Source organism: Sminthopsis crassicaudata, chromosome 2, assembly GCF_048593235.1.
Source record: "Sminthopsis crassicaudata isolate SCR6 chromosome 2, ASM4859323v1, whole genome shotgun sequence".
NCBI lineage: Eukaryota > Metazoa > Chordata > Mammalia > Dasyuromorphia > Dasyuridae > Sminthopsis > Sminthopsis crassicaudata.
In genome coordinates, this window is record NC_133618.1 from 19,768,861 (window position 1) to 19,912,663 (window position 143,803).

At 46.3% G+C, this 143,803-nt stretch overlaps 1 protein-coding gene across 5 annotated transcripts; it reads left to right on the forward strand.

Annotated features, from left to right (window-relative positions):
* The first annotated feature begins 5,326 nt into the window (after positions 1-5,326).
* On the forward strand, positions 5,327-76,157 carry LPIN1 (lipin 1). Of its 5 annotated transcripts, XM_074285476.1 has the most exons (22): positions 15,876-16,228; positions 33,116-33,238; positions 42,073-42,273; positions 43,886-43,981; positions 44,589-44,896; positions 45,924-46,046; positions 48,137-48,244; positions 49,787-49,916; positions 51,086-51,434; positions 52,247-52,340; positions 52,832-53,022; positions 53,692-53,785; positions 54,497-54,566; positions 56,640-56,729; positions 60,349-60,428; positions 65,680-65,806; positions 68,606-68,754; positions 69,086-69,172; positions 70,827-70,979; positions 72,016-72,130; positions 72,438-72,541; positions 73,443-76,157. In XM_074285476.1, exons 3-22 carry the CDS (start codon positions 42,082-42,084, stop codon positions 73,609-73,611), a joined length of 2,829 nt encoding a protein of 942 aa, XP_074141577.1. In that variant the 5' UTR covers positions 15,876-16,228; positions 33,116-33,238; positions 42,073-42,081; the 3' UTR covers positions 73,612-76,157. The 5 variants fall into 5 exon arrangements, with proteins under 5 accessions (XP_074141579.1, XP_074141575.1, XP_074141576.1 ...); XM_074285478.1 differs by lacking the exons at positions 15,876-16,228; positions 33,116-33,238 and adding an exon at positions 5,327-5,416; XM_074285474.1 differs by lacking the exon at positions 33,116-33,238 and having other exon boundaries at positions 15,875-16,228.
* The last annotated feature ends 67,646 nt before the right edge of the window (positions 76,158-143,803 follow it).

Below are 143,803 nucleotides of genomic sequence, written 5' to 3' on the forward strand. Positions count from 1 at the left end.
CTCTCTCCTCCTGAGGCTGTCCCTGTGCCCGTCGCTCCTCTGTCCCCCACCTCTCCATGGGCGCCTGGGAGGCCATGGTTTTATTTTCGGGCCTGTGGGCTCTCTCCTCCTGAGGCTGTCCCTGTGCCCGTAGCCCCTCTGTCCCCCACCTCTCTGTGGGCACCTGGGAGGCCATGGTTTTATTTTCGGGCCTGTGGGCTCTCTCCTCCTGAGGCTGTCCCTGTGCCTGTTGCCCCTCTGTCCCCCACCTCTCTGTGGGCACCTGGGAGGCCATGGTTTTATTTTCGGGCCTGTGGGCTCTCTCCTCCTGAGGCTGTCCCTGTGCCTGTTGCCCCTCTGTCCCTCACCTCTCTGTGGGCACCTGGGAGGCCATGGTTTTGTTTTTGGGCCTGTGGGCTCTCTCCTCCTGAGGCCGTCCCTGGTATTCTCCCGAGGGCCACTCTTGGCCAATCCTCACGGCTGGATTTCAGCCTCCCCTTCTCTCAGTCCAAAGCTCTCTTGATCCTATCAGGAAAAAAGCCCACGCTGGGTGTTTCATTTGAAGCTCCATTTTCCATCGGGGCCAATGCAAACAGTGGGACTTTGAGCTGCTGGCGGGAAGCCTAGACCACCTCGTGAAAAGCAGCTCAATCGAACCATTGTCCTCAGAGACTTTTACCGTGTGCCCCGAAAAGTCTGAGTGACGGCCCAGAACATCTGTCCGCTCAATCCCCGATTTTACTGCAACATAACCAATATTTCACAAGGGACTAAAATAGCAGTAATGGTGTCCGCTTTGAGAAGTGGTTCAAAATACACTTTTCCTCTATAAGAACTGCAGCTGGGCTGCTGGGACACTGTGTTCTCTCTCACTCGGGAAGGCCCGCGTGGCTCTGTGATTTAGTTCTGGAGAAGCCCGACTTCCAAATAGAAAGAGGCCTCTATTGTGTCTCACTCTTGCAGAGCAGGGATTATTTATTATTAGCATTTAATAACAATAATTATTTTTTGTTAAATTATATATTATCTATATTCCCAGCACCTAAAATCTCTGGCATATAGTAGGTGCTCAATAAATGCTTGGCAAATGACGGATCTATATAGCTTCATCCCGGAGACTCAGGTGCAAAGAGATTTAACTAATATATCAAGTCTCCCCCAAATGTTGGGATGAAAAGCATTCAATGTATGGTATTGAGAAAGTGTTTACTTCAAACCGAAGAATTGCTTAATACAGCCAAGTTCCACATTTTCTGCTCATTGACATTAAAACTAAAAGACTATTCAGTGTTTTATAACTATTGTTTGCCCTGGACTAAAAGGGCATTAAAACACGAAGGATTTGTCTGGATCGCTGGTTAAACCGTTTCCATTTCGGCTCTGCTTTGTTCCGTCCAAAGGCCGCATCCCAGATCCGTGTCTCCTGGCAGGACAGTCAGGGTGGTTCCTCTCGCCATTTATCGGCTCTGGCTGAGAGTCTCGGGGAGCTTGAACTTTTCAAACTTGTGTCTAAGCCCGGACAAAGCCACCTCCTGGTCAGCCGTGCTCAAGAAAGGCCCGTAGAGTAAAGGAGGCCGCCAGCGGTCAGCCCTTCCCACTGAGCTTCCTCCTGTTCCATCTGCCACGTGGAGGCCAGAACCTTGGGCTTCCTGGGGTGGCCGACGGTCGGCCCCTCCTCCAGGCTCCCAGAGGGAGATCAGCTGCCAAATGTGCCGGAGAACTGTAGAAACATCCAGGCATTCTCTCCTTTTAATGAACACAGGACCACCTCCTATTGCATCAAGGCTGGGAAGGGCAGGACCATCCAGGGTTTGCTGGGGCTGGTAAGAGTGACCTCTCCTCCCAGTGAGAGGCCATCAGAGAGGCAGGCTCAGTTCTAATGCCGCTACAGCACGTGATTCCGTTGTACCTACCACGGCGAGCACGAAGGCCCAGGCTGCCGTCCCCTCAGGCCAGGTCAGGGCCGTTCTGGAATCCCGGCCTTCTCTCCAGCCAGCCTGCAGGCGAATAGGGCCTGAATGTTCATATTCTATATTTAATTCTATATTCTATATTTAGAATAGTTGGCAAATCCCATCTCTGATGTAGAGAGCCACTTCTCTATGGCCTAGTAAATAAAACTCATTCTTTGTGGCTGTTTCCAGTGAGAAACCTTGGGATGCTCAGTGTTGATGACCGCCCACACTCTGCTCCTGGACTGGATTTGAAGCCTATCCAACTTGGAGGTCGGCAGGATCTAGGGGAAGGAGCACCGGCTGTAGTCAGAGCCCTTGGGAAATCCAGAGTCAATCTTAGAACATAGAATGTTGGTGCTAGGAGCCACCTTAGAACATAGAGCACAGAATGGAGGAGCTGGAAGGAGCCTTAGAATGGAGAGTATCAGAGGGGACCTTAGAACATAGAACACAGGCTTCAAGAACCGGAAGGAACCTTAGAACAATGTCACGTGATTGTAGGACACAGAATGTTAACATTAGGGGCAAACTTAGAACACAGAACATGGAATGTAGGAGATGGAAGGAACCTTAGAACAGAAAATAGCAGACAAACAATGCTTGCATTAGAATGACCTAGGAGCACACAGAATGCAGGAGCTGAAAGGAATCATAGAACAGGGAATAATCGGGAGAACACAGAATATTGGAGGGACCTTAGAACAATGTCACGTGATTGTAGGACACAGAATGTTAACATTAGGGGCAAACTTAGAACACAGAACATGGAATGTAGGAGACGGAAGGACCCTTAGAACAGGAAATAGCAGACAAACAATGCTTGCATTAGAGTGACCTAGGAGCACACAGAATGCAGGAGCTGAAAGGAATCATAGAACAGGGAATAATCGGGAGAACACAGAATATTGGTGAGACCTTAGAACACAACTTGTCAAAACTGAAAGGCCCTTAGATCAGAGAACATCATGGATTAAAGAAACTCCAGTGGTGGCCCGGCCCGGCCTTGACACTTTGCAGATGAGCTACCTGACACTCTGAGAGGCCGAGGGATCTTATCTCTTATATTGGGTTCCTGGGCTTCTAGATTAGGAACATCTGCTTCCCTTTCCTCGGAGTGAGAGCATACTTAAGTCTGAAAATCCTGGATATCACGGCTGTCCTTGTAACAACAGCTCAAGGGACCGGGTCTCTTTGGGGATGATTTGATACCTTATACATTTGCTAATAAAATTCGACTTGCTGCAAGGTCACTGCTGTTTTTATCATTTCTTACTGAGAACTCTAGATCTGGAGATCGCAGAACTTTGGAATATGGAGATAATAGACAAGCTGGTTCCATTGAGGCAGCTTGGGGAAGAATGGCAAAATCACTTGTGTGACTCAGTTTCTCGTTGTAAATTTTATTTGTAGATTCCAATGATGAAGGACCCTGGATGGATCCGAAACGTATGGACCTCTAACCTGAACGTGAGTAGTTTTAAAAGCATTTTTTTTTCTTTTTTTTTTTTAAATCTAATTAGTATTTATTTCTTCCGTCTCCCACTTACTCCTAATTTACTCATCCCTTTCCCAAAAAAAAAAAAAAAAAAAAAGAAAGTTTTTATATTAAATACGCTATCAAGCAAAACAAACCCTTATATCGGTCATGTTGGAAAATGTGTCTCGCGCTGCCGTCTCTTTTGTCAGAGGCATTCTTTATCACTGATCCTTATTGTTGCTTATTGTGGCAACCAGAAGAAAAAGTAAATCGAATTTTAACTGTGAGGCTGGGAGAAAAATCTTGTTTTCAAATGATGGGAGATTTCTTTCCTTGTTTATTTACTGAATCCTTTATTCTTTGCCAAACTCTTTTTATTTTGGATGCACATTCTAAAGGCAATTTGAGTCCAGTAAAAGCCAACGCAATAACATGAGCTCTAACATTTTGTAGAAAGTACCTCAGAAGCCATGGAGGTCGATCTGAGCAAGAATCCATTATGTGGTCAAGGAGCTTCTAATAAAGGGGAGCTCACTTCCTTCCTCCCAAGGTCACCAGTTCCTTTTCAGGATAGCTCTAATTAATTTAATTTAGGAAACATTAAGCACCTACTATGCTAACGGCTTTCTAATTAGAATTAGAAAATGATTCCTTAGTTAATCCCAAATCTGTTTCTTTTTTACCATTCATTTTACCATTCTTTTTAACCATTCATTTCTTAGGGTAACAAAATAAACTGAAATCCTTTTCCCTGGGGCAGCTCTTTGCTCATTTCAAAATAGTCATACCTTCTTCTCTTCCCCGCCCAAAGTTTTCTTTCTTTTCAAAACATAAAGGCTCAAAGGTGATCTTTCGGAGATATCTCTTCAAGATATCAAATATCTTTCGCCATGGGGGACGGAGAACTGGATTGGGTGTCGGGACATTTGGCTTCAAAGATATCTTGTATCATTAACTTTAGGCATGATTTTGGGCAACTTATTTTATCTAGATGTCTCATCTATAAAATGTGGGAGTGCTGAGGAAATTTTTCGGGATCTGAAGTTCTTGGATACTCAGGATAACACATGGAAATAAGGGAAATGGGGGGGGGAGCAAAGGGCTTTCTTAATAGAAATCCAAGTTGCCCATTCTGCTTTGTGGGTGGGTAGATGGATGAAGGCTAGACAGTAGTATTATTTGATGGACTTGACATCGGTTCAATGGCCAATTGGCAGAGAGTTTGCATTATATTGATGACTAGAATAAAGGCATCCCCAGAGAGCAGACCTAGGTGATACTTAGCTGGTGGGGAAACCTAATGGAGAGGCTGACAGAGTTGGGCTCCCAGAAGATCTTGCCAAACTATGACGTGCTGAATCTAACAAAATGACACTTAACGGAAATAAAAGGAAAGTCCTAGCTGAAAGTGAGTTTTGAACCATTTGTCCCAGGTATAGTTTGGCACCTTTGCTTTAGAAATGCAGACTTTAAGTTATATTGAATGAAAACCATATTTAAGGAGGCTGTATCCAGTTGGGTTGTCCAGCATAGACAACCACAGAGGCAGGAGACTCATTGGGAGGCTGTGGCCCAGGAGAGAGACCCCTAGATTGGAGTCAGAAAGCCGTGGCTCAGTTTCTGGAGTGCGACTTTGACAAGGCAAGTCATCTCTCTTAACAGACTGGTCCTTTCTGGTCCTGCTTCAAGGTAACCCATGATCAAGGAACCTATGAGCCCATAAGCCCCCGGGCCATGTGGATGGAAAGGAGGGCCCTGGGAAGAGAGTCACGTTCCCTGAATCACCTCATGGTCTGGGCTCCATGTAATTGGATGGTGTCTTAAGAGGAGAGATGGACCTATCCAGAGTCATAGAGATGGACAGAAGAGACCCTGCCCAGAAATTCTGTCCTCCTTGGCCCAATCAGGGGCCAGGAACCCTGGCCCATGGGAGCTGTTGGTGGCAGTTGGGACAGGTGCAAGGCTGAGGGGTGTCCGTGGACTAGAGGAGAGAGAGTTCAGAGAAGTAAGTGCCTACTTTCTGGTTGGGGAAACGAACAGGAAGTGTTCTGGGTGGGGACCAGCAATGCCCAGCTTCCCGGGGCTCTCCCTTCTCAGGCAGGTGGATGGTCAAGGAAATGGCTCTAGGATTCCTGGGGAGTCCCCCAAGCCTGTTACTATGGAAACTGGGGGAACCTAGCAGAGCTGTGGTAGTGAAAGGGAGGGAGTAAGGAGAATTAACAAGAGACACAGATATTGATGGGGAGGGGACAGGGGAGGTTTTGAGACTCTTCACCTTCCTCAGAAAGGATTTCCTCTCTGCTTTTTATGCTCTGAATTGACTTGCATCTTGTGCCCCTCAGCAGAATAGAAGCTCCTTGAGCGGGAAGGGATGGTTTCATTTTGTCTTGGCTTTGCCAGCACTTAACATGTTTCCTTGGTGCTTAATAAATGCTCGCTGAGTGAGTGAATGATTGAATGAATGGAAAGTAAGGGAAATAGCTGAAGTCTGGGTCTAGTTATTACAGAACCATGTAGAGGGAACATTTCACATTCATCCGCACCAAGAAGGGAACGTGGCTTCCATTCCTGGGGTGGGAGAGGGAGGAGGTCATTGCCCTGCTGACTTGTAGACAGAAGTGGTTTGGTGATGGGGAGGACCCCCATCCCCTAGGAGACACGCCTGGTAGGGAGAGATCTGGATTTGTGACCTGAGCACCTCATCTCAGTTCATTCACTGCTTGCGAGATGACCTAATCCTTGGTTTTCTCTTCCGTAAAATGCAAGGGCCAGGTTGGAGGTGCTCTGGCCATTCTGCTCCAGATTGATGCTCCTGAGCCTACCTGCTGCCCGTGAGCACAGGATTCGGAGCTTATGGGCTAGCTTGATGTCATCGAGTGGAGTTTTTCTATTGCTGTTCTGTTATTTTTTTCAATCATGTCTGACTTCTTGTGTCCCCATTTGGAGTTTTCTTGGCAAAGATCCTGGAATGGTTTTGTCATTTTCTGCTCCAGCCTATCTATGGCCAAAGAAACTAAAGCAGACAGGGGAAGTGACTGATCCAGGGTCGCAGGGCTAGTAAGTTATCTGAGGCTAGATTTGAACTCCGGTTTTCCTGCCTTCAAGCCCAGCTCTCGATTCTCTGCACCACATAACTTCCTGCTTTGTTACTTCTTTTGTGACTATGCTTTTGTCCTTCCCGTACCCACGATCCTTTTCCTTGGCAGGGAAATGCTGCAATGTATCAGTGATCTCATGGATATGAGCATTCTCTCTGCTGAGGTATGCCCGCCATGAATATACCGTGAAGGAGCCTTCCTGGCTTTCTTGGGACTTTTTAAGGATCCTAGTGAGACACATGGCTCTGCCATTCCTCACGACACGGCCGGCCTAGCTTTCAATCCCATCCTTGACTCGGATTCTTCATAGCTTTTTACTGTTGTATTCTGTTCATGCCCACCCATCCACGTACTCATCATTGCCTGGTGGATGACGCTCATCTGTCATTCTTCAGAGGCCATGACTCCCAGTCAAATGACACTGGTAGAATGGTGATATAAAATAGCTGGCCTTTGGAGGGAGGGATCTTAAAAAAAGCTGTGTATTACATGATAAAATTGGGCGACTTTTCATCCATTTGGTTTTTCCTGTGTGGATGTCTAGATCAAACTCATGAGTGACCATGTATATTATCTGAAATAATACATTGCTTTTTCCATCAGTCAGTTATTAAATAGAATTTTAAAAATCACCTACTATGTTCTAGGCTATGCATCTAAGCATAACTTGCAGAATACAAACAGAAAGAAAGAATTTCTACTTCTAGGGAGACAACATATTAAAAAGAAGCCAAAAGGTGTGGGAAATGAAGGTTCCCTAGAATAGGTCATGATAGAGAAAGTTCTGAGTATAGTCTAGATCAGGGGTTCTCAAACTACGGCCCACGGGCCAGATGCAGCCGCTGAGTACGTTTATGCGGCCCACCGGGTTATGGCAAACAGGCTGAGGGGCGGAGACAGAGTGTGAGGTTTTGTTTTTACTATAGTCCGGCCCTCCCACAGTCTGAGAGACAGTGAACTGGGACCCTGTTTAAAAAGTTTGAGGACCACTGGTCTAGAGAGTAATGATGACCTGAGCATCCTCCTTAAATGGAAGGTCTGAAAGGAGTCATCTAATCTGAGGAACTGAGAGTACTTCCAGAGAGTGAATTCCAGGGTTGGCGTGAGCCTTCCAGGAGAAAGAGATTTCTGGCAGGAAGATGGAGGAAGTCTGCAAGGTCGCTTGGAGAGGAGCTGAAAAACTTGCCCATCTCCACAGGAACCTTCTTAATTTGAATTCCCCGCTTGATATTCTGCAGAATTGTATCGGAAAATCAGGAACTGTCCCTTCTCTGGTGTCTGTAGCTACAGGGATATGATTTGCCTTTCTTGTGTTCCCAGCACTTAATAGAGTGCTTGGCAAATAGTAAGTGCTTAATAAATGCTTGTTAATTAACTGACACATTTGAATCTTCTGCACTATTTTTGAGACCCACTGCACTTTTGTATTCATCTCCATTAACTGCTTTTTTCTGATCTTCTGCCTGTGTCTTTTGAAAATCTAAGACTATGAGTTGCCTTTATAGTCACATCAGTCTTTTTTTTCTTTGTTCCTTATTTATTCATTTTTTATTATAGCTTTTTATTTACCAGATATGCATGGGTAATTTTACAACCCTGACAATTGCCAAGCCTTTTTTTCCCAATTTTCCCCTCCTTCCCCCCCCCCCCCCCGCAGATGGCAGACTGACCAATACATGTTACATATGTTAAAGTATAAATTAAATACAATATATGTATACATGTCCAAACAGTTATTTTGCTGTTTGCAAAAAGAATCGGACTTTGAAATAGTGTATCATTAGCCTAACTCACATCAGTCTTATTAACTTCCCACCACATTTTTTTTTAATCCCATCAGAATTGTTATTGTCAAAATTTCAAACTCAACATGGGCTAACCTTCCCTATGAAATTTCAGTTTATGAGATCCTTCTTACCTTTTCTTCTTATCCTTCCAAGGTTTAGATAGTGTATCGCACAGTTCCAGACTCTCCCCTTTCAGAAGTTGGAACAGCCACCAAGATGGAGGAGCCATATCCCAAGTCTTTCTCAAATCATCCTCTCTTTGGGAGTTCTCTCTCTCTTTTGGAAATACTTTCAAAATGATGTAGATTTTTCAGGCCTACTTTCCTATAGGGCGGTTCAAGATGAAATGAAAGGAAGCAGTGGATGACAACTTCCATGTTCCATTCTCTGCTAATGAGTGGATGGGTCAAATTACAAGAAGGACATAAACCAAAGAGATCAGTCCTCCGTGAGTTCCCAGGTATATGGTTTTGTTTTTAAAGAAAATCCTATCGAGTTTAGCATATCCTTCTGTAAGATTTCACAATCGAGAAACCAATAATTTAGAAACCAGCTACCCCAGATTGAGTTGGAGAAAGGTCAAGGCAAGTTGGAGTTATCGCCAATCTGCTGCATTTTTGGACAGCCAACAACCACCATGTTAGAGATGATCTTTGATCTACAACTCGATTTTGCTTTAATTCCCCTTTGCCTTGCTAACATTTCTCATTAGATTTCTACATGTAGCTTTTTAAACTCCTGTCCCCTTCCCTCCCAGCTGCCAGGGCCCTGTCTCCCTAATTATCTTTTATTTATTTGTATTCTCTTCCTATCCATTCTATATATTTCCATATATTTATAGATAATATTTATATACACATTATATATAAATATGTCATATTTATATATAGTTATATATTATATATACTATATTTATTTATTAATTATATTATATATAATATTATACACAAATAAAATATCCTGCGGCACCCCCGTCCCATTAAATGAAAGCTCCTTGAGAGAAGTATTTGTTTCATTCTTTCATTTTTAGCCTTAATACTTAGCCCAGTGCCTGGTACACAGTAGGTGCATACTAAATGTTGATTGATTGATTACGTGCTGGGATAAGCAGGCTGGCAGAATGGAAGAGTGGTGAATTGGTACCAAGAGACCGGAATACAGGTTTGTATGTCCAGGGCTTAGCTGAAAGATCACTGGTTAAGTCCTGGACATACAAAGAAAAGTCAAAAGTAATCCCTGTTCTTGAGGGTTGACAGCCCAGTTGTGCAAACAACAATGACGCGGGAGCCATGACAGAGCAAACGAGAGATCATCTCAGAGGGAAGGCACTGGAATTCAGAGGGAGTCTTGTGGAAGGTGGCACTTGAACCAGGCGGCCAGGAGGTAGAGATGAGGAGGGCAGGCATTCCAGGCAGGGAGCACAGCCAGGGAAAATGCCTGGAGGTTGGAAATGGGAAGTCTTGTGTGTGGACGCCCGTGGAGCCCACTGTTCCTGCAGGGACCAAAAAGAACATGGTGCTGGGGAAGGTAAGATTTGTCTGGAATTAAATACAACATTCTGGATGGGGTCAGTCCTCTAAGTAGAAGAAAATTAAATTTTGAGAATGATTTTCAAATGACTCCCATTTAAGTCAGAGGAAAGATTTCTGATGTTGAAGGGAACCTGGATTTGAATTCTGACATCTGGGTGAGCTTGGGCAAGTCATGTTACTCTGGGGCCTCGGTCCTTCTCTGTTAAATGGAGGGGGGGCTCTATCCCTTTGAAGGCAACGCTAGCCTAGAGCGCCATGATCCAATCTGCGTCCATCAACAAGCGTGCACTAAGCATCTACTCTGTGCCAGGGACAGAAGGGAAATCCTTGCCTTTAAGGAGACTGCAGTCAGGCACCTATGGGACACCACGTGTGTCTGTATCAATAATCCATCAGCACCTGGGATCGATTCCACTTTTTATGGCCTGTCCATCACGACTCCAGAACACCGTCCCAAAATACAGGAAAGGGGCAAAGAGGATGCCTTCTCTAAGGTCCTTGAGAACAAGCTCCTTTCATGTTTCTTATCCCTAGGACCTAGCACAGTCCTTGGCATACAGTAGGAGTTTAATATATGCTCACTGGTTGGTTGATTGCTTTATTGGTGGGTATAGACTCGGTTCAGCTGCTTTGCCAGCTGGGTCCCCAGGCCTTCCCTGGAATTTTGGTGGGCTGATAATGGATTCACAATGTGGGCCTGCCTTAAGTTGCTTAAGAGAGAGGCCAGCTGTTGTGAGCTTGGGTGTCCGCGTCCTAGCAGGAAGCAGAGGCCGGATGGAGGAAGAGCTTGGAAGTGAGAGCTTTCTGCCCGGGGGCCGCCCCCGTGGTTCTTGCCACTCGCCCCTCCTCGGTTCACTCTGTTTAATCCTTGCCCACATTAAATCCTTTCGAACACATCTCTTCCTGTGGCTAGAACACTTTCTCTTCCTGTTTCTTTTTAGGGTCATCTGGGGGGTGACTTTCACCTGTCCTTCCTGGGTGTTTTTAATCTTCCACTTGTTTGGCTAGGCACTTGTACAGACCTTGTAATCCTGCTTTGGCACAGCAGAGTGTTTCTCTGTGTGGACAGCTCCGGATCCAGACCCTGGAAGTGGGGTTATCGTGTGGGGTAGTGAGTTTTCTGTGGGGGCAGAGGGACCCCAAAGAGTGGGATGGAGCCCCCCTCATTGACTGGGTGTGTGTATCAATGGCCTCTGGACTTCAGTGACCCCGTAAACCCCCACGGCCCAGGAAAGCTGAATGGCTGGCCCAAGATCCCCCGGGTGGGGAGTGCCAGGGCTGGGACTGGATCCACCCACAGCCTCCGGCTCCAAAGTCAGTGGATCTTTTTTTTTTTTTCATGTACTGATTGGAGGAGACAATACAGGGAGCTCAAGACAAATCCTGCTATTGCTCATCCCCCACCCCCCACCCTCCCCCTCAAGTCTCCCTCTGCCTCAGTTTCCTTAACTGTAAAGAGAAATTTATAGCAGCTCATTGCCATTATTGGGAGAATTAAACAAGATGCCACGGATCGACGGAGCCCTTATAAACAAGTGCTGCTGTAAATGTTGGCTGCTTGTTATAGGGCAACAGGTTTGCCCGGCTCCTAGGGCACAGGTGGGTGGGGAGTTGGGGCATTTCGTATTGTCACGACACTGTGGCCTTCTCACGTTTTTAGTCACTGAATGTGATTCATTTTATAGACCAGGAAATGGGAATAATAATAGCACCTCCCTCCCCAGGTTGTGAGATTAATATGAAAACATTTGCCAAACATAAAGCATCATATAAATGAGATTACTACTATTAACAGTAATAACTACCACCCACGTCCTCTGACCTCCGGTCCCCAGAACTTCAGACACTTACAAGCCGTGTGACCCTGTGCAAGTCACTTTGTCCACTTACCTCAGTTTCCTCATCTGTAAAATGAGCTGGAGAAGGCAATGACAGACCACTCCAGGATCTAGAAAATCCAATAGCAACAGAGTCAGACATGACTCAACAACTGTGGATAGAGTTTTGAGTTTGGGGTTGGGAAGACCTGAGTTCAAATTTAGCCCTAGACACAAATTTACTAGCTGGGTGACCTTGGACAAATGACTTACCTCTGTCTGCCTCCGTTTCCTCAATGGTAAATTGGGACCAACAGTAGCACCTACTCTCAGGGCTTTTGTGAGAATCAAATAAGAAAATATTTGTATCAGATAATTATTAGACAAGTATTATCAGTCATTCTCTAATTATTATAGTATAATAGTATATATAGTAGTATAGTATAGTATCCTCCTGAGTACCAATTATTAGACAAGTATTATCAGTGATTATCTAATTATTATAGTATAATAGTATATATAGTAGTATAGTATAGTATCCTACTGAGTACCAATTATTAGACAAGTATTATCAGTGATTATCTAATTATTATAGTATAATAGTATATATAGTAGTATAGTATAGTATCCTCCTGAGTACCAATTATTAGACAAGTATTATCAGTGATTATCTAATTATTATAGTATAATAGTATATATAGTAGTATAGTATAGTATCCTCCTGAGTACCAATTATTAGACAAGTATTATCAGTGATTATCTAATTATTATAGTATAATAGTATATATAGTAGTATAGTATAGTATCCTACTGAGTACCAATTATTAGACAAGTATTATCAGTGATTATCTAATTATTATAGTATAATAGTATATATAGTAGTATAGTATAGTATCCTCCTGAGTACCAATTATTAGACAAGTATTATCAGTGATTATCTAATTATTATAGTATAATAGTATATATAGTAGTATAGTATAGTATCCTCCTGAGTACCAATTATTAGACAAGTATTATCAGTGATTATCTAATTATTATAGTATAATAGTATATATAGTAGTATAGTATAGTATCCTCCTGAGTACCAATTATTAGACAAGTATTATCAGTCATTCTCTAATTATTATAGTATAATAGTATATATAGTAGTATAGTATAGTATCCTCCTGAGTACCAATTATTAGACAAGTATTATCAGTGATTATCTAATTATTATAGTATAATAGTATATATAGTAGTATAGTATAGTATCCTCCTGAGTACCAATTATTAGACAAGTATTATCAGTGATTATCTAATTATTATAGTATAATAGTATATATAGTAGTATAGTATAGTATCCTCCTGAGTACCAATTATTAGACAAGTATTATCAGTCATTCTCTAATTATTATAGTATAATAGTATATATAGTAGTATAGTATAGTATCCTCCTGAGTACCAATTATTAGACAAGTATTATCAGTGATTATCTAATTATTATAGTATAATAGTATATATAGTAGTATAGTATAGTATCCTACTGAGTACCAATTATTAGACAAGTATTATCAGTGATTATCTAATTATTATAGTATAATAGTATATATAGTAGTATAGTATAGTATCCTACTGAGTACCAATTATTAGACAAGTATTATCAGTGATTATCTAATTATTATAGTATAATAGTATATATAGTAGTATAGTATAGTATCCTACTGAGTACCAATTATTAGACAAGTATTATCAGTCTTTCTCTAATTATTATAGTATAATAGTATATATAGTAGTATAGTATAGTATCCTCCTGAGTACCAATTATTAGACAAGTATTATCAGTGATTATCTAATTATTATAGTATAATAGTATATATAGTAGTATAGTATAGTATCTTACTGAGTACCAATTATTAGACAAGTATTATCAGTGATTATCTAATTATTATAGTATAATAGTATATATAGTAGTATAGTATAGTATCCTCCTGAGTACCAATTATTAGACAAGTATTATCAGTCATTCTCTAATTATTATAGTATAATAGCATATATAATAGTATAGTATAATATCCTACTGAGTACCAATTATTAGACAAGTATTATCAGTCATTCTCTAATTATTATAGTATAATAGTATATATAGCAGTATAGTATAGTATCCTACTGCGTACCAATTATTAGACAAGTATTATCAGTCATTCTCTAATTATTATAGTATAATAGTACATATAGCAGTATAGTATAGTATCCTACTGAGTACCAATTATTAGACAAGTATTATCAGTCTTTCTCTAATTATTATAGTATAATAGTATATATAGCAGTATAGTATAGTATTGTACTGTGTACCAATTATTAGACAAGTATTATCAGTCATTCTCTAATTATTATAGTATAATAGTATATATAGCAGTATAGTATAGTATCCTACTGAGTACCAATTATTAGACAAGTATTATCAGTCATTCTCTAATTATTATAATATAATAGCATATATAATAGTATAGTACAGTATCCTACTGAGTACCAATTATTAGACAAGTATTATCAGTCATTCTCTAATTATTATAGTATAATAGCATATATAATAGTATAGTATAGTATCCTCCTGTGTACCAATTATTAGACAAGTATTATCAGTCATTCTCTAATTATTATAGTATAATAGTACATATAGCAGTATAGTATAGTATCCTACTGAGTACCAATTATTAGACAAGTATTATCAGTCATTCTCTAATTATTATAATATAATAGCATATATAATAGTATAGTACAGTATCCTACTGAGTACCAATTATTAGACAAGTATTATCAGTGATTATCTAATTATTATAGTATAATAGTATATGTAGTAGTATAGTATAGTATCCTACTGAGTACCAATTATTAGACAAGTATTATCAGTGATTATCTAATTATTATAGTATAATAGTATATATAGTAGTATAGTATAGTATCCTACTGAGTACCAATTATTAGACAAGTATTATCAGTGATTATCTAATTATTATGGTATAATAGTATATATAGTAGTATAGTATAGTATCCTACTGAGTACCAATTATTAGACAAGTATTATCAGTCATTCTCTAATTATTATAGTATAATAGTATATATAGTAGTATAGTATAGTATCCTCCTGAGTACCAATTATTAGACAAGTATTATCAGTGATTATCTAATTATTATAGTATAATAGTATATATAGTAGTATAGTATAGTATCCTACTGAGTACCAATTATTAGACAAGTATTATCAGTGATTATCTAATTATTATAGTATAATAGCATATATAATAGTATAGTACAGTATCCTACTGAGTACCAATTATTAGACAAGTATTATCAGTGATTATCTAATTATTATAGTATAATAGCATATATAATAGTATAGTACAGTATCCTACTGAGTACCAATTATTAGACAAGTATTATCAGTGATTATCTAATTATTATAGTATAATAGCATATATAATAGTATAGTACAGTATCCTACTGAGTACCAATTATTAGACAAGTATTATCAATCTTTCTCTAATTATTATAATATAATAGCATATATAATAGTATAGTATAGTATCCTACTGAGTACCAATTATTAGACAAGTATTATCAGTGATTATCTAATTATTATAGTATAATAGCATATATAATAGTATAGTATAGTATCCTACTGAGTACCAATTATTAGACAAGTATTATCAGTCTTTCTCTAATTATTATAATATAATAGCATATATAATAGTATAGTATAGTATCCTACTGAGTACCAATTATTAGACAAGTATTATCAGTGATTATCTAATTATTATAGTATAATAGCATATCTAGCAGTTTAGTATAGCATTGTACTGTGTGCCTAGCACATAGTAGGCCCATAATCAGTGCTCATTCAAAGGCCCCCTAAATTACTCACAAGAAGGCCCTTGGACCCCGGGCCAGAGCGGGGAGCTTTTTCTGGTCGAGTAGCCCACGGTCAGCTGCTGTGGGGAAGTCTCGGATCTTTTCAGAAAGTGTTTTTCAATAATCACGGACAGGACGAGGATCACAAAGTCCGGGTATTTGTGATGCTCCAGGCCATGTACCGAAACACTAAAAACGGCTCCCGGAGGGTGAGCCCCATCTCTGCCGGTTCTGCCCCCTCTAGCCCCTCAGCATTTCTTCAAAGCTTTCTCCTCACTGTGGCCCCACTGGGCGCTGATGTCACAATCCTGCCAGGCAATAATGCATCATTTTCCTGGGCCCTCTCTAGAGGGAAAGAGGGGGCCAAAGGAAGATGGAGAAAGAGGAAAAATGGGAGGACTAAGAATTGGTGGATCGAGGGGAAAGAACCGAACGGGAGGAGAAAGGAAGGGGCCGGAAGGGGCGAGAGGGAGCCATGTCCAGCCCAGCACCAGCTACTCCGTGGTAGCCTGCCATGCTGATCGGGGCAGACAATGCAACAGCAGAGACAGCGTCAGGGGGAGGAGAGCCCTCGGCACTGGCATCGACGGCTGAGACTGTGGAACAAGCGGGAACAAGCGCCTCCCGCCATGTCAGAGAGCACCTACGCGGGGCACAGGGGGTGGGGCACACGAGGCTTTCTTCTGAGAAAAAAGGTAAAAGGCTGCTTGGGGGACCCTCCTTGGGGGCTGCCCTCAGCCAGTCTGTCTGCTGGGCACCTCCTGTGGTCAGGAACAGAACTCTCAGGCTGAGAGGCCGGGGGGCATGGGTGGCCAGCGGGGCAGAGAGCCAGGGGCCTGGGCGTCCTGTCCCTCAAGCCGGCTCTGGGGCCCTCTGTGAAATGGGGATGTCTCATTCTGGGAGAATGGGAGCTTGGGGAGGGCAGGGACTTGAGCTCTGCTCTCAGGGCCTAGACCAGTGACAGGCACATAGTAGGGCTTCTGGGAGAGGGCCGAGACAGTCAAGGTCACTCAGCTAGTAAGCGTCCAGTGTTTGAGGCAGTATTTGAACTCCGGTCCTCCCAACTCTAGAGCCAGTGCGCCACCCACTGCGCCACCCACTGAACCACCCAGCTGCCCCAGTAGGTTCTTAAGAAAAGCTTGGGATGTGTTCCAGCTCCAGCATTCCATGTTCTATGTTCTCCCCTTGCTCTGATGTTCTGTTCTGTGTACAGCGTGCCCTCCTGGTGGTCATTCTCTGTCCTAGAGCCCCTCAGCTTTCATGGTCTCTGTACGGTGTTTAAAGGGCTCCCCGCCTTCTGGTATCTGAGAAGCGGGGACGCCCTGGCTCACTCCTCGCCTGGTCCCTGCTGCTTCTGAGGTTCTAAAGGAGGGTCTTCACTCAGGTCTCCAGGGGAGGGCCAGGGCTGTCAGCCGAGACGGGCGAAAAGACGCCTTCATTTTTATTGACCCCTAATAGACACTTAGCATTGCCCTTATGGAATGAATTAAAAGTGACATAATATTGCCCGCCCCGTCCTTAAGGGCCTAAAAAAGCTGGGTCTGCCTCAGATCTTCACTCTTCCGGGGACACATTGAGCTTTCCAGAGGCCACCTGAGACCCCACCTCATCCGTGGCCGCCATTCTGGGCTCCTTCTGAGACTGGATGGGAGAGACCCTCATGAGGAAGGGTTTGGCTGGGCCAGTTCAATCGTCTCTGTCTCTCGCCTTTCATTGACTCTTATCTATCCATTTATTTCTCATTATCTCTCCATTTATCATTGATATTCCAACCTTCTATATTCATATCTCTGTCTCTGTCTCTGTCTCTGTCTCTGTCTCTGTCTCTGTCTCTGTCTCTCTCTCTCTCTCTGTTTTCTTTCTCCATTTATATATCTCTATTCTAAGCTCTAAAGGAGGTTGCAGTTATCACCTAGACAGCTCCATCCAATAGCACCTTGAGCTCAGTATGTCCAAAATGGCCATCCCTTCTCCAAACTTCCTTTTGCTCTTTAGGGCAAGACTGTGCCTCTGCCTGTCCAGGTACCCATCCTCAAGGTCACTGTCATCCCTGATGAGCCTTTTTCTCCTATACTGCCCGCCTCCACTCAGTCAGTAGCCGTTAAGCATGGTCTCTCCAACTTTGTAGTCCCCATCTCATCCGGCCCCTCATTCCCAAGCGCACGGTCACCACCTTGGCTCATGCTCCTGTCCCTTCTCGCGTAATTGTTGCATAGCTTCCTCCTCTGATCCCTGCTCCTTGTCCCTATGCTCTTCATCCTCCGTGCAGCTCCTAAAGGAAGCATCCTCACAGCCCAAGACTGACACTTTTATGGCTCCCTAGTGCCTCTTGGGGAAGGGGCAGAATTCCTCTGTTTGGTTTCAGACAATCATGACTATCTTTCTCAGCTGGAGTTCACATTGTTCCTCTTAGGTTAGGTTCCATCCAGTCTGGTCAGCTAGTGCTATTCTTAGTCCCACAATCCTCTCTCTTTGAATTAGCTGGACCTCACACCAGGATTACCCTCTATCTTCCCCTCCATCTCCTAAAATTCCCAGCTCAGTACAGATACCATCTCCTCCAGGAAGCCTTCTCTGATTGCCTCAGTCTTTGGCCTTTCTACCTTGAAAAATGTCTTATTTGGTGGGCAGGGCTGGGAGATGATTGGGTCAGTGATTTTATTGGTGTAAGACACTCCTAAATCCATTCTCACTTGGGGTGCATCGAGATATATTCTTTGCCATTATAAAACCTGGAGACAGAAACCTTGTTCCCCAAGCCTTCTCTTTCCCTGGCTAAATGGTCACAGTATGAATTTAGGTAGGGTTTGGGTAGGGATCTCCCGAGGTCTTTTGCTGATCTGATATCTGAGAGCTGAGGCTTTGACCGATCCTGGAGATTACTTGTGATTTGCTAATTAACAGATCCTAGATCTCGTGGCCTGAATTTATCCCTTCTCCTTCTGCAACCATCTGAAAACTCTGTAATTATTGACCAATACTTTCCCCAGAGCTACTAGTGTCTAAATTTTAATGGATGTGATGAAAGTCTCTGGGAATCACAGAATGTCAAAGCCTGGGTGGACCTTAGAACACAATGTGCTGGCATGGAAAGAAATCTTTAAATACAAATTAAGAGCAAAGAACCAAGAGAGCTAGAGTTGGGAGAGGGAAGAAATGTCAGCAGAAAAGAACTCTGAAATATGGAATGTAGAACATGGAAACTGGGACACAAGACTAAAAGTTAGTGTCCTCTTTTAGCAATTAAGTAGAATCAAGCAAATAAAATCATGTCCCCTCGTTCTGTACCTCCACCTTTTTGCTTATCTTCAAACTCTTCCCCTCTAGTGCCTACTATCCACAAAGATGCCCCTGTCTTTCCCTCATTTGACCTGTCCATTCTCACAACTATCATCCCAAATCCCTCTGCCCTTTGGCCTAAACCCCTAGAGGAGATGGTCTCCCATGGACGTCTCTACTTTCTACACTCTCACTTTCTTTTTAATCCTCTCAAATTCACTTCTGATTTCTTCATTCAACTGCTCTCTCCCCAAAGTGACCAGGGGTCTCTTAGTTGCCAAATCCTACAATCTTTTCTTGTTCCTCATTCTCCTTGATCTCCTGGCAGTTCTAGACAGTGGGGATACTTTCTGCTCCTGGATTCTCCCTAGATTTGGGGATATCTCCTTCTTTTGGTTCTCTTCCTACCTCTCTGCTCAATCTTTGCTGAATCTTTATTTTGGTCACCCCAGGTTATATCAGAAATAGCCTCCAAAGGCTGTGTCCTGGCTCCTTCCATCCCTCTATACTTTATTTTACTTGTTGATCTACTCATTGCCATACATTTTAGTCCCTCTGCTAGGGATTCTCATTCTATCCACCCAGCCCTGACTACTTTGCTGACTAGTTTTGAGGCTCCAGTTTTTAAAACTACAGGAGGACATTAGAGATAGACTGGGGAAAAAAGCCTGTGCTTGCTGTCCTCGGGCAGTCACAGCTGTAAATTGGGGTAGAGGATGGGTCTTCCTCCTTCATGGGGATGTCTGAGAGCACCAAGGAGCCAGTATTGAGAATAAATAAGACCGTGATCACCATGAGCTTCGTCTGGTGGACATGGGTACAGGCCATGCTTAGCTGGACCAGGTTTTGCCTGTTGAACTTCTCTTTCCAAACCACTGCTCCACATGGCCTTAAACTGAAAGGTTGGAAGAGGAATGAAAATGGAATCCAGCTCATTGTCTTTCCCTCTCTCATCCTTTCCTATTACTGCTGAGAGTCTACCTCCTCACAGGCCTCCAGGCTTCCCTCTCCATTCTCTCTCCCCTCTTAGATCTGCTTCTTTGCCACAGTCTCTGGATTCTACCCAGTTTATTCTCCTTCTCTTCTTTGATATTGCCCCTACCCTGATGGCAGCCCTTATCACATCATGTTTGGACTAATTCAAGAGAGGATTCTAGTTGTTCTTCCTCTTTCCAGTTTTTCCCCACTCCACAGAAGGAAAATCCTTGCTCAGGGTCACACCGGTAATACAGAAAATAGAGGCTGACTGTCATCTAGGGGAGGGAGTAGAAGGAGGGAGGGGAAAATTTGGAAAAGAAGTGAATACAAGGGATAATGTTGTAAAAAAAAAAAAATTACCCATGCATATGTACGGTCAAAAAATTATAATTATAAAATTAATTTAAAAATTAAAAAAAAAAAAAAAAGAAAATAGAAGCTGAATTTGAACCAGGTCCTCTCCACTAATAATAATGAGAACATACTGCTAATATTTATATAGTGCTCACTGTGTACCAGGGACTGTGCTAAATGCAACAACTTTGAGTCCTGGATTGCTATTATTACTCCCATTTCTCAGATGAGAAAACTGAGATAAAGAGAATCACACAGTGTCTGAAGCCAGTTGGAATTCAGGCCTTTCTGACTCCAGGCCCAGTGCTTTATCCACTGGGTTGGCCAGAATAGTTCTCAGGATAGTATAACAGAAGAGATAAGAGTTTGGGTTGTGGAAGTACATATGCATAGAGAATTAGGTGTATTAAAGGGAAAGTTATTCACATCTCCCAAGTTTCTTTACTTTAAAGCTGTTCTAAAGTGACAGCCTGAGTCTCACCTGCTCAAGAAGCTTTAATGGCTCCCTATTGTCATTAAGACAAAATGCAAACTGCTTTGCCTGGTCTTTAAGAGTGCCATCCCAATCTAGTTCAGACTTTTCTTTTCAGACTTACTTCACATTCCTCCCTTTCACTACCCTGTTTTCCAGCCTGATTAACCTACTTGCTGCTCTTTAAAGTTTCTTCCATCTCCTACCTCCATGCCTCACTCAGGCTATACTGAACCTTCAAGGTTCAGCAAAGGTGGCACTTCCTGTAGCAAGCCTCCCTAATTACCCCTGGCTATTAAGGCTCTCTCCTTCCTCAAATTATCTTGAATTCATTCTTCTGAAAATACAAATAGATTATAATGTCCTTGAGGGCAAGATGTATATTTGGTTTTGTCTTCGTATTTCAAAGGCCCAGCCTGGAGCCCATCTTCCTGGGAGCTCCAGTTTTTAAAACTACCGGAGGAGGTTAGAGACAGACTGGGGAAAAAAGCCTGTGCTTGCTGTCCTCGGGCAGTCACAGCTTTAACTGGGGTGGAGGATGGGTCTTCCTCCTTCATGGGGATGTCTGAGAGCATCAAGGAGCCAGTATTGAGAATAAATAAGACCGTGATCACCATGAGCTTCATCCGGTGGACATGTGTATAGGCCATGCTTGGCTGGACCAGGCTTTGCCTGTTGACCTCTTCCCAAACCACTGCCCCACATGGCCTTCATCCAAGATGAACGGAGGTTCCAAGTGGGTAGCCCTCACTTCCTTTGTTTTCGTCTTCAACCCCCAGCCTCCTTCTCTTGTCTGAGGCTGGCCTTTCCTCCCACACCCCACGTCTTGAGGACACCAGTCTCCCTCCAGTCTCCCAGGCCCGGAGCCTTCTTTGTCTCTTTCCCTTCCCACTATCACAATCCATTATCACTTCTAACCTGGTCAGTTGCAATGGTCAATGAATTAGCCCCATAATGCTTAACCCCTTTGCTGTCATAGGATGTAGAACTGAAAGGGTTTGCCCCTTTTATCTTAGGAAGAGGGAGCTGAGATTGAGACAGATTAAGTAGTTTGCCTGAATTACACAGCAATATTTGAACTCAGGGCTCCCTAGCAGCAAATGCCACAGTGATATTCATAAAGCACAGATCTGATTCTGTTGTTTTTCTGTTTCTTCTTACTTAAGTTTTGTAGGTGACTGATAGAAAATAAGATGATTTATATGAGTTTATCTTATATCTTGCTACCTGACTGAAGACATTGTTTTAGTTGTTAAGGTCCTAGGATTTTCTGGATAAAATACTATTATTGAAAAAAAAAAGTCAGCATTGGAGCCATCAGTGTTGGCTCTCCACAGACTAGGATGGCTAAGCTTAGGGTGGCTGCAAGGGGATGAGCTTTCTGGCCACAGCCATCATCCAAGCTAAAAACAGCTCTCAGTGAAGGGAAGGCTCATGCTGAGTGAGGAGTCCTTCAGTATAAAGCAAATGACTTTAGAAGAGGCACTGTGGCCTAATGGATAGATGCTATTATTATTGTCCCCTTTTACAGGTGAGGAAACGGAGATAGGGAGAGATGATTTAACTTGCTAGTAAGTGCTCGAGCCTTTAATTCAGAGCTTCCTGATGCCAGGTCCAGCACTCTGTGCACTATGGGATCATCTCGGAGTCTGTACTGTGCACCCAGAACAAGAGTACCCATGTCAACCTCCAGCACCTGTACACACAGTAGGCACTAAATTAGTGCTTGAACTTAACAAAGTGCTGTTCTTATCACAAGACTCTGAGGTAAAGAGTTTTATGAAACTCATTCTTGTACCCATTTACATTGGAGAAAAAAAGGGAGAGAGTTTAGCCTGTCTCTTAATTCTAAATCTAAGGCTCTGAAGTCCACATTCCACTTCTGACATTCTATGTTTCATGTTCTAAGGGGCTTAGCACAGTGACTGGCATATATTAAGTGCTTAATAAGTGCTTGCTCCCTCACTGCTTCCTTCCTTCTCTGATCTAAGGTCTTCCCATTTCTGACATTCTGTGTTCTATATTCTGGACCCATTCTCAACTATGTTATACTCGGTTCTAAATTCTAAGACCTTCCCTACGTTTGACATTCTCTGGTCTGTGTTCTAAAATCCTTCTTAACTCTGATATTCTCTGTTCTAAGGCTCTTTTCAATGCTTAATATTTTTTTACTCTATGTACTAAGGTCCTTTCTAACTTTGACATTGTCTGTTCTGTATTCTTTAGCTCTTTCCCACCTCTGACATTCTCTGTTCTAAAACCCTTCCTAAAGCTAACTTACTCTGTTGCTTATTCTAAGACTTTTCCCAACTCTGACATTCTCCATTCTATGTTCTAAGTTCCTTAAGGCTGGTATTCTCTGTTGTAAGGCCTTTTTCAACTTTTATATTCTCTGTTCTATGTTCTAAGACTGGTCCCAATTCTGATAGTCTCTATTCTGTGTTCTAAAACCTTTCCCAACTCTGATATTCTCCATTTTCTGTTCTAAAGCCTTTTCAACTCTGATATTCTGTGTTCTATGTTCCAAAGCCCTTTCCAATTTTGACATTTTCTATTCTATGTTCTAAGACCTTTTCCACCTCTGACATTCTATATTCTATGTTCTAAGATATTTCCCAACTCTGATCTCCATGCTCTGTTTTAAGGTCCTTCTTAACTCTGATATACTATGTTCCAAGGCCCCTTCCAAATTTGACATTCTCTGATCTATGTTCTGCGACCTTTCCCAATCCTGATGTTGCATGTTCTAAGGTTCTTTCAGGCTCTGACATTCCTTGAGCCTTTCAGGAGAGGTTACTCGGCATTCCTGTATTTCCCTTTCCTTCCCTGCCTGGGAGGGGATACTGGGAGACCCTGTGTTCTACGGGGCTGTTCTAGATGCAGGGCCAGCTGGTTTGGGACCTTCCATGAGGATCAGTAGGTAATTGATGGAGGCTCAGGAGGAAATAGTGAGTGCGGATTTCCTTTGTAGCCACAGCGATTGAGTCTCGTGCTTTAGCAGGTCCAGGACATGGCTGGGGCTGGTCTGAACATGGGGTGTGTTTTGTGCGCCTGCCTGAGGAAACCGGTCCAGTTGGTCTGCTGGGTGGAAGTGCCCCAGAGCAGGCCAGGTTTCCAGGGTTCCACACCCTCCTGCTCAGCACCCTCCTCGAGGGGCTCAGAGCCCACTCCAGGGCATTTGTGTCTCATTTTGATGCCGGCTAAGCATGCCCAACGATCTGCTATTGGGGTTATTTTTCTGAGTCTGGAAGGTTATTGCAGGAAGAACACTGAATTTGGAGTCGGGATTCAAATTTTGACCTCAAAGTTCAAACATTGTGTGTCCTTGGGCTAGTTTTTGGTCCCTGATTTCTTCATCTATAAAACAGTAAAACTTAGCTAGCATCTTTCTAGCACTTTGGATATGTTAATATACATTATATATATATATATATGTATATATATATATATATAAAATATATAATTGCATTCATGTCACAAGGTTGTTATATTACATAATGTTTGTATATATTGTATATGTGTGTACATATGTGTGTGTGTGTATATATATATATACACACACATACACACACACACACACATATATATATAAAATAAGCTTGTGACTTGAAAGCTGTTGTTCCCACTTGGCTAGTAAGGAAACTGAGGCACCCACTAGGATATTACATATCTGATAAGTGTCTGAGGCAGGATTTGAACCCATAGCTCCTTGATTTCAATCTCTGCGCTCTACCTAGTGTGTCAGCTAGCTGCCTCTAGGAACAAACAAACCAATAACTAATCAAAAAAGCATTTATTAGGCACCTACTATGTACCTGGCACAGTATTAAGCCCTACAAATGAAACAGGTCTTGCTCTCAAGAAATTTTGAATCTTTTCAGGAGAGACAATAGGTATGACATGTAATTTATTTTTCTTCTTCTTATATTATTATATATAATATATATTATTATAATATAACTAGCAGATTATGTATGCTAGTTGCATGTATAAATCGTGCAAAGGGGATATAGAGAATTAAGACAGGGTAAGTTTGGGAGGGAACAACTAGTAGGATTAGAAAAAAGCCACAAAGTTTCCATGTGGACTGAGCTTTGAAGGAAGTATGGGACTCTGAGAGGGATGGCAGGCATAGGTTATAGCTATTGCAAAAGTATGGAGGAGGGAAAGGAATAAGCATATATTAAGCTCTTATTATGTGCCAGGCACTGTGCCAAGAACTTACAACTACTCTCTCGTTTCATCCTCATAACATCCCTACTAAACTACAGAAAGCCCCCCAAACTACTAAAGGTAGTTGCCTTTATTATCCCCATTTTGCAGATGAGGCAAACAGAGGCTAACGATTTGCTTGAGCTAGGAAAGGTCTGAGGCTGGCGTTGAACTCGGCTCTTCCTGATTCCAGTCCTTTGGGCCCAGTGGTAGAAGGCCTTGTACTCTGAGGAGGAAAGAAGGTTAATTGGATGGAGAGGGTCTGGGGGATGAGGCTGGGAAGGAAGTTTGGGGCCTGATTGTGAAATGCTTATTGGACCTTGGATACAAAGGCGCCTCGGGGGTACTGAGTGTCAGTCTTGTCATTTATGGAATCTTGGGGGTCCCTGAGGGTGGGATGGACTTTTGTGTTGGGGGGTTCTCCTGCCCTGATGCGTCCCATCCAGAGCAGGATTGATTATTGGGGTCCCTGAGAAAAGCTCCCATTTCTGCCACTTGAAAGTTCCCAGAGCGCTCTCCTGATGGCACCTCTGTGAGGTGCCACTGTACCCATTTTAGAGGTCAGGTGGCCCCCTTGGTTGGGGGATCAGGATTCGGGCTGCCTAGGAAAGGGAGAGAAGGGGCTTCATTGGCCACTCCAAGGTCCGAAGCGGGGGCCTCCAGCCTCAGCTTGGAGGGGGCCTCCTGCCTCCTGATGCAGCCCTTGCCCCCTGGGCGACCTCCTCCTCAGGCTGCCCTCCTTAGGGGCCTGCTCCTGGGTCTGGCCCCAGCACCCCCTGCAGTAACAGGGGGTAATGCAGAGTGGGGGGAGCTTCCTTGGATGCCTTATGCCAGGCAGATACATAGAGACCAGCTGCCAGGTGACCTGGCGGGCCTGTGTGGGCTAGGGCACCTGGGAGGCTAGAAAAGTTTCTGCTTGAACCCCTCCAGGGGTGGGGAGCTCACTACCTGCTGAAACAGCCCACTTTACTTTTACACAACTCTGATCCGAGGAGGTCCTGAATACTGAGCCACAATTTGCATCCATTATGGTCATCCCTTGATTCTCTAGGCAGACAAGGGGAAATATCTTTTCGGGGCAAGCCAATGGATGCAGAATCGCCTTGGTATGATCTACTGGTTGACAATACTGGTTCTTCAAAGCCCAGCTGCTCCTACAGGAAGCCTTCCGGGATTGTCCTAGCCTTAACGAGGCTCTCCCTCTCTGCTCCCACAACCACCTCATAGGGCGGATCCCACTGGGGCAGGGACAGTTGCTCCTTTGAACATTCAGTACCTAAAACGCCCCCTGGCACACAGCAAGTGCTTAATACATGCTTATTTAATCATACTAAAAGGGAATCCATAAAGCGCTCTCTACTGTGCCCTATTATTTTTTACAAAGAGGTTGTAAGACCTGCATGGGGAGAGAATTCCATTCTAGGAATACGTCCACCGATGAAATCACACATTTTAGTCTGCCCCTCCCCCAAACAAGTCAGTCTCATTAGAAGGCAATGATTATTCATCCTCCCAATTGTCCGGCCTTTAAGCTAAACACTCCTAGTAATTTAAATGTTGCGCCTTTAGGTCCCACCCCTTCCTGCCTCTGCACTGAGCTCCCTGACATCCCCCTCAGGTCTCAGTTTCCTTTTTTCGTAAAAAGAGGGCGCCCTCTCTGCCTCCAAGGGCCTGGACTGGGAGCCAGCTTGTCCCTGGGGGAGGAGTCCCGTGGGATGCCCTGGGCTGGAGCAGGGGGCATGGATTGGCAAAGTGTCCCTTCCCTCCTGACTCGGGAGCAGCCCTGAGCCCGGCCCTCAGCTCCCCATCTGCAAAATGGGTTCATAACGTGCTTCCCTCCGGGGACTGTGAGAGGAAGCGCCGCTTCCCGGTCCCAGATCCCAGCGTAAATGCTTTTTCTCCTTAAATTCTCACTCTCCGGAGGTGGCTGCCCGGTGCTGGCGACCCTAGTGAGCCATCGGAAAAAGGAAGGCAGAGGAGGTCAGAGCTGGGACCAGGAAGATCAGACAGAGGGAAATTAGGACAGAAGGAGAAATTGAGTCCTCCGGGGACCACACAGCCCTGGGCGCCAGCGCAGCCTTTCCCAGGCGGCATCCCGAGCCTCCCGCCCCCTCCCAGCTCGGCCCTTCTCTCCTGCAGCGGCCCCAAGAGGGAGGCGGACCCGTGAGCCTTTTCCCCTCCCTCTCCTTTTCAGGTCACCTCCCTCCCACTCCCATCCCTCCTTTCCATCCCCTCCCTCCCACTCCCATCCCTCCTTTCCATCCTCTCCGGTCCTTTCCCCATCAGTCTCCTCCCCTCCCTCCCTTTCCCCTCTCCCCACTCCCGCAGGTCCCCGCCCCGCCCCGCCCCCGCCCTGCCCCGGAGAGCCTCCTCCTCTCCTGCCGCACTCCGGGAGCTGGGCTGCTCCTGAGGGCGCCCCGTGATTGGCTGAGCGGATCACCTCAGCTCTCCTCCTCCCGGGGCTGAGTCATCCCTACAGTCACCAGGCCTGAGCCCAGACCTGGCCGCGGGGCCCGCGGAGGGGGGGTCCGACACCCGCGGCCGGGGCTCCGGGCAGCCTAGTGCAATCGCTCCGCAATGTCTGGGCCGGCCTGTGGGAGGCCGGGAAAGCTTTTCTGGAGCCGGGCCTTAGGGGGGGCCACCCCGGGAGGAAGAGCAGGTGCAGAGGGACAGGGACCTGCCCCGACCCCCAGCGCCGCCTCTGGCGTCTCGGGCTCTCAGGCTGGGAGGACGCTCAGAGGCCCAACTCCTTCATTTGACAGTGGGGGAAACTGAGGCTTAGGATGACTTGTGTAGGGTTAGACATGGGGGGGGGGGGGAATCTTTCCCCTGGCCTGCTCCGGAGTCACCTCCCATCCCCGCCCCCGTTCCGGCACGTGCTGGAGCGACCCTCTTATTTTCCGGAGGAGTCACGCTCCGAGAGGTCGAAGTGACCTGAGAAAGCTCGGAACCGGGGCCGGGGCCGGGGGCTTCCTTCCGCCGACCCCAGGCTTCCGGCCCGCGCCCGGCCCACCGGACGGGCAGGACCCACCCACAGACATGTGTACGTGCGGACGCACACGCGGGTTCTTGCCGTGTACGCGTGGTGTGTGCCCAGGAGTGTGTACAGTATCTGAGAGAAGTTTTGTCATTAAAGTGGAAAAGCTACGTCCCGGACCGTTAAAGCTAATGTAAAAACCAAAAGGCCCACAGAGCACGTGGGTGTGTCTTTAAATAGAATCTGCATATTGTGGTGCCCCGGAGCACTCCGCTCCTCTCGCGTACCTCGGGTGACTTACAGGTCTCAGGGCGGGGGCAGGCGCTTAATGCTTTATCTGAGTATGTGTATAAATGTGTCCCGTCCCCCCCCCCCCCCCACGCGCGCGCGCATCTTATTTGTCTCGTGTCCCTCGGGGAGACCCGCCGCTCCCCGCGAAGCGCCGTTCACGTCCGTAAGCCCGCTCCCGCGCACCCCCCTGCCGCCCCCCCACGCACATCTGGGCTCCACCTCTGGGCGGGCGGGCGCCAGCCGCGGAATAGAACGGGCGGCGCAGACTTTGTTTGCATACAAAGGGAACACCCTCGGCCTGGCGTCAGAGATCTGGGGGGACGCTCTTCCTGCTTCCCGGGGCTGCTCCCCGCAGAAGTCTCGGGGTGCCTCCGGCCCCCAAGCCTCAGGTACGGCCTCGGCCCGCACTGGGTACGGGCAGGGAGCGGGGGAGGGGGGGAGAATGCGCCAGCCCGGGATGCGCGTGTGCGCGTGAGTGTGTGCCTGCCCGGGTGCAGGAGAGGGCACTGTGTGGGGCGGGGGAGAGCCGATGTGGACGAGGAGAGTGAGCTGGGGGGGAGCGGGGAAAAGAGGAAGCGGAGCCTGCGGGCTTGGGGGGGAACCCGGGAAGAGAGCGGAGGAGAGGGGAGAAGGGCCGAGGCGGGAGGAGGGAGAGGAGCCCCGCGCCCCCTCCGCCTCCCCTGGCCCGCGCCTCCAGCATCCTCCCGGGATGCCGCGGGGGAGCTCGCCCCATGTCCGGCCCCGCTCCTCGTCCTGGTCCTGTCCGGCTCCCGTCCTGTCCTGCTCCTCGACCTTTTCTCTGCGTCTCTGTGGGTGTCACTGATAGAGAAAAGAGTTGGGAGACAGAGACAGAAACAGACACAGAGACAGTGAGAGACAGGACAGAGACAGAAACAGACACAGAGACAGTGAGAGACAGGACAGAGACAGAAACAGACACAGAGACAGTGAGAAACAGGACAGAGACAGAAACAGACACAGAGACTGTGAGAGACAGGACAGAGACAGAAACAGACACAGAGACAGTGAGAGACAGGACAGAGACAGAAACAGACACAGAGACTGTGAGAGACAGGACAGAGACAGAAACAGACACAGAAACAGTGAGAGACAGGACAGAGACAGAAACAGACACAGAGACAGTGAGAGACAGGACAGAGACAGAAACAGACACAGAGACAGTGAGAGACAGGACAGAGACAGAAACAGACAAGATAGAGACAGAAAAGACCCAGAGACAGAAACAGACAAGATAGAGACAGAAAAGACCCAGAGACAGAAACAGACAAGATAGAGACAGAAAAGACCCAGAGACAGAAACAGACAAGTCTGTGAGAGAGACCCAGACATAGAAACAGACCAGGCGCAGAGGCTGTCTCTGTGTCCCCTGCAGGCTCTTGGTGCGCCTTCCCTGTCCACCCTCGGCTCAGGAAGCAGGCTGGCCCCGAGTCCACTGTCCGGACCCCGGGCCCCCCCCAGTCCGGTACTCTTAGCTGGCTTTTCCTTTCCCTCTCTGAGAGCTCTCCCCAGGGAAGGGGACACCGGAAGAGAGCACGTGGGGGGCCGGGCTGAGACTTGCTTGGGGGGATTTGCTTAAGCTTTTCCCGGGTAGGCTGCGGTCTTTTGAAATGACTTTTCTGAGGTGATGCTTTGGAAAGGAAAGAACCTGCCCCTGCCCCTGCCCCTGCCCCCTGCTCCTGCCCCTGCCCCCTGCCCCTGCCCCTGCCCCCTGCCCCTGCTCCTGCCCCTGCCCCTGCCCCTGCTCCTGCTCCTGCTCCTGCTCCTGCCCCTGCCCCTGCCTCTGCCCCCTGCCCCTGCCCCTTATCTTGGGTAATTAGCCAGGCTGGGTGATCTTGTGGCTCTCTGCAGACACAGAAAATAGCAGCAGATCCATCCGGATTTAGGGTGCATTGGGGGCATCTATATACTCTGTGCCCACGTAGAATTCAGTGGTGTTTTGCCCCACCCCCCTCTGTCCTGATGGACAAACAGTCCCACAGTCAAGAAGAGAGTCGAGTTTGCTGGGGCTTGAGGAGAGCCCGGGACCCTTAAAGGCAGAACTTAATGTGCATTTAATCTGAAGTGAGGTTTCCAATGCAGACCACCTCCTCTTCTTAGCTAGACCCTGTGATTTCTCAGTGAGGAAGTGAGATTCTCGTGGCTCTAGCACTTTGGGTGCTGTGTTCTAGGTCAGCCCCCCCTTTGTGACCTTCCAGTTTGAGGTTCTCATGGCTCCGACATCTCCCGGCTCTAGCACTTTGGGTGCTGTGTTCTAGGTCAGCCCCCCCTTTGTGACCTTCCAGTTTGAGGTTCTCATGGCTCCGACATCTCCCGGCTCTAGCACTTTGGGTGCTGTGTTCTAGGTCAGCCCCCCCTTTGTGACCTTCCAGTTTGAGGTTCTCATGGCTCCAACGTCTTGGTTCTAAGGTCCCTCCCGACTCTAGCACTTTGGGGGGTCTTCAGTGGTCTCTGCCAGTTCTGGGATTCTCTGTTCTAAGTTCCATTTGGCTCCCAAATTCTGCTTTCTGAGCGGTAGCATCCTGCCTTCTAAGGCTCTTGCACAATTTGACCTCCCCTGTCCGGAGGCCCATCTGCTAGCTGTGCTCCAGCTCTTTCCATTTCTGGAAGGCCCGTCTGTCAGTAGGCATTTATTTAGCGCCTGCTGTGTGCCAGGTGCAGGCTCTTGATTTGGCATCCTTCCCCGCGCCGGGTTCCAAGGTGCCCCTTGCTTGGGCTTCGGGCTTGGTCTGCTTTAAGGCCCTCTCAGCTGACCGGCGCTGGGTCCTGTGTTCTCACATCTCTCCTAGCACAGATATTCTGTGTTTAATACCTGGTATACAGTTAGCATTTAATAAATGTCCCTGGCCCTGACTTCCCACAGTTCCTCCTGCTCTGTTACAGGCTGTTCTGTCCTGAGATGCCCATTGGCATCCTTTGGGGGCAGCGAGGTGGGACAGTGGGCAGAGGGCCAGACCTGGGGTCAGGAAGGCCAGAGTTCAAATCCTCCCTCAGAGCCTTTAGAGGAAGTTGCTTCCTCCTGTTTGCCTCTGTTTCCTCGTCTGTAAAAATGAGCTGGAGAAGGGAATGGCAACGCCTTCTTCTGCCAGGGAAGTCCCAGTGGGCATGGGCACGCCCCACGGTCTTTAGTCCTGGGGACCCTCTTGGGGTTTGAGGCCCCAAACCCTAAAGAGCAGGCAGACAGTTGAGGGGCAGTCTAGACAAGGGGCTGCTGCCAGCTGGGCCCAGACTGGCTGCTAGGCCCACTGCCATCAGGTGGCCCCACATGGAGCCGTCATGTGGCTGGGGGACATGGGGGAGTCAGGGGAACCCCGAGAGGAGTCCAACAGGGGGCCTTGGGGAGGGGGAGAGGGAGCTGGAGGAGTCGGGGGGGGGCAGGGGTAATGGGAGGGGGTCCAAGGGGAGCTCAGGGGGTACTCAGGGACGAATCCAAGGGGGAAGTTGGGGGGAGTTGGGGAGAACCCGGGGGGGACAGAGGAGGAAGTCCAGGGGGAGTATTCAGGGGGAACCTAAGGGAGAAGTGGGGGAGTTGGGGGAGTACGGGGGGGGGGAGGAGTCCAGGAGGATCCAGGCAGAGTCCTTGGGAATCTGGGGGGGGGGCCTGGGGAAGCCGGAGGCAGAGGAGTCTGGGCTGGGGCAAATGTTGGAGGCTCCTGGGAATCGGCTGCTTCTGCCTGGCTCCCCAGGACCTTCTTGGGGTCTGCTGGTTGGTCAACACACATTTCTGAACATCTCTAGATAGGCCCTGGAAACAAGTCGGGGTTAAAAAAGTTTGCCCCCAAGGAACTTAAATCAAAAGGGAGGGGGCAGAAAGCACATGGCCCCGGACGTCCAAAAGACGGGGTTGGGGGTCCGTGGCCCATGCTCTGTGAGCCTGAGGGGGTCTTTTTGGCAGAGATTCTGAGTGGCTGGCCACGGTCTTCGGCACCTCTTTCTACAGATGGGGGATCTGAGGCAAATGGGGTGAAGCCCCTTGTCCTGTGCTAGGGAGTGGCTGAGGCAGGGTTTGAACTCAGGAAGAGAATGCTGGCTCCAGGCCCGGGCCTCTGCCCAGTGGCCCACCCAGCTGCCCCCAGAATGTAAGGGTGCAAGTGTGTACTTAGAGACACAGAGAGACACACTAAGAGAAACAGAGACAGAGAGACAGACACAGAGAGAGACACAGAGAGAGAGACAGAGAGAGACAGAGACAGAGAGAGACAAAGAGACAAAGAGAGACAGACAGAGACAGAGAGACAGAGACAAAGAGAGAGAGAGACAGAGAGAGACAGAGAGACAGACAGAGAGAGAGAGAGAGAGAGAGAGAGAGAGAGAGAGAGAGAGAGAGAGACAGAGACAGAGACAGAGAGAGAGACAGAGAGAGACAGAGAGAGAGACAGAGACAGAGAGACAGAGACAGAGAGACAGAAACAGAGAGAGAGACAGAGACAGAGACAGAGAGACAGAAAGAGACACACAGAGAGAGACAGAGACAGAGAGAGACAAAGAGAGAGAGACAGAGAGACAAAGAGAGACAGACAGAGACAGAGAGACAGAGACAAAGAGAGAGACAGAGAGAGAGACAGAGAGACAGAGAGACAAAGAGAGAGAGAGAGAGACAGAGACAAAGAGAGACAGAGAGACAGAGACAGAGAGAGATAGAGATAGAGAGACAGAGACAGAGAGAGACAGAGAGACAGAGAGAGACAGAGACAGAGAGACAGACAGAGACAGAGAGAGACAGAGAGAGAGAGAGAGAGAAGAGAGACAGAGAGACAGAGAGACAGAGAGAGAGACAGAGACTGGGAGACCGGCCGTGTCTGAGTGAATGTTCCTGAGAAAAAGAGACCCAGAGACAGGGACACAGAGACAGCCGGAGAGGTTCCGAGGAGGGCGGGGGAGGGGAGCGGAGCAGTGGATGGGTCCCCTCCGAGGGAAGGCCGAGCCCTGGGGGTCCGGGGCAGGCTTGGGCCCGCCCCCGGGGGGCTCGGCACTAACCCCTGACCATTGTGTGCTCCCAAGGGGGAATACTGGAACTCGCTTTGCGCTGCTGCAGGACCTTAGCCCGGGGCCCCCGGGGCTCCCCCACCTGGGCCCCTGAGAACCGCGTGGAGCTGCCGCGGGAGCGCCATCTGCACCAGACGGGTGAGGACCAGGAGCGCTGCGGGGGTTCGCGGGCTGCCGGCCCCGAGAGCTGGGCCCAGGGGGCCCGGGCCCGGCTGGGAGGGGGTGGGTCTCATTTCACGGGGGAGGGAGCCGAGGCCGCAGGGCCCGGGCCGGCCCACGTGACCCCATCGCCCGATTCCGGGGTGTCCTCCTCCAGGGCCGGGCGGGGCGGGCTTGGGGCAGCCCCCCCTTGGATCTGTGGGAGCCGCGAGGGAGACCCGCCGATCGCTGGCCGAACTCGCTGCGCAAACCGGCCCCCCTCCCCCGGGTTGCTGGGAGCTGCACCTGCCCCCCCTCCCCCTCCCGGCAGCGCTGGAACCCGGAGCTGGCGAATTTAGGGTTAGGGTTGCGGTCGGGGGCCTGGCGCACGTTCGGCGCGCTTTGCTGCCCGGGGGGGAGGGGGGGGCGAGGGGGACGGCGTGCAGTCCCCCAATTTCCTCTTGGGCTCGGCTCCCCATCAGGTGACCTCTGCCGGTCCCACCCCCCAGTCTGTCCTGCGCCTGAGGGCAGGATCCGAGGCCCGGCAGAAGCTGGCTCCTCCTCCTCAGCCACTTCCCCGTGGGCGGGGTTAGCTGAGAGGACCCGCCCCTTCCTCCGCCCCGCCCCTTTCCCCGCCGTGCTGCTGCTCTGAAGCCGGTCCGCCTGCCTGCGCCTCTTGCGGTCTGTGGCTCCCTCTGCCGGGCTGGTCTGGGACAGCCTGTGTGGGCAGGACCCGGAGGTCGGCACCGGGAAGCGTGAGGAGGGGAGGGAGAAATGCGGGCGGGATGCGGGGGCCCGGGAACGAGTCAAAGGTCAGCCGGGGGGCTGGGCAGGGGGAAGGTGGGGCTCCCAGAATGCCGCTGCCCGGAGCCCCCAGAGGCTCAGCCCCGCCCCCGAGGTGGGGGTGCTGAAGGGAGAGAGGCTGCACCAGGCCGTGCAGGGAGAGGGTGGGGGCCCATTAGCGTGCCGGCCCGCTCCCAAGTGGAGGTCTGAGGATGAGGGGATGGGGCCGCCCCCCCAGCCCTGGAACAGGATAGAAGGCTGACGGGGCTTTGGAAACTTCCCAGAAGGTGGCCCCCCCCCCCCCCATCCCGCCAGGCCCTCAGACACGGGCCCCGGCCCCCCCCCATCCCGCCAGGCCCTCAGAGCCGGGCCCCGGCCCCCCCCCTCAGACGCGGCCCCGGCCCCCCCCCCATCCCGCCAGGCCCTCAGAGCCGGGCCCCGGCCCCCCCCATCCCGCCAGGCCCTCAGACATGGGCCCCGGCCCCCCCCCCATCCCGCCAGGCCCTCAGACACGGGCCCCGGCCCCCCTCCATCCCACCAGGCCCTCAGACACGGGCTCCGGCCCCCCCCCATCCCACCAGGCCCTCAGACACGGGCTCCGGCCCCCCCCCATCCCGCCAGGCCCTCAGAGGCGGCCCCGGCCCCCCCCCCCCATCCCGCCAGGCCCTCAGACACGGGCTCCGGCCCCCCCCCCATCCCGCCAGGCCCTCAGAGCCGGGCCCCGGCCCCCCCCCCATCCCACCAGGCCCTCAGAGGCGGCCCCGGCCCCCCCCCCATCCCGCCAGGCCCTCAGAGCCGGGCCCCGGCCCCCCCCCCATCCCACCAGGCCCTCAGAGGCGGCCCCGGCCCCCCCCCCATCCCGCCAGGCCCTCAGAGCCGGGCCCCGGCCCCCCCCCCCCATCCCGCCAGGCCCTCAGACACGGGCTCCGGCCCCCCTCCATCCCACCAGGCCCTCAGAGGCGGCCCCGGCCCCCCCCCCATCCCGCCAGGCCCTCAGAGCCGGGCCCCAGCCCCCCCCCCCCATCCCGCCAGGCCCTCAGACACGGGCTCCGGCCCCCCTCCATCCCACCAGGCCCTCAGAGGCGGCCCCGGCCCCCCCCATCCCGCCAGGCCCTCAGACGCAGGCCCGGCCCCCCCCCCCCATCCCGCCAGGCCCTCAGAGCCGGACCCCGGCCCCCCCCCCATCCCGCCAGGCCCTCAGAGCCGGGCCCCAGCCCCCCCCCCCCATCCCGCCAGGCCCTCAGACACGGGCTCCGGCCCCCCTCCATCCCACCAGGCCCTCAGAGGCGGCCCCGGCCCCCCCCCCCCCCATCCCGCCAGGCCCTCAGAGCCGGGCCCCGGCCCCCCCCCCATCCCGCCAGGCCCTCAGACGCGGGCCCTCCCGCCACCCAGGCCCCGCCCTCCAGTCCACCACGCTGGGGCGTGGCATCCACCCTGAAGGTGCAGGGGGCGACCTCTTCGGCCTCCTCTGACAGTCCTGCCTCAGTTGGCTCACCTGCAGAATGGGTTCAGTGGTGGTCAATGGCTCAGGGGAACCTCCTCCCGCTTTAGCGTCCCTCTGTAGCTCCGTCTGAGTGCGGCAGTGTCCTGTATTGATCTGAATGATTGCCCTGCGGGTGACAGCCCCGGCCTGGAAGGGAGCTTGTGTCTGTGTCTCCGTCCCTGTCTCTCTGATTCTATCTGTCTCTGCATCTATCTCTCTGTCTCTGTCTCTCTGTGTCTTTCTCTCTATCTCCCTGTCTCTCTGTGTCTCTGTCTCTGTCTCACTGTCTTTCTATCTCTCTGTCTCTGTCTCTGTCTCTCTGTGTCTTTCTATCTCTCTGTCTCTGTCTCTGTCTCTGTCTCTCTATCTCTCTGTCTCTCTATCTCTCTGTCTCTCTGTGTCTCTGTCTCTGTCTCACTGTCTTTCTATCTCTCTGTCTCTGTCTCTGTCTCTGTCTCTCTGTCTCTCTCTGTGTCTCTGTCTCTCTCTGTCTCTGTCTCTCTGTGTCTCTCTCTCTGTCTCTGTGTCTCTCTCTGTGTCTCTGTCTCTCTCTGTCTCTCTCTCTGTCTCTGTCTCTCTGTGTCTTTCTCTCTATCTCCCTGTCTCTCTGTGTCTCTGTCTCTGTCTCTGTCTCTCTGTGTCTTTCTATCTCTCTGTCTCTGTCTCTCTGTCTTTCTATCTCTCTGTCTCTGTCTCTCTCTGTCTCTGTCTCTCTGTGTCTCTGTCTCTGTCTCTGTGTGTCTCTCTCTCTCTCTGTCTCCACATGGCGAGAGAGGCTTGCCCGCGCTGCCAGCCTCGGAGGCCGCTCTGGACGCCCCTGGGGGCCGTGGCATTCTCCCAGGGCCGATCTGGGCCTGCTAGTGGAGCTTCGGGACGGGTAGTGAGCCCGCCGTCAGCAGAGCAGCCAAGGCGGCAGGAAGGCTTTTCGCCAGCTGCCGGGGACTTTTCCTTGTTTCCTCATGGCATTTAATGGCCGATCCTCGCGATGTCTGGGCAGCCGGGCCGGTGTCTCAGGGACTCAGCGCAGCCCTGTATACTGTAGGTGCTGACTAAATGCTCCTGGGCTGTAGCAGTTTGTTAGTGTGATCCAGTCACTTTCTGCTGAGCCCCGGGCCAGAGTCCCTGACTTGGATTGGGGGGGACTCCCAGTTCAGATCCTGCCGCAGACACCCCCGGGTTCGCCTTTATGGTCTCTTCTGTCCCGGGGGGGGGGGACGACAGGGCACCTCCCTCCTGGGGTGCTTGGGGGGCTCCGGGTAAAGCACTTTGCTGGCCTTTTATGAGCGTCAGCCCAGGGAGACCATTCTCTCCAGAGGCCCAGCATTCCCCGGGGCACAGCCCCTGGGGGGAGGGGCCCAGCCCCCGCCAAGTCTCAAATCTGGCCTTGTTCATCCGGAGAGAATGCAGTTGTACAGATGAAACTGAGCCGGGGTCTTGGGTCAAGCGCTCCCCCCCCCCCCCAAGCTGGTTGTTAAACATTTACCAAGCACACCCGGTTCCAGGCCGCTGATGGAGGCAGGCTGCATCGTGCTTCCCGTTTGGCCAGGATGTGGGACGGGGACGGGGGCTCCTCGAACTCAGAACACAGAATGTGAGCGTGTGGGGGACTTTGCAGCGGGGAAGAGTATTAGGACCGAGAACACCGCGCGCCAGGTTCTGGCAGGTCCTTGGAGCGGCCTGTCCCAGAGCCCCCTGTTACAGACAGGAGAGGGTGGGAGGGCAGCCCCCGGCCTGCAGGATGGCGGCGTCAGCTGGAGAGGCCTCTGGGGATCAGCCGGGGTCCAGAGAACGGCCCGGGGGTCGTCACCGAGGCCTTTTACTTTGTTCCGTCTCGGGTTACTTCTCCCTCCTTTCCTCCATAGTCTCTTCTGGGCCCGCCTTGTCTCGGCCCCCCTCCCAAGGGCTGATGTCAGCAAAGGGCTTTTATTTTTAAGAGTAAAGGGCTTCTATTTTTAAACCCCAAAGTGCTCTGCGGTTGCTACTTAATTTTTAGTGATTTTTGTTTTCAGTAATGGATCCCGGGACCAGGAGCGCATCTGTGGCTTCCATTTCTCCAATTCTGGCCCACTGCTCCTCCCCTTTGAGCACATAAAGGTGAACCGGGTGGAGGCGACCCTCCCCCTGCACTGGCTGGCGGCTAAACCCTGAGCACGGCCTAACCAGTCCCCTGCGCCAGGGGCATCCGCTGTGAGATGGACCCCCGCTGGGCCTGCTGGGGATGAGGCGGGGGGCATCCCTGCGCTTACAGCTGAGATTTTAGAATTAATAAAATAGATCTGGGAGTCCCAGGAGACCACAAGTGCTGTATTGATGAGAGCTGGGCTGTAACTGAAAAACCGATGTTCCGGCTTGCTTGGATGCTCGTCCTAGAGTGAGGGGGACCGCTTCGTGGTCTTCTGGGCCATAACTGTGAGACCAGTAAGGCTGGGGGCCGTTGAGCGTCCTCATTAAAAACACTCTAGATGTATAATAGTTTATAATGACCACTCCCAGAATCCTCCGGCTTCCTGGGGGAGGGAGCGCCATGCTGGCCGTTTCTCCTTGGAGCTTACCTTGCACGGGTCGGACTTTTGAGGGCTCTCTGAGAAGTTCTTTTCAACGTTTCTGTCGTCGTTACCCGCGGTCCTGGTTCTGGCCAGTCCGTCAGCACCCGGTCCGTCAAGGGCCGCCAGGCTCCTCCTGGGCGGACCGCTGTGACGCTTGTCCTGGCAGGAAGGGTCCGCCCCATCCGCATCCCGCACTTGAGGACTCCCCAGTGCATGGGGCCTTTAATTTCCTCCAAGTATCTTGGTCCCTACTGCTCCCATTCCTCTCTAGTCCCTTTAGGCCGTTGAGGGCAGCCCCTGGGCGGAGGCAGGCACCATCGGGCTGCTTTAGGCCTAGGGCCAGGCCGCAGCTCCACCCACAATGTAGCAGCGTGCCCGTTTTCAGCCTCCTCATTCCCCCCGTGGGATGCGGAAGTTGTAGCATCCCTATTCACGAGTGATTTACAGCACTTTCTCCCGTCGTCGTTGTCACTAACCTGCGGTTTTCTGCTTAAAACTGTCTCTTCATCCTCGGATCATGTGGCTGCCGGGCCCGGCTCCGAGATCTGTACGGTGGAATCCACTCCTTCCTAGAGAACTTGGCCTTTTTTTGTGAGGCTATTGGGGTTAAGTGACTTGCCCAGGGTCACACAGCCAGGAAGTGTTAAGTATCTAAGCCGAGATTTGAACTCAGGGCCTCCTGACGTCAGGGCGGGTGCTCTATCCAGTACACCACCCAGCTGACCCGGCCTTGCCCATGTTTTTTTCAGAGAAACTTGCTGCAAAGATTTTTTTCTCCCCAGTTAGCGGTTTTCCTGTTAAATTTTGACTCATCACTGACTCGTTATTGTTCAGTTTTTTTAGTTTCTGACTCTTGTCTGTCTTCTCCGGGGGCTTGGGGAGACCCGGCCTCTGCATTTCACACATGGGCACACCCCCTGACTGATGGGGAGAAAAGCGGGAGCCAGAGTAGGGACGGTAACTGCGGGGTCTGTGTGCATGTGGAGGAAGAGCCTTGAATGCCAGATGGAGGGATTTGTGGAGGGGAGGCACAGGGTGATGGCTGCTCTGTAAGGACCTCTGCTTGGAGAAGGGTGGGGGAGGGGAGACCCAGCCCCCACCGGGCTGTGGCAGCGGTCCAGGGGAGGAGCTGGCGCCTGGGAGTGGAGATAAGGCGTGGGTGGGATGGATTGTGGGTTTGGTCACGTGGGGGGAGTCAGAACGAAGGGGGTGCCATCGTGAGAACTCCCAGGGTGGAAACGTCCTCCGCTCCTGCAGATAGCTCCCGGGTTTGAAAGAGCCTTAAAAATAACTCACTATGGTTCTTTTCAAGGTCCAAATCTCCCCTTTTCCCCCCAAACTGAGAAAGTAGAGACAACTCCCGTAATAGGAGAGAGAATGGGCCAAAGCAGATCCCTTTGGGGCTTCTTTTCCTTCTCTAGCTCACTGTACAGATGGGGAAATTGAGGCAGGCCTTCCCATGGTCACACAGCTGGACAGTGGCTGAGGCAGGACCAGAGCTCTGGAGGAGCAGCCCAGCTTGCAGCCCCCAGGCCGGCGCTCCCCAAGGGCCCGGCCGTGTTGGAGTCCAGCTGCATCCCCCCAAGGGCGAGCTCTGTCCTGTAGCTTAGCCATCCCTTGGCTTCCTTCTTCAGAGCGTCACAGAGAAATCAGTGGCATTTGGGTGGTCCATGTGGGCAGGCAGGGTGAGGGGGATTCCTGGTGTGGCGAACCTTTCCGCCAAACAGATTGCGGCTCTTCCTTCTGAGAGCCCTCTCCTCCCCAAGCATTCTCTCCTGCGGATACCTAGTGTACGGGGTCACCGAGCTCTGGGGGGGCAGTTAGCAGTCGGGCGGGGGGCCTCTGGGAGGGCAGCCGGGAGCCGTTACGGGGCAGCCGCCCTGTCAGTCAGCCGTCTAGACCGGGGCTAGCTTAAGCTGTGGCGTCTGAGCCCGGGACCCAGTTTGTGAGCAAGAAGCCCAGAGGCTCATGGAACCAGAAGGAAGAGGTCATTCCCTGGGGGCATCTAGGAGGGCTTTCTGGGGGAAGGGACCTGGAAGGGCAGTGAAGGCTTTAGTGGGTGCAGATGGGGGGAAGCAAGGAACATTGCATGATGAGAGGGGTCAAACACCTCTCTTGTGTTGAGGGAGCCAGCGAGCCTATCCGTGTGCCCACTGGTCCTCTCACTCACAAGGCAAGGTGGCTTCCAGGAATAGTGCGGGCTCTGGGTCAAGTGGGGAGTTTGCCCCCTGCCTACACCCCCTTGTTCTCAGCCCTGCCCAAGCGCCCGAGGCCTCTCCTCCACACTGGCCACTCCCCCAGAAAGGCTTCCAGCCAGGTGCCCCAGCTTACCTTCCATGTTGCCTCTTGGCCCTTATGCCCTCCCTTCTCTTTCTAAATCCCCCTTTATATGATATCTACCCCAATAGCGTGGGGGTCCTCTGTCACACTTTGTATCCCCCACTTTGTCTCCTTCCTCTGTTATCTCTATATATTTGTTACTTATCCTTTTTATCTCTGCATCTCTGCTTTCTATTAATCTGTCATCTCTACCTCTATCTTTCTCCCATATAGATCTGTCTCTTTCTGCCTGTCCGTCACTCTGTCTGTCTGTCTGCCTAGCTATCTATTGGCTGGTCAGTCAGTCCAACCATCCCATCCATCCATCCATCCATCCATCCATCCATATATCTATGTATCCATTCATCCATCTATCCCTTCATCCATCCATCTGTCTATTCATCCACCCATCTATCTTTCTGTCTGTCCATCTATACATCATTCTGTCCATCCATCCATCCATCTGTCCATCCATCCATCCATCTACATATTCATTCATCCATCCATCTATCCATCTTTCTATCTGACTATCTTTCTGTTTGTCCATCTATCCATCCATCCATCCATTCATTTACCTATCCATCCATCCATCTACATATTCATCCATCCATCCATCCATCTGTATATCTATCTATCCATCCAGCCAGCCAGCCAACCAGCCATCCAGCCATCCATCTATCTGTCTGTCTGTCCGTCTGTCTGTCCATCTATCTACCTATCCATCCATCCATCTTTCTTTTTATCTGTCTGTCTGTTTTATCTATATCTCTTTCTGCCTATCTATCCATCCATTCATCTACCTACTACCTATCCATCCATCCATCCATCCATATATCCATCTATCCATCTTTCTATCCATCTGTCCATCATTCTGTCCATCTATCCATTCATCTTTCTATCTTTCTGCCTATCCATCTATTCATCTACCTACCTACCCATCCATCCATTCATCTATCTATCTATATCTATCTGTCTGTTTCCATCCATCCATCTATCTACTTACCTATCCATCAATCTATCTGTCTGTTCGTCCCTCCATCTATCCATCTGTCTATCCATCCATTCATCCACCCACCTATGTATCCATCTGTCCATCTGTCTAGCCATCCATCCATCCATCCATCCATCCATCCGTCTATTCATCTGTTTATCTGTCCATCTGTCTGTCTCTCTGTCCATTTGTTCGTCCATCCATCCATCCATCCACCCATCCATCTATCCATCCATCCATATCTATCTGTATCCATTCATTTATCCATCTACCTATCTATCCATCAGTCTGTCTGTCCATCTGTCCATCTATCCATCCATCCATCCAGCTATATCTACTAAGTCTCTGTTAAATATTCATGTCTCTGTCTCTCTCATTCATCTCTCTGCCTCCTCTTTTTGCCTGCTAGACAGGAGGCAGAAGGCCCTGGTGAATTGGACTCTGGCCTTGAAGCAAGCTGACTTGAAGTCAAACCCTGTCTCCCATACCTTGCTTGCTAGGGGGGCATGACATTGCTCTCAGCCTTGGTTTCCTCCTCTGTAAAATGGGGCTATTGACAGCTTCTGGGACCTGGGCTTGTTGTGAAGATCCCAAACATGTGGAGCTCCTTGGTCTGGCCCGTGGGTTTGGGCATGGCTGCTTCGAGAACCCTGCCCCCCCTCAGGAGGACCCCAGAGGTCCCCCTGACCGTCTCTTTGTGTTCCCGGAACAGGCTCAGACCATGAATTACGTGGGACAGTTAGCAGGCCAGGTCTTCGTTACGGTCAAGGAGCTGTACAAGGGTCTGAACCCAGCTACACTGTCTGGATGCATCGACATCATCGTGGTGCGCCAGCCCAATGGCAGCCTTCAGTGCTCGCCCTTCCATGTTCGCTTTGGAAAAATGGGGGTGCTGCGCTCCCGGGAGAAGGTGGTAAGTCAGGGCCCTCCTCCCTGGGGGGAGCGGGGTGGGCTCACAGGCCTAGCGAGAGTGGTCATTACTGACGGTCCTCAGTGGTCAGCATCAGCTTCTGCCTTGGGCCTAGGGAGGCGTGAGTCCAAGACCTGGCTGTGGCGTTTCCTGGCAGCATGGCGCCACAGAAGGCAATTAACTGCTTCCTGCCCCAGTTTCCTAATCTGCAGAATGAGAATAATCACAAAAAATATTGGTCACCTCTCTCACAGAGTTACTGGGAGGAAAGGACTCTTCAATGCACAGAGTGCCATATCAACGGAACTGCTAGAACATCCACGACCGACATTCGCGACTCAATAATGTTATCGAGTGTCGTGAATGGCTAATGTTCTTTCATAATCATCTTTACTAATTAATAGTATTAGTAATCATTAAGGACCAGTGGTCATGGTTAATCATTATTAATGAACAGTGTTCATTTTTAATGATAATTAGGGAATGATTTTCCTTATCCACAATCATCACTCATTAATATAGAATATCTGTTTTCAATATCACTAATGAGCAGTGTTCATTATTAATAATCATTACTATTGGCGAATGCTGTTAATCCTTCATACTCGTTACTATTAATATCTACAAAGGGCTTTACAAACTTGCTCTGCTATATGAATGCCGGCTAGTATTGTTAATAATTAATCATCTTCTCCTACTGAGAGGAGACCCGTGACCTCCCCTGGGGCCAGATGAAGCTCTCTCCTCAGAGTATGGAGGCTTTGAGTTCAAATCCCGGCTCTCTCGTTTTTTAGGCTGCATGTCTTGATGGAAGTCATTTCTCTGTGCCTCCGTGTCCCCGTTTGTGAAATGGTGACAATAATCAAAGCCATCTGTCCCCGTTCTTATCGGCTTGTTGTGGAGAAAGTACTCATTAAGGCTGGAAATTGAAATGATGGTGGTTGGGGTATTAATGAATGGTGCCAGTTGTTAATAATTTACTAATTATTATTGGTGAACTACCATTCATTATTATTAAGGCTTGGCAGTGGTTTTTTACATATGTGTTATAATAAAGCTGGTTTTATTCCTTAGTACTGCAATCGCTAACGTTTGCACGTGTGCTATCTCTGGATGACGTTACTATTGTCTGTTGGGTCGAGGGCTGGCTTGGAGTGAGGGAGTCTTGAGTTCAAGTCTGGCTTGGTGGGCTCGGCCAGCCTCGGAACCTCCCTGCCTCTGTTTCCTCAACTTTGAGGCGAGGGGTTTGGACTAGGTGGCCTTCCCGGCGTGAGATCTCCCGGTTGAGATCTCTCTGGCTGTTCGGTGCGGAGCAGGGCCAGGGTCCCCAGCTCAGGCCACCGGGCTGCCTGCTGACGACTTGTCTGTCTTTGCCCTGCTCTTGGTCCCAATCTCTGTTTCCTACCCGCCAGCCTCTGGGGCTCAGACTCACCCGTCTCTCGGTGCCCCCCTCCCCCCCAGCCTCCTGCTGAGCTCCGGGCCTTGGAGGGCCATGCTGCCTCAGCACGGCCCGGTTGGAGGGGGGTTCCCTGGCAGAGATGGGCCTCTAGAAGGGCGGCATCCCAGGCCAGCTCTCCGGCCCGCGGCGTCACCGCGTCTTGTCTGCTCCCTGCAGGTGGACATCGAGATCAATGGGGAGTGTGTGGATCTGCACATGAAGCTGGGAGATAACGGAGAAGCTTTTTTTGTTCAAGAGACGGACAACGATCAGGTGGGTTCCTCCCCCTGGGGCGGTCTGGGGGACGGAGCCAGGAGCGGTGGGCCCTGCACCTGCGGCTTCCCCTCTGTGAGATGGGCGGCCTCAGGGCCCAGCCTGGGCCCCCTCCCTGGGCCTCCGTCCCCTCCTCTGTAAAATAAGCGGGTGGGGATGGATGGGCTCCTTCTGGCTCTAACTTACTCTTAAGGTGATCCAAGTCTGGAAAACCCACTTTCTTTTCCATTTTATGAATATTTCAATCTGTAATTTTATTTCAAGGGATCTCAATTTTATTCAAGGGAAAACCAAAGGTTTTCGTCCCTTTCAAATTAGCTGTTTCTCATTGAACAACCCAAGTTTAAACTAAATTAACTGGGAGATGAAGTTGGGCGGCCCGCCTACCCACTATCCCCTGGGTTCTCCGTCCGGAGTGGCCTTTGACGGGATTTTGCTGCCGTTCTCTTTCTGGGTCGTCATTTTCCAACAACATTAGGAAGCTCTGCTTTCTTGAGGGGGTCGAAGTCCTGCCCCCTCATCTCACTTCCTGCCTTTGGCCAAAGGGTCCCCTCTGAGGGGTTGGCCTCCTGCTGTCACCTGACAGGGTGCTCCTTCTCTCCTGCAGGAAGTGATCCCCCTGCACCTGGCCACATCCCCCATCCTGACGGAGGGCTCCATCCACATGGAGACCCAGCTCAAGCGTGCCGCGCTGGAGCGGGGCCGAGGCCTGGAAGCCGGCGGCTCCGGGCAGGTGCAGGCAATGAACGAGATGCTGTGTGCGGGCCTGTCCGTGAAGAAGAGGAGGAAGAGGAGGAGGAAGTGCCAGCTGGATAGCCTGAAGAGGGAGGACACCCTCCACACCTCGGAGGAGGAGGACCTGTTTCCCATCGAGATGAGCTCTGATGACGACCTGGAGCTCTTGGATAGCACTAGGTGAGGGCGCGGGCAGCACGGGGGTCAGAGGGGTCGGAGGCCATCAGGGGTCAAGCAATTGTCCGGCCTGCGGGCAGCTGCTTCCACCCGCCCGACACACTGGCCCCTCGATACCGTGTCCCAGGCGGCTCTGCTGTGAACAGCAGGGGGCAGTGGCTAGGGTCCGAGGAGCTCCCTCTGAGACTTCCAGAGCTGATGAAGCCATGGGTCCGGCCAGATGTGCAATGGCGTAATTTGTGGAGCTCTGATGCCCGGGAGCCTCATAGGTCCTGTGGCTCCACACTGATCCCCAAGCCCAGGCCCTTGTCCTGCTCCCCCATCCTGCCCTGGGGCTGGGCTGTCCAGTGCTTAGGACAGGTAAGGGAGCTGATCAGTGCTCTGGCACCCATGGGTTTGGGCTCTGCTTCCATCAGGGCAAAAAGGGACCCTGGGGGCTGTTTAGTCTGACTGCTCCTTTTACAGATTGGGAAACTGAGGCAGTAGAGCACATGGGAGAGAAGCTTAAAGTCTCTTTAGAAGCTCCCTGGGTCTCAGTCACAGGATTTCCAGGCTAGAAGGCCTCAGGGCCACCGCCCAGGTCGACTGGCCAGGAGCTCCCTCTAGCACTGGCTGAGAAGGGCCTTTTCTGGGGCTTTTTCTGGGGCCTTTTATGGAGCAGCCCCTCCGGAGCTCCTGAGGGGCCATCTAGTCTAACCCCCATCTTGCTACCGAGGAGGAAATTGAGACCGAGGTGGGCCCAAGGCCTAAAGTTGAAGAGGTTGGAGGCCACAATGGCAGAATTTTGTACTCGTGCCCTCTGGCTCACACCGCCTGCGCCTCCTTGCTTGCCTGATCCTTAGTCGTGGACCTCTGTGGGGCTGCCCTTCCCCAACCCAGGGGGAGCCTGCGCTGATGACGGGGGACATTGATTTCTCACGTCTGTGAAACGGAGGTTGGGGAACAAGGCGTCCCGGGCCAGCGGCCGTGAGGTCAGTCTGCAGGTGCGGGGGGGCAGGTTTGACAGGATGCCCTGTTTTTCATTTTCCAGAACCCTTATTCACGACGTACCTACATTTAGAGATGAAGCACCCCAGAAGAAGCCTCCCAGCCCAACGTTCCTGCCGCCGGCGTGTTACACTAATTCAGATAAAGAGTGGTCGCCCAACCAGAGGTAAGCGGCCACTGCCACCTGACTGACCCTGTGTGGGGGGCCGGGCTGGAGGAGCTCAGGCACCCGGCTTCTTTCTGCTCCTAGGGACCCCCACAAGTTTGGGAGGGGAGGATGGGGAAAAGAAGGGGGCCTGAGTTCGGCTGCTTCCCACCTTGGATTTCCTGGTCGTAGCCCGAGGCCCATGCTTGCCGGGTCTTGTATGTGTTATATCATGGAAAGCAGAGCGCCAGTCTGGGGGTAGTCACAGCTTCCTGTAACAGGAGGGCGCCCGTCTCCCCGGTGCCCGCCATGCTGTGCCGCTTCCCTGGCTCAGGTGGCAGCAATACCTCTGTCCACGTCCGGCCTTGTGTCTCAGGGGCTTTCTGTGGTTGGGCGGGGCCAGACTCGGCCAGCACCAGTGTCCCTTCCCTGGGCTCTGGAGAGCCGGGGCTGCGAGTAAAGGCCAGGGGGTCTCATGCCTGTGCCCTGCTATGGGCCGCAGTGGGTGTTGGGACTCTTCCTAGCTGCGTGCCTCGGTTTCCTCATCTGTAAAATGAGCTAAACCCTCCAGGGTGGATGTGGGAGCCTCTCCGTGAAGGGCTCATGAATGTAAACTGCTCCGTAAGTGTGGGAGGACTTGGAGGTCATCCTTTGGGAACGTTCTGGAAGTTGTTTCCTGTTGGGGACCTTTGGTCTCATAATCCTGGGACCTCCCGGTGAGGGAGCTCCCTCCGCCAAAGGAGACCCTGAATGTTAGCTGGTGGTCTCAAGGCTGCCCGGGACCCTGAGGGGCGAAGCCCCTGCCCTGGGTCCCATGACCAGGATGGGCGAGCGGTGGCACCCAAATCCGGATCTTGCTGCCTTGGGCCCATGGACACGAGTCAGGGGGGCTGCCGGGAACCTCCCATTGGGGTGTGAGCGCGGGCCCTCTGGGTGCCTGAGCCACTGGACCCTTGATCAGAGCACACTTTAAAAGGGTTTTTTAAAGGACATTTGGAAAACCAAACGCCCTCAATGTGGCTCGCTCCTTTCCCACAGAAAGCATGGGATTCTTTGGCCCAGGCAGAGTCTGCAGGAGAGTTAGAAATGGAGGCCCTCCACACGGGAGCTCTTTCCCGGCGTCCCCCTCGATGCCTCTCGGGTGCGGGAACCCCTGGTTCCTGGTTGGCCATTGCCATGTACCCCAACAAGAGAGCGTGTGCCCACTGTTCACCCCCTGCCGGCAGATCTCTCAGAGGACCCCGATGCTCAGGAAACCGCCCTTTATTTGGGGGCGGGAGCCACGGGTCCTTTGGCTCACAGATAGCGCCCCCCTTCTCGAGATCTCGCCTTATCCGTAAAGGAAGGCCTATCGGCACCCCCCCTCCAGTTATGGCGTCACCAGCGGGTACTGCTTGGTCTGCGATGTTGTTCTAGAGAGGAAGTCATCGTGATGTAGTTTTCAGGGGGACTCTATCGGGGATCTCATTCCCTCCCCCACCCCCAGGTCCAGTGCTCAGAGAGCTTGATGGTTTCCGAGCCTGGGAGCTCCTGACTCGGGCCCTCCCCAGTCCCTCAGCTCTCGTCCCTCTCCAGGAAGTGATTTTTGAGCCCAAGGAGCGTTCCTCTTCCGGGAGTCGAGAGCCGGGGAGACAGGCCCTGCTGGTTCAATGGCTGGCTGGGAACTTCCAGGACCTCATCCGACCGAGGTGAGGAGAGGGTCGCTTCCGTGACCGCTGACCTCTCTCCTCTTCAAGGATGTGCCCTCAAGTCACGGCTCTCAGCCTTTTCCCTTTTTTCCCCTTTTCGGACCTTTGGCCAGACTCTGGAGCCCTTAGGACGGCGGCTTTAGGTTCATGAGATAAAATACAAAGGAGCACAAAAGGGACGCGTCCATTGAAATCAGTCTCAGAATCGAAAACGGGTTGATGGGTCCGTGATCGGAGCCCAGCTCGGACGTCGCTCCGTCCCCGCGGCGCGAACCCCCCCGCCTCGGGTCCCGAGCTTCGGCAGCTCCGTTTTCTGGCTCGGTTCTCCCAGCCTTCAGGAGGCCCAGGTCACAGATTCGGTTTTTTGCTTCCTTTTGATGACTGACTCTGATTTTTTCTTTCTCTGAATCTGGTGGGATCCAGTGAGCCAGTAGATTGCCAAAGGATCTCCCCTCAGCTCACGGTCATGGCGGAAGGCGGCCTTTCTAGCTCTTGTCCTCCACAGTCCTCCCATTTCCATTCCTCCGAAAGGTAAATGGCGCATTTCTCCAATGGGGGCCTGCGGTGGTAGATCCGTGGACGGGATGCAGCGTGGTGACCCGTGCTTAGTTAACTCTGATTGGAGAGTTAATAGAATCAACTAATTTCCTAATCAGCTGATGGCATGCGCATTTGGTCTAACACTTCCTTCTGGCTTAAACTAATGACGCAGACAGGGTTTCCTTCTCGCCTTAAGTGGGCGAGTGAGCTGACTGGTCAGCGTGGAGGTGCAGCCGCCTCTCGTGGTTGGTGTGGTCTCTGACTTGCATTTTGTAGGGCCGTGGTTTGCAAAACACCTTCCTCCCGGCAGCTTGGTGAGGAAGAGAGCGAGAGGAGGATTATTCCCATTTTAGAGAGGAGAAAACTGAGCCCCCAGGAGTGTCACTGACTTGTGGGCCCTTGGTGTTGGCCACCTGTCTGTCCCCAGCTTGGGCTTCCGGGTGCCCAGGCGGAGCAAAGCTCCCGCCGCCAGATTCATTGTGCCCACTGTATACCTCCCCCACTTGTACGACCCTTCCCCTGCTCTGCCCACTGGTGGTCCTCCTGGAGCCAAAGGTCACCAGAGACAGCGGCCGACTGTGCCCTCGGTCACCCAGCTAGTGATGGCAGAGGCAAGACTCCAGATATATATATATATATACATATTGCTTGACTGATTGAGGAGAAAGCACCGGATTTGGAACCCGAGGCCCCGAGCTGGATTTGTCTAGATATATATGTGTATTTTTTTTATTAAGCACCGACTGTGTGCCATGAACTGTGCTAAGAAATGGAGCACAAGCAGAGACAGAGTCCCTGCCCTCTGGGAGCTTATAGTCCAAAGTAGGAGACAGCATACACACGGACAAGCTGTGTACGGAATTAGGGCGCCGCCCGCAGAGAGAAGGCGCCGCCCTGGAGAGGGCGTGGGGCAAGCTTCCCCACGCGGCTGCTTTTGGCACCTGTCGGGGCGGCTGGAGAGACTAGGACGGCAGACTGGACATCTGGAGACATTCTGACCAGTCGGCCCAGGAAGGTAGTGAGCTCCCCGTCACCAGCGGCGCTTTAGCCGAGGCTAGATGGCCACCACTCAGCCCTGTGGAAATGACACATTTTATTCTATCGAAGTGATTGATTTTTGTGAAATTTTGCTAGAATTCTCACCTTTTGAAGTGACTAATGAGGATTACGGCGCATCGAGACTTCGGCCTGCTTGCTCCGTGCACCGGGGGAGACGGGGGTGGGAGTTTGGGGCGCCTTCTCCTTCCTGCCTCTCCTCGGCACCTCTGGGCGGGGTGGGTGGTGGGCGGCGGGCGCAGTCGGAGCCAGAGCTGGGGCAGGATCTTCTGAGCGCAGGGCAGCAGCGGGAGACTGGGGGGGCTGCTCTCTGGTGGCTAATTTGTGTGCTGCTGGACGCTGGAGGTGCTTTTTCCACGGGGTGCCGGGCCACAGGCCCGGGCGCCCTGCCTAGTTGTGGCTCTGCCCTCCTCCTCGCCGACTGGGGCTGGAAGGGCGGGCGCGTGTTTGCTAATTTGTGCCTCATCTTCCCCCCAGCCCTTCGGGGTCTCGCCCCGCCACGCCTAAGAGTGATTCAGAACTGGTCGGCAAGTCCCTGGAGCGGGGCTTGCAGAAGAACAATCCCGAGATGCTGTGGTTGTGGGGGGAGCTGCCCCAGGCTGCCAAGGTGGGTCCAGAGGGGCCCCAGTGGGGAGATGGCTGCCCAGCCCCCCCCCCATCCTCGGAAGGCCTCAGGAGGGGCCGGCCCTTTTGGATCCGGCCCCTCCGTCATCCCAAGTGGACCGTGTTGTCCCCATTCCGGGAGCCACTGGGAGGAAGGCGCAGTCTCTCACTCATGTCCTGGGCCGTGACCTCCCAGCCTCGGGGGCAACTGCTCCTGGCTTTACAGATGGGGAAACTGAGGCTCAGAGCCGGGAGGGGGCGACCCTGGGTCCCCCAGCCGGTAAGAGTCGGGTCTCCTGCCCCACTGAATTAGAAGATACTCTCGCAAGTCTCTCCCAGCTCAGAATCCTAGCAGTCTTTTCCCCTTTAGTCTGAATCTGGACCTCCAGGGTGAGGAAGCTTGCAGTCTTAATGGCATCTGAGAAACTTAACCAGCCGGCCCACGGGGTCCGGGGCAGGGCTTCAGCTCGGGCCTCCTGACTGCCAGGCTGGGGCGCCGAGTGGTTAGAGCACTGGCAGGCCCAGATTCAAACCAGCCTCAGCGACTGGCTGAGTGGTCCTGGGCAAGTCCCTGCGCCCGCCTGCCTCAGCTTCCCGGTCTGTAAAACGGGGCTCAGGACACCCCCTGCCTCTGTCAGGGCGGACGAGATGTGGTAACAAGCGCTCGCACATACAGTGGGCACTTACTCAATCCACGCTTGTTGTTGGGAGGGGCCCTCCAGTTGGGAACTTTGTTCCAAACTTTTACCGAGTGGTGAGCGGTTCCGCCCGAGTGGTCCGGACGGGCTGCGGGAGTCCCGCGGTCTAATAAGCCCCAGAAAGGGCAGGGCGCCCCTCCCCCTTCACGGCCTCCTGAAAGAGCTCCGGAGAAAGTCGGGCAGTCACCACTAGGATGGGCCCACGGGGCTTTATCCCAGAGTGCCAGAAGCGCAGGGAGCCCCCGGCCAGAATCCCGCAGCCTCGGGAGGAGCCGCTCTAACCGCTGGGGAGCTGAGACAATTAATGAGGGGGAGGGTAACGCGCCCTCTGCCACCCCGCCTACAGACGTGTAGTGAGCACCTACTGTGTGCTGGGTAGATCCCCCTGCTCCCCCCAAGAAAAAGTGCCGTCCTTTGAGCGGGAGGGGGCCCGCTCTCGGGTGGGGCTCGCCGTGACCCCGGCCCTCCCCCCCAGACGGCGGCCCCGCACAAGGTGAAGGACTCGGCCAACAGAAGCTTTTCGGAGAAGACGCTTTTCCGGGTCATTCAGAGCGAGTCTTCGGAGACCGTCAGTGACCGCTCGCCCTCCCCATCGGGCGGCCGCAGCGAGGGGTCCCCGCCCCCGGAGGAGGCCAAGGCCCCGCTCGAGGGCCCCCGCTCGGGGGAGCACGCCCAGGAGCCGGCCGCGGCCGCCCCCGCCCCCACTGCTCCAGCCGTGGCTCCGCCCCCGCCCCCGCCCCCGCCCTCCCTGGAGGAGTCCAAGCCGCCCCACCCCAACTCCAACCTCCAGGGGACCAAGATGGACTCTCCCTCCAGGAAAAGAGGTGAGGGCTGGGGCCACCGGCAAAAGGGCCTGCGGGGGAGACCGAGGCAGTGGGGGGGCCCGGGCATCCGGGTGCCGTGGTAGGAGGTGGGGGCAGTGGGCGGGCATCTTGGGTCCTGAGCGGGAGGGAGGGTGTGCTGGTGGGGAATGACGACACCGGAAGGGAGGCAGGGAGGCCCCAGGGAGCCGTCTGAGCCAGGGAGGTCCCAGAAAGCCAACCAGAAGCAGGGAGGCCCCGGGGAGCCAATCAGAACCAGGGAAGAGGCAGGGAGGCCAGGTGCTGCATAAGAGATAGGCCTGAAAATCCTCTGGTTCTCTCCTGATTGGTTTCTGCGTGTGCTCAGTGGGTCTGATGGAGGCAGGGAGGCTGGCCTTCCCAGCTGCCTGGGGAAAAGTCTCTCTCTGCATCCCCCTTTGCTTCGCGGGGTGTCTGCAGCCTGGCCCACGCTGCCTCTGCTTTCTGGGGAGCCTGGTCCTCGGGGTCTGGCCCATAAGTTCAGCCGTGGTCCCCAAGCTAACAGGCTGTGCCCCAAATTGGATTTCCGACTGGGCGGGGATTTGGAAGCAAACCAGAGCCGGGTTGGGAGGGGACCTCAGGGGTCATGGAGGCCAGGGAGGGGGATTGGAATCCTGGCCCTGGGACTGGTGCCCAGGGTTAAGCGAGGGACACGAGGCGGGGGATGTTCCAAGTCACAGAAAGCCCCAGGGTCTGACCTGGGGCCCTGAGCTCCTAAGGGTCACTCTGATCTCGTGGGGGGGCCCTGACCTCGTGGGGCCACCCCGACCCCCCCCCCCCTTGCCTTGCGCTTTCAGACAAGAGGAGCAGACACCTGGGGGCCGATGGCGTCTACCTGGACGACCTGCCCGACATGGACCCCGAAGTGGCCGCCCTCTATTTCCCCAAAAAGTAAGCTCCATGGCTCTCGGCCGAGGCTGGGGGAGGGGCTGGCCAACCTCTTCCCTTCCCCCCAGGCCTTTGTGCGGGAATCCTGGCTCCCAGCCCCCACTTTTTCTCGAGGCTCCTGACTGAGCCCCTCTTACAAATGGTGCGGGGCTGCCCGGGGGTGAGGGGGCTCGCGCAGGGGGGGGGTGAGGGGGCTTGCGCCGGGATGGAACTCTGAATGGCTGGATTTGAACCCAGAGCCTCCGATGCTCATTTCAATACCCGTGGCCCTGGAAAGGCGTCGGAGACCCCGCAGACGATGCGCTGGCCTCTCAGCTGGGGACGCCGAGGCAGGGGTGGGGAGGGGACCCGCACGGGGCGCAGGGTGCAGGAGCCGGCGCTTGGTAGGAGAGCGGGGTGCAGGGGGCGGAGAGCCCGGATTGTGGGGAGGGGGCGCCCTCCCCCGGGCGGGGCAGGGACCCCCGACCTCACGGCCGGCCCTTGTCGCCCCCTAGCGGCGACGGCAGTGGCATGGCCAAGAGCTGCAGCGAGGGCGGGCTGCGCTCGGCCAGCCAGTCCCCCCAGTCGGTGGGCAGCTCGGGCGCGGACAGCGGCGTGGAGAGCACCTCGGACGGCCCCCGGGAGCTGCCCTCCATCGCCATCTCGCTCTGCGGGGGGCTCAGCGAGAGCAAGGAGATCACCAAGGGTGAGGGCTGCGGCTGGGCTCGCGCCGCCCTCTGCTGGCCGCCGGCGGGCACTGCGGAGGCTGTGGCTGGAGCCCGGGAGGGGCGGGGCCTGCGGTGCTGGGGAGCGGGAGGGGCGGAGCAGGGCCCGAGGGTTATTGGCTATTATACATAGAAGAAACTTGCCGTCTGCCCCCCCAAAGAAGTTTGGGCGGGGCCTCCTGGGGGGCGGGGCCTCGAGAGTGTTCCAGATAGGATGGAGCTGCCGAGCTCCCTGTTCCTTTTGGGGGGGAGGGGAGGGTGAGAGACACAGACTGCAGCCTCCTGGCGCTCGCGGCACCCAATGATCTGGGGCTGAGCCCGGCCGGACACGTCATGGGGGGCTCGGGCGGTCTGGGCCCGCGCCCCCCTCCCTGGCTCTGTGCCTCAGTTTCCCTAATGTACAGGGGGCCGGTGTGTGAGGATCCAGAGCAGAGTGTCTGAGGGGACAGGGCGGGCTAAGGCCCTCGGAGGTCCCGCCCCGCCCTTGTGGGGCCCTGGCCCCGCCCCCAGGGCGCAGCCTCCTTGGCGGCTCAGGCTGCCCTGGCCGGGAGGCCTCCCGGGAGCCCCAGGGTTAGCGGCGAGGGGCGGGGTCTCACCCAGGGGGTCCCGAGTGACGCGCCCTTTCTCTCCCCGGCCCGCGGGGGCTGCAGACGAGTTCTTAGAGCAAGAAGTGTCCTATCAGCAGTTTGTGGACAACCCCGCCATCATCGATGACCCCAACCTGGTGGTGAAGATCGGGAGCAAGTGAGTTCCCGGCGAGGTGGGGGCGGCCCGGGCCTCTGGGTGCCCCTGGCCGAGCGCCCTCCTCGCGGCCGGCTTTGGGGCCTCCGTGCCCGTGACGGCTTTTCCTGGGGCATCGCGGCCTGTGGGAGGCCCAGCTGCTGGGCTGCCTTCTCAGTGCCCCCCGCCCTCTCGGAGGATGTCCTGGACCGAGCGGGGGCTGAGCTTCCCGGGCTCGCCGAGGTCCTCGCTCTCGGGCCAGGCTGGAGATTGGCTTGTGATTAAGGGCCCGAAGCAGGGGCACGGCCGGGGGCACTTGGAGTAGAGGCGGGAGGGGGAGGGGCCGGCAGATCTGACCAGGGCCAGGGCTCCCCCCTTTCCTGCAGCCTGGCCGGGGCTTCCATCACTCGCTGGACAAGACCGTGCTCAGCACTTGGCTGTCTGAATGCAGGTCTGCCTGGGGGCACCAATTAAACAAGCAGCATTTATTAGGTACCTACTGTGTACCAGAAAGGAAGGATTTATTAACTGCCTATGGTACACAAGACAGCAGTCCTGAAAATAGGAAGGCAGTCTAGCCACATAGGTCCCCCGGTCCCCTTCCTTCCCCCTCCACTCCCCTCCTCTGCTTCCTCCCTTCTCCAGGGCAAATGAGAGGCATTTCAAAGGGAAGGCACTAACATGGGGGGCTCTGGCATGGAGGGGTCTCACTGTTGCCCATTTTCTCTGCCTCAGGTACTACAACTGGACCACAGCAGCCCCCCTCCTGCTGGCCATGCAGGCCTTCCAGAAACCTTTGCCAAAGGTGAGCCTCGGCATGAACCTGGGGGGGCTTGGGGAGGTGGCCCCTGGCCTGGTCTGGGGGACATTGGGGGGTGGGCGGGGACCTCACTGCCCCCTTCACCCAAGCCCTTCAGTGGATAGGAAGCCGAGGGCAGCCTCCCGCCTTCTGTGTGTGGAGGGGTCACCCCATGTAAAGGATTCCGTGGGGCTTTCCCTGCCCCCCGAAGCAGCAGCCCCACCCTCTGTGACCCTTACGCCTCTCTCTGAGGAGGCTGAACACAGCTCTGGCAGGAGGCCTGGCCCTGAGGCCTCTGGGTCCAGAGCCACCCTGCACTCGGAGGTGCAGGCTGCTGGTGATCATCTCCATCCTCCTTTATATTCCCAGAAGGCTTAGCACTGGTTGGCATACAGTAGGTGGTTAATAAACACACTCAATAGATAGATCAGGCAAATAAATGCATTATGATGTGAAGAGGGAGAAGGTAGAAACAGTTAAGGAGATTAGGAAGGCCTCCTGGAGGGCCTAGCTGAGCCTTCTCTTGGATCCAGCAAACATTTATTAAGTACCTACTGTATACTGGGCAGAATGCTGGGCTTGGGGGAAACAAAGGCAAAAAGGAAAATCGCCCTCCCCTACCACACAGAAATAGAGCGTCAGGAATCCCGTGAGGCCAAAAAAAATCTTGTTTTAGTTTCTCTGTCTCTCTTTGTATCTCTGCTGGCCTCTCCTCTTCTCTTGTTTCTGTCTGTCTCTGTCTCTGTCTCTGTCTCTGTCTCTTGTCTGCCTGTCTCTGTCTGTCTCTCTGTCTCTCTCTGTCTCTGTCTTTCTCTCTGTCTCTGTTTCTGTTTTTCTCCTTTCCTCTCTCTATCTTGGTTTCTGTCTCTCTCTTCTCCTTTACTTACCTGTAAAATTGACCAGCATCTCTCCCTGCATCTGATTCTGGAACCCCAGAGAATTAGAGCACTTACTTGAGAGTGGAAATGTCCTCCAGGTGGTTATGTAGAAATATTTGGTTGTTAGAAAGGAATCAGGAAATCAGGGATGAATATTTAATCACATATTAAATATTCATTCCACCAGAATAAACAGAATTCCCCCTTGATTCATTGTCTTTCTATTGCTTGCATAAAATGCTCACTCCCTAGTTTGGCTCCAAAATACCTTTTCAGCCTTACCTCGTGCTACTTCCAGCCATTTTCAGTCCTTTGAGACCCTTTGTCATTGTCCCTTCCCACCTCCACACATTTGCCCCGTGTGTGTCTCATGCCTGAGATGTCCTCCCTCCTCTGGTTAGGGGTGTTGGGATCACACCATGTCACATCTGCATAGGGCAGCCTTTCTGTCAGAGCACCAGGCAGTACGTCCTCACGAGAGCTTTCTAGCTTAGTGAGCCCTGAATTGAATATAGAGTGTAAGGCTGAAGTCGATTGTGTCTGTTTCAGATTCAAAATTGAGATGAACGATTTTGTTATGAAAGGAACAAGTATTATCCATGCCTCTTTGTATCACTTGAAACAGTTCTCCATCCCATAATTTCTGCCCAATTCCTCTTGATTTCTTTGCTAAAAGCCTTTTTGAAAAGAACTCAAAGGCGCCTCGTCCTGGGGTGAGGATTCTGGTCCCTGCTGGGCTCTCATACTGATTAGTTGTGAAGCTCAGGCACTTATTTGGCTTCACTTCATGGAGTCTCGGTTTCCCCACTCTGCACATTGGACGAGTGATGCTTCTCCTGACCTACCTTGTTGTTGCAAGCAGGTGGTTTACCCTCAAAGCCTCTGACTACTCATTTACAAGCTGCCCTGCTTACTAATTGCTAGTGGTTTCTAATATTTTCTTTGTTGGTCTTTCCCTTCCTCTTTTGTGTTTTTGTTTTTTGTTCTTCCTTTAACATTTTCTTAAGTATTCATGCTTAAGCTACCTTCATATAATTCTGGACACCATTAAGCTTTGCTTTTCTAAGATTTACAGCTCCCAGCCTGTACGTCCAGCTTCCTTTGCTTTCCATCACGTCACCCGCATGTTTTTTCGGTTTGCATGGAACGCTCCGTCTTTCCCTTTTGGTTCTGTTATTTATGTTCCATCCATTTGCAACAGGCCACAGTGGAGTCCATTGTGAGGGACAAGATGCCTCGGAAGGGAGGAAGATGGTGGTTCTCATGGAGAGGACGGAACACAGTCAAAGAGGTAAACAGAGATGGAAAATCTGGCGCTGGCTGCCAGGGGAAGGGATATAGGATCCTGCAGCAGAGTGTGTTTAGGCAAAAATAATCTTCTGGTCCAATTCCGAGGAAATTGAGACCCAGAGAGATGAATTCAGTCACTTAGGCCAGAGGGCTTGTGGATATTGAAGGAGAATTTGTCCCAAAGTTCTTCTAAGTTCAAAGTTCTATGAGTAGGATGTCCTGCCGGTGATCTGCATTGTTGCTACTATTTTTATTATTATCGTTGGAGCCCCTCCGCCCTTCCAGAATATTCATGGGCCCAATCCCTGTGTTCCTGGAACAGATGTTTCATTGGCAATGTCTTGGTTCAGCTGGGGAGACCTCCCACACTTCTGGTAGAAATGGGCACACACATTTTTCCCCATCATATTTTGACAGCCTGCTGACTCCCGACTCTCATCTTACATAAAACATGTACCTAAGACTGGATTGGATTGCCAGTGTTTGAAGAGGGCATGATGTGCCATACTGGGTCTGAGGTCACCCTTATCCCTCTGGGCAGCCTCCAACTTGCAAACAAACATCCCAAAATGTAACACTTGGCTCTGAACAGAGCAATCTGGGCACGATCTGGTCAAGCCAGAGGCCTCATTAGCAGCACTCAGTAAGCACCTACTGTGTGCTGGACCCTGGGCTAAGTGCTGGGGATACAGTGGATCCTGTCTTTAGGGAGTCTCCATTCTAATTAAAAAGACAATTTGTCTCTAAGGCAAAGTTTATAAAAAATGAACACAAAGTAATATTTTGGAGGGGGGCTGGAGAGGCTCCAGAAAGGCCTACTGTAGGAAGTGAACCTGGAAGGGAATGAGGGATGCTAAGATATAGTGGTGAGGAGAGAGGCCCTACAGGCAAGGGACCAGCCCGGCCCGGGGGTGGGAGCTGCCATGTTGGGTCTGAGTCCATTTCAGGGCAGCCAATGGTCTTGGGGGGCTTCAGAGGCCGGCGGTTCAGAGAAGAAGCGTGTGTTGAGCATGTAGTCCATTCAAAACCTCCAGCTCTTTTCCAGATAAACTGCCTCCTTCCCACTGTACTTCTGCAGTTGATTTTTGGAATCAAAGCACAGGATTTTATATTTTTCTAATTTAATTTGAGCCATGGTTTACCCAGGGTAAACCTTTTGTTTTTCCTCCCAACCCCATATTCTGGGATGTTAGCTAGTGCTGAAGAATCAGATCTGAAAAGCCTTCGTCTGTGTCTGTATCCAAGGCACTGGGGAAGACAGTTCAGCAGCCCGGGGACAAGGACAGATCTCTGGCACTCCACCAGAGACCTCCTCCTCCGCTGACCGGGCTTCACTAGTGACTTCTCCCTGTACACGGTCAAGGGCTTGCTCCCATCTGCCTCTCTTTCTCTCTTGCTACCTCTAGTCAGTTAATGTGCAATTATTAAGTGCCTACTATGTACTATGTACTGTGCTCCCAGTACACGGTCAAAGGTTTGCTCCCATCTGCCTCTTTGTCTCTTGCTACCTCTAGTCAGTCAATGTGCAATTATTAAGTGCCTACTATGTAATAGATACCGTGCTAAGTGGGCTACCACTCTGTCTTTTTCTCTCTCCACTCCATAAGGATGGGAGAATGTTTCTCCAGTGCTTTGCTGAAAATTCCTGGCCTAGTTTCCTAGTTCCTAGAAAAGGCCTTCCGAGGAGAGATAAGAACAAGCTATCTCCCCCCTTAGACTGGAAACTCTTTGAGAGCAGGGACTGACTTTTGTCTTTTTTTGTATCTCCGGTACTTAGCACAGTGTCTAGTACATAGTAGGTGCTTAATAAATGTTCATTGATTGGCTGATGAGTAATTTCCATTTCTTTACAGTCCAGAGTTTGCAAATTGTGTCTCTGCCCTTCCTGTGCCCTGATACAGTGCTTTAGTCTAGCCCTACTTATAATATCCTTGGCAAGTCATCATAAAGCCCCTGCTTGAAGACCTCTAGTGACAGGGAGCTCACTACCTATCCCCTAGACTCAATCAACATTATCTTTTAAGACCAGTGGTCCTCAAACATTTTAAATAGGGGGACAGTTCCCTGTCCCTCAGACTGTGGGAGGGCCGGACTATAGTAAAAACAAAAGCTCCCACTCCATCTCCGCCCCTCAGCCCATTTGCCATAGCCCAGCAGGCCTCATAAACGTCCTCAGTGGCTGCATCTGGTCCGCGGGCCGTAGTTTGAGAACCCCTGCCTTAGAATATACGAGGCTCTGTGCTAGTCACTTAGTATCCAATATTGCTTCTCTTCCCACTAGTCTACGTTCTGTTGCTGGGGAATCCAACATGGATGTATCTATAAATAAAAAAGATGGTTTCAGGGAGGGAGAGCCATGCAGAGGAGGAAGGAGAATCAGGAAAGGTTAATTTTGGGAGGGAACACCAGAGCCAAGTCCAGAAAGAAACTAAGAAGTAGCTGTGAGGAGGGTAGGGCAGGGCAGTCCATTCCAAAGCCCAGGGAGGGAACACGATGGGGAGCAGTCTGTCTGGAGAAGCCCGTGGGGGGCCGATTGGCCGGGAGAGACAGCAAGGAGCTCTGAGGACTTTTGAGCAGCAGCATCATGAGGAAGCTGCTTTTGAAGGTGGGAAGGGATGGATGGAGAGAGGAAAGACCAGGAATTGGCAGGCTACTTAGGAGCCAGGCAAGAAGTGAGAGGATGGAGGCTGGAAGCTTGGGGTGCTGAGAAAAGGAGAGGGGGAGTAAGCGGAAGACTTGGCAGAGAAGAGATGGATTTAAAGGGAATAACCCCAAAGCTTTGGGGGATGCCGGAGCTTTGAGCCAGAGCTATGGGTGGGGGCGTAGACAGCCATGGATGAAGAGTCAAGAGGAGCAGCATGCAGGGAGTGTAGCCCCAAGTCCCAGAAGGGGCATCTGCTTAAATCGTGAAGGAATCGGTGGTCACCCGGGGAGAGCCATGGGCTCCCCAGGGAGTGGGAGGTGAGAGCGTAGGGCCCCTGCATGAGGAGAGCTGCTTTTCTAAGTGATGACTTGAGAAGGGATGTCTGGGGTGTCTGTGAGCATCCAGTTGGCCCCCCAAAATCAGAGGTGGCTGATCCTGAAGTGAGTTTGTGAAGATCCAGATATACTCAGTGTCCACTCACTACTTTGAGTCATTGGACAGAAGCCTCCAGGATTTTTCTTTGAGGATTTGCAGAGAAAAAAGGGCAAGTCCTTGGTCACAACCAAGGTGGATATGTGGGATCCAGCGAAGGGTTTCATGTGCCACGTCATATGAGGAAGGAAGGAAAGATGGATTAAACTCCTACTGTGTGCCAGGCACTGAGCTACTTACTACTTTCTCATTTCATCCATTAAACTCCTACTATGTGCCAGGCACTGAGCTACTTACTACTTTCTCATTTCATCCATTAAACTCCTACTATGTGCCAGGCACTGAGCTACATGCTACTTTCTCATTTCATCCTGACTGTAAATAATTATCCTGATGATGTTCACTAACTTGTACATAACACGTATGATGTGCCAGATCCTGGTTCTGCTCACCTCATGGTGTCATTTTGGAAGCTTCTTTGTCTTGCCTCATACGGATGGGCCCCCCTTGGACTGATGCACTTTCTCTCCTCCCCCTCTGCTAGGAAAGCAAGCCGGAGCAGTGCTTGTCCGGAAAGGGCATCATTATTGGGGAGCAGCCGTCCAAGCTCAGCATCGGGAGCAGGTATGTCCCCGACTAACTTGGGGTGGCTGGACCTTCACCAGCTCAGGTGCTAATGAGGGTGGCCCTTTTCTGTGAGCTGATCACACCCCTAAATAGAAGGGACCAAATAGTCTGTCCATAAAAGGGAGGTCACACAATTGCATATTTTCCCAGTGCCACTTAGGACTCGTATGATTTTGAAGAATTTTCCTCCTCTTTGGTGCATCATTTAAAAAAAATTAGTTTTGAAAACCTTTTCTTGTCTATGTCAGGAGTAGGATGAGGATTAATTGATATTTACTTATTCATTCATTTACTTATTTATCTATTCACACCACACATCTTTTATAATCTACTATATAACAGATATAATATGTATTTATCATATATAAGATACATGCACATATGTATCTATGTATATATCTATATTTCCCTGTTAGCCTTGGGGCTGTGTTTATATGTGACACAGTCTATGTGAGACATGATCCTTGCATTATGGAACTCCTAGACTAATAGAAGATGTGGCCCATGTACAGGGAGCTGTAATAATAGCGCTTGCTATGTGCCAGGTCCTGTTCTACAAAAATAACTGTGGGAGGGAGGTGCTCTTATCCCCATTTTACATTTGAGAATACTGAGTGACCGGCCCAGCATGACCAGCTCAGGCCTGGCATTCATTGCCGTCTGTGCAGTGGGAGATAAGGGCTATGATGCTTGGCAAATTTCTGGTGCGTCAGTGGATCCTTAAGGATAGCCTTGCTTGAGGTTTGAGGTGGGTGCATTGCTTATCTTACAGATGAGGAAGCTGAGATTTGGGGAGGTTGTAGAGGTAGTGTCTGAGACAAGATTCGAACACAGGTCCAGGCCTATCTACTCTGCAGGAGTAGAGGTACCAAACTTGCTAAATGAGAGAGTCAAGAGGGAGACAGGAAAGTCTGAAAATTGCTCCAATGTGATGGTAAAAGCCGTGTGTGTCGGTGTATCTGGCTGCCGTGGTTCCATGGGTTTGTGTGGGAGGTGGGGCTGATGCTGCCTTAGGTGAAGAGCGGGATCTTCTTAGGGACAGTGGCAAGGGAAGCCGCTCGTTGAGAAGGGATCAGAGGGCAGTCTGCTCGGAGGGAGGCGCTTGGCTCCTGAGGGTGAAAGTGGTAGAAAAGCTGGCAGGAGTGACGCTGGTGGCCCGGAGTGGTCAGGGGGCCTGGAGTGGTTCAGGCGGCCTAAAGTGGCATGAGCGGCCAGGAGTGGCGCAGGTGGCCCGGGGAGTGGTGCGGGCGGCCTGGAGTGGTGCGGGCGGGCTGGGGAGTGGTGCAGGCAGCCTGGAGTGGTTCAGGCGGCCTAAAGTGGCGTGAGCGGCCAGGAGTGGCGCAGGTGGCCTGGGGAGTGGTGCGGGTGGCCTGGAGTGGTGCGGGCGGCCTGGGGAGTGGTGCAGGTGGCCTGGAGTGGTTCAGGCGGCCTAAAGTGGCGTGAGCGGCCAGGAGTGGCGCAGGTGGCCTGGGGAGTGGTGCGGGTGGCCTGGAGTGGTGCGGGCGGCCTGGGGAGTGGTGCAGGCAGCCTGGAGTGGTGCGGGCGGCCTAAAGTGGCGTGAGCGGCCTGGAATGGTGTGGGCGGCCTAGAGTGGTGCGGGTGGCCCGGGGAGTGGTACGGGCGGCCCAGAGTTGTGTGGATGGCCTGGGGAGTGGTTCAGGTGGCCCTGAATAATGGTATCAGGGGCCTGGAGTGGCATAGGTGGCCTTGAGTGGTGCAGGCAGCCCGGGGAGTGGTGTGGGTAGCCCTGAGTGGCTTTGGTGGCCCTGGGGAGTGGTGTGGGTGGCTTGGTCGCTGTCGTGGGGACGCATAGTCCAGGATGGGCTGGAGCCACTGCTTCCAAGCTTGGAGATCACAAGCTTCCTGGAAACACCATTCCAAAGCCTGTTCAAAAACTCCTGAGTTTGTCCTGTTCAAGAATTCCTGAGTCTGTCCGCCGGTTGGGATCATTTGGGCCTTCACTCTTCTCGGGGAAGACAGGAGAATCTGGAGTCGATGCCATTTTGGAAACAAGTTACAAGTTGGCGGTTTGTTCATTAAGAGGGCGGGGGGGAGGGGGCATTTCGCGCTTAATGCAGCTGCGCCTGGATCCTCGTCTCCTGAAGAAATGACAGGTTCATGTAGCAGATTAAAAGAGGTGTTGGAGGCTTCCCCTAATTGCCTGGCTTGACTGACAGAACACCCCCTGAAGTCCTATAATTGAGCAAACAGCTCATCACCGTCCAAATAAATTAAAATGCCAGGAAAATGTGCACCGTGACAAGTTCTAACTTAGCTGCTGTCAGATGTGAAGTCTGAGCCCAGAGATTTGCACACAGCAGGATTTTGCCTGAGAGGAGGGCCTACTTGGTATACAGTAGGTGTTTAATGAATGCCTATTGAGTGAGTGAGTGATCTTCATGTGATCTTATGGCTTGAGGGTATTGTGGAGAGTTTCCGGGCCAATTCCTCTCTGGGCAATGATGCAGTTCATCCCAAGAAATATTTATTAATCATTTTTTGTGTATGGAATACAATAAACAGTGCCCAGATGTTGGGAAAGCCACCTCTTTATACAAATTTATACATATACACACACATACATACATATATAATTTATATTTATATAAACAAGTAATTCCTGTGTGGAGCAAGGGCACAGGCTCGGCTCCTGTGGTCCTACAAAATGTGGGATCTGGGAAGTAACTGGAGGGGTCATCTGATCAGACCCTCTCATTTTGCAGGTGGGGGAAACTAAGGCCCAGAGCCGGGTAGTGACTTTGCCCAGCTAGGAAGTGGCCAAGCTTAGTCCGGATTGTCTAGTTTAGATGGAGAAGGATCTGTCCAGAGTCACTCAGACCATCACCCTCCTTCCTTTAGAAATGAGGAGACTGAGGCCTTGAGGGGGCATAGGAGGCGGCCAGAGGCAGGGTGTGCCCCAAGGCGGCCATCCCTCCCACAACCAGCATGGTCGTCGCGCTTCCAAAGGTGTCACCACCACATCCACATCCTCCTGCTGCGAGTCCCTCTGGTCGACTGGGGGGCCCAATTCTGCGGGGACGGGCGGCCTCTCAGACTGGGCTCAGCTCGCGGACAAGCCGATACTGAAGCACCTCAGGCCAGCGGGGTTGCTGATTCTGCAAGCAATAATGAAGCGCCAGCTGGAGACACCAAGATGCAGCCCCTACCCTCCAGGGGATTTCGCTCTGTATGTCAGTGTGTGGGGGCCACCAAGCGGCCGATACCGAGGCTTCTGATGGAAAAGCAAGAGGGGGCTGCCCAGGGAGAGGACCCCCCCCCCGGGCACACACGCACGTACACACATTCACATGCACACTCACGCATGTACACACATTGACACACATGTATGCACACATGTTGACACATATACATTAGTCACACACATTCATGCACATTTGCACACATGATATATACATATACATATCCCACATGTACACACACATACATACATATATAATTTACATTTATATAAATAAGTAGTTCCTGTGTGGAGCAAGGGTACAGACTCAGCTCCTGTGGTCCTACAAAATATGGGAGCTGGGAAGTAACTGGGAGGGGGGTCATCTGAGATGAGCACACACATTAACATACAATTGTTTACACAATTTACACATGTACACATTCACACACGCATACACTAACATGCACATTCATAAAATTTGCACAGACACAAGTGCATACGTGCGCATTCACATACACATTCATAGTATAATATACACACATAGACATATACTCATGCATACATTTATTCACACATGAACACACATGTTCACACATGACATTCACACTCATACAGGTGCACACAAATATACATATTCACACCCATCTTTGCATATGTGCACATATACATTCATACACATTCTCGTGCATCACGTTCACATACATTCACGCACATTCACACAGCACTGTTCACACACTTCACATACATGCACACAGGGACACATTTACACACATATGTGACCTGTGGAAGCTCGATCCTAGAGAAGAGAAAACTGAGGCTCGAGGGCCAGACTTGACAGCTGTCCCGAGGAAGTGATGAGAGGACCTGAGTCTCCATGGTCAGAAGCAAGATCCACGAGCCGCGGGGGCACCATGTGGGTTTTAGTCAGGCGAAGCTTCTGGCTCTGAGGGCCGGCCCAGAGCAGGCCGACTGCCTCGCTAGGACTAGAAGAAGCCTCACTGGGGGCGCTAGAGTCTGGGGGGGCCAGGGTGGCCTGACCTTCAGCCCCCTTGCCTTCCCTTCTTGCTTCAGTTGTTTCCTATCTGGGTGACTGAACATATCCCTTCTCTCACCTCAGTTTTCTCATTTGTAAATTAAAAAAAAAAAAATCTGCACAGGAAGAGTAACGCGGCTACGGTTTTAAGCATTATAAGAGTTAAAAGTATTCCATGAAACACTTTGAAGATCTTAAAAAAGAACACAAGTTGACGTGTCTCCATGTTGGGCTTGAAGTCCATTAATCCCACGGGCTCTTTTTCAGATGATTCTGTGTTATTATTTCTCCATCTTGTTGGCTCCTTGAATCCCAGTATAGCATCTGTTCCCATTCATGTTCCTCTTTTTGTCTGTCAAAACCCCCGCCATCCTCTGACTGCCTCAGTTTCCTCATCTGTAAAACAGGCTTACTACCAGCCCTTACTTCTCAGGATATATCCAAGATAAAGTGTGTTAGTTAAGGGCTTTGAAAACCTTAACCTGCTATATGGAGGCTAGCTGTGGTTGAGTGACCCAGGCAGAATTTGAATCCGGTTCCTTGTGACGCCCAGCCTGGACTTCTTTGTTCTGTGTCATCTAGACCCGTTTCCCAGCCAGCGTCGAGCGGCCTCAGTGGCCGCAGGGCGTCTGTATTCTGAGGTGCCGTCGTTGTTGGGAGGCAGATTGGAGCTTTGATGTCTAGGGTGGGAGGCCAGTCTGGGGACCTTGGAGGTCTCTCTGAGGTTATGTGAGTCTCTGAGGCTTCCTGCTCCGTGCTTAATGCTAGCCTCCTTCTGTTGGAGCCCAGCCCACAATCCGGCTGTAAAGTCTCTGCTTAAGGGGCAGTGACAGGAAGTGGTCTAGAGAGATGAATGGTGGGAAGACGGCCCTGTCCCGCCGCTCCCCCCACCGCAATCTCATGAGCGGGAACAGGCTGAGGGCCCCCCGGGGCCCCACTGGGAGGATAGCCCCGCGCTCCCCCATTGGTCTGGAGCTGGGGCCCCTGCCGTCACTGCTGGAAGCACGGGCTCACGGGCATCTACGCTCTTCCAGGATGAAGGATGAGACGTCCTCCAGTGACGAGGACTCGGTTGGGGCCAAGCAGTCCGGCGCCAGCCTCCACGCGCTGATGTCCAACGTGAGCTACAAGAAGACTCTGCGCCTCACCTCCGACCAGCTCGTGAGTCTGCCTGCATTTTCCTGTCTGTGTGGGTTAGAAGTAGGATTGGTGCGACACACCTGCATGCATGCACAGGCAGCAGTGGTGCACACATACATGCACATGTATGCATGCATATTGCAGCTCACAACACATGCATGTACCCACATGCATGCACACAGCCCCACACAATGCATGCACATGCACAGACCTGCACACATGTACATGGGTCCACATGTATGCACACAACAGCCCTGCCCAATGCATGCACATGCATGCATGTAACATACATCTCAATAATGCATGTACCCACACGCAGACCACATAATGCATATACGTTCATATATCATACAATGCACACACATGCACACAGACCCATACAATGCACGCACAATGTACACACATAAGCACACGCATGTACACATCCCATAACGCATGCACACAGACAAGACTCACATGCAAAATACACTATATAATGTGCGCACACATATGTATGCAGACATGCACACAGCCCTACTCAATGTGCACACATCCATGCACACATGCATGGATGCAGCACCACATGCATGCAGTGCATGCACACACGGCACATTCATGTGCCATACAATACCTGCATGTACATGCACAGCACACAATATCCATACCATAGAATGAATGCACACACACATCCATGCACACGTGCACACATACCATACACACATTTCACCCTCCCCCCAGTCTCCTGGCAGGCATTCTGAGAAGCTCAAACCCTCTTTTCAGAAGTGGGGAGTTAAGTGCAAAAAGAAAATACAGGGTTACAATAAAGGAAATCAATTACATGGAAGCCAACAAGCATTTATTGAGCCCCAACTGTGTGCCCAGCACTGTGCTAAGCACTAGGTAGCCAAAGAAAGCCAGTAGCCAGGAACGCCTGCTGGCTTTCAAGGAGCTCCTCCTCAAATAGGGGAGACCCAGAAACAAAGTGGACAAACTTTATACAGGATAAACAAGAAATAATCACCAGAGGGAAGACGCCACGATGAAGAGGGACTGAGATTTTAGCTGGGATCTGGAGGAAGCCGGGGAAACCAGGAAGTGGAGATGAGGAGGGGGAGCACTACGGGCCTTGGGGATGGGAAGAAGAAAGATGGAGGATTGGGGGGCCACAGATTGGCTTGTGTGAGCCACAGCCAGGAGGATGAGTAGAGCGGCTGCCTCTGTCTAAATATAAAAACAAACTAGACCCCAAGTTAAGAACCTGTTTGTGTCTGTATATGCGTCTGTGACAGAGAGAGAAAGAGAGACAGAGAAAGAAGAGAAGAGGGGGGAGAGAGAGGGAAGAGAGGAGAGAATCAAAATTCCTTTGGAAGGGAACTCACTTTGAGGCCAGAGGGTCTGAGCCCCTCCCTGATACAGGAATAATCCCCTCTGGGACACTTGAACACTTTCCCCTCCCTCTCTGGTCCCTCCCTCTCAGTAGAAGTGGCCTGGGATCTTCACTAGAAAAATCCTGGTATCTCTCCCTCTGTCTCTCTTTGTCTCTGTCCCCCCTTTCTTCCCCAAGGTAACTCATTTGTCTTGTAGACAGCTTTGATCTCTATCCAGTGCTTCCTCACAAGTCCTGTTCTCTGCTGTGGCTGCAGCCTCCATGCCTTTGCCTGGCTGTCGCTCTCCCGCCTCAGTGATTCTATTTCCTTCAGATGCCGCCTTCTCCCCGAGGCCTTTCCAGATGCCTCATCCTGTGGACGCTGCCACAATCCCCTTGCATCTGCTTTGTACCTAAGTAACTATATAGGATAATGACGACTGCCCAGAGGCCAGCCGTCACCTGTCACACCATCGCAGTTCAATTTACCATCTTGACCAAGTGCTTTCTCTGTGTGCTCTTGCCCATGGCCTTGGGGGCTGTGGGTTGTGTGATCCTTGGAGTCTGCATGATCTCAGTGAAACTCTTAACATAGAGACCCTCAGGCAACAGATTGGGTAGGGTGGACTTTAGTCAGGAAGAGTTCAAATTCTGCTTGAGTTCCTTGCGTGATGATGGGTGAGCCTTGTAATGTCTCTGGGGCGAGCTGGACTCAGCAGTGTCTAAGGCCCCTTCCAGCTCTTACGTCTTTCATCCTGTGATTGAGGACTTTGGAAACTTCCTTGGCCTCAGAGACTGTTTCATTCCTTAATAGCTACTGTTTATATTTTGCTTTCAGACTTGTAGATCGCTGTCCACGACAGCTCTGTGTTTGAATCTTGCCTCTAGAGCTTTTTTAAAAGTAGATTTTATTGGTACCTTTTGTTTTAACTTCACCATCATTTCCTAATAAACTTATCCTTCCTCCTACCAGACAACTCTTTTTATTATGAAAAATAAGGTAGGGGCAATTATTATCCTCATTTCACAGATGTAGAAACTGAAGCAGACAGAAGTTTAGTAATTTGCTAAGGATCATAGCATCTGAGACAGGATTTGAACATCTGGCATACAGTAGGTCCTTAATAAATGCTTGTGGCAAGATTGATTGACAGATAACCATTTTCCTGGTATTTTTCAGAAAAGCTTTTTTTTAAAGTAGATTTTATTGATACTTTTTGTTTTAATTTCACCTTCATTTCCTAATGATTCCTTCTCCTTCTCTGAAAGAACTCTTTTTATCATGAAGAATAAGGTAGGGGCAATTATTATTGTCATTTCACAGATGTGGAAACTGAGGCAGATGAAAATTCAGTAATTTGTTAAGGATTGTAAGCATCTGAGACAGGATTTAAATGTCTGGCACATAGTAGGTCCTTGATAAATGCTTGTGGAATGATTGATTGATGGATAAACATGTCCTTGGTGTTTTTCAGAAAAGCTTAAAGTTGAAGAATGGCCCCAATGATGTAGTTTTCAGCGTCACGACCCAGTACCAGGGCACCTGCCGCTGCGAAGGCACCATCTACCTCTGGAACTGGGATGACAAAGTGATCATTTCTGACATTGACGGAACCATTACACGGTATGGCCACAAAAGCCCATGCTTGCATTCCGAGGTAGGGCCCGGTGTGTCCTGGGGGTTGGGACCAGAGATTTCTCGAAGGAACCTTCTCTTCAGAGTCCCTTGCTACTGGCTGCTCCCTCTCAGGGCCCTCTCAGGAGTGGATACTCCTGGCTTGTAACAGGATGTGTATTGGACCAGTGTAGTCACCCAAGTTAGACGCTTGGGTGAGTCAAGGGATGGGATCTTGGTAACCTGTGCTTGAGAGGTGGAGCTCTTTTCAGGGTGAGTGACCATTGGACAGCATGCTCCTCTCACCTTTTCCTTGACTCTCGTTTTTCTCTTCCTTTAGATCCGATACGTTAGGGCACATTTTGCCCACGCTTGGCAAGGATTGGACTCACCAAGGAATTGCAAAGCTGTATCATAAAGTCAGTCAGTAAGTGTTCAAGAGTTGGTCCTTTTCCTTTTTCCCTTCTTGATGCCAACATATAACTGCTTAGCTAATGCTCTCTGTGTGTTACGGTCCCTTTTTAACAAAATTAAAACTTTTTTTCAATTAATAGTCATTTATTTTCTCTCCCACAATGAAAAAAGAAAAACAAAACAAAAAAACTCTTGTCATAAATATAGACAGTCCAGCAACACTGACTCCTGCCTTATCTACATAAAAAATGTGGGGGGGGGGTCTATGATGTTGTTGTTGGGTTTTTTTGCAAAGCATTTGGGGTTAAGTGACTTGTCCAAGGTCACATAGCTAGGAAGTTTCAAGTGCCTGAGGCTGGATTTAAACTCAGATCCTCTTGACTTCAGAGCTGATGCTCTCTCCACTGCATCTCCTGGCTGCTCCTGCTCTTTTTCTTAATAATAGTAATAACTAACATTCCCATAACACCTTCCTATCGTTCCCATCCGTGGCTCCTTGTGGCAGAGGTGGGGGCAGCTTCCGCCTGCTTCATCAGGGATCTCCAGGGATTACGGTTGGCCAGTGGCTTTGGTCACAGTCTTGTCTTACCGCGCCGTTTGTCTTCACGATGCATTTGTGACTGTGTACGCTCTTCTGTCTCTGCTTGCGCCAGTTCAGACAAGTCTTCCCGGTTTTTCTGAAGCCATCCTGTGGGTCATTTCTGACAGGAAAATAGTGTCCGGTGTATCCAGATCCTGCAGTCTGCTCAGGCATTCCCAGTCAGCGGGCTCAGTTTCCAGTGATTTTTGTCATAACAAAAAGTTGCTATCTAATGCAATCCAATGAATATTTATTTATTTATTTATTTCCTGAGGCTGGGGTTAAGTGACTTGCCCAGGGTCACACAGCTAGGAAGTGTTAAGTGTCTGAGACCAGATTTGAACTCAGGTCCTCCTGAATTCAAGGCTGGTGCTCTATCCACTGCACCACCTAGCTGACCCCAATGAATATTTATTAAGCACCTACTATGTGCCAGGCACCATACTAATTGCTGGGAAACAGTTAATAAAAAGAAATGTGTGTGTGTGTGTGTGTGTGTAAATATGTGTATATGTGCACATTTGTATGTATGTCTATGTTTACATATATACACACATGTGTACATGGATATATACATGTATGTAGGTATATATGTAGCATAAGTATGACTGTGTAAAACACATGTGTAGAGGTCTATAAGTATAGACATTTGCATGTGTATACATATAAATGTAAATATGTATGTGCCTCTCTTCCTTTTGTGTCTCTCTCTCTCTCCCTCTGTCTCTCCTTCCTTCCCTCCCTCACTCTCTTCTTCCCTCCTTCCTCCCCTCCATCTCTCCATATACACACATAGAGCCTACAGAACACTTCCTGCCATCAAGGGGAGGGGTCTTTTGAGGGTTAGTGCAGAGGTATAGCATATAAATGGAGGAGCCCATTGATGGGGAGGAGGGTTATCCACCCTCGGGGACCGGGAACCTCACGGAGCTGAATTTTGAAGGATGGAGTTTGTGGGAGGAAGCCTCCTCTGCTGCTTCCATCCCTTCCCTTTGAAGTGGCTCCAGAGAGACCATGGGGGCCTGGGCCTTGGCGGCTGTCCCCGGGGGGCTGGGAGATGTGACCGTCCCCGTCTCTCCCTCTGCAGAAATGGCTACAAGTTCCTCTACTGCTCGGCCAGGGCCATCGGCATGGCGGACATGACGAGGGGCTACCTGCACTGGGTGAACGAGCGGGGGACCGTGCTGCCCCAGGGTCCCCTGCTGCTCAGCCCCAGCAGCCTGTTCTCCGCCTTGCACAGGTGAGTGACCCCCCAGCCAGAGGGGTCCCTAGAAGGAATGAAGATCCTCCCCCAGTCTGAGGCCTGGGGTGAGTGGAGGACGGCCTCCCAGCATCCTCCTGCCTCTCCCCCCAGGATCTGTATTTGAGTCCTGGCTCCAAGGGCTGGACCTCACAACCCGGAGAGAGACCTTTCAGAGGGTGCTCAGTTTTCCCACTAGAGCGAGGAGGGGCTGGGGGTCCAGGGCGTCCTTGTAGATATCGGTGCTGGTCGGTCATGGGACAGATTTCCGTTTGGTCCAGCCTGGGCCTTAGGAGACCTGCCACTCCACCTGTGGAGCCCCAGTTTCCTGATCTGTTAGACGTGCCCGGGCACCCTGAAGCTTTCTGCGTGGTGATTGTCCTCAGGCTCTTCACAAAATGAGAGAGTCCAGGTGCCCGAGCGATCTGGGTGGCCAGGACAGGAGGGAGCTTGCCTTGTGTCCTCAGTGTGCAGCTGGGCAGGAGCGCGAGAGGTGGAGTGACTTAGTCTTGTCACTAAACTCATATGTCAAGACTTGAACCCAGGGCTCTGAGCCAGCTCAATGATTACTCAAACAAGTGATATCAGTAATTTCTGACTGCGTATGCAGTATTCCACACCATAGCCCCCCACCTGTACAAAAAATTCTGTTAATTTGAATTGGCCTAGAGGGGAGTGGGGCTGTCCTGCAGGGCTTGTAAGCTCTCTGAGGACAGGGCCTATTTTCTGTCTTCTTTAGCCGGGCACACAGTAGGAGCTTAATAAGTGTGTATTGCACTGGAGGTCTTGGATCTGAGGCTGATAACTGCCCCCTGGAGGGTCAGGACGGAGGGCTGACGTTTGGGGATTTTTGTGTCCCTCGTCTTCGCTCCTCCATGCCCCTGGAGCCAAGGCCAGAGCTTGTGCACAGACACCGCTTCCTGGCCCTCTGGGGCGCTGGGAGGCCTTCCCCTCTGCCTGGCCCGAGCTGGTCCGGCCGCTGGTCAGCAGGAGGCCGGGTGGCTCAGGAGCTCTCACTGGGGGTTTCCTTTCCCAGAGAGGTCATCGAGAAGAAACCCGAGAAGTTTAAAGTGCAGTGCTTGACGGACATCAAAAACCTGTTTCTCCCTAACACGGAACCGTTCTATGCTGCTTTTGGAAACCGGCCTGCTGTGAGCATTTGCGTCACCTCCGGGGGCTCTGGGATTGTGAGGGTCTTTTTGGGAGGGCCTGGAGCGGGGAGTGTTTAGTGGTCAACGACGGAGACGGAGAGTGTCCAAGCTGGGATCAGAACTCGGGTCCCTGGGGAAGGCTTTTCTGTATTAACGACTTGGTGACTGACTGACAGAGTGACCGCTCAGTGACTGACCGGTAGAACGGGTGCTTGGTGACTGCTTGGTGACCGACTGACCGGCAGGTAGAGCGGAGTTTGCTTCGTTGTCTAACGGGATTCCCTTTGACCTTGAACTCATGATTTAGGACGTGTACTCGTACAAGCAAGTGGGCGTGACCCTGAATCGGATCTTTACCGTCAATCCCAAAGGAGAACTGGTCCAAGAACACGCCAAGACCAACATCTCCTCGTAAGTGGCGCCCCCTTCTGTTCCCGGGCAGGGTGTCGTCGGGGGGACTTCCTGGTCACAGCTGCTAAGCCGAGAGAATATTGGGGTCCTGCCCAGAAGTGTTCTGGGGACCCCGAGCTTAAGCAGCTGTCTCTGAAGTGACTGAGACTGGGTGCAGGAGGAGGGGACCTCAGCTGGGCTCCAGGGTGTGGAGGGGTTCAGAGGGGGCTGGCCGTGGTCCTGAACAAGGGAGGGCGTGGATCCTGGGGGGAGCGTCCAGAGGATGGCCACACGGAGGGCCCAGTGTCAGGTGGGTGGGGAGAGTCCCAGGCCAGGGAGCTGGCTGCTTGGCGGGCTCCCCACTGTGGGGCTCTTCAAGGACAGAAGATCCACGTAGGCGGCTTGCAGATAGAGGGGAGCATAGGAAACCCGAGGAAGGGGGAGCATTGGCCGGTCCGCACAATCAGGAGCTGGGTGGGGATACAGTGGAAAGTTTCCCTGAGGTCTCCTAGCTAGAAAAAGCCAGGAAGTAGGATTCGAACTCGGATCTCCTTGAAGCCGAGCCCAGTGTTCTTGGGACCGCAGTGTCCCTGCTCTTAAGCCGGACCTCACGTACCATTCTTATCAGTTAAGTAATCGAGGGCAGCTACGATGGCTGGATTTGGAACCAGGAGAAGCTGAGATCAAATTCAGCCTTAAACGCAAACTGTCCCTAGATGTGTCATCCTGGCCGGCTCATTTGGAATCCCCCCCTCCTCCCAGCCTCCTTCCCCTCTGTGAAATGGGAGTCAGACAGCACCTCCCTCTGGGGCTGTCCGGAGGATCCAGTAAGGGACCATGTGTAGTGACCATGTGTAAAGCATCGCAGGGTGGGAGGCGTTTCCACTGTCGTCGGTAATGGTCGCCCTCTGCTCTCTTGCAGATACGTGAGACTCTGTGAGGTGGTCGACCATGTTTTCCCTTTACTGAAAAGAAGCCATTCTTCGGACTTCCCGTGCTCGGACACTTTCAGTAACTTCACTTTTTGGAGAGAGCCCTTGCCCCCCTTTGAGAACCAGGATATCCATTCAACCTCCGCTAACACGTACTGACAGCTTGGGACATCGGCGCAAAGGACTGGCTCCCCCCGATTAAAGGATAGGCTTTGTGAAGAGTTCGGCTGCAGCCCGGGGCCTTGTGTTCGTTCGCTTCCAAAGAAATTAGAAACGCTTCCCCTCACTTCCCCCGTTTCCCCTTGAACCTTCATCTCGGAGTCACTTAGGAAAGGCCGGTTTTGAGAGTTGGGGGTGGAAAGGATTTTTTCTGTTGGTCGGTCCCGTCCAGGGACAAGGGCACAGGGCCACGGCCTGCCAGGCTACGCAGGCTGGCGAAACCAAAGTCTGACTTGCTGGAAGGTGCTGGGTTGTTTTTTGTTTGTTTTGGTTTTGTGGCAGACCTCAGCAAAGTCCCTGAGCTGGGTACAACGTTTCAGGGCAGCCTGGAGGCCACGCAGCTTTGCTGAGCCACAGGGGAGCTTGCCGTCTTGAAGCAGGCCCCCAGAGAGTCCTGCCCTCCTTCTGGGAGAGGTCTTGAGCTGCAGGAAGTTCTCTGTCATGTCTCTATTTTTTCTGGGCCTGATTTTAGTTCTCATGCTTGTGTTCTGTGAAAAATAACCCGATTCTTGGGTACGTGCGGTACTTGGCGCTGTACTTGCACATATATTTTTCTGGCCCCTCCCCACTCGTGCCAGGGAATATGTGGGCAGTGGCTGCCGGTGCCCTCCGAAGGTCATGAGACACTCGAGCCCCGGGGCTGGGATTCCCACGTGCAATAATCCCCTGCTCGCTCTGTTCTGTGCAGACCCTGGGGAAAGAGCCTCGAGCCAGACGGATGCCAAAGGAGGGGACGCTAGTCCTCCCACATTGTCCAAGGGAGCCCGCTTTGTTTGGAGTCCCCGGAGAACATTAAAACTGCGTTTTGTACGTGGGGTTTGTGACGTCTCCTCCTCCTCATTGTGTAAGCGAGCTGCCTGGATTCTCTCGTCCGGGATTCGTCAATAGTGATGAGAATGTAAAAAGTCACAGCTGGGCAGCCATTGTCCGGCTTTCTATGCAAAGAGCCATCGCCTCTAGAATTTCACAGCGACATGTCTTGTCTTAAGAAACCCTTCCCTACCCCTCAGTTTGGGGCCTCCCGGGCGAACAGTTGGTTCCAATCGGATCCTTTTCAGATCTGGAGCCCTTTGATCGTGGCGGGGAGGCGGCCATTGCTGTTCAGCATCAGCGTTCATCCGGCTGGCTCGCGGGGAAGAGGGATTGGGGAGGGGAAGCCTGCCGTGGTGACGAGACCGAGCTGCCTAGTTTTGTTTTTTAAAGAGCGTTTTCCTTGGGTAGCTGGGATTGCTTTCCTGTTTCACTTGCACTAGTAGAATGCTTTAATGAAGTTTTATTCTTTCTGTGAAAGAAAGTCCATGGAAAATCCTCCACTCTGGTGGTTTCTCTCCCAGAAAGAACCCCTGTCTCCCCCCCAGGAGTGCTCTGCATGGAGACCCAGGTCCGTACAAACACCAACCAAACATACATACACAGACGGGCATTTCAACGCCCGATTCGCCATTAGCCACTCTTGGGGTCCTAGGAGGCTTCTGGAGCCCGGCCGGGGGGCAGGGCTTTCCAGGATGGGCAATGACCCGTTAACCTTGGGAGCAAGAAGAGTTCTTCCAGCCCCCTTCTCCCAAAGGGGTCATTTTGTTGGGAGTTTAAGCTGCACCTCCCATTTAAACGGGCATCCAACAGCGTGGCGCTTTGGGCGCTCCTAGTGGAGGTGGCCAATGAACCCCTGCCAACTAGGGAGGCGCGCTCTGATGAATACGGGGTGTTTGTTTTAACGTTTGCGTGAGAGATTTGGGCACTTAGGAAAATAATAATAATATTCAAGTTACATCACTAGAAAAGGAGAATGTGTGTGTATTATATACATGTGTATTACAATTTATAATGTGTATATTATATACATATGTGTTACAATATATAGTATGTATTACATACATGTGCATTACAATATAATCTATATTATATACATGTGTATTACAGTATATAATGTATATTGTATACATGTGTATTATAGCATAATGTGTACATTATACATGTATAATATATACATGCATATTATAGTGTGTATGTACACATGCATTGCAATGTATAACGTGTTTATTATAGAGTGCATTACATACACGTGTGTAAAAGCACGTGTATTGTGTTTACATCTACAAACAGTATGCACATACATGTAATACACCCACACGCATCTCCATACAAACGCACACATGTACGGCTCACACAAGAATCGACGTCCAGCCGTGACGCGGCAGCACCCGCCGGGTGGATTTGAGCAGGGCTTTCTGCATCACCCCATGGTACGTGGTTCTCCGACCTGAAGCACAAGCTCCACGCTGTGGTTGTCACGAATGAGGAAGACGACGCCCGGCCCATTGGCGAGAAGCCATTGCATCTTCGGGGCCTGGGGTCTTTCTCCGGGCCTCGGCGCCCAAGCCCGGATCTCTGTACGTCCAATGTTTGCAGTGTGTGTGGGGGATAAACCGAGTCATTGTCATGCTTCATTTTGAAACGTATTTACAATAAATAAGACTGATGGGATACAAGGTGGATGTGGTTCTTGGTGCTATTCCCCGGGGCAGTGTGGCTTGGTGACCAAGAGCTCTGAAGCCATGAAGAGGGATTTTCCTCTAGAATGGGGAAGTTCTTGTGCCTAACATGCAGTGGGAAGTAGCCCATTCTCTGTTAGGTGCTCATGTTCTAAAGGCTATTACGCTGCAAGGCTTCTCTCAGTCGTTCAAAATTCAGTTTAATACTCCGCAATACATGTGAACCTTGGCTTATGTGATGGGTGTGCAGACGAGCAGCTCTCTCCATCCCTCTGTCTCTCTCTTTTTGTCTCCGTCTCTGTGTTTCTCTTGTCTCTTTCTCTGTCAATGTCTGTCTGTCTCTCTCTCTCTCTTTTTGTCTCTGTCTCTGTGTTTCTCTGTCTTTCTCTGTCAGTGTCTGTCTCTCTCTCTTTTTGTCTCTGTCTCTGTGTTTCTCTGTCTTTCTCTGTCAGTGTCTGTCTCTCTCTCTCTCTCTTTTTGTCTCCGTCTCTGTGTTTCTCTGTCAGTGTCTGTCTCTGTCTCTCTTTTTGTCTCCGTCTCTGTGTTTCTCTTGTCTCTTTCTCTCTGTCAGTGTCTGTCTCTCCCTCCCCCCCCCCCAGTAGGTTTGATAACATTGTGAAGAAATCCCACTCTGCTACGAGACTGAAAAAGACATCCTTTAACAATTGGATTAAGTACTGACAATAAAGGGAACTTCCTAGGACTGTCAAGTAGTTTGACAAATTATTTTTTTCCCCAAACACTTGTTTTCTAGGCATTTTTTAAAACGAATTTTTTTTTCACTTTTCTGAAATATATTGTCTTGGGAACAGAAAAATGCCTAATGGACTTGGAAATCATTTTAATCACCATTTCCAAAGAGCAAGAGATAGGAAATTCACCTCGATCTCCTCAGTGGAGAAGTGGAGAACTGGGCTACAGGTCCAAAATGGTACGAGGATGGCAATTCTTTGCTGGTTACGTTTTGCTCTGTCTCTTCAAGGCGTGGAAAAACATATTTAGAAATTACTAGAATTTTACATTTAAAAAATTAAACCGGAAAAACCCTTAGAAATTTCTCCCAGAAGGCCATATTCTATACCTAAGTTGGTTTTGACCTCTGAATTTAATAATTTCTTATTTCGGTCACATTCAAATTCCAAACCCCAAAATGAATTTCTATCAAAAATTTCTGTTTAAAAAAAAATCACAAAACATGCTTCAAGCTGGGGATTCCATTCTTGGCCGTCCTTCCTTCCACCCTTAAGCATAAACTGCTTTTGGACCCATGCAGAGCGATATGACCACAGAGAAGAGTAAGATGTGAATCCTGGGCAGCACAACAGAGCAGGCAAACGAGATCGTGTTTGTAAAAGGCACTTAGCACAGAGCCTGGCTCCATATATGTGTTTATTATTATTATTATTATATTATTCTCCACATGATTGAAATCCCAGGTCCACTTCCGATGCCTACTAGCTATTGTTAGAAATTTGGCAAATCTCCTAGTTCCATGGACTTCATCGCTCAGTAACTTACGCCGCTGCTTCCCTCCAGAAATCTGCTGAAGTTTGGTGAAGGCAACCAATCGATAGTACTTATGAAGTACCCACAATGCCCCTGGGATGGAGGGGGTGAGAGAAACAATCGCACAATTAGAGTCATTGCGTTGTCCATGGGAAGAGGTACACTAAAGTCTGTTTTGTGAGACTATGGGACCGTGGAAATGGTAGTGAGAAAAATGACAAGTCTGAAAGACACTTTCTAGGTAACTCATAATCACGTTATTGATCAGTCTAGCAAAGGACAGATTGAGATCAGTGGTCTCAAGGCCTGAAATATCTTTGGAAAAATGAGTGTTTGGGGGCCAGCGAGGGGGTGCAGGAGATAGAGCAGTGGTCTTGCAATCAGGAGCACCTGACTTTAAACATGGTCTCTGGTACTTATTAGCTGTGGGGACCCCGAGCAGGTCACTTAAGCTTCGTTTCCAAAGAAAACTGACAGATGGAGATTAACCCTGATTGGTTAAGAGTCAATGATGGAGGAGTAAATTATGTGAGATTTGAAAGGAGTAGCAGGTTGTGCATCAGAGATTTGTAGTTTCATGTGCCATCAGGCTTTGTAAATTTAAAATAAAATATGATTAAAAAATTAATAGTACCAGGGGCAGCGATTAGAGCAGCAGCCCTGAAGTCAGGAGGACCTGAGTTCAAATCTGGCCTCAGACACTTAACACCTCCTGGCTGTGTGACCCTTAATATAATAAGAAAATATAATTTTTTCTTATTAGCTGGTATTCTAGGCTGCTATATATATTCTATTGAAACACAGACTCTGACCTTGGGAATTCTCTTTTGGCCATGAAGGTACACACACACACACACACACATACAGCCACACACACTCACTCACACACACACTCTCACACGTATACACACACACACACACTCACACACACACTCATACACACAGACACTCACACACACAGACGCTTCATTCTCAGACCAGCCTGGATCCTAGGATGCAAGATTTGGAGTTGAATGGGTCATCATTACAGATAAGGAAACTGAGGGCCGGGGGAATTTCAGTGACTTGCAGGAATTAAACCCGATTAGAGACAGATGAGGGAACTGAGGCAATTGAGATTAAAATGATTTATCATCTGGATCTGAGGTGAGATTTGAACTCGGGTCCTCTCAGCCCTTGCTCCACCATCTCCTTAGAGGTGTTTTCCTGGCGAGCCCATGTCCTTTCTGATGCACACGCCGAGCCCAGGGACTCCAGCATCTGGTCCAGTCCTGGGGCTGTGGAGATCCCGGCCGCTGAGGGCCTTTTGAGGAGGGTTTCTGTTTAATGCGTTGGCTTGAGTTCCGTCACCCTCAGAGGATGGGCCCGAGGCATGGCGCCCGAGGCCCGGAGCTGGAGGTCAGGGGCAGCGGACATGGCAGCTCGCTCTCTAGGAATGGCAGGGGTCTTCAGGGCCTCCCAGGGTGAGCTGGGGTCCAAACCAAGATTCCCCGACTCCAGAGTCACGTGTGGGTGGCCCCGCCCCAGGCCGGCTCCAGGGGGACGCTGGACAATGGCTCCTTCCCTGACTGGCCCCTTTCTCTGTGGGGATTACCCCCGGACCCTTGTGTTTTTATCGGGAGGATCTGGCATTGTCCCCTTGGTCGATAGCCTCAAGAAAGCCCTGAGACACCTGCCGACCCCCATGAAGCCCACAGACAGCGGGGGTCGGGGGGCCAGAGTCCCAAGGGCTCCCACAAGTCGGGGAGGGCTGCACCCAGCACAAAGGCCAGCCCGCTGCTCGCTGTCCCGTCCACGGCCCGCTCCCGGGCCTTCCCTTCCTCTAGGACCCAGCAGGATGCGGCTGAGCCCTTGTCCGGCGCTGCACAGACTGGGTTTTTAGTTGTGTCCTGATGCCTAATTAAGTGCCCGACATTAGAAGGGGCTCAAAATTGTATTAATTTATATATCTAATATATATTATTATTATTAAATGTTTACCTATTTGTATTTACGGACCGATGCATCCTCGAAGCGGCTGTCAGAGCCTGAGCCGCCTGGCTCCCAGAGCTGCCCGGCCAGCGCGTGTCCGAGGCGGCCCGGGGGGCTCTGGGGTGGGGAGCAGCGCCCGCTCCCTCATAGCGGCTGTTTTCTGCACTCCCTTCGCCAGCCCAGCTTCTCCAGCTCCGCTTCTCCAGCTCCCACGAGGCCCAGGCTCCAGCTCCTGCTCACGCGGGCTGAGCTCTGGCCCCCCGGTGTCCGAGCCTGGCCCACAATGCCCGGGCGGGTCTGACCAGGGCGGTCACTCTCTGCTCGGGGCTGGGTCTTGCCCTGCTGGGAAGGAAGTCCGGGATGCTGAAGAAGGGGCCCAGCCTCTGGGAGGGGGTTCGGCCGGGCTCCCGGCGGCTGCGGGCCTGCCCGCCACCTCTTTATTGACCCAGGAAATCCATTTGGCCTCGCGCTGCCTGTAATGAGTTTTGCAAGCAAGTGGCCCCTTCCTGTGACTCACCCGCCTTTTGTGCACCCGAGATCGCGGTTTTAAGTTTCACATAGGAAAGTGACCGCTCTGTCTGCCGGCTGTCCTGCCCCGCCGGAATCTTCCAAAGGAAACGCTTTGTTCCAGGGAAACAAGATGCAGGGAGCGATGGAGGGCAAAAAGCTAAAACCCACGATTTAAAACATGGTTTCCTACACCTGCAGGAGTGTGTGAGTGTGTGTCAGTGTGAGCGTGTGTATGTGTGACTGTGTGAATTTGTGTGTGTGTGTATTGAGAGTGCAAGTGTGTGTGTGTGACTGTCAGTGTGTGATTGTGTGTGACTGTCCTGTGTGACTGTGTCAGTGTGTGACTGTATCAGTGTGTGTTTGTGTGATTGTATGTGACTGTGTCAGTGTGTGTGACTGTGCCAGTGTGAGTGATTGTGTGTGTGTGTGACTGTCAGTGTGTGTGTGATTGTGGGACTGTGTCAGTGTTTGTGTGATTGTGTGTTGCTGTGTGTGACTGTGACTGTGTCAGTGTGTGTGTGTGTGTGACTGTCAGTGTGTGTGTGTGGTTGTGTGTGTGACTGTCAGTGTGTGTGGGTGTGATTGTGGGATCATGTGTGTCAGTGTGTGAGTGTGACTGTCAGTGTTTGTGTGATTGTGTGTGTGAGTGTGGCTGTGTGTGACTGTCAGTGTGTGTGTGATTGTGGGATCATGTGTGTGAGTGTGGCTGTGTGTGATTGTGTGTGTGAGTGTGTGTCAGTGTTTGTGTGATTGTGTGTGTGTGGCTGTGTGTGACTGTCAGTGTTTGTGTGATTGTGTGTGTGTGTGGCTGTGTGTGACTGTCAGTGTTTGTGTGATTGTGGCTGTGTGACTGTCAGTGTGTGTGTGTGTCAGTGTGTGAGTGTGACTGTGTCAGTGTTTGTGTGATTGTGTGTGAGTGTGACTGTGTCAGTGTTTGTGTGATTGTGTGTGTGAGTGTGGCTGTGACTGTCAGTGTGTGTGTGTCAGTGTGTGAGTGTGACTGTGTCAGTGTTTGTGTGATTGTGTGTGAGTGTGACTGTGTCAGTGTTTGTGTGATTGTGTGTGTGACTGTGTCAGTGATTGTGTGTGAGTGTGTGACTGTCAGTGTGTGTGTGATTGTGTGACTGTGTCAGTGTTTGTGTGATTGTGTGTTGCTGTGTGTGACTGAGTGTGTGACTGTGTCAGTGTGTGTGTGTGTGTGTGACTGTCAGTGTGTGTGTGTGTGACTGTGTCAGTGTGTGTGTGTGGTTGTGTGTGTGACTGTCAGTGTGTGACTGTCAGTGTGTGTGGGTGTGATTGTGGGATCATGTGTGTCAGTGTGTGAGTGTGACTGTCAGTGTTTGTGTTATTGTGTGTGTGAGTGTGGCTGTGTGTGATTGTGTGTGTGACTGTGTCAGTGTTTGTGTGAGTGTGGCTGTGTGTGATTGTGTGTGTGACTGTCAGTGTTTGTGTGATTGTGTGTGAGTGTGGCTGTGTGTGATTGTGTGTGTGACTGTGTCAGTGTGAGTGTCAGTGTGTGTGATTGTGGGATCATGTGTGTGAGTGTGGCTGTGTGTGATTGTGTGTGTGACTGTGTCAGTGTTTGTGTGATTGTGTGTGAGTGTGGCTGTGTGTGATTGTGTGTGTGACTGTGTCAGTGTGTGAGTGTGACTGTGTCAGTGTTTGTGTGACTGTGTGTGAGTGTGGCTGTGTGTGATTGTGTGTGTGACTGTGTCAGTGTTTGTGTGAGTGTGGCTGTGTGTGACTGGGCCCATGTGTCAGTGTGTTTAATGGCTATTTTACAAAAGCGGATTCGCCGCTCACTTTCCCATTTTGCTTTCGGAGCAGGAGGCTACCTGTGGCTTGGTTGGGAGTCGGAAATCCTGGGGTTTAAGCCCGCCCCCGCTGCCCGCGGACGTGGAAAAGCTCCCGGCAGTCCGTGCGGGAAGGCCCGGGCCAGGGCCGAGTGCAGGCCGGGGACACCTTTGGATGGAAAGGAAAGGCTGGCCAGGATCGCATCCTACAAGGGCGTGGGGCTGGATTTGAACTCGGATCTTCCTGAATGGAAGGCGAGGACGGGGGAGGGGGAGGACATGGGGGCGCGGCCTCGGGACGGCCGGCCGCGTGGCTGGCAGGTGCCCGGCGTGAGCCTCCTCCTGCCCGCGGCCTCCGCAGTTCCGAAGCCCGCAGGCCCCCGAGCTGAGCCGGAGGAAGAACAGATTCTCCTTCCTTGGTTCCGGTCCGGCCTCAGGGACCCGAGGGCGCGCGCGGGGGCTCCGCGTTACCTCGTGCGGAGCGCCCGAGGGGGGGCTTTGCTGGGGGGGGAGGGGCCGGAGGCGGCTCCCCGATTTCCTTTTTAAGCCGCGAGGAGCTTATTGTGGCGGCAGAGCGGGAGGGGCCGGCCCCGGCTGGGTCCGCAGCCCTTCTGCAGCGCCGGGGAGCGGGCGTCGTTTGGATCCCCTCCGGTACGGGGAGCTCACCACCTTCCTCTCCCAAACAGCCCCGGGCTCTGCAAGTTTTTCCTTCCAAGGAGTCCAGATCTGAGCCCGAGCCCCCCCCCCGCACCCCTCCCCCCCACGGCCGCCAGTTCCACCTCTCGGGCCCAGCGGAGCGTCTGACTCCGGCCCTTTCCCCACGTGTTCTTCGATGCCCCCCTCCCCCCATTCAGAAATGGGGGCGGAGATGGCGGCGCTTCCTAGCGGCTCGGAACAGATGCGAGCCAGACGCGCTTCCCCACGCCGAGCTCCAGGTGACCCTCCGAGTCCCGGCCAGCTGTCAGGGCTCCTTCCTTTGGGGGAGGGGAACGCCGGGCAGGCGGGCTCCGGGACGGCCAGCAGGGGGCGCCAGAGCCGCGCGGAACCCACGGAGCGGCAGGAAGCCGCGGGAGGGGGCGGAGCGCGGGCCCCGGGGAGGCTGCGAAGGGGAAGGGACGCCCGCGGCGGCAGCGGGAAGCCCAGAGTGAAGCCTCCGGGAACTCGGGTGAAGGGGCCCGGGAGAACGGGCGGCTGGGCCAGAGCCAGGGCCGGGGCCGGGCCTAAGGCGGCAGAGGGCAGAGCTGGAGACCCCGCCCCCCTCCCCCCCCACAGGGCAGGTTGGAACTGGAAAAGGCCAAAGGGGAAGAACCCTTAGATTGTGGATCATTGTCTCAGAGAATGAGAGAGAAAGCGAGAGACAGAGACAGAGACAGAGAGAGAGACAGAGAGACAAAGAGACAGAGAGAGAGACAGAGACAGAGACAGAGAGACAAAGAGACAGAGAGAGAGACAGAGACAGAGAGAGAGAGACAGAGACAGAAACAGAGAGACAGAGATAGAGGCAGAGACAGAAAGAGCAGAGACAGAGACGAGGACAGAGAGCAGAGACAGAGAGACAAAGAGACAGAGAGAGAGACAGAGACAGAGACAGAGAGACAGAGAGACAAAGAGACAGAGAGAGAGACAGAGATAGAGAGACAGAGACAGAAACAGAGAGACAGAGATAGAGGCAGAGACAGAAAGCGAGAGACAGAGAGAGAGATAGAGAGACAGAGAGAGGGGGAGACAGAGACAGAGACAGAGAGAGAGACAGAGAGACAGAGATAGAGAGAGACAGAGAGACAGAGACAGAAACAGAGACAGAGATAGAGGCAGAGACAGAAAGGGAGAGACAGAGAGAGACAGAGAGACAGAGACAGAGACAGAGACACACTCAGGGAAAAAAGTCAGGCCGGGAGGCACCAGGAAGTAGATGGAGATCTCTGGGAAAAGACCATTGAGGTGACTGGAGCCGCAGCTGCTAGTTGTAGCTGAAGGCCTCGGAGCGGACGCAGGATGAGAACCGCCGGTCCTGACCTGGCGCCCCAGCCCGAGGGCCCAGGAAGCCCAGGGAGGACTGTGATTAGTAGGAAGGGCAGCGGGGCGGCCGGGGGTCAGGGTGGGCGCCCTTCTCGGCCACGTGCTCCTCATCCCTGAGGGGAGGGGTGGCCCCTTCCGGCTCAGAGCCCAGGCCCGGTTTCTCCAGCTTCCCTCCTCCTGCCGCGAGCTGGAGAACTGGTGTTCTCTCTGTTCCTCCCGCTCTCCTGGTTCTCCGTCTGCTCTGTCCGGGCCTTTTAAGGGCCCAGAACCGCCCTTGTCCCCCCAGGAACGTCCGTGAGCCTTGACCAGGACAGAGAGAACTCTGTGTGGCAGTTCTTATCCCCATCTTACAGAGGAGGCAAGTGAGGCGAAAGGAGGCCAAGTCACTTGCCTAGGGCCGGGCGGCTAGTTATTAGCGGAGGTCAGGACCTGACCCGGTTCTAGCTCCATCCATTGCTGCCCCGACCCTCTGCCTGATTAAAAAAATGACAAAGGGAGAGGAGCATAAACACTCCTCCGTAATTCTGACAAATAATGGCGTCATCGAGAGCAGTAGTTCAACCAATAAACCTTTAGTTTTTGACTACTAATTATTTAGTGTATTATAATTATATATACATATATAATTATTGTAGCCAGAGAAGACGATATAACATATAGTTTTCTATATATTCTATATATACTGGCTATAATGCAATATATGTCATATTGCATTATATATTATTAATATATAATAATATTATATATTATAACATATTATATAACATATCATATATCTCTGTCTGTCTACCCATCTATCTATCTACTGGCTATAATGCAAAGACAAAAATCAGCCAGTTGCTGCTGTTGTCCAGGAGCTTACCTTCTGCATTCTGGGAAGAAGCCGAGCAGAAGAAAACATGGGAAGAGATCCAGCAAGGAAACTCATAAACCCGGATGTCTGTGCACTTGCACAGAACCGATCATCGCTTTTAATGCAAGGAAGTAAATTAAACCATCAGGTGTCATTGAGGCCCAATGGGAGGGCAGCCACGCCTGGCAAATCACTTCTTCAGAAGGGGGAAAGGGGGGTCTTAGGGTAGTCACTGATTTTCAGGGATATATATATATATATATATACACACACACATCTGTGGAACTATAGGAACCATGAGTGGAAACTCGGTGGAGAGTGTTTGGATAAAGAGCAATAGAGGAAGAGGGAAAAAAACAATGTCATGAGAGTTTGCTACAGATATCTGGAGAAAAGAAAAAATTCTGCTCTAAAGCAGATTGCAAACCTGACACGAAAGTAGGATAAGGTAGCTGGCTGGGGCTTTTAAAGATTAAGACAAGCTGGGCAGCGAGGGGGTGCAGTGGATAGAGCTCCAGACCCAGAAGTCAGGAGGACCTCAGTTTAAATCTGGCCTGAGACATTTAATACTAGCTGTGTGACCCTGGGCAAGTCACTTAACCCCAAATGCCTCAGCAAAAAAATTAAAAAAAAAAAAGATTAATACAAGCTTTGTAGTGCTCTGTCTCTCTGTTTTTCTGTCTGTCTCTGTGTCGGTATCTGTCTCTCTTCCGTTCTCTGTCTCTGTTTCTTTTTTCTCAAATCTAACCTAGTGAAATTTAGTCCCCTAAGAAATGAAAGAGATAAGAAGGCGACAGATTTCTAGCTCTGAATAGGAGCAATAAGGAGAAATTTGTCAAAGTATAAATGTCAGAAGCCTGGGAGGCAAATGGCCTCATGGTCTTGAAGAGGAGGAAGCTGAGAATGGTCTGACCTGAATCGTTGCTTTTTGAAAGAATGGATTTCAAAGGCACAGGCAGGCCTTGTCCTTGCACTGATTTTTTTCTAGGGGAAACCAGCCCAAGAAGGAAGGAAATTCTTAATTCATTAAATAATTCAACCCAAAGAAAAACATAGATTCCCCTGAGGAGGAAAAAGGTCCAGTGTGCATCCCCATGGAGCTTAGTGAGCGGCTTAGACTTTCCCAGTTCAGACTCTAAGAACATGGATTCAGGGAAATGTAACAGGATGGATACCAAGGACAGCTCTGGAAGAACGGTGAAGAACATATCATCTGTGGCTGTGGAGATGTTTGAGCTATGTTGGAGAGAGGGATTCAAGGGAAGCATCAAGGCCATGGCTTGAACTGATTGGAGAATGATGAGTCAATTCTTTTTTTGCTTTCATTTCCTCTTTGTAGAGGATGGAGAGGATGTTGAAGGTGTACAATTAATACAACCATAAGATGTTATCTCCATATCTTTAATGAGTTCTAATCATCTGGTTTGAAAAAAGAGTATCCTTAGATGCTAAAAGAACTGGCAGAAATGACTCCTGACTTTCTGAAATCTGATCTCAGATCATGGAAAATGAAAAGGGCACCATCTTTGGAAGGGCAAATGTCCCATTTTTTAAAAAAGAAAGGATGGATGGAATTTACAAACTATAGGCTAGTGAGCCTGATGTCTACTTTTGGCTAAATTCTAGAAGATGTGATTAAAGAGATGATTTCTGACTTCTGGGAAAGGAAAGCAGTGATCACAAGCTACCAACATGGTTTAGGGTTTATTCAATAGCAGGTCATGCTAAGGCAATACCATTTTCTTTTTTTTTTTTTCAGTACAAGATTGTTAGACTGGTTCACCAAAAAGAACGCTAGAGAGAAAATGAGCTAGGAAAGACTTCAGAATCAATTACTCCAAATCTCTAAAAGGAGGAACACACTTAGATTCAGAGAAGTTAGTTGATCTGCTTGAAGTCATCCAAGGAGTGTCAGAGGATGGATTTGAACCCAACATCTATGACTCCAGAGACACTGCTTCTTCCACCGTAACACATAATACATGTACACTTCAGCAAAACTTTCAACAGCTATCTTGTCTTTTCTATTATTTTTGTGGACAAAGTGTTGAGATGTGACAACTTTATGATGCCATTTGGTGGGTTTGGAGCTAGTTAGATGACTGAACCCAAAAAGGAGTAATTAGTGGTTAATGACAACTTGTAGGATCTATGCCTAGACTGAAGACATGAAAGTTAAATTATCGGTTGTACCAAAGTCATAAAGCATAACTCTTAGAATGAGTGATGGTCAGGATGCAAATATCTTGGCGGCAGGTTAGAACAATGGGCCAAATCTAACAAGATTAAATCTGCTGCTTCTACTACTACCAACAAAAACACCATTACTACTCCTATTACTACTATTACTACTACTAGTACTACCATCACCACCACCACTACTACTACCACCACTATTGCCATTAGTACTCCTATTCCTACCTCTACTGGTACTAGTACTAGTACTACTACCACCAGCACTATTGCCCTTCCTCCTCCTCCTCCTTCTCCCCCTCCTATTACTACTACTACTATTAGTACTAGTACTACCACCACCACCACCACTACTACTACCACCACTATCGCCATTAGTACTCCTATTCCTACCTCTATTGGTACTAGTACTAGTACTACTACCACCAGCACTATTGCCATTACTCCTCCTCCTCCTTCTCCCCCTCCTATTACTACTACTACTACTAGTACTAGTACTACCACCACCACCACCACCACTACTACTACCACCACCACTATTGCCATTACTTCTCCTCCTCTTCCTCCTCCTTCTCCTCCTCCTCCTCCTCCTCTTACTACTACTACTACTACTAACAATAACACCATTACTATTCCTACTACTCCTATTACTATTACTACTAGTACTAGTACTACCACCACCACCACTATTGCCATTACAATTCTTACTAGTACTAGTAGTACTAGTGGTGGTGGTGGTAGTACTAGTACAGGTAGTAATAGGAGTAGTAATGGTGTTGTTGGTGGTAGTAGTAGTAGTAGTAGTAGTAGTAGTAGCAGCAGCAGCAGATTTAATTTTATTAGATTTGGCCCATTATTCCACCAATACTATTATTATTACTACTCCTCCTACTCCTCCTACTCCCAACAACACCATTACTACTCCTACTACTCCTATTACTACTCCTATTAGTACAACCACTACCACCACTATTACTACTACCACCACCAACACTATTGCCATTACTACCACTCCTATTACTACCAACAACACCATTGCCACTCCTATTATTACTACTACTAGTACTGGTACTACCACCACTACTATTACTACTACCACTATTGCTATAAGAACTATTACTATTACTACCAACAACACCATTATTACTCCTATTACTACTACTATTAATAGTAGTACTACTTCCACAGCCACTATTGCCATTCCTCCTCCTCCTCCCATTACTACTACTACTACTACTACCACCACCAACACTATTACTACTCCTATTCTACCACTACTACTACTGCTACCACCTTACTATTGCCATTACTCCTCCTACTACTCCTATTACTACTAGTACTAGTACTACTACCACCACCACTATTGCCATTACTCCTCCTCCTCCTATTACTACTAGTACTAGTACTAGTACTACTACCACCACCACTATTGCCATTACTCCTCCTCCTCCTATTACTACCACTAGTACTACTATTCCTCCTCCTATATTACTACCACTACCACCATCATTACTCCTCTTCTTCCTCCTCCTCCTTTTTCTCTTCCTTCTCCCTTTTCCTCCTTCTCCTCTTTCTCCTTTTGCAAAACTCTACACTTGGATTAAAGAATGTTACAAGTGTAATTGGAGAGGTGATATTCAACTTCATCTCACATGAAAACTATCAGTGAGATTTAATAGATTACAAATCAATATCATTCAATCGTATGAAATGGACACCCCCAAATCAGATGCTGTTTTCAGCAGCCTAAAGGAGGTACGTGGTCCAGAAGAAGAGATCTGTTCTGGTCAGATTCTAATGGAGCACATTAAGCATCTACTGTGTGTCCCGAATTAGACACCTGGCATGTCAGGAGATTGGAGAATACTCCTCAAAAGAGTCAGAGGAAGAACCTAGAGGAATGTATAGCTTGGAGAAGAGAAGACTTAGTGGGCCATGATGGCTGTCTTTAAGTTTTTAAAGGGCTGTCCGTGTAGAGGAAAGATCTCCTTGGTTCTGGAGGGCAATGGGTAGTAAAAACAATGGGTAGAAGTTGTAACCAGGCCAGTTGAGACGATGTCAGGAAAAAATTTGCCAACAATTGGAACTCTCCCAAAGTGAAATGAACTTCCTCAGAGGATGATTGGCTTCCTTTAAATAGAGGTCTTTATCCAAGGTTGATTCACCATTAACTGAGTATCTGGTAGGGGACAGGTCTCTTCCAACTCATAGTCTATGATTTTATGAGCATAGAATGTCAGAATACATAAAACCCCCCCAACATTGATGGTAGACAGTACAATGGACATTGTCTAATCCGGTCTCTTCTGAAAGATGGATACATTTAGCCAAGGGCTGTACTTTAGAAGACCTTGTAGCTTCCCTTAATTTCTTAGCTTCTACACAAATGTATTTCCCCCTGCCCTCCTTCAAAACTGTAGAAAAAATTCAACCCACATCCAAGAACTTCTGATTTTTCTTTTTTCTTGTTCAACCAACACTACCTTTGAGAACATTAAGGTTCCAAAGGGATGCTTACTTTTTTTTCTTCTATTAGAATGTTAGCGCTAAAACATTATCTGATTATTAAAATTTTCTTTCTTAGTTTCCCTTTATTTTTTGTGTTTGCATTTTGATGTTCCTTTTCAGCTTTGACTTTCTCGCCAAAAATGTTTGAAAGTCCTTTATTCAAAACCTTACTTAAGATCCATTCTGCATTTCCTCCTAACCTTTTAGATTTATATTCAGCTTTGCTTTGTTTGTAAGCCTATATTGTATAAACCTATATTCTAAGAATTATTTCTCTTTTAGGATGGATCGAAGCAGCCAAGTTTCGTGTGATCCTGACTCGTTCCTTGGTAATTGGATTCTTTCTTCTAGATTAATGGAGGACTTTGATGAAGGGGCTCTGACTTTGGCTATGATATTCCTGAGATTTTTCCCATGGGGGTTTCTTTCAGAAGGGGATAGGTAGATTCTTTCTGCCTTTATACTTTATTTTTAGTTGGTTCTAAAGATATAGGAAGTTTTCACAAATGATTTCCTGAAATATAGTGTTCAGGCTTTAAAAAACTCATGTTTTTTTTTTTAAACCAAGGTTCTTGACCCATTTCCTAAGTCAGTAGTTTTTTTATATCAGGCATCCTACTTTTCCCCATCCCCTCACCAATTTGTTTCAGGCTTTTGATTTTATTCTATTATTTCTTACTATCACATGGAACATTTGATTTTGGGGGGCATCTATTCTAGTTTTGGGGAAGCCTGATCTTAAATAAGGTTTACCACATTCTCATCTAAGCTATCTTTGTTCCCCTTCCAATTCTTTTCTTTAGAGATTTTTTTTATTGGTTTTGGGATGGAAGAAGTCAATTTTGTTACTCATAATTTGATGTGATGTGAACATCAAGATTTTGTTGGAAGGGGTACATGGGAGCTGAGGGGTCTTTCTCCCAGACAACCTGCCATCTTGGGCAGAAGTCTCCTTTCTTCCTTTCTCTCCATTCCCTTTTAATACCCTTCACCGGTAATGTTAATGGAAGAAGACTAAGCTGTTGTTCACCCAGAGATGGGGAATGGGATATTCTGGGAGGCTTCCGACGAGCATCGAAGAATTTTTCTTTGAATCAGAAGGACTTTCAGGAGCCTGTTGAGACATGAGCAGAGATTCCCTTTCATACAAGATCTTCAAGATAGTCCTGGCCCAGGACAAGGCAGTCCTGGGGGAGGAGGAGACAAAGCAGGAGTTATTGCTCCTGTTCTCAAGATGAGAACGGAGGGTCAGCCAAGTGAAAGGATGGATGAAGAGAACCAGTGTTGGAACCTTTCCTGACACTCTTTCCACTTTTCCTGATGCTAACTGCTTGCCATGGGTACAAATCACTTTTACATTGAAAGACCAATCACAGCTTTCCATACCTTGGTAGACAGCTTGATGAGTTAATAAGTTAAAAAAATAACCTCATGGCAACCCAACTTTTGGTCATGTAAGAGTATCTGCAGTTAGCAGGAATAGCCACCATCTCTGTAGCGCTTGAAAATTTGCTAAGTGCTCCACAAACGGAACCTCTTGGGATCCTCAGCCCAGCCTTGGGAGCAGGTGCCCTAATTAACTCCATTTACAGATGAAGCACGGAGAGGTGGGTGAATTTGTAAGATTGAGAGTGGATTCATCTCTGGTTCTCAAGGTCCAGTATTTCATCCCTTCTTCAGACTGCCTTGCCATAGTACCATATAACCCATGCAAAGCCCTTTTGTCTCTATTCACTCTTACTATGACCCTCTGAGGTCCTAATGTGAGAGTCCTCGCCCTGATTTCAGCACTGAGGAAGCTGAGGCTTAGGGAGGCTGTGACTGGTCCATTCTAGTGAGGGTCAGAGGTAAGATCTGGTCTTGGCCAAGCTCTATTTTTTTTACAGCATATACATGCTGGATTGAAGCCCGGACAGTCCCTCTCTGCCATCTTGGGCATCCTTTTTTCCTTTCAGTCTGTTCCTCTGACTGCAGATCCGTTCATCATTTCCCAGCCTTCCTTAGAGATCCCAAGCACTGCCCTTGCTCTAATCAGAGGAAGGCTTTCCTGGTTTACAGACATTGATTCTTTAGAATTACACTAATTGCCTAGTGGACTTATCCTATGTTCAAATATTTGGAATCTTTTAAAAAAGGCACTTAAAAATGATCAGCAGCTGTGAACATCACAACACAGCTGTCTGTTGTCAGTCGTACCAGGGGTCTTGCCATAATCCCTGAAAAGTCTTGTCTCCAGATTTAGCTGGAACAGCAGGGGAGGGGGAGTCCCAGAAAATCAGCCCTCTCCCGTGGTGCCAGTTTGAGATTCTGTAACAAGCCACCCTGTTCTGCCCCAGCTGCCATGAGGAATCACCAGCCTTCTAGCCCAAGATGGCCAGCTAGCGGAGGCAGAGAGGCCCAGGGAGGAGGTCCCTGCTTGGGGAGGCCAGCTGATGGACCAGCAGCCTTGGGCCAGAAGGCCTGGCCTGGGTTCTCATGTAGATCAGATCCACACAAACATGAAGGAAGTCCTGGGCTCTGGGAGAGAACTGTCAGAGATTTCTTCATTTCCTGGGCCTCAGTTCTCTCATCTGTACCATTCCTGGTCCCTTCCAATTTAGACATTCCTTGTCATGTTCTAAGGCCCCTCTTAGTTCTTATATTTTATGTTTTGGATTTGAATATTCTAGGGCAGAGGGGTCAAATTCAGAGCCTGGAACAAGCAATTGTAGCAAAACAAATAAAAATGCAATTGGGAACTATTTAATACCATAAATAAGAAATACAACAGAACATAGATTATACTAATATGTGATTTTCTCAATCAACAGACTGACTTGCAGGAGAGATACTTAAGGATAGTCTAAATGGTGGTGTTCTTTTCATGGGAATTTGATATCCTTGTCTGAAATGATTTTCCAAGTCTCCCATTTTAAAGCAATGACTGACTCTAACGTTCCGTGTTCTATGTTCTAATATTCTGTGTTCTTAGGGTGCCTTCAAATTTTGGCTATGTTTGACGTTCAAATATTATGATGTTCAAATCTTATCTTCCATGTTCTAAACGTCCTTCCAGATCAGACAAAAACTCTTCCTGATTCTCACCTGTGTACTGTGGAAGAATCCTCAGTGTTCTAGGTACTTCCCAGCCCTAACATTCCCTGTTCCATGTCTTAATGTTTTATATACCAAGGTAACTTCTCGATCTGGCCTTTTAAATTGTGCATTCTAAGTTCTGAGATTCTTCTAGATCTTAGAATGTTTTAAGGTCTCTCTCACCTTGGATCTTCTATATTTTCTGTTTTAAGGTTCACTCCACCTCCAGCAGTCTAGGTACGATTTAGAACTTCATGGCTGAAGGATCTGATCACCCCTCTTCAGGTCCAGGAGCAGCTGGAGTCGTTTTCATCGACTGAATGATAAGTATTTAGTGCCATCTCCTCCAGCTAAGGAGTGTTTCCAGAGGCCAGTAAAATCACAATAAAAAGAAGGCAAGTTCCAGACTGAGGGAAAGTGATGTTTCGGCCTTTTGGCAAAGTTTCAGAGACACCTAGAAAGCTCCTTGAGATAAAAAGAACGAGCGCTGGCCTAGACCTCAGACTTCCAGTCCTGGTCTGGCCAACAGCATGGCAGCTGGGTGACACTGGGCAAATCCCTTCATCCCCCTGATTTCAGGCTCTCTGCCTTTCAAAAAGCAAGGGGACTCCTTTGCCTCCATTTCCCTCGTAGGGTGAGTTCAAGGATCAAGGAGACAGTGGGCTTCTGTTCATTGAGTAGACCTCTCCCCTCTTTAGCCCCTTGTTGTCTTGATTAAGCTTGGGAAAATCCCATCAAAGTGGAAATCTCGAGATCCTACAGGCTGGGCAGGTGAATGAGAATCCCGACTTCTTAACTGCTTCTGAGCACTCTTGGCAGTTACCATCCAGATTTTCTTTGAATTCTCCCAAAGAGGAGGCAACTGCCATCTGGGGCAGGCCTTCCCCTCCTGGGACGGCCTCATGTGCTGCCATAATAATTGTGGTCTTGCCACTTGGGTTGTACGGGCTCCTTGAGAGTAGAATTTATTGTACTTCTATTCCCAGTGATTCCTATTATATTGGGTATCTAATGGGTGTTGGATAAATGCTCCTTGGGGCAGCTAGGTGGCTAGGTGTAAAATAGGTGGAGAGAGTGCCGAGCCTGAAGTCAGGAAGTCTCATTTTTGTGAGTTCAAAGGTGCCTTCAGATACTCACTGGGTGTGTGAGCCTTCTGGGCTCAAATGACATAATAATTGTAAATTACTTAATACAGTGTCTGGTACCATATTAGTAAACATCTATAAATGTTCTCTATCATTATCACCATTATTATTTAGGACAGATTGTTTTTTTTTTTTTTTTTGGGGGGGGGGAGGTTGGACTGGCTGGTCACTGAGGGCCTGACTAGCTCTAGCTGTTAAAGTCTTGCTATCGCCCCTCCCCTGTGGTATGATCCTATCCTTAATTTTCTCCCTGGCAAAACAAGGGATGTCAGACTCTCCAGGGCCCCTTCTGGCTCCAGAGCATAGGACAGACCCCGTTAGTCATTCCTTGCTGCCCAGAGCCCCAAGGCTTTGCCTGTTGGTCCCTTCCTCTTCTCACTAGTGACTCCACTTGGTGCCAACTGCCAGACCACCCTGGTCCAGCTCCTCTCCATCTCTATCCCAGGAGCTCTGAACTAACTTATCTCCTGCCTTCAAAGCTTCCCACTACGTGGAATTCCTACTTTCTTTGGAGACCCCCAGTGACGCCTTCTGTAGGAGACCTTCCCAATCTTTTCTTTTCCAGGTGACTCCTGTCTGCTTTGTCTTTAGAGATGCAAAGGTTGCCTTTCCCATTTGATGTAAGCTACTTGAGGGCAAAGAAGAAATAAAAAGGAACTAAGAGGTAAACCAAGCCATTGAGCCAGAGAAGGGATAACAATGAGAAAGGGGTAGGTTTGGAGTTAAGGGAGGAGAGCTGCTAGGAATAGGACTACCTTAAAATATAGATTAAGTTGAATAACTGAAGAAACAAAGTCATGTGTTTGCAGAGGAAGAGGGAAAAGTCTTATTTTTTAGGGGGTTACAATATTAGTTACAAATGGAGAAAAATTGAAACAACTCTCAGAACTTTAAATGTAAATGGATTCAATTAAATGAAAAAATTGATAGACTGTATATGAAAACAAAGCCCTATAATCTATTGCATAAAAGGAATATTCCTAAAAAAACAAAGTTATACATGGAATAAAAATGAGGACTGGAACAAAATTTACTATATAGTAAATGAATCCAGAAAAGCAAGAGTTGCGATCATGCCATCAGACAAAGCTATTCACAACATAAAAGGAGATAAACAAGGAAACTACATAATGCCAAAAGAAACTATGGACAAGAAACCGATATCAATATTAAACTAAAATGCTCCAAATGCCTTGGCATCCAAATTCATAAAGGAAAAAATTAACTGAACTAGAAGAAGACGACATAGACTAACATAATAGTAGCAGGAGATTTCAATGTCATTCTCTCAGTTTGGGACAAATCTAACAGAAATATAAAAAGAGAAAAAATATAGAATGAGGCAAATTGCTGGAGAAGCTAAAGCTAAAAGACAAACAATTCTTTCAAAATGGCACTGCTAAAGAATAGCATATTTATCAATAACCCATTGATATACTGCAATATGTTCCATCGTTGCCCAATTTTTGGACACATATTTTGTTCCTATTAGAATATAAGGTCCTTAAGGGCAGAGGCTTTTATTTTTGTCTTTGTATTGCTTTTGATATCCTTCTCACAGCAGTCATTTTTATCCTCTCCATTGTTAATGAATTTTTGTTAAAACACGAATTTTACTTTATATTAAGTATGTTTTTACTTCATTGGATATTTGACAACTGTATGTAAATTTTTTTAACATTCATTTAAAAAAATGTTTAACTCCAAATTTCTCTTCCTTCTCTTTCCCTGATTCTTGGAGAGGTAAGCAATATTCAATTATATATGAGAAAGTATTTAAAACACTTTATATATTAGCCATGATGCAACCCCCCCCCCCGCCCCACCATACATGTATGTGTAAACCCAAGAAGAATTGAGGAAGTTAAAAAAATGAAACAAAACATGCTTCAGTTTTCACTCAGAGCTCTTCACTTCTCTCTGCAGGTGGATGGCATTTTCCACCATCATTCTTTTGGAATTATCTTAGATCATTGTCACAGATTCTGAAGAAGAGTGTTCTGTGGCCAAGGAATGGGGGGAAGTCAGCCCCAAGCATGTGAACACTTCCCAGGAGAATGGGTAGATTTGTTCCAACAGCCAGGAAGGTGGCTGAAGCAGGTGCTGGAGAGCTTAGAGCTTGGTCAGAGATTGAATATATCAATACCATCCACTGCACCCCAGGACATCACCCCTCACCCTGAATTTTGTCCTGCCATTGGACATATGGATGATTTCAGAGAAGAGGGTAATTTTGTGCAATTCTGCCTCATTTGAATCCAATTTACCTAAAAGTCAAGACATCACCTTGGTTATCTTCGGACAAACAATAATAGATCATTGTCCAAGCAAGAAATTAATAATCCCAGGTTATGTTTCCTTGTTCAGGTAAAAATTTGTGAATAGAAAACATGAATGACATTCTTGGCCTTTCCGCAGTAAATAGTAATAAAATTTTTTTTAAAAGGAATGCTTTAAATTTCTATGCTGCACAGAAAATCCTCCTCTTCCACCCCAGGGAATTAGAAACATCAATTTATTTACATATTTTACCATTTTTCTTTTAAAAAAATCAATAAGCAATCTGCGACCAGTGTTAAGTTTTCTGGGCTTGAGATTTGTCTTGTACATCGGGTTCAAAATTTCCTTTTCTTTCAATTTATTCTTTATTTCTCATTTTTTATAATATTTATATTTTTTGATGTTTGGATATTTTTCTTTGGTGAAGGGAACCTCAAAGCTTTCCTTCATTTTAAATACACAGAATACCAGTCATCATGTTAACTGCTGACCTGGTAGTGCTCAATAAATGATGACTGATTGATTGATTAATTCCACTTTTTGTTGTCACAAATAATGCTGAGATGGCTATTTTTTCCACATCTTTTTTAATATGATGAGACTGAGGTATCTATAATTCAAAGACGGCCTTTATCCTCTTCTGTAATGGCAGGAGGAAACAGAAAGGCCCTCCAGCCCAAACATCTCCCAACTGGACAGAAGTCATTCAGGGTGAGTGGGTAGAGACAGATGAGTCACAATCTGCCTATATGGAGAGAACACACATTGGGGAGGTCATGGACTCATTGGAATTGTGGAGTGTTCTCTAGCTTGAGCAAAAAGAAAAACTGCAAGAGGGCCCAAGGGAAGGAAGCCGAGACTGTGGCTGCGGAGGGAAAATTGATTAGGTGATTGGGACAAATTGGAATTGCCTCTGGCTTGAAAGTCCCATTAAAAAGGCTGCCAGACCCTTCTATCTGGACAGTGGGGGCCTTTTAAGAGGGACTTTTCCCCTTTTCAGGACAATCAGGCAAATGTTCAGGTCCTGCCTCCAACTTGGACAAGGCGACCTTGATTCAGATGAGCCCCAGGGGATCAGTGGGACCCCTTCCTGCCCAACTGCCCAAGTTGTCATTGGTGGTTTGCCTCTCTAGGGTCCTCTCTAGGGGGCCGTGTGTCTGCTGCTGCTCCTGGGGCCGTTTATCCATCAGTTTAACCTCCTGTCTGGAGGGCTGAAGACAGAGCCACAGGTTAGTATCCCAGAGCTGGATTAGCTCCCCCTTCAATAGGAGGAAGTTGAAGGAGACCAGATAAGGCTGGATTGCCCCTAAATGCCCACGAGGAGATGGATGTAGACCAGAGACTGTCCCTGGTTCAGTCAAGGTTGTGACCTTGGGCAGACACGGCAGCATCGTGGGGACATCCGGAAGGTCTGTGTCTTGGCTCTGCACCTGGGTAGGCAGACTCCCTTGGAATACCCCCTGTGGGCCAGGCATCAGAAAGTTGGGATCCTGGAGGAGAGGACACAGGAGCTCCAGGATTTAGGGGTAATCCTAAGCAGTAGTTGTGGCTTCTAAGCCTATTGGCCCCTGAGCCCCCATCGGTATGTTCTCCCACAATATCAACCAGTGGATATCAAATAGTTTTTACAAAGGGATTTTGATTGAGAATATGTAGCAAGGACAGAAGTTATAAAATGCTGCCCAGACTCTCTCATTATGTTCACAAGGTCCTGGGGAGAGAAAACCCAAAGGGGCGCATTTAGATGTCACTCAACAGACAGACAGACCAGACTTCAAATCTGGACTCAGATGCTTCCTAATATCAGCACTCTGGACAGGTCACCCCTGTTCACCTCAATTTCTTCATCTGGAAAATGGGTTGAGGTTGTGGTGGGGATCAAATGAGGTATTATAAGTATTTGCACAGTACCTGAACATAGTAAGCATTGTCTAAATATTCACTATTCCTCCTTTTGAAGCACAAAGGGAGTGAGGTACATTCATAGAGAACAGACCCGATGCTTGGCCCCGGGCGTCCCTCTGGGGACTCCTCATCAAGTCGGCTTTTGGTGTGATCCTGATGATGGCCACAGCCCCCACTGCTCCCCCAGCTGAGCCTTCTTCAGGACAACTGGCTCCCCTGGATGCCTTCCCTCCTTGGGCTAATAAGGGTATGTGAGTGAGTGAGTGTGTGTGTGTGTGTGTGTGTGTGTGTGTGTGTGTGTGTGTGTGTGTGTGTGAGTGTTTGACAGCTTCCATGTCAGCTGCCCCCCATCCTTAGTTAGCTCCCACACCTCAGAACATTGGGAATGATGCTGAAACATCCACCAGCTGCTGAAAGCCCCAAGACTCAATGGCTTCAGCTGAAACTATATTCACTGGATTGAAACTCTGGAGAATTCATTCAGAATTACTGGGAAACTGCCCGGAGCAAGAAAATCCCTAGGTGGGTTTTCCTAAGTTTTCTATTTACAGGGAGACTGATTTTGGCTCAGTGTGTGTGTGTGTGTGTGTGTGTGTGTGTGTGTGTGTGTGTGTGTGTGTGTGTGGGTGTGGGTGTCTGAACTTTCTCCATAGAACTTGAAAAGGGCAACTATCCCACTTTTTATTTTTAATTTTTTTAGGAAAGAGAATGTGGTCTTCAAACTTTGAACCAGGAGCTTGACTTGGATCCCTGGGAAAATTCTAGACTGTATTATTAAAGGGATGGAAGGTCTCCATCCAAAGGAGGGCAGGAAGCAGTCCTCGAATGGCTTCAGCAAGGAACCACTCAAGCAGTCGAACACGGCTTCCTTTGCATTTGGTTTTTAAATTGTCGATTCTGGGAATGCTGTCAAATGTTTTCTTTGGATTTTAGGGAAGCATTTGATACCATCATTTGGGACATTTTTGTGGAATCCTGAAGGGGATATGGGTTAGGTGCAGCCAGCTCCCACTGGCTCAGGGGAGCTGATTGTTAAACTTTCAGCCTGGGCATTTATACCTTGGAAATGGCGCAGCCAGCTCCCACTGGCTCAGGGGAGCTGATTGTTAAACTTTCAGCCTGGGCATTTATACCTTGGAAATCGGCAAAGGTTCAAATGTTTGTATGACTTTTATTTATTTGCTTGTTATTTTGCTGATTGTCTAAACTTAAGAAAGTGGTAAAGGAAATGTTAATGATGAAGATGAAACTTAAATGTAGGTGCATTTTTGGACAAAGCTTATGTTAAACATTTACCAGGACACACATGGGGTGTCCATAGAGTTGAGTGTATTTGGATAACTTCCTAATGACCAAAAATAGATTGGGCTCTCCTATACAAAGGTGAAATGGGCCATCTCAGGAAGTGGCAGGCTACCTTTCTGTGGCGAGGTTTTAGACAGTACATCTTCCCCTCTTAGTATTACATGGGTCTCACTTATTAACTAGACCTCTTTGTAGGATCTTACAGGATTTTGCTACCTGGCAGAGAGTCTTGTATCCTTGTACAGAGAGTCCTTGAATCATTGGTCTTGTATCCAAAGTAAATCTAGTTAGTTTTTCCCAGCACACACTGCCCTCAGGTAGCTTCTTATGCTTTCTCCTTTGCTATTTCCTTTCTTATTTTAATTTGCATTCCTTCTTTATAAGTCTCCCTACCAGTCCCCTCACCAGATTGTAAAGGAAGGAAAGCACTCATTTCTCATTTCAAAAAGACCTTTCTCCTCTCAGGACAGGAATCTCCTCTGCTAGGGGTTTTCTTTAACCCTTCTCATCTTCCTACTGTCATCTTGGGGAATAAAAGGCAGCCAAGTACAATAGGAGGAAAAGAACCTGAGGCCAGAATTCAGGGCTGAGAAGTTCTAGGATTTCTTAGCAATTGGGAGTGGGCGGACCAGCCCTGAAGAATGACTCCTCTCCGGGGCACACCTGGGCAGCACTTCATAATTGGTAGTTGCCCTATTAGTTTTCACCTGTGATTCTCATCACCATGGCCATGGGGATCAAATGAGGTGTTATAAGGTATTTGCACAGTACCTGAACATAGTAAGCATTGTCTAAATATTCACTATTCCTCCTTTTGAAGCACAAAGGGAGTGAGGTACACTCGTAGAGGACAGACCCGATGCTTGGCCCTGGGCATCTCTCTGGGGACTCCTCATCAAGTCTCTCCAAAGTTCTCTTCTCCAAAATTCAAGGAATGGCAGAAAACCTAACCAAGTAGAAAGAACCCTGAGTTTGGCATCCAAGGCTCCAGGTTCATATTATGCCTTGTCTCTTATTCTCTGTGTAACTTTAAGACAAATCACAGGACCTCTTCAGACCTCAGTTTCCTCCTTTATAAACTGAAAGAGTTTCGCTAGAGGAATTCAGTTCTCTCAGGCTGAGCTTTGTAAGTAACAACAAACCAACAATAATGATAATAATACATTTGCTTTAAGTTTACTAAGTACTTTCCTACTGTGAAGTAGGGAATTTATATAGCATATTGAAATATCGGTGAAAATTGGGGCTCAGAAAGGTTATTGTCCAAGCTGGTCAGAGTTGGAGCCAAGATTTATGTCCACATCTCTGGAAACCAATGCAGAGATGGGATGCTCCCCATCCTCCTGGATCTTTCCCAGCTCTGATATTCCCAGTTCTGCAGTTCAGGGTCTTTCCTACCTCTGATGTTCTGATATTTGATGTTCAAAGGCATCTCCTAGCTTAGACATCTCATTTTGCATGACCTCTTTCAGGTCTTATAGTCTAAGTTTGAAGACGTTGTGCAATTCTGACCTGCCATATCCTATGGTCTATCCCTATCCAGAAATTCTCTCTTCCTCTCCTCTGCCCCAACCTCAGCTGAATTCTCCCTAACTCTTGCTGCCTCCTAAGTGCTGCTCTGCTCTCCTGGCTCCCCAAATACATTGCTGCTAAATACCCTGAGATCACCACCCAGAATTGAAACATCATCTTGTCCAACCCTTCTCTCTGTCTCCTCCTGACAGAAGGAGAAACTGAGGCTCAGAGATAGCCATAACTAACTTAGCTACTCCATTCTTGCCTTTCTGGACTGTTTCCACCTTGCTCTTATATATTACTCTTTTCTGCTCTCCTATTTTCAGCCCCCTTTTGTATGTTGTTTGCCCACTAGAATGTAAGCTCCTCCAGGGACAGGGCTGCCTCTTTCTACTTGTATTTGTATTCCTAGTACTTAGAACATGTCTGACTTTAGATATTAGAATTGAATGTATGACATGGGAGACCCTGTCACAGGACCTCCCAGCATGCTGTGCCCTCATCAGAGAAGGTGCTGTGCTCTAGGAGCAAAGCAGAATGGAATTAGCTTAGGAAAAAAGTGAGATGAGCAAAGTTAGAGAATCCACCTCAAATATCCATATTTGTGTCTGTTTGTGTCTGACTGTAACTCAACTCTAATGTGCTGATGTCATTTTGCTCCTTTTTAAGAATTAGGAACAACTAAACAATAATATCTGACACACAGTGGGCACTTAATAAATGCATGTTTCCTGCCAGACAACTCAGCTACTAATTGAACTACAATATGAACCTAGAATCATAGAAATTCAAAGAGATGCCCCCCCCATATCTACCCTCCTCTCCGCCATATTTATCTATTCAGATCCACACCCAAAGAGGAATCTCCCCTATTTTGTACATCTTCCTTTCCCATTCTTATCCAGTGGGAGAGAATTGATTGGGGAGGGAAGGAAGGTTTTCTAAAAGCACATTTTTTCAATGAATTGAACTATATCGGTTCTTCCCCAGTTCTATATATGTGAAGATGATTTCTTTTTTACCCAAAGGTAAGACTTTGCATTTATTGCTATTATGTTCCAAGTTCTCAGAATCATCCCATGTTCTTACATCTCTAGATACTTTAAAATTTTAGTTTTGTCACCAGCTCATTAGATATCTGTCCGGGCATTGTATCCTCTGCACTTTGACAACGTTGCCATGTATGCCCGTCCAAATCATTGGTTAAAATGTTAAATCGCCCAAGGCTAGCCTTGGTTATGGGCAGTCCAATGTGCGCCTTCATCAAGTTGACGTTGAAGCACCAACTCTACTCTTTGGGTCTAGCCTTCAACTATTTCTAGATCCAGCTATGAAATATCACCTTGGCCATAGCTTTCCATCTTTTCTTTAAGAATACCATGGGAGGGGCAGCTAGGGGGCGCAGTGGATAGAGCACCAGCCTTGAATTCAGGAAGACCCAGGTTCAAATCTGGTCTCAGACGCTTAACACTTCCTAGCTGTGTGACCCTGGGCAAGTCACTTAAAAAAAGTGACCTCAAAGTAAAAAAAAAAGAATACCATGGGAATGGGATCCTCAGCAGCTTTGTGTCCTTTTATCTGCCAGAAAATGAGGCTTGTCTGGCAGGACCTGTTCTTGATGAAGTCACCCACATCTTCTGTGACCACCTCTTTCTTTTCTAGACATCCCCTAACACCCTTTCAGTAATGGGTCCCATTATTTTTTTCCTAAACATCAAAGTCAAGCTCATCGGGTTGTATTTTGTTGACTCCATCCCCTTTCCATTTTTCAGAATCAAGCACTCTAGGCATGTGGCGCCTTTCCCGTTCTTTGTATACTTTGGCTTAGTCATCATGGTGCTCCATTTTGGTTCCATGAGGGGAATCCAGTTCTACAAGGTCATCCACGTGCTCATTAATTACTGGCTTGCTCCAAAGTATTGTTTGTATCCAAAGGCCCTCTTCATATGGAAGAAATATCCAGGGCCCATGGTTTTATTAGCAATATGGAATCACTGGAATGAACCTTAGAACATAGAATGCCAGAACTGAGAGGATCCAGAAAGTTAAAGATAACTATGAGAGAACTTAGATCATAGAATATAGAATGTTAGAACTGGAAGGAACATAGAATATGGAAAGATAGGGACCTTAAAACAGAGAACATGGAATATAAGAGGCAAGGAGAACATGGGATATCAAGGCTTAGAACCTTAGAACCACAAAGGACCTTAGAACACAGATGTCAGAACTATGGAAGACCTTGGAGCACAAAATGTAACATGTTATCAGTGAACCACATTAAGGGACTTATAGATAATACTACAATATTAGAGCTAAAAGGGACCACTTCAAAACACAGAGTTCCAGAATTAAAAAAGAAACTTAGAGAACACAAATATCAGAACTGGATTGGGGAATGGAAAAATCTTAGAACATAGAATATGGAATGGCAGAGCTAGAAGAGACCTTAAGCTAGGTATCTAGTCTAGTGCTTAGAATTTTTTTTTCTTATTTTTTTCTGAGGCAATTGGGGTTAAGTGACTTGCCCAGGGTCACACAGCTAGGAAGTGTTAAGTGTCTTGAGACCAGATTTGAACTCAGGTCCTCCTGATTTCAGGGCTGGTGCTCTATCTACTGCATCATCTCACACTTTTGATGAATAAAATGAAAGGGCCGGCTCTCTTGGAGACTACATAGAGTGATGACCCTGCTTTGGACATCTTCATATTCCTCACAATATCCCAGTGCTTTGCACAGGGTGGCAGCTCTGTACATAAGTGGATAAATGAGCACCTGAAAAAATATTCTGAATGAAGAAATGAAAACATTTCAAAATTTTGAAATTGAAGTGATAGAAAATGTTGGGTTTTCTCAAGTTGAATGAAGTAAAATAAGCTTAAAATGAACCTATTATAAGGTACTTAAGAAACTTGTAGGGAACCCTTTGGGAAGGTTCATTTAATAACTATAATAAGATATACATATACATATGGAGAGAGAGATAGAACTAGAGATAAGTAGATAAAGACACACAGAGACAGAGACAAAGAGACAGAAAATCAGAAAGAGAGACAGAGAGACAGAAATAGAAACATGGAGAGACAGAAACAGAGAGACAGAGAGCGAGAGAGAGCACTTTATAAAAGTACTTTTATATGTGTTATCTTTAGTGCTCACAGTATCACTTTAAGGTTGCTGCTATTATTAGCCCCATTTTATAGATAAGGAAACTGAGGTAGAAAGAGGTTAAGTGGTTTGCTCAAATCTGGAATTATGCCCCCAAAAGTTATCAAACTGTGCATATCCTTTGACCCAGCAGTGCTATTACTACTGGGCTTATATCCCAAGGAAATACTAAAGACGGGAAAGGGACCTGTATGTGCCAAAATGTTTGTGGCAGCTCTTTTCATAGTGGCTAGAAACTGGAAGATGAATGGATGTCCATCCATTGGAGAACAGTTGGGTAAATTGTGGTATATGAAGGTTATGGAATATTATTGTTCTGTAAGAAATGACCAACAGGAGAAATACAGAGAGGCTTGGAGAGACTTACATCAACTGATGCTGAGTGAAATGAGCAGAACCAGGAGCAGAACCATTATACTCTTCAACAATGATACTGTATGAGGATGTATTCTGATGGAAGTGGAGATCTTCAACATAGAGAAGAGCTAATCCAATTCCAATTGATTAATGATGGACAGAATCAGCTCCACCCAGAGAAGGAACACTGGGAAATGAGTGGAAACTGTTTGCATTTTTTGTTTTTCTCCCCAGGTTATTTTTACCTTCCGAATCCAATTCTTCCTTTGCAACAACAACAACAACAAAATTCGGTTCTGCACATATATATTGTACCTAGGATATACTGTAAGATATTTAATATATATGGGAATGCCTGCCATCTAGGGGAGGAGGTGGAGGGAAAGAGGGGAAAAATTCAGAACAGAAGGGAGTACAAGGGATAAAAAATTACCAATGCATATGTACTGTCAAAAAATGTTATAATTATAAATTTAAAAAAAAATTAAAAAAAAAAACAACAAGTGGTTTGCTCAATGTAACACTGAGTCTAAGGCAGGATTTAAACTCAGGTCTTCCTAACTTCAAGTCTAGTCATCTACCTGACTATCTTTTTAGTCCCTTTTCCATTGGTCTATTTACCTACCTTCCTATCAATCTACCTACTTATCTATCTACAGATATGTAAATATTTATATATACACACACATACATTTCACATGCAATATATCAAGTGTGTATCATATACACTTGCATATGAAATATATTTATCACATGTGAAATCTATGTTGTATTTACACACATATATGTACATGTCTATATATAAGTATAAATCTCCCTCTTCTCGGTTATGTTCCAGGTGTCTGCTCTGCATTCTCGCCGATGGTTCCAATCATTTAATTTTCCAGTGTAACAAAATCGTTTAAATTTTCCTAGACAAGAAAACGCATTTTTTATGAAAAACGAGCTGGTATGGCAGTTTGCAAAGACCTTTACACTGATTATCCTTTTTAGTCTATCCAAGAACCCTTTGATGGAGCTAGCACAAGCATTATTCCCCCAGTTTTATAGATGAGGAACTTGAGGGGGGGGAGATGAAGTGGCCCCAGGGGGCAGACCTGGAGGCAGTGACAAAGGGGCAAATATAGGCTTGACAAAGGAAAAATGTCCTGGATAAAACAATCCCACCAGGTAATGTCCTGCTTTGTTGTAGAATGGCTTCTTCCTTCTGGGAATTCTTTAAGTAAAAGTTGAACAAGAACTTTCTGGGTATTTTGAAGGAGAAATTATTTTTTAGTCAAATTAATTCAATTCAATCCAATTCAATTTAACAAGCATTTATTAAATATTTATTATATACCAGGTAGTATATCACAAAGGATAAAAAGAAAACAAAACAAAGCAAGTCCTATACTCAAGGAGCTTCAATTTTACTGAGAAGGCAAATAAATGCAAAGTGTGGAGGAGGTGAAGTTGGGAGAACCCCCAGAACTGGCTTCTTGAAGGAGGAAAAATCTGAGCTGAACCTTAATATGATAACTAACAACCATAGCTATTACTTATCTAGTCCTTTAGTATCTGCAAAGTGCTTTATGAATATTATCTCACTTGATCCTCACAACAACTTTGGGAAGTAGGTGCTATTTTTATTTCCATTTTATAGAGGAGGAAACTGAGGCAGACAGAAGTTTGTGGTTTGCTCAGTTTCTAAGTGCCCTATATATCTCATCTGATCTTCACAACAACTTCGTCAGGTGGGTGCTCTTCTTATCCCCATTTTACTGATGAGGAGGCTGACATAAACAGGGGCTAAGTGACTTACCCAGAGTTAGATAGCTGGTAAGTGGCCGATTGGAAGTTAGGTGTTCCTGACTGTAGGCACCTCAGCTGCTACTAAAAATGGCCAGAGATTCTAAGACATTGGGAGCCAATTGTAGTGAGCTGTCGTCTCCAGAAGATGCTGGATCGCTCTCTGGGAAGAGATCTGCTGTGTCTACTCAAATCTCTCAGACAGATTCTTCTTCCTGTAGTGAACCGTTGTCTCCAGGTAGTTGCTGTTAACTCTTGTCCAGAGAAGTGACTTCCCTTCCTGCAGAGAGCCCCGTCAGGCCTGATGTAATGCAGAGACCTCTTCTCTTTAACTCTTGTCCTTCTCCAGTCCAATCTGCTCTCCAGGCCCAATGTTGCCTCTTTTATCCTCCCAGAGAATGGTCATGGGATAATGCAAGGGCTTCTGGGAAGAACCACTTCAGCCAATGAGCTTGCTCCTTCTATCAAGTCAACCTGAGTTCTCACCTTGTAATTGTCCAGACAACCTGAATTCTCACCTTGTCACTGTCCAGACAACCTGAGTTCTCACCTAGTAATCCTAACAAAGAGAGAGTTTTCCAAACTCAGGGAACTAGGTAAAGCTGGACCACCATTTTTTTTTTTTTGGCCAAGGGCCATTTGGATATTTATAACTTCATTCGTTGGCCAGAATTATCACCTGATAGAATTCAAGAGATAGGAAGTTGTTGTACCTGGCTTTCAGCTCATCATCACTCATGGTTGCCTTAGCAAATGATTTCATGGGACTTTGAGGATTGTAAAGGATCAAAGCTGAAAAGGAGTAGAATATGGGTTCTAGGAAAGGGAGAAGTTGGTCTGGATACTGTGGAGGAGAGATGTGCTCCCATCTACCTGTAGATGGGAGCCAGATTATACAGACAGTCAGCATTTAGTAAATGCTTACTGGGAGGCTGTTGGGGGGAGCTATCCAGCAGGTGGTTGGGGAATAGGAAGTGGGCAACTGTGAGAGTTTTCCTGAGAAAATCAGGATCCAATCCATGGTTGGATAGCAGGGTCAAGTGAAGGCTTTTTAAAAATAGAAAAGACCAGATAACTTGCAAATTGGAGAAAAAGTATTAATGGATAAAGAGAGATTAAAAGGTAGAGGAGGGATGCTGAGAAGAAAAGAAGGGTATTGAAATACATTGGATTAAATGGCAAACAAGGACTCTTCCGACTCAGAAATTTTGGCCTACAAGAAGTGATTTTTTTCAAAGTCACAGAGCTAATAAGTAAAGGGGGATGGGTGAGGAGGGAATTCTTCTGCAAAATCGGTCTATTTTACTATAGCACAATGCTTCTCACAGTGCCGACTTTTAATGCAGCAAATTGTTATGAAACACGGATACAAATTCTTTCCAAATATTTTGGGAATGATTGAGGGGGAAAATAAATAATGACTCCTAACTTCCCAGTGAGAACTTTGGAGGCTTGAGGGGGGTGAAAGAGATTAATCTGTTATTTGCACAAAGATTTATTAAGCCAAAACATTACATCAAAAAGACACTCTGGGCTATAAGTGACTCAGACATTGTGAAATAAGGAAAATCAGGTTGTGTAATCAAGGTAGGGTGCATTTCAACGGGTAGATTTCAAAACTCTCTCTTTGTTGGCTCATGTACTTGTGTTGCATTAAAGAATACCATTAGTTATTTGAGACAATGGTTCTCAGTCCCAGAATCAGAATCAGAAGAGACCCCAAGCAGTCACCAAGGCCAGCCCGTACCTGAGAAAGAACATCTGGGACAACACCCGTAGCAAGCTTTGTTTGCTCTCCAGGTGGCTTAGTCCATTTGGGACATCCTTAATCACAGACCTTAAAACTAAAAGCGCTGCCCAATGCTCAGAGCCATCATTTTTAGGGTAATCAGTAGAGTCCAGTTTGTCTCAATTGTTAACTACCTTTAATCATGCAACGGGTGCAGTCTCAAATAGACTGAGACCTGTTGAAGACCTTAGCTTAAAAGCTCAAGGTATTATCCCATTGCAAACCATCTCTGGCCATCCTGACCTCTACCTGAACACTGGACCCGGACGGTTCTGAAAGGGAAAAGGAAGCGGGTGACCTTGCCCAGCCCTCCCCCGCTTCAGTCCATTTCACTTGCACATCATGGCATCATCTCCCTGATATCATTTATCTTCTTTTTTTTAATTTTGTTTTTTATTAATTTTTATAATTATAACATTTTCTTTGACAGTACATATGCATAGGTAAATTTTTTTTTTTTTACAACATTATCCCGTGTACTCCCTTCTGTTCCAAGTTTTTCCCCTCCTTCCCTCCACCCCCTCCCCTAGATGGCAGGCATTCCCATACATATTAAATATCTTATAGTATATCCTAGGTAAAATATATATGTGCAGAACCGAATTTTGTCGTTGTTGTTGTTGCAAAGGAAGAATTGTATTCAGAAGGTAAAAATAATCTGGGAAGAAAAACAAAACAAAACAAAAAAAACAATGCTCACAGTTTACACTCATTTCCCAGTGTTCCTTTTCTGGGTGTAGCTGATTCTGTCCATCACTGATCAACTGGAATTGGATTAGCTCATCTCTATGTTGAAGATCTCCACTTCCATCAGGATGTATTCTGAATACGTCCTCATACAGTATCATTGTTGAAGTGTATAATGATCCCCTATATCATGTATCTTCTTGGAGATGGAAGGACAAACAGTTCCTTCCACTTGTCTGAACCATCATCCCTTACCCAGCTTCTTGACCTGATTCCCACTTGACAATGACCTAAAACCTATGATCATTCTCGCTGCTCTCCAGCTTTCCATGACTTTTACACAGAATTGAACTCAAGTGAGATCCCATGAGAGCAGAATGATGCGAAGGGACTTCCTGAAAGCTCTCAGATCGCCTTAATTTCCCCCCATCCTACCACACTGTTGACTCAAATTGAATTTACAATCCTCTAAAACTCAGAGACCTTTTTAAGACAAACTGCTCTGTTAGCATACCTTCCCCACTTCAGACTCGTGGAGTCGATTTCTAGAACTCAAATGTCAGACTTTACACTGATCTCTATCACATTTCATTTTATTAGATTCAGATGGCCTTTTCAGCCAGTCAATATCTTTTCGGATCCCGGCTGTCAATCTGTGAGTTAGCTGGCCTGCCCTCCCGGCTTTGTGCCATCTGTAAATTTGATAAGGATGCCCTCTATGTCTTTATTGAAATCGTAGATAAAAGGGATACACAGCAAAGACCCAACAGCTCAGGTCCCCAGACCACTCCTCTGGAGAGCTTATTGTTCACAAAGGAGACGAACCGTTCAAAAAGATAGTTTTCTTCATGAAGATGGAAGAGAGGTCCTTGGACAAAATGTTAAATGATGGTAGGATTCCAAAATTCAGTTTAATTCGAGTCAATAAAATGATATTTTGCGTTTTTCTTGGAAAAGATACTGGGATGGTTTGCTATTTATTTCTCCAGCTCATTTTACAGATAAAGAAACTAAGGCAAACAAGGTGAAGTGACTTGCCCTGAATTAAAAAAAAGTAGTAAAATCTAGGGACTGACACACAAGCACCTTCCTCTGCTTATTGCGGCACAGCAAGGCGAGTTTGCTGACAAAGGAGGACTCTTCAAGGAATTAATTTTCAGGATTAGAATTGCAGCCTCAGTGGAAAGAACCTGCTCTGTGAGGGGAGCAATGGCTCAAAATTTTAACTGTCCAAGATTGGAGGGAGATGGGGGGTGGTGGGGGGAAGGCAGCAGAGCCTGAGGTCCTGGGTTTGACCAAGAGGGAAAACTTGTTGGTCCCGGGAGGGTCTGGGAGACTCTTTTAGGCAATCTCACTCTGGTCTTGGAAGGCAGACATGGGCTGCTCATCTTGTCCATGGGGACACTGACCGAAGGTTTCATCCACTTCCATTCATCATCCACAGTACCTTGTGATGAGGGCCACAAAGACATCACCTCCTGGCAGTGGAAGCACCTGAAAAATCTTCTTGTTCAATCTGGGGATCCTTATGATTCTTTTCTTTTTTTGGCAGGATGTCCCCATTGCCTAGCACGGTACCCGACCCAAGGTCTCAGGGCAAGTCAAAGTAGAAAAACAACACTCGGTTTGGAGCCAGAGGACCTGGATTCCAGTTCTGCATTTGCTTCTCACTGTCAGTGTGCTCTTTGACAAATAATTCAGTCTTCTCTTGAATTTGGTTTTCCCATCTGTAAAATGGGGGGAATGCACTGTTCTTCAAGCAATCAAGCATCTGCTAAGCACTTACCACACATGTGCAGTGTGCCAAAGTAGAGATACCCAGACAAAGACAAAGCTGTCCCTCCTCCAAGGAACTTAAATTCCCCTGAGGAGCAACATCTCCAAAATGAGGCTGGTGGCTGTTCTCTCCATCAAAAACATATAATGAAGAAATGTCTTTTGCCTTCAAAGGGCTTTGGGGAAAAGATTATGTTGATCCTCCAAAGGTAAGGGGATGTCTGATGGACTTTCTTGCATATAAATGGATTCTTAAAATCTGAAGGGATCTGAAGACAATTATCTTGTCTTACAGTTATTAAGATCCAGATGTAGTAAGTGACTTGTTCAAGTTCACACAACTAACAGGGCTATAAATAATCCATAGATGCAGGTTTTCTGACTCTACATAGGAAGTTCCGAGTTAGTTTTTTTATTTATAAAATGAGTGGATTGGATGGGATTGATTCCTAACTCTCTGTTTCAGTTTCCCTCAAAAGGAGGTGGGGGCAGAGCCAAGATAATGGAGTAATATGCCAGATTGGGCCCTGATTAGGGAATGTAAAAAATAGTCCTTTTTTCAAGCCCAGGTTGGCAAAAGGGAGACTTGAGACAGAGAGGTGTTTGAACTCTGAGGTGGAGTCTAGCCAGGAATAGCCACATTGGGCATTCCAATGCTGGGTTGAAAGGATTTATACTGTGCCCACATCAAGAAGAAGTTCTAGATCCAGAGAAAATTGGCTAACCTTGTTCAGGACATAAGAACAGGTGCCAAGGGGCAGCTCTGTGGCTTATTCTCCAGTTCTGGGTCACAGATTCAGGCTGGGTTGGCACAGTGGATAGAAGATCGGGAACCGGGAGGAACCAGGAGCTGGAACATTACATTTATTGTCAGGTTTTTTATGTTTTGTTCAGTTTTGTTGATTTTTCTTCCTCTTTTTCTTTAAAAATTATTTCATAAATGATGGATTTCTGAAAGGTGGAGGCAAAGGTTAGAACAGATGATGGAAGACAAAATATATCCATGATATTTATTAAAAAAAATTCAACAAAATGAAGGAATTGGACCAGGTAATCTTTGAGATTTATTATGGCTTTAATGCTATTCCTACTAAATTATTCAAATGAATTAACATGTGAAAAGTGCTTTGTAAACCTTTAAGTATAAATGCAAGCTATTATCATTATTATTAGGAGTGTTATTTGTGAGAATAAAACCCCAAATCTGAAATCGTTTTAGAAAGAAATTTATTAGGTCCTTTGAGAGCAGAGAATGAGCTGGAAAGAAGGGGTGGCAGCTTCTCCCCAGGTTCTGGAAGGTTTATATTATATACAGAGTTATTCATATCCAAGTCACACACAAATCTTAGGCACTTCAGTTAAGCAGTTTCACAAGAGGGTGACTTGAAAGCCAGGTAGATTGAGATGGGTATTAGGAAATGTAAACATTCAATAAAATTGGAGTCTGCCATCCAGCTAGGTCTGAATTCACAGAATTGCATGACCTAATTGAAGATATGAAAGGATTGATATTTGTTTGCGTAGGAGAAATACCCTATCAAAATGAACATGCACCCATTAAAACGAGGAGGTATTTTTTTGGAAATAGATTTACATGTTTACCTTAAGCTAGAAATTTCCTGCAGAAGTCCATATGCTTAGTATATCTCATTACACAAGCATTCTAATAAAAAAGCTCATTAAATATCAGACTGCTGAGGGCTGTCTATTTATAGGCTAGCCATAAAGCTCTGTAGGTCAGATATAAAGAAAACAAGAATTGCTACGGAAAGGGCCGGCTCTTCTCCTAGTGGAATTTGGAGCACACTCAATGGTCTCATCTCCATGAAGGCAGCCTTGGTTCCTTTTTGACTGCTGGAATCACAATTGTGCTACTTATCTGGCATTATTCCCCCATGACCCGAGAAAGGAATCCAGCTGTTTCTAGCTAATTTTTTATGAGATTTGAAAACATCTGGATTTTGGGGGGGACTTGTCACATTGATGAGTTCAGATCCAAGCTCACATGCCGGGCTTTGTTTTAAATATCAGGGTTGGAAAGGTCTTCAGGTTTTCTTAACCTTAGGGAAGTTAAATGACTTGAATAAAGTCTCACAGCAAGTAAATGTCTGAGGCAGGATTTGAACTTGGGTCTTCCTATCTGCAAGCCTTCAGTCCACCATTCTCCCCTGCTGCCTCTGCTTACTGCTCTTTTTCAAAGACTAGTTGTCAATGGTTCTATGCCAACGTGGTAGGTGGTCTCTGTGGTCTCTGAGAATCCGTGTTTGGTTTTGTGCTACTCAACATTTTAATCAATGATATGGATTAAATCATAGATGGAATGCTCTTCGACTTTGAGGTGACTGGACCTGGAATGCAATAGGTGCTTAATAAATGTTTGTTTACTAACAGAAAACTGGGAGGAATCAAGTCAAAAGAATTTTGACAGGCTGGTTTGAATCTAATTAGATGAAATTGAAAAGGGAAAAGTCTTAATCTGAATACCTACATGAGTCACTATCTTAAGTAGAATAAGGTTTGACAGTTGTTTGAAAAAATGCTGGGCTTTTAGTGGATTGAAGGCTTGAGTGAGTCAGCAGTGGGTGCCATTTCCAAATGAGCTAATGGGATCTTGGGCCACATTAGGAAGGGAAGAACTGAGAAAGACAAGTGAGAGTTCCTCTGCCTTCATCAGACTTCCCCTGGAGTTATGGGTGATCAGTGCTGCTGGCTTTGGAGTCCATTTAAGTCTTGAGCTCCAATGTAGCACAATGTGCCTGGCACATAGTAGGTACTTGTATGCTTATTCTCTTTCCTTTCAACTTTTATTCATATGACATGCAAAAATTACTCAGTAAATTACTATCATTATTGTTATGGTCATTATAGTGTAGAGTCACTTTATTTACATGATTTTTGCAAGGAAAAGTTTCCCCATAAAAATAGCTTCAATATGCCATGATTTTCCCACATGTAGTACTTTCTGTTCTCATTGTCTGTGTCTCATTGTCTGTTGCAGATTGGTTCTCTTTTTGTAGTCACCTCTGGAAACTGCTTGAGGGCTAGAATGATTTCACTTTTGCCATAGTATTCCTAGTACAAAGCACAGTGTTTTGTTTGCAATAGGTGCTGAATTCATTGAGTTCATTGAATTAAGATGAATCATAGCTGATCTTTATATTGTACTTTGTTTTTGATTCCCAGTGCCCAATAGTGCCTCTCATGTATATTTGAAGTGGAAGAAGGAACGGGTTTCTTACATGCTTTGTTCAGCTAAGTTTTACATCAGTTCCTTTAAGAGTATATTATTGCTTGCTTTCCCTTGTGTGATCGCCAGAACATTTTGTCAGCACATGTTTGTCTCAGGGGCTTAGGAACAAGACTGTAGCAGAGCATGTTTCCTGCCTCATTGATGCCCCTTTGTGAATTAATCTTTTTTAAGAAGTAAAGGAAGGCTGTCATTCCAGATTTGTGCCCTACTTTTGTATCTCCTCAACAGAATAGTTCTGGGATTGTTTTTGTGTTTCTCATGGATTCTTAAAAATAATAGATATTTTCCTGATATCTATTGAATTTTATGATATTTTACTTTTCATTCCTTAATTCATTCATTTAATTATCTATCCACCTATCCATCTATCCATCCAACCAACTATCCATAACAAATTTGTAATGAATGAAAGGACAAACTATACTAAAAAGAAAGTGTCAATAAATCAGTTGAAGGAGGGTAAAGTCATGAGATCAAATAGAGGAACAGCTTTTTGTTTTGGGCAGGGAAAATTCTCTTTTGGTGTCCTCAAACAAAGGCATGACATAAAATGAACTTGCTTATCCTTTAGAAAGGGTTGGGTCATGGAGGAAGTGACCTTTGAATCCAGAGTTGACAAAAGAGCACTGGGATGGAAGGTAGCTGGGAGAGAAGGATGACCTTGAGCTTTTACCTTCAGGTGATATTTGGAAGGCATGTGGTTATTTCCCATGATTCTGACCTTCAACACTTGGGTGAGTGGAGATATGGAAAAGAACCTAGAGCTCAAAAATCTTAAAAAGAAATCTAAAAATGTTTTGAATGTAACTGGGGGAAATATTAAACAAATTAAATAAAATTAAAAGAAAAAAAAACCTTTTTGAGAACTAGACTGAGAATACCTAATTTCCTTGCTATCTGTCCCTATTCCATGTGAAGGCACAAACATCATGCTTTTAGGACCTGGTGGTTACCATTCTACAATGTGGTGAGTGAGATCTTTTTTTATCTTTCAGTCTTCTCTCTCCTGAACCTTTTAGCCTTTGGGCTTTTCTACAGAATTGGGCCCTCTCCCCTGGGATTCAGGAAAGAGAACTGTGCCCATCTCTGCATTTTGTTTGTATGAATGAATTTTTAAGCTTTTTATATTAAATTCCCTATGCAAAGAGATTATTTTGATAGGCTAGAACATTTGTTTTGGAGCTAAGATTGCCCTCAGGTAACCAATATATATTTTGGTCTTGTGTGTTTAACAAATAAATGCATTCATTTTTCCTGAGAAATATGTATTATTTTGATAGATAGGAATATTTTTTAGAGCTAAGATAGCCCCAAGGTAATTCATGCATATTCCGGCCTCTTGAATTTGACAAGTAGACATACCTATTTTCACAGGGAAAAAAAGTATGATTTATGGTAAGGGTTGGAGGAAGAGTGGGACCCCAGAGACCGAGAGGAATGGATTTACCAAACAGTAACTTTGCCAAAGTCATGTTCTGAGGGATTAGAAAATAAAATTTTCTACAAAATTGAGGATCAGCTTAATTTACATCATTTATGGTTCTAATAGTGATTGGAGACAGTGTTTACTTATTTTAGAGACTGATTTGTCTTATCTTGCCTAGGCCTAAGGAGTTCCCCATGGATCCAATTTTACTCTGATCAGCATTGGGCCTTTGACCTGCTCCATTTTTGACAGGGGGCAAGTTTGCCCATGCTGAACTTAGTGTGGACAAATCAGTCAGTTTAGTTCACTTAGAACCCCTTGCTTAGAATCCCAAAACTCAAGTGATCCATCAAGCTGAGTCTCCTCAATAGCTGGAATGGTAGGACGGACACATTTAAGAAGTCATGCAGCATAATTTCTAGCTTTTACAAATAAGAAAATAATTGAAATACTCAATAACTTGCTCCAGATATCTCAGAGGGTAAGGGATAGCATGAAAATTTGCACTTATTGACTTTAGATTGAGAGCTCTGGTCTTTATAGGTAAAGGAATAATGAAATGGTTCAAAATATCACTTGTTTCTTGATACTCATTTGCTCCATACATGAGTTAATGACTTGAGATGGAAAGTTCTAGTCCTTATAGGTAAGGGAATAATGAAATTCTTCAAAATATCACTTGTTTCTTGATACTCATTTGCTCCATAGATGAGTTAATGACTTGAGATGGAAAGTTCTGGTCCTTATAGGTAAGGGAATAATGAAATTCTTCAAAATATCACTTGTTTCTTGATACTCAAGATTTACTCCATAGATGAAGGTCTCAAGACCTCCATGGTTATTGATGGTTTCATGAGCTACCTTTATAAAACAAACACTTCCTAGGGAACACAGGCTCAGAGCTGGGAGGGACCTCAGGGATCAATGAGCCACTGATGTTGCTGAGGTTGATTTGTAGAGGATAGCCCATGGTTCACCCATTTTTAGAGTCCATATGGTCCGGTAGAACCTGTAAGCTTGGGCTTTGCTGGCAAAGACTTCAAGGACCTAGATAATTTCCACTCCTCAATGAAACAGAGGGGAAGAGAATCTAGTCTAAAGTCAGGAACTGCTTCATGTCCAGAAATTAAAGACTCAGACTTATAGATTTAGAGTTAAAAGGTACCTTAAAAGTCCACCCAGTCTATCCCCCTCATTTTATTTTTTAGGATATTGAGGTTAAGAGGAATGAAACTCTAGATAGTATAGTAACTAGCACAATTGAGCTTCAAAATAAGCACCAAATATGGTACTCCTGTACTCTTTTTATTGCATTATTCCCATTCTTCATCAGAGTCCGAATCCAATAATGAATTCTAAAAGTCAGAAGACTTTAATGTTGCTTTATTAACCCATTTAGGTCTACTGTAAATTATAAACAAATTTTTTAAAATGGATTGGAGTTATTTAAATGTGGATTCCTAGTCATTGAAGGTCTTTAAGCAAGGGTTGGAAGGCTATTTTTCAGTCATTTTAGAAAGACATTTTTTGATGAGAGGTGGAGTGAGATATCTTCTGAAGTCTCAAGATTTTGTGATTCATGGATACTTTTAATGCCCCTGTAATTCTTATTTTGTACTCTCCTTGGAAGGGACAAAATTGTGCAGTTTTAAAAAATATCAAATATAGCAATGGTGGAGTGATGTGGTGAGCAGGACTGTGTAGATGCTTATTTATCTAATCATCCTACTTAACCCCTTATTTATGTATGCTATAACCAATGATTTTTGTTGTTGTTGTTGGTTAGCTCCGAGGACCTAGTTGAAGGCAGTACTCTGGAAAAACTCTGTACTTTTAAGTTTCTCTCTTTTTTTCCTTAAACACTTCCCTCAATCACCTTTTCCTAACTGCATCCCCAATCCACCCATTTAGATTAATTAACAAGTGCCTATGGATTACACTGGCTCAGAAGATGAAGTAAATGTTAAAATGGAGAAAGGTTGGTTAGCTTTTAAGAAGAATACTTTTTTTCTTGCATCTAAAGGAACAGACTTTTGGCTCTTATCACAGAACCCAGATGAGAAAAGAATATAAAGAATGATTGCCTTGCCTTAGTAGCATGGAGGATTTTGGTGTCTGTCCTGACAGACCATTTAATTGATGGAACCTGCTTCTCAAGGAGGCTGTTTTTGCCATCTGCCGGCCCATGGTCTTCCTGTTCCTTATTCCCTATATTTTAAGCATCTTGCCAGCATCTGGATATTTCTTCAGAAGAGACAATGGATTAATGTTTGTCTTTTTTTTAAGGGCCATCTAGGGCATTTAGGGTAAACCTTTTTCTTATTTTCTAACAGGAAAATAAGGCCTAGATTTTTATTTTCTTTTGGTTTAACATTAATACAATAAACATTTATTAAGCGTCTATTCCATACTAGGCACTGTGTGGAGCATTGTATTATCTTTGTTAACTTACCTGCTATGGTTATATCAACTGAGTTGATAGGGGAGTGATCAATTTTTAGGATGTGTCCTAACTTATTTGTCTCGCAAGTAAAACATTTGCAGTCCTTGGAAAAGTTATTGTTCTGTAAGAAATGACCAGCAGGATGATTTCAGAAAGAGACTGACAGGAACTGATGCTGAGAGAAATGAGCAGGACCAGGAGATCATTACATACTTCAACAACAATAGTGTATGATGATCAATTCTGATGGACGTGCCCTCTTCAACAATGAGAGGAACCAAATCAGTTCCAATAGAGCAGTGATGAACTGAACCAGCTACACCCAGCAAAAGAACTCTGGGAGATGACTATGAACCACTACATAGAATTCCCAATCCCTCTATTTTTGTCCTCCTGCATTTTGGATTTCCTTCACAGGCTAATTATACACTATTTCAAAGTCCGATTCTTTTTGTACAGCAAAACAACTGTTTGGACATGAGGGGAAAAGTTGGAACAAAAGGTTTTGCAATTGTCAATGCTGAAAAATTACCCATGTATATATATCTTGTAAAAAAACTATAATAATAAAAAAAGAAAAGTTATTGTGCTGCTTTTGCCATATGTGTTTGTCATTTCAGGTCAATGAGTGGAAGTCCCAATATGGCTGTTTGTAGGGTCTTGTACTAAAGTCTCGGTGAAGTTCATGGGATGTGATTCTTAAACAATTTAGTGCTCTTCCGTGACAGCCCAGATCTACCATAACTGGGGGAAACTGACTCTTACATTCACCCCAGCATACATCAGTCTGCAGTTTTAGACACATTTTTACAACATGCAGATTTATAAATCTCTGTGTTATCCCACTTGCTGTCCAACACCCCCCTTCTAATTCAGGGTCCTCTAGATCATTTGATTTCAGGTAGAGTCTGAAACTCCTCTAAGTTTGGAGCATGCTGGGAGGCTGCTCTGCCAAACATCCCCAATTGTCTTTCCCAATTCTGTTCTGAGGTTTTTTGCTAGGGCTATAAAAAGTGGACTACATTCCTCCTGGGGCTACAATATTTTGCAGTCCTGTGCAAAATCCTTTGTGGTATCAGCAGCACATGCAATAAACATTTTATAGCGTGAGTGTAGCTTGAAAGGCTCTTTCAGGGACTGCAGGTTTTTCCAAGTTCACATAACATCCACATTACTTTTTCTTGCCTTTAGGTCAAACAAAATAAGGATTTCTGCTAGGTAGCATAGTGGATAGAACACTGGGCTCAGGGACACAGAGACCTGAGTTCAAATCCTGTTTCAGACACTGGTTGTGTGACTCTGGACAAGTCACTTAATCCTATTTGCCTCAGTTTCCTTATTTGTAGAATGAGCTGGAGAAGGAAATGGCAAATCATTTCAGTGTTTCTGCCAAGAAAGGCCCAAAAGGGATCACAGAGAGTCAGACATGACTGAAAAATGAATCAACAACAAATTGATAACATGACTTTGGCCAAGTATTTTCTACTCTTTGAGTCTCACCTTCTTCCATCTGTAAAAGAAAAACTAAATTAGATGATTTCTCAGGTCTCTTTCAACTTGAAAATCTTATGGTTTGACAAAAAGCAATGTCAAAAGTCCCCCAAATCCTATGGGAGCTGGGTAATACATGGGCACTGGTGCCCAAACACTTGCCCACCCACCTAGTCTTCATGGCAATGTTGAGGGGGAGGGGCAGTACAAACTTGGGCCACCTTCCAATGATGCTTCCCACCGCTGGTTTATTTTCCTTGGTGTTTACATAGCTGATGGGTTTGATTTCTCTGAGTTGCCATTCATTCCTTTCAAACTATTTTCCTTGCCAGTTTTTTTTCTTTTTTTTCTGGAATCCTGCCTTGCAGGGGCTTTGCAGGCTAGAGGAGCCACCATTCTGGATGGTTTTAATGGATTTTTCTAAGATGAGAACCAGCACTCTGAACTTTGTGAATTTCATAATAGAAACAGATATTTTGAAGTTAAAATTTTAGTTGTTTAATATACAATGCAGCCTAGGTTTTTAATAAAATAAACTTGGAAAGGGGGCTTAGAGACTTTCTTGGAGTTGGACTTAAAGTGGTAATGAAGGGAGTGGGGACAAACACATTGAGAAAAAAGTGTAAATGAATCTGAAACATGAGGATCACATTTGTCCCAGAATTTATGAGTTTAATCATGGAACAGAAAATGGCAAAATTCATTTCATTGATTTTTTTCTCCCTTAAATTGTAAACATTTGCAAAATAGCTTAAAAAACATAGTGAGCAGAGGCAAAACAACTGCATTTATCCATCTTCATCTGCCTTTGTTATGTCCTCTGGGGGAAAGATGGCTCTTCTCCTGGACAGGGCTAATCTACTTCTGCTATTAACACTACCTCTCCCATGAGCTTACTGCTTTATAGCCTCTTTCTCTTCTTTAGTTTCCTCCTTCCTCCTGCCTGCTTTTCTCTTCCTTCCTCCCTCTCTCTCTTTCTCTCTTCCTCCCTCTCTCTCTCTCTCTCTCTCTCTCTCTCTCTCTCTCTCTCTCTCTCTCTCTCTCTCTCTCTCTCTCTCTCTCTTTCTCCCTCTCTCCCTCTCTCTCTTTCTCCCTTTCTCCCCCCTCTCTCTTTCTTTCTTTCTTTCTTTCTTTCTTTCTTTCTTTCTTTCTTTCTTTCTTTCTTTCTTTCTTTCTTTCTTTCTTTCTTTCTTTCTTTCTTTCTTTCTTTCTTTCTTTCTTTCTTTCTTTCTTTCTTTCTTTCTTTCTTTCTTTCTTTCTTTCTTTCTTTCTTTCTTTCTTTCTTTCTTTCTTTCTTTCTTTCTTCCTTCCTTCCTTCCTTCCTTCCTTCCTTCCTTCCTTCCTTCCTTCCTTCCTTCCTTCCTTCCTTCCTTCCTTCCTTCCTTCCTTCCTTCCTTTCTTCCTTCCTTCCTTCCTTCCTTTCTTTCTTCCTTTCTTTCTTCCTTTCTTTCTTTCTTTCTTTCTTTCTTTCTTTCTTTCTTTCTTTCTTTCTTTCTTTCTTTCTTTCTTTCTTTCTTTCTTTCTTTCTTTCTTTTTTCTTTCTTTCTTTCTTTCTTTCTTTCTTTCTTTCTTTCTTTCTTTCTTTCTTTCTTTCTTTCTTTCTTTCTTTCTTTCTTTCTTTCTTTCTTTCTTTCTTTCTTTCTTTCTTCCTTTCTTCCTTTCTTCCTTTCTTCCTTTCTTTCCTTTCTTCCTCTCTCTTCCTTCCTTTCCTTCCTTTCCTTCCTTTCCTTCCTTCCTTCCTTCCTTCCTTCCTTCCTTCCTTCCTTCCTTCTTTCTTTCCTTCTTTCCTTCTTTCCTTCTTTCCTTCTTTCTTTCTTTCTTTCTTTCTTTCTTTCTTTCTTTCTTTCTTTCTTTCTTTCTTTCTTTCTTTCTTTCTTTCTTTCTTTCTTTCTTTCTTTCTTTCTTTCTTTCTTTCTTTCTTTCTTTCTTTCTTTCTTCCTTTCTTCCTTTCTTTCTTCCTTTCTTTCTTCCTTTCTTCCTTCCTTTCTTTCTTCCTTCTTTCTTTCTTCCTTCCTTTCTTCCTTTCTTTCTTCCTTTCTTTCTTCCTTTCTTTCTTCCTTCCTTCCTTCCTTCTTTCCTTCTTTCTCTTTCTTTCTCTTTCTTTCTTTCTTTCTTTCTTTTCTTTCTTTCTTTCTTTCTTTCTTTCTTTCTTTCTTTCTTTCTTTCTTTCTTTCTTTCTTTCTTTCTTTCTTTCTTTCTTTCTTTCTTTCTTTCCTTCTTTCTTTCTTTCTTTCCTTCTTCTTTCCTTCTTCCTTCCTTCCTTCCTTCCTTCCTTCCTTCCTTCCTTCCTTCCTTCCTTCCTTCCTTCCTTCCTTCCTTCTTTCTTTCCTTCTTTCTTTCCTTCTTTCTTTCCTTCTTTCTTTCCTTCTTTCTTTCCTTCTTCTTTCCTTCTTTCTTTCCTTCTTTCTTTCCTTCTTTCTTTCTTTCTTTCTTTCTTTCTTTCTTTCTTTCTTTCTTTCTTTCTTTCTTTCTTTCTTTCTTTCTTTCTTTCTTTCTTTCTTTCTTTCTTTCTTTCTTTCTTTCTTTCTTTCTTTCTTTCTTTCTTTCTTTCTTTCTTTCTTTCTTTCTTTCTTTCTTTCTTTCTTTCTTTCTTTCTTTCTTTCTCTTTCTTTCTTTTTTACTTTCCGAACCTATACCAAAATTCAAACAGGCCTAGGATTATACACATCATTTTCCACATCAACAAAGAACTCCCTTACCAAACAAACAAAACCCAGAACCTGGACTCTCCACTGCATTTTAATTTCCTTGATGGCTCTACTAGCATTCTAGTGATCTAGGTTTGCAATCTTGGAATCATTTTTATTCTTCTAACATGCCCATCTCTCATTAGTTGCCAAGTCCCATTGATTCAACTTCTATAATTTCTTTCTTCTCCATCCATTCCTTTTCACTGCTATGAAAATGAAGCCTTCAGCATCTTACTGGCCTATTTTAATAGCAGTTTAATTGTTTTTTCTCCCTCTGGTCTCTTCCTTCACTTTTCAATTAATGTTTCATACTTCTGCCTATATAATCTTATTTTAAAAATTAAGTGTTAAATTGTTTTTTTAAATTTTGAATTGTGAATTCTCTCTCTCCTTTTAGCTCTTCTTCTACTCATTGAGAAGTTGAGCAATATATTGATTACACATGTGAAGTTATGTGAAATATATTTCCATATAGGAATGTTGCAAACAAAAAAAGAAAAATAAAGGAAGAAAAAATTATACTTCAATCTGTGTTCAGAATTCGTATATTCTCTTTCTGAAAGTGGATAGCATTTTTCATGAGGAATCCTTTGGAATTGTCTTAGATCATTGTGAAAATTAGTATACTTAAATCTTTCACAGTTGAGCACTCTAGAAATATTGCTGTGTACAATGATCTGGTTTTGCTTCATCTCTTATAGTTCTTAAGTTTTTCTGAAAATAATCTCCTTCATTATTTCTTTTTTATGTAAATAATATTTTATTTGCTCTTCCTTTATATGTGAAAAGAATTTTTAACACTTATTTAAAAAAAAGTTTTGAGTTTGAAATTCTGTTCCTCCTTTCTTCTTTGATTACCTCATTTCCTTCCCCAATTTATTTTGCGGATGAGTAACTGAGGCAAATAGAGCTGAGTGACTTGCTCAAGGTCACACAGCTAGTAAGTAACTGTCCCTCAGGAAGTAAAGCCCTCAAGGAAGACAAATATGGCATCAAAGTCAGCTACTGCACTGATGATAGTCCTCAACTTAAAAAGGCTGCAAACCAAAACTAAAGCGAAGGGAGTGTTGCTGCATGATTTTTTTTTGTTTGCAGATGATTGTGAATTCAACTCTGGGTTGTTTGTGCTAATTTTGGTCTAACAATTAACACCAAGAAAACTCAGATCCTCCATCCACCAGCACCATACCTTCCAGATGTGGAATCATCAGTTACAATAAATGGGGAAGTTTTGAAAGCTGTGGATAAGTTCTCTTCTTTTGGCAGTATGCTTTCCAGGGATGTCCACACTGGTGATGAGATTGACCCCTTCATTACAAGATCTAACTCAGTGTTTGGGAGGCTCCAGATGAAAGTTTGGGAGAGGAGAGATATTAGAATGACTACCAAACTGAAGATCCATTGTACCGACCTCATTGTTGTGTGACTGTGAAATCTGGATGGTGTGACAGCGCCAGGTCAGGAAAATGGATTGTTTCTATTTGATTTCTCCTTTCGGAAGATTACCTGCCAGGACACTAGACATTGAAGTCCTTTCTCAAACTCAACTGACAAGCACTCCAACTCTACTGCAGAGAGCACAACTCCATGGGGCTGGCCACATCGTTCAAGTGCCAAATGTACATTTGTCAAAAAGACTATTTTATGGAGAACTCACACAGGAAAGCATGCATGAGGTGGCCAGAAAAAGTGATACGAGGACACTCTCAAGGTCTTTTTAAAGACCTTTGAATTGATTTATGACATGGAAGACATTGGCACAGGACTGCCCAGCTCTCATCAGACAAGGTGCTGTGCTCTATAAACAAGGTAGAATCAAATTAGCTCAAAAAATATGAGAGTCCATCCCAATGTTCATAGGGGCTATTTATGTCCGACCTGTGGCAGAGAGTTCTGAACTTGTCTTAGTCTGATCAGCCAGAGTCAAACACACTAATGACTCTAGTACAGTAATGTCATTTTGGTTCTCTTTGAGAATGAAAGACAACAACCAGTCAAGATGGTAAGGAATTTGATATAGGCTAGACATGTGCAACATTGAAAAATATTTCCATATTGTTCATTTTGTGCAAGACAATTCAAACCAGAAAGGAAGAAATGAAGAAAGACAAAAATAGAATGTTTTAGTCTGTATTCAGACAACATCAGTTCTTTGAAGGCAGATGGCATTTTTCATCATGAGTCCTTCGGACTGCCTTGGATCATTGCATTGGTGAGAATAGCTAAGTCACAGTTATTCATTGTTCAATATTGCTGTTACTATGTACAAATTTTTCCTGGTTCTGTTCACTTTACTTTGTATCAATTTACTTGCATCAATTCATGTAAGTCTTTCTAGGTTTCTCTGAAATCACAGTGCTCATCATTTGTCATATTACAATAGTATTCCATTACAAGACTATACATGAGCTTTGTTGAGCCATTCCCCAATTGTTTATTCCCTCAGTTTCCAATTTTTAGCCATCACAAAAAGAGCTGCTATAAATATTTCTGTACAAATAACTTCTTCCTCCCCCACCATTTAAAAAAAAAATCTTTTTGGGACACAGATTTTGTACTGGAATGGCTGGATCAATGAGTATGCCTTTGGGCATAGTTCCAAATTGCTCTTTAGAATGGTTGGAGAAGTTTACATTTTTACCAATAAAGCCTTAGTATTCCAGTCTCCCCACATTCTCTCCAGCTTTCATCATCAGCCAGTTTGATGGGTGTAAGGTGATACCTTGGGTTATTTTAATTTGCATTTCTCTAATCAATAGTGATTTAGAGAATTTTTTACGTAGATTATAGATAGCTTTGATTTCTTCATCTGAAAACTGTCTGTTCATATCCTTTGACCATTCATGAAGTGGCAAATGACTTGTGCCCTTATAAATTCCATTCAATTCCTTATATATTTGAAAAATGAGGTTTGCTTTAAAATCTTATCCCCCCTCCCCTTTTCTGCTTTCTTTTTAATTTTGGTTGCATTGGTTTTGTTTGTGCAAAACCTTTTAAATTTTAAATAATAAAAACTATCCATTTTCTATTTCTTGTCTGTTCTTCAACTCTTTTCTTTTTGATAGATATGACAGGTAAACTATTGTGTACTCCCTTCATTTGCTTATGTTATCGTCCTTTATGTCTAAATCATGTAACCATGTTGACTTTATCGTATCATGGCGTATCTATCATGTGAGATATTGATCTATACCTGCTATATTATTTTCCAGTTTTCTCAGCAGTTTTTGTCAAATAGTAAGTTGTTGTTCCTAAAGCTTGGATCTTTGGATTTATCAAATACTAAATTCCTATGGTTACTTACTACAATGTATTGTGAACCTAATTAACCAGTACAAAATTGTTTAGATGGAATTGTCATTTTTATTTTGTTAGCTGGCCTACCCATGAACAATTAACATTTTTTGATTGTTTAATTATGACTTTATATATGTGAAAAGTGTTTTGTAGTTATGTTCATACAGTTGCTGGGTTTATCTTAGCAGGAAAATTCCCAAGTATCTTATATGCAGTGATTTTAAATGAAATTTCATTTTGTGTTTCTTGATGCTGGATTTTGTTGGTAACATATAGAAATACTGATGATTTATGTGGGCTTATTTTTTTGTCCTGCAACTTTGCTAAAGTTGTTAATTATTTCAACTAGCCTTTTAAGTTATTCTCTTGGATTCTCTAACTATACTCTGATACCATCTGCAACAAATGGTAGTTTTATTTCCTCATTGCCTATTCTAATTCCTTAAATTTATTTTTCTTCTTTTATCACTTCTAGTACAATATTGAAATGCATTCTTTTCAGATCATAATGTAATTAAACTATGTTTAATAAAAGGCAGTGAAAATAGAGTAAAAGTTATCAGCCTTTATATTAAAGAACTAGAAGGTTTGGAATATGCTATTCTGGAAGGCAAAGGAGTTAGGATTACAACCAAGAATCACCTGCTCACCAAAACTGAGTATAATCCATGGGAAGTAGGGGAACAGAATGGATATTTAATGAAGTAAAAGACTTTTAAGCATTCCTAATTAAAGACTAGAAAAAAACCCTTATCTTTAAATACAGGACTTAAGAAAAACTTCTAAAGGTAAACAAAAAAGATCAATAAGGCTAAACTTATATTCTTAAAATACAATATTTCAAATTCATTTCAAACATTTCAAACCCAAGAAATGTCATTTTAAAAGCAATAAGAAGTAGTATACATAGAGAATATGGGTGTGAGTTGATTATGATGAGATGATATCAAAAGGGGGGATGAGAAAAAAAGATTGTTCTGGGAGAAGAGGGAAGAAAGAGGTGGAATGGGGTAAATTAACACATAAAAGGGATTAACCCATAAAATGGAAGCAGATAGCAGAATGGATTAAAAACCAGAATTCTACAATGTGTTGTTTACAAGAAACATTAAAGAACAGAGACATAAAAAGGATAAAGGAAAGAGGTTATAGCAGAATCTGTTATATGCATTTAATATTTCTGCTTCTTTGTGAATGTGGAATTTCCTTAGTGAAAATTTATATATCTTCTCAATTTTTTGTTTCTTTTTACCAAGCTGTTGATTTCCCCCCCATGATTTTCTTGCATTGTTGCATTTCTTTTTTCAATTTTTCTTCTGCTTCTTGTTTGCTTTTCAAAATCCTTTTTGAGCTCTCCCAGAAGTTCTTTTTGGGCCTGAGACCAATTTACATTTTTCTTTGAGGTTTTTTATATGTAGTTATTTTGACACTGTTATCCTCTTCTAAGTTTGTGCCTTGATTCTCCTTTTCACCATACTAATTTTCTGTGGTCAAGTTTTTCTTCTTTTTTTGTTCATTCCTTCTCCCCTCCACCCTTATTCTGTGACTTTGTATGTTTATATGAGTTGGACTTTGCTCCTGAACTAGCATAAACTTCTTTTGCAAGGGCTCAGGACCTAGGTACTGGTTTTCACTGGAGTTGGGAGGGGGCTCCCAGCTGTCTCATACTGGAGGCAGGACCTCCTTGTCAGTTTGTCTTGGGAGTCAGGTATCATTGTTAGTCTGATCCAGGGGAGGGACCACTTATGGCCCACCTTGACAGGGGTGTACCACTTTATTGCTGACAGCAAGGGCAGTGAGACCTCATTGTGTTGTTAGTCTGTATTGGCTGCTGACTTGCCTGAGGGCTCTAGCCTTTCTCCTTCTATTGTAAAATCTCTCTTTTTTTTTTTTTTTTTTTTTTTAGTATTTCTTTTATGTGGGATAATTTTTTTTTTTCTGTTCTACCTTTCCCTTTCTTCTTCTCCCAGGGATTCTCTTTTTCCTAGTTCTTCAGTGTTTTGTTTTTTTTTTTTTTGTGATTTTCCCAACGTGATTGACTCATACTTATGCCTTCTGTTTATGTAGATTTCTTTTAACTGCCCTAATAATGATAAAGTTCATAGAAGGTATATGCATTACCTTCTGATATAGGAATGTAAATTGCTTAGCCTTATTAAATCCTTTATTATTTGTCTTTTATATTTGCCTTTTTAATGCTTCTCTTTGAGTCTTTTGTCTGAATGTCAAATTTTCTATTCAGTTCTGGTCTTTTTAATTAGGAATATTTAAATACTTTATTTCATTAAATATCCTCCCCCCACCCCAAGGATTATATTAAGTTTTTCCGAGTTGGTTATTTATAATTGTAATTCTAATGCCTTTGTCTTCAGGAATATCATTTCAAGATCCACACTCCTTTAAAATGGAAGCTTCCAAATCTTGTGTGATCTGGGCGATGGCGCTATAATATTTGCATGTTTTCTTTTTGATTACTTATAATATTTTCTCTTTGACCTGGTAGCTCTGAAATTTGGCTATAATATTATTATTAGTTTTTATTTGGGGCTTTTTTTAGTAGGTAATTGATGGATTCTTTCAATTTCTATTTTACCTTTTGGATCTAAGATATTTGGTCAATTTTCCTTGATAATTTTTTGAAATACGATATCTGCCTCTGTATTTGGATCATGGATTGAGGATAAATAATTTAAGAATTTGGGGGATATCAATCTGTTTTTACAATGCTACATTTCATGCATTTCACATTTTCTTCTTTTCTTTTACTTTTGACTTTGTTTCTTGATGTCCCATGATGTCATCATTTCTACTTGCTCATTTTTAATTTTTAATGAATTATTTTCTTGAGTGAGTTTTTGTACATGTTTTACTATTTGATCAATTTTACTTTATAAGGCATTCTTTTCTTCAACAAATTTTTGTGCTTTTTATTATTAGGTCAATTCTATTTTTAACAAAGTTATTTTTTTCAATATTTTTGTGACTCTCTCTCTCTCTCTCTCTCTCTCTCTCTTTTTTACCAAGCTGTTTATTATGTTTTCATAATTTTCTTGGATCACTCTCATTTCTTTTTCCATTTTCCTCTACCACTCTTATTGTTTTCTTTAACTCTTCCAGAAATTCTTGTTGGTCTTGTGTCTACCTGACATTTTTCTCTGAGGTTTTGTTTGTAACTATCTTCACATAATTATTTTCTTGTGAGCTTGCCTTTTGGTCTTTCCTTCCATGACAGTAGTTTTTTTTTAACAGTTAAATTCTTTTTGTTGTTGTTGTTGACTTATTTTTCCAGTCTATTTCTTGATTTGAAATTTATGTTAAAGTTGGACTCTGTTTACTTGGGGATGGATATGAGGAGTGAACTGTCTCAAATTTAGACTTTTTAGTGCTACTATCTTCAGATCTAGACCTGGGAGTCTACAAGGTTTTTAATGTAGTTTGGGGAGATATGTAGTCAATGCTCTCTTGATCAGCATTCTGGTCTTTACCCAGGAAGAGCCCATAGTCCCTTGTAGCTGTAAATACAAATTCTCCTATTTCCCTTAAAATTGTGACCCAGAACTGTGTATGGACAATGAGGTTAAACTGAGCCAGATCCTGTGCCCACTGCCAGCTTTGGGTTTCCTCTAATCTCTTTTTGACCACTTGTTGACCCTCTTACTATCTTTGGGCTGAGAGTCCCTGAAATTTTTTTCGCTGCTGTTGCTACCTTCATTGCTGAGTTGCTGTCCTATGGTTCTCCAACTCAGCATCACAGACTTCTCCTGCTAAACTCCTAAGTTGGACTGGAAAAAAAATATCTCACCCTGATCTTTTGTTGGCTCTGTCACTGCAAAGTTAGATTTGAAGTGTTATTTTAAAGTTATTTGGTGAAGAATGTTGGAAGAGTTCAGCTGAGTCGCTGCTTCAGTTTTTCCCATTTTTGATAAATTCTTATTAAAATATATTCATCTTATAATAAAAATGGAATAATAGAATATATTTATTTATAACTCTTATTATCATCACAATATAAAATCTCATCAGCATAATACTTTGCAATTATGAAATTGTATGACATCAGTATAAGAAAGGAGTTTAGAAATCATCTAATTAGCTAACATTTAAGTCAATTTGAAAGTTCCATACGAGGCTCTCACTTCATCCTCACGACAACCTGCTGAAGTAGGTGCTAGTATCAGCCTCATTGTATAGCTGAGGACACTTGGAGGTTTTTATTCATTCAAGGAGCATTTAGTAAGTGATTGCTATGTTCTAGACGCTAAGCTGTAACCCGAAGCCCAGAATAGACCCAAAAGGGTGGAAGCTATCATAGGCTCACAATAGCAATCAGCGGAACTGCCAGATGAGACCTGATTCAGATTAAAATGTAACTGGGAGATGGCTAACAGAGGTTAAAAGTAACTGGGACATGGTTAGCAGAATAAGAACATGATATAATGAAGATAGTTAACTTCGAAGTACATGGCCTAAGGGGATCCAGTTCTATTTGCTCCCATACCACTGAGGTGACATACCCATTGGTACCTCAGGGTTTGATCATAATAACTAAAATTTATAGTGATTTAAGGTTTGCACAACATTTTACAGGTGCTACCTCATTTGATCCTCACATCAACCCTCCAAAGGAGGTGCTACTTGCATATTCATATTTCAGATGAGGAAACTGAGGCAATAGGGTTAAGTGATATGCCCAAGGTTCCATAGTACATGTTAAGTCTAGATTTGAATTCAGAGCTTTCTGACTTAAAAGTTTAGCACTCCATCTGCAGCAGCACCTGGCACATTTTTAATGCTTATTGAATGCTAGCTGATTAACTGACACAAGGTTATTTTGTCCTTTGTCATTTCTGCTTTTAATATGTTTTCTTCTCTCTCCTCATTTGACCTCTGAGATGTCTCCTAGCTCGGTTCCCTTTCCCCTCGACAGGCTAGTTCAGCCAAAATGGAGCCGTTGCATTTTTGGGTACTCATCCCTGTCACGGAGCACAGGACTTGGCACATGGGAGCTCTTAAGGAATGTTTGGTGACTGACCAAGAGATTCCTAAGACCACATCATTTGTCAAGAGAGTGAGGGAGTCTCAGAGCTCAGTTTTCCTGCCGCCTGGGGATGGGCTCCCACCTCTGGGCTGTGACTCCCGTTGGCCCTGTCTAGATTGTCTCAGATCCATGGATGACCAATCCTTTGTTTGTTGACGAGGCATTTTAGGGCGCTGAGTATGCTCCCTTGAGCTTGGTTTGACAGGCTTAGGCTTGCGGAGAAGTTTGTCCCAAAGATTGCTACACTCACCTTGGCTGGTCTCCCTGCCTCCATCACATCCAACCTCAGAGGAAGAATGGCCCCTTCTCTTTCCCAGTAACTGAATGCCTTCCACAGCTCAATTCCCCTTGAAATATGGCTAGAATTTCTATATAAAGGAAGCATGAGTCACTCTGACAGCCTCAACTCGAGCTGAAAAGGAGATGTGTTAAAGTCATTAGCCATTCAGGTTGGGGAAAAATTGTAAACAGTCAGGGAGGGCTCTTCCCTCCTCCAGCACGGGACAGGATGTCCCAAGGGAAGAAGAGGCAACTGTGGACAGGAGATGGAGAAAGCAGGCTTTGCACTGGCGGCGACATCCGTCGTCCCCAGCGGATGTTCCAAACCACAGTCCCCTCTGAATCAGGGCAGCTTGACTTTGGGGAGGCTCAGCTGGAAGGCAAGAAGCAGCAGTTACGGATAAAACTATGTGCTTGTGTGTGTGTGTAATTGTATATGTTTGCATGTATCTGTCTACATGTCTGTAATTGCACATGTTTATATGTATCCCTGTATACATATGTGTGTAAGTGCATATGTTTGCATGTATCTCTGTCTACATGTGTGAATGGAAATTGTATATATATCTTTGTCTACATGTATGTTTAATTGTACACGTTTGTATGTATCTCTGTCTACGTGTGTGTATAATTGTACATGTTTGTATGTATCTGTCTACATGTGTGTGTAATTGTATAGGTTTGTATGTATCTGTCTACGTGTCTGTAATTGTACATGTTTATATGTATCCCTGTATACATATATGTGTAAGTGCATATGTTTGCATGTATCTCTGTCTACATGTGTGAATGTAAATTGTATATATCTTTGTCTACATGTGTGTCTAATTGTACATGTTTGTATGTATCTCTGTCTATGTGTGTGCATAATTGTACATGTTAGCATGTATATGTCTAAGTGTATATGATTGCATATATTTATGTATCTCTGTCTATGTGTGTGTGTAATTGTATATGTTTGTCTGTCTACATGTGTGAATATAAATTGTATATATTTATATGTATCTCTGTCTACATGTGTATCTAATTGTACATGTTTGCATGTATCACCATCTACATGTGTATAATTGCATATGTTTATATGTACCTGTATACATGTGTGAGTGTGTAATTGTATATTGGCATGTATTTCTTTCTATACACGTATAATTGCATACATTTATATGTATCTCTGTCTACATGTATGTTTGTATGTATCTCCGTCTACATGTGTAATTGTATGCTTATAGGTAGTTCTACATGTATATTTGCATATACCTCTGTCTACATGTGTGTAATTGTATGTTTGCACGCATCGCTGTCTACATGTGTGTAAGTGTATGTATGTATCTCTGTCTACATGTGTGAGTGTGTGTGGCTTTTCTTTAAGGCAACACTCAAGGTAGAAATTTCCTTTTTACCCCTGCCCAAGTCTCTTCCCACCACATCAGGAGCAGTGAGTGTGTGGGAAGGTGGAGAGAGTACCAGCCTGGGATTTAGGCACCTGATTGCTACCTGTGGCCATGACGCTCACCAGCTCTATCACTTTTGATATGTCACAGGCTCTGCTAGTCCATAGAATTCTCACCTGCAAAGGACAAGTTTTGCCTTAAAGTGAATTCAAAGTTCCAACTCTAAGCCACTCTGACTTTATATATTTATGTTGTAAGGGTATTGATAACATATTATTATTCCTCTTTCTCCCCTCTCTCTTTTTTTAATGTTATTCTCCTCTAGAATGTATTCTCCTTGAGATTTACATGAACTGATGTTAAGTGAAGTGAGTAGAACCAAGAGAACATTGTACACGGTAACAAGATTATACAATGATCAATTCTCATGGATGTGGCTGTCTTCAACAATGAGAAAATCCAGGCAGTTCCAATGATCTTGGGACGGAGAGAGCCATCTGGACCCAGACAGAGAAATGTTGGGACTGAGTGTGGATTGCGACATAATAGTTTCACTCTTTTTGTTGTTGTTTGCTTGCCTTTTGTTTTCTTTCTCATTTTTCCCTTTTTGATTTTATTTTTCTTGTGCAGCATGATAATTGTGAAAAAATATATAGAAAAATTGCACATGTTTCAATATATTTGATTAACTTCTGTCTAGAAGAGGGGATGGAGGATTGGAGGAAGAAAAAATTGGAACACAAGGTTTTGCAAGGTTGGATGTTGAAGATGTGTTTGTGTTTGAAAATGAAAAGCTTAAAAAAAAAAGAAACTTGTTACCTCCAACACACCCATATTACGGTGAACAAACAGTCTGAGAATGATTAAGTAGCTTATCCATTATTGACACAGTATATGAAGCTGGATTTAACTTAGGCTGTTCTGATTCCAAGCCATGAGTTTTACAACTATGAGACTACAGGATCACAGATATAATGATAGAAGAGATCTTGGATGTTCTTGTCACTGAGACTGTACAGATTTGTGACATTGAGATAAAATTTGACCAAAGAAGAGATGAGAGAAGTCTTCCTCTGTTTATTGTCATGGTGAGAGAGAATGGGTATAAAATATTTCATATCCCATTATCAGAGACCATTGATGCTTGGGATGGTTTTGCTGAATTGATTTTTTTTTGTTAAAAAATCTTTAGTAAAGTGGTAGAGGACAGAGGAAGTACATTTGGAGATGACTGTCACAGAAAAACAAAAAGCATTAGTTATAAAAAGATGTAGAAAAAAGACATTAAAAACCAAAACATTTAAGACAAAAAGGGAAAACATCCAGCTTCTCAGCAGCAGCATATAGATAAAGGAAGTAAAGGTTAACAAAAATCTACTTATTTAAAATTTGGAAAAAACTGGAAAAAAAAGAGAATATAATCTTCTTGAGGTCAATAAATGTCCCCCCCTTATATTCATTTTTCCAGACTTAGCATGATGTTGGACACACAGCAAGTACTTAATTAATTCTTTAACTTATTTTACCTAGTCTGGCATTTTTCCAATACCCACCACATTCTTTTCCTTGAGTCAGTAGAAAAAATTCTATTTTTTCTTTTGAAAAATCTTTATTTATTTATGCACTCATTTATTCATTCATTTATTTATTTTATTGCTAAGGCAATTGGCGTTAAGTGACTTGCCCAGGGTCACACAGCTAGGAAGTGTTAAGTGAGACCAAATTTGAACTCAGGTCTTCCTGACTTCAGGGCTGGTGCTCTATCCACTGCACCACCTAGCTGCCCTAAAATATTTATTTTAAACATTTTTCTCTTTTTTATTTTTAATAGCTTTTTATTTTTTTTCAAATACATGCAAAGATAATTCTCAACATACACCACTGCAAAACCTTGTATTTCAAATTTTTCTTCCTCTTCCCCCTCTTCACTAGACAGCAAGCAATCAAATATAAGGTTAAACATGTACGATTCTTCCCAACACATTTCCATGTCATCATGCTACCCAAGAAAAACCAGATCAAAAGGGAAAAATATAAGAAAAAATAATATAAGAAAAAAATAAGCAAACAAACAATAATAACAAAAAAGGTGAAACTCCTATGCTTTGATCCACATTCAGTCTTCATAGTCCTCTCTCTGGATGCAGATGGCTCTCCCATCACAAATGTATTTGGAATTGCTTTGAATCACCTCATTGTTGAGAAGAGCCAAATCCATCACAGTTGATCATCACATGTTCTTGTTGTCATGTACAATGTTCTCTTGGTTCTGCTCACTTCACTCAGCATCAGTTCATGTGTGTTTCCAGGCTTTTCTGAAATAGCCTACTTGTCATTTTGTATAGAACAATAATATTCCATCACACTCATATTTCATGACTTATTCAGCCTTTCCCCACCTGATGGGCAGTCACTTAATTTCCAGTTCCTTGCTACCACAAAAAGCACCCCATTCTGGGCACTTCTGTGCCAGTGTCTCCCAAGTCTCCCAGTTGATTCCAAATTTCTTCAGACACCTTGTGGCCTCCACATGAGTGGTTGCCTTACGTGGGTTCTCTGTAAAACTGTCTTTTAGGCAGATTATGTTGGGCATTTGAACAACATGGCCAGTCCGTAGGAGCTGCCCTCTCTGAAGGAGAGTTGGGATGCTCGGCAGTTTAGTTAGAGAAAGGACTTGAGTTTCCAGTCTCTTCTCTGGCCAGGTGATCTTCAAAATCCCCTTAAGACAATCCAAATGGAAGTGACTCAGTTTCCTGGCCTGGAGCTGGTAGACTGTCCAGGTTTCACAGGTGCCCAACAGTGAGATCAACATGACAGCTCTGTAGATCTTCAGTCTGGTGGACAGCAACCTCTTCCCTCCCATGCATGTGTCAACCTTGTTAGCCAGGTGCGCATCCCTGCAAAGTGTCCTCCAAAGGGAGTGAACTTCTCCACAGCATTAAACGTTTCTCCATTTCTGTAACTGGTGGTTCTCATATAGGTGCTGGGAGGTGGAGGATCTGGGTTTTCTTGGTGCTAATTGCCAGGCCCAAACTATAGCATAAACAGCAGAGCTTTGGTTCATCCAGGATTGAGTCTCGGTCTCTGAGGCACGATACTCAGAGAGCAAGAAGTCAGCACCAGCTCTCCCTCCTCCGGGGTCTCAGTTTGTAGCCTTTCAAGGTTAGTGATTTCCTACCAGCTGACTTTGGCGCTGTTTCCATCCTCACTGAAGGCATTGCTGAGAACATCAAGCTAAAAAACATGGGAGGAAGCAGCCAGCCGTGCTCCACCCCATTGGTGATGGGGATAGTCTGAGAGGCCATTGTCCAGGATCCAGAACCTGTGCAAGCTTGCGTCCTGGCACTGATGAGCTTCTCCAGGTGACCAAGCTTTCCACAAGCTCTCATGACTTACAGTGTTGAAGGTCTTGGGCGGGAACGTTGTGTACGGAGCTGTGTTCTGCTCCTGCCATTTCTCCTGGAATTCTTGGGCAGCAAACTCCATTACGTTCCATTCCTCAGCCCTTTCTAAGGCCACACTGGCTCTCAGATAGATGGTCATCTTCCAGGGGAAGGATCAGCCCATGGAGGAGGACTCTGGCTAGAACTTTGCTGGTGATGACTAAGGGAGAGCTCCCCCGGGATTGGACAACCCACTTTTCTTTACTTTTATAGAGATGGACAGTGGAGACATCCTTGAAATCCTGGGGGATCACCTCTTTCTGCCTTACAATTTCAGTCAGTTTTTATAAGAGCAATGGTCCCTCTGCCTCAGCTGCTGCCCATGCTACGTGCTTGGAGTCACGGATGAGACTGGGTAAATCAGGCCCATGAGCATCCCCACAAAGGGCTTGGCAGCCTCCACATCAAAGCTCCTAGTCTTCTCTGCTCACCTCTGCAGCCCCAAACCTTCTAGAAGCCTAAAGATACTCCCCTAGAGATTCAGGTGATCTCTATAAGCTGTTGAAATTGGACTTCCCTCCCTCCCTCCCCCCTCTCTTCAGAATGGAGGAAGATTGAGGAAATCATTGCCATATGGTAATATTTTTCTCAATGTAGCTTTCTGAAAAAATGCATATTTTCCATTCCTCATTGCATGGATACAGACCATTTATCTGGACACAAAGTGTATGAAAAATTCCTGGATTCATGTGGAACATATTAAAATAACTTTTCCTAACATAAGCTACCTTACAGCAGTGCCAAACGCCACTCCCTCCCTCCCTCCTTCTTTACCCCTTTCATTTCCAATCCGGTGTAGTCAGTGAATCAGCCAATAGACATTTATGAGCACCTACTATGTTCCAGGAACTGAGCTAAGCACTGGGAATACAGGAAAAGTAAAAGGCAACCCCCTGCCCCCAATCTCCTCGACCAATGGATGTAAAGTAGAAAGCACTAGATGAGGAAAAATGAGCCAAACAAAAACAAACCAACTTGGATGTGGACTGTGGAGAGCTGGGCGCAGTTCTGCCTCTCAGTAATCTTGATTTAGCAATTTCCCTTCCTTGTTTGTAAAATGGGCTGTGCTCGCCACCTCCTTAGGTTCCTGGGAGGAAAGCCTCTGGGATTTTAAAGTTCTATGGAAATTAGAGTTATTATTTTAGTTGTTCTTCTTCATTTAGTTCAAGCTAATTCAATTGAATCCAACACATAATTATTGAGCACCAGTTATCTGCAAAACTCCAGGTTAAATTTTGAGGGGAAAAGACACAAACAATAATGGTCTTAAGAACAATTTTGAGTTAATATGTTATTCTATTATGAATACTCAAATTAAAGATGAAGGACAAATGAAAGAAGTCACTATCGGCATCCAGAGGAAGAACCGATAAATAGAAGTATACGTGGAATGATTTTACGTGTGTGTGTGTGTGTGTGTGTGTGTGTGTGTGTGTGTGTGTGTGTACAGACACACATCCATCTCTTTATGCCTAATTGTAGTCATATCTAGGGTGGGTATTGTTATCTCTAGTAGTCATCTCTAGGGGAGGGGAAAAAAAAGAAATGTATACGATAATTTTGTCGTATATTTTGTGCATGGTAGATTTGCCATTTTATGTGCAAGCATATATATATATATACATACATATATATATATATATTTAAAAAGTCATATTATGTGATGGAAATGCTTGTTTTATTCCATAAATTAAAAGTAAAATGAAAAAAAGACATGGCAAAAATCGAAATTGTCCCTTCCCTAGAGGGACTAACGTGCAGCTGGAGGGATACAACACAGACACAGAAAGATGAAGATAAAAATTCCAGGGTAGGGGAAACTACTAATCACTGAGAGCATCAAGAAGCTGTTTGCAGAGGAGATGGCACAGAGCTGAGTCTGGAAGAAATCTTGGGGGGCGCTTTGGGGTCTAAGAGCCAGCGATGAGGAGAACGAACTTTCTGGTCAAAGAAGGAAGTTTGTATAAAGTCAATGAGGCAGGAGATGGAACTGAGGTCTTAGAGAAGACAGGCTTCCTTGTGCTGTAATTCTCACCTCCTCCCTCTTTTCCCAACGTCATCTTCTTAGGAGCTGTTTTTCTTCTTCCTCACAGAACTTCCAGAGTACAGGGTGTCCCCAAAGTCCTAGTGCTGCTCAAGCTTTGATTTCTTTAAGACTCATAGAACCCGTAGGTTTAGAGTCATTCATGTGGGCATGAATGGGCATGTGCCTGGTGGCAAACGTGACAAACCAGGGTCATTTTCTGTGCTGGGCCCATCCTGTTTCTGTCCTTCCATCCTGTCGTTTTCCTTCCAACTTAACCCAACAACAGGGAGAAGACAGAAACATCATTATTTTTAGCACTAACTAAAATAAGTGTTTAAGCCAAAAGGTAATGCAATGTAGAAGCCGGGGTGATCGCCTGAATTTATGGGCAAAAATAACTGAGGTACACAGAGATTTTGTTGTGCTCACTCTGGTTTCTAGCCCGACTTTAAAGAAAACTTAAGAAATTTAAACTATTTTTGAGTGACAAACAAAAATATATTTTAAAAATTTGGATTAATTAAAAAAATAAAGCTTTTTTGAAGAAAAAATGGATCTGTGATTTCACTGGTGTAGGCAGTGCCTGGTAAAGAAAGTACAGAGTGACACATTCACTACACCTTATAGTCTTAGACATTTATGTAAGTGAAGGGAATGGTTGTGACAGTCCCAGGCTTCCCACGATGAAGAGAGCACTAGATCTGTAGCCCAGAAGACCTGAGTTCAAATCCTGCCTTCCACCCTTAATTTGATCATTGCAAGTCACTTAACCTTTCTATGCCTCAGTTTTCTGATCTGTAAAATGGAGATAATACTAACTACCTTCCAATGACTTCTTAAATAATAATCGTATCCCTCTCAAGTTTTTTTGTGAGGATCACATGAAATGGCATTTATAGATATCATCATAATTTTTACTGTCAGCCAGAGGCAGAGCTTGAACACAGGTTTTCCTGAATCCTAGATCAGTAAGTCCTAGGTTCCTCTCTTCCTTCCTTCCTTTCCTCCTTCCTTCCTTCCTTTCCTTCCTTTCCTTCATTTCCTCCTTCCTTCCTTTCCTTCCTTCCTTTCCTCCTTCCTTCCTTTCCTTCCTTCCTTCCTTCCTTCCTTCCCACCTTCCTTCCTTCCTTCCTTCCTTCCTTCCTTCCTTCCTTCCTTCCTTCCTTCCTTCCTTCCTTCCTTCCTTCCTTCCTTCCTTCCTTCCTTCCTTCCTTCCTTCCTTCCTTCCTTCCTTCCTTCCTTCCTTCCTTCCTTCCTTCCTCTCTTCCTCTCTTTCTCCTTCCCTTCCTATCCATTACATTCTATTCATTATACCATGTTACCTTTCATCAAGCCTATGTGAGATCTTTTTTTTTTTTTTAATTTTTTTTTATTATATATATATATATATTTTATAATATTATCCCTTGTATTCATTTTTCCAAATTACCCCCCCTCTCTTATTCCCTCCCCCCGACGACAGGCAATACCATACATTTTACATGTGTTACAATATAGTCTAAGTACAATACATGTGTGTGAATATCATTTTCTTGTTGCACAATAAACATTAGAATCCGAAGGTACATGCAACCTGGGCAGACAGATATTAGTGCTAACAATTTACATTCCCCTCCCAGTGTTTCTTCTCTGGGTGTATCTACCTCTATCCATCATTGATCAACTGGAAGTGAGTTGGATCTTCTTTATGTTGAAGATTTCCACTTCCATCAGAATACATCCTCATACAGTATTGTTGTTGAAGTGTATAGCGATCTTCTGGTTCTGCTCATTTCACTCAGCATCAGTTGATTTAAGTCTCTCCAACCCTCTCTGTATTCCTCCTGCTGGTCATTTCTTACTGAGCAATAATATTCCATAACTTTCATATACCTATGTGAGATCTTTTAAAAACAACAACAGCAACAACAACAACCCATATATCTTTTGAATATTTGAGCTCCTTGATGACAGGAGAATTTTTATATTTGTGTCTCTAATGCCTAGCACATTTACTTGGTGTGTAGTAGGAGCTTAATAAATAAATATCGATGAACTAATTGGTCCAGAGATTTCTATATAAACATGAAAATACTTGAATGTACAACTTGAAGAAAAATCAATATGCTCAGTGAAAGCCTAAATATAGATTAAGTTACATGTGTGAACAGTTCACAATCAAAAATTCATCATTCAGACTTATCTGAGTGATTAGCATGATTGCAGTGTAATTTCATTTCTCTCATATGTTGAAGGTCTAATGATTTCATAGTTGTTTTCTGATGGAAGTAAACTTATTTCAGCACAAACACATATTCCTCCCTTCTCTCCTCTCCTCCTGCTCTCATCTGCTCTCCTTTCCTCTTCTATCCTCTCTTTCTCTCTTTCTTCCTCTTTTCCTCTTTCTCTCTTTCTCCCTCTCTCTTTTTCTTTCTCCCTCTCTTTCTTTCTCCCTCTCTTTCTCTCTCTCTCCCTTCCTTCCTTCCTTCCTTCCTTCCTTCCTTCCTTCCTTCCTTCCTTCCTTCCTTCCTTCCTTCCTTCCTTCCTTCCTTCCTTCCTTCCTTCCTTCCTTCCTTCCTTCCTTCCTTCCTTCCTTCCTTCCTTCCTTCCTTCCTTTCTTTCTTTCTTTCTTTCTTTCTTTCTTTCTTTCTTTCTTTCTTTCTTTCTTTCTTTCTTTCTTTCTTTCTTTCTTTCTTTCTTTCTTTCTTTCTTTCTTTCTTTCTTTCTTTCTTTCTTTCTTTCTTTCTTTCTTTCTTTCTTTCTTTCCTTTCTTTCCTTTATTTCCTTTATTTCCTTTCTTTTTTCTTTCCTTCCTTCCTTCTATATGAAGAATTCTACAGAAACTGGTAATCAGAGCAGTATGTATTCCATATTTAATTTCAAATCCTTACTAGTGTTATGTAAAAAGATCATATCAGGGACTGAGAGTTAAGGTTATATTTGTAGTGATTTAGGATATAAATCAAGTCAAGTCAGTGAGCTTTTATTAAGTACCTGACATGTGCCAGATAGTGTGCCTGGGGATATAAATACAAGAAATAAGAAAGGCAGCTCTAGTCCTTGAGAATCCAATGTTCTCATGGGAAAGGCAGCACATGAAAATTAGTTGAAAAGTATATGGTGATGGTGGTGGGGAGGGACCCATGTTGAGCCTGTTGGTAAAGTGCAGAGAATTAGATGGAGAGCTGAGAGAAAAATGAAGGGCCTTTACCTGGATCCTTCCAAAATGGAATTCCCATGAAGAGCTTGCCATTGGGCAAAGGCAGCCACAAGGATGTTCTAAGGTAAGAAGGATTTAGGGGATATAGGAAATTCCTTTCTGAGACATGGTGGAGAAGCATGGAGACTGAGAATTGGGTGGGAGAGGAATGAAAGTGAGACCAACCAAGGATGGCTGGAGTGATGGGACTGTGGAAAAAATGAGAGGATGTACATGGTTTGTGGGGATCTTGTTGAACAGCTTTGTGGGTGCCAATGGATCTCCAGGTCAATCCAGATGACTGGCAACTTTGTGTATGTGGGGTGTGTGATGCATGAAGACTTAGGAAGGGGGAGAAGAGATTTACTTGTGGAGAAACATGGGAAATTTTATATGAACTGATACAAAGTAAAATGAAAAGAAAGGAAAGCTGTATACAGAAGGAGAATATGGTACCTGAAAAAAATGACATAGTAGGATCTTAATCAATGCCTACTGAATAACAAAATAATCAAAACTAAAAGCTGTAAAATTATCAGGAACAACCTTGGCCAAAAAGTAGAAGTGAGAAAAGTGACTCTCCTCCTCACTCCTTTTGTCTGAAGTGAAGGATTATGGATGTAGATTATTGTCATAATTTTTTATTACATTGCCTAGTTTTACTGAATTTCTTTTTCATTCAGTAAATTAAGTTTTTTCTTAAACTTCCACCATTTGACAGCCCTGTGCTAAGCATTTTTCTCCTCTTTTAAAATATTTTTTAGAAGTGATCTATAATACTTCCCCTGACCCACTTCCCCAGAGATAGCTGCTGCTCCCAGATTTTTAAAGAGCCATCAACCCTCCATATGTGAATAAAAATACATTTTAAAAATCAATCAGATTTGATCTGATGATCTTTTAAGTCTCTTTTTTTGCTCTGACAGGAATTGTCCTAATGTCATAAGCTCCTACCAAGTTGCGGTAGCCGTGTTTTATGTTCTAAAGGTCACCCTTCCTTTTCATTCTTTATTCTATGTCCAAAGGTTTCCACAGCTCTGACATTGACCCTTTTATGTTTGAAGGTCACTTGCAGATTTGACATTCTGTCTCCTGTGTACTTAGATTCTCCCTCGCTCTGACATTGTGTGGCTTAACATCAAATACTAAAAAGGACTTTCAAGTGCGAGCATGAATCATGGTATATTACACTAATTTTTCCATATGATCATTAACCACAGTGACACAGATCAGCAGGACTGATGCCTCCAAATGAGCCATTTGGGTGTAAATGACGCTGAAACACATTTAGATGACTAGGCTACTTTGCCTTAGTACCAATGGGAGGGTTATTTTGTCAGGGAGGAAATAAGGGGCAAGATAATGCCAACGAAGGAAAATTGACTCTCTTTTTAGCCCATTTATATTGAGTGAGTATGTTCTTTGGGAGGAACTAATGGACCCTCAGACCCAGGGCAGTGGCTTACCTTCTGTCCAGAATTACCATTAATCCCGAGGAGTGAAATACTTTGAAACTTCCTTCCAAAGGCAGTGCACTGGGCATATTTGAGCAAAGATCCTCTCAAATGACTTACAATCATAGACTTTTATCTCAAAAAGGAGATCGAGACTTTTAGAAGACTTGAAAACTTTATTTTTCATATAAAGAAATCAGTTTTAAACAACTCTAATAAGACTGTGACATTTTGATGAAACCCATCATATTGGTCAGAAACTTGGTGATCTCTGAATATAGGACATCACCTTGAAAAATGGTCTTGAAACAGAAATCTATACAAATAAGTATGTTTTTATGTACATATATTATCACAGGTTTATATAGCATATTACATCACATCAAGGAAATAGTACCAAAGGGAGGAGGCAGCTAGATGGCGCTGTAGGGGATAGAGCATTGGGCTTGGAATCCGGAAGACTCATCTTCATGATTTCAAATGTATCCTCAGACATTTATCCAGCTGTGTGATGCTGGATAAGTCACTTCACCCTGTTTGCCTCAGTTTCCTCATCTGTAATATGATCTGAAGAAGGAAACGACAAATCATCCTAGTATCTTTGCCAAGAAAACCCCAAGTGAGGTCATGGAAAATCAGACATGCCTGAAATAACTGACCAACAACGTCAGCAACATGAAAAATGTGAAGCATTTATTAAGTGCCTGTTATGTGTGAGGTCCTACGATTAATGCCAAAGATACAAAGAAAACAAATGACAGTTCCTGCTTTCAAAGACCCCCTAGTCTAATGGTGAGATGGTAATAAAAGGCTCCATGGAGGAGGTAGCCTTTATGCCTTATGCAGCCCTTATGAAACTATGGAATTCTAAGGAGAAACCTGGCATGGATCACAGACTGTGCAAAACCACGGAGGTCCTAAAAGCAATAGGGAGCTTCAGCAGAAAAATGATGCCGTTAGACCTGCACTTTAGGATTATCAATATAGTGACTATATGGAGAATGTGTTGGAAATGGAAGAGTCACAAGACCGGGGGTCAATTGAGAGGATCTTGCAAGGGTCTAGGCTAATGATGATGAAATCCTAAGTTAGGAAGACATACTGTCCTTTGGAAATAATTCTTTTCCCCCTCTCTCTATAAGTGATGGTATTTTTAGCTTCTGTTTTACATGGCTCCCTAATCCTAGAGCTATGTCCTTGAGCAGACATTTTGTGTGTTTTATTTTATTGTATTACAGACTCCTTTGATAGTCTGCTAAAGGCTTTGGACCACTTCTTAGAAGAATGTTTTTAAATGCATAAAATAAAAATACATATGATTACAAAAGAAATGTTATATTGAAATGAAATAAAAAAAAAAAAAACAAGTTCACAAATCCTGGTTAAAATCCTTCGTCATAGAGCAGATCGCAATCATTAAAAATACCTTTAAGAAACTTTAACTTGAGAAGCAGTGTGGTATAATGGCTGGAGCTCAAGTTGAGAAGTCAGGATTCATAACCTCCTTCTAACACTCCCCAGCTGTGTGACTATGGGAAAATCCTTTAACCTCTATAAACCTTAATTTCTTAATTTCTCCATCTAAAAAATAGTGAAAACTCTAATACTAGCATGTTTATCATAAGCCCCCGAAGAGATATCTGAGAAGTCATTTGCACACTTTAAAATGATAGGTGTTCATCATTATTTTTCTTTCTCATCCAGCAAATCCTAGGGTTAATTAAACAGAGGATCTTATATTAATCCATCTAATGTCACCAACCCTAAGTGACAGAGATCATAGTTTTTGCTCCTATGTATCTGGAGAATAAATAATATAGTGCTTTGTACATCTAGGTATGCTCTGATTCTTAGTTTCTTCATTTATAAAAAGAGAATAATAATCTGTGACCTACCTATAACACATTTCTTTTTTTCCTTTCAAATTTATTTCTTTTAACATTCTTTGTCAATTCTGAATTCCATATTCTTTGTTTTCCTCTGCACCATTCCCCACCTACTGAGCAGGCAAACAATATGCTATCAATTATATACGTGAAATCATGCAAAACACATTTCCATATTAACCATGGCTCCAAACCCCTCCCCCCC

Excerpts from the sequence above, each read along its gene's own strand:
- LPIN1 (XM_074285474.1), top strand. The coding sequence starts at position 16,067 with ATGCAACAGCAGAGACAGCGTCAGGGGGAGGAGAGCCCTCGGCACTGG. Across the intron at positions 60,429-65,679 it reads AAGCTCAGCATCGGGAGCAG|GATGAAGGATGAGACGTCCT; the intron begins GTATGTCCCCGA and ends ACGCTCTTCCAG. Across the intron at positions 72,542-73,442 it reads GCCAAGACCAACATCTCCTC|ATACGTGAGACTCTGTGAGG; the intron begins GTAAGTGGCGCC and ends GCTCTCTTGCAG.